General features: G+C 45.6%; 5 protein-coding genes across 7 annotated transcripts in view; 2 read left to right on the top strand and 3 right to left on the bottom strand.

The window, feature by feature from the left end:
- Nucleotides 1-36,899, bottom strand: part of slc31a1 (solute carrier family 31 member 1) — a 78,766-nt gene extending 41,867 nt beyond the window's left edge. The window contains exons 1-6 of one of the 3 annotated variants that reach the window (XM_055660377.1): nt 22,259-23,478; nt 9,268-9,420; nt 7,546-7,618; nt 5,531-5,699; nt 3,800-4,696; nt 2,495-3,711 (exon numbers count right to left, since the gene is read on the bottom strand). In XM_055660377.1, coding sequence (XP_055516352.1) covers nt 4,495-4,696; nt 5,531-5,699; nt 7,546-7,618; nt 9,268-9,420; nt 22,259-22,276 — 615 coding nt within the window. In that variant the 5' untranslated portion in view covers nt 22,277-23,478 and the 3' untranslated portion in view covers nt 2,495-3,711; nt 3,800-4,494. Of the gene's footprint in view, nt 1-2,306; nt 3,712-3,799; nt 4,697-5,530; nt 5,700-7,545; nt 7,619-9,267; nt 9,421-22,258; nt 23,479-36,789 lie in introns of those variants that run through there. The other 2 variants (XM_055660378.1, XM_055660376.1) reach the window with 2 other exon arrangements.
- A 2,132-nt stretch (nt 36,900-39,031) lies between these two features.
- On the top strand, nt 39,032-89,144 carry fkbp15a (FKBP prolyl isomerase family member 15a). Its single transcript, XM_055660384.1, has 29 exons — nt 39,032-39,112; nt 46,803-46,912; nt 49,785-49,863; nt 51,599-51,668; nt 52,122-52,196; nt 53,824-53,922; nt 54,286-54,435; nt 55,040-55,108; nt 55,560-55,703; nt 57,095-57,237; nt 57,910-57,958; nt 60,747-60,863; nt 61,224-61,317; nt 62,106-62,200; nt 63,218-63,320; nt 63,623-63,732; nt 65,246-65,350; nt 67,073-67,167; nt 68,812-68,914; nt 75,954-76,125; nt 77,337-77,473; nt 80,180-80,335; nt 80,588-80,740; nt 82,093-82,185; nt 83,123-83,245; nt 84,460-84,567; nt 84,661-85,613; nt 86,389-86,506; nt 87,710-89,144. The coding sequence occupies exons 1-29, from the start codon at nt 39,057-39,059 to the stop codon at nt 87,785-87,787; spliced, it is 3,957 nt and encodes a 1,318-aa protein (XP_055516359.1). The 5' UTR covers nt 39,032-39,056; the 3' UTR covers nt 87,788-89,144.
- Nucleotides 89,145-92,204: 3,060 nt separating this feature from the next.
- On the bottom strand, nt 92,205-127,102 carry lrsam1 (leucine rich repeat and sterile alpha motif containing 1). Its single transcript, XM_055660372.1, is given in 27 exon segments — nt 92,205-93,581; nt 94,468-94,614; nt 95,620-95,795; nt 96,626-96,695; nt 97,491-97,622; nt 98,336-98,434; nt 99,245-99,340; nt 99,900-99,980; nt 101,563-101,595; nt 101,598-101,642; nt 102,493-102,580; nt 103,546-103,645; nt 105,980-106,050; nt 107,207-107,251; nt 107,943-107,981; nt 108,577-108,716; nt 109,340-109,462; nt 109,948-109,977; nt 111,525-111,655; nt 112,873-112,963; nt 115,806-115,927; nt 117,535-117,619; nt 118,456-118,524; nt 121,291-121,368; nt 122,610-122,654; nt 123,578-123,634; nt 127,000-127,102. Coding segments are annotated over 26 exon segments (2,244 nt in total). The 5' UTR covers nt 127,072-127,102; the 3' UTR covers nt 92,205-93,581; nt 94,468-94,488.
- Nucleotides 127,103-129,274: 2,172 nt separating this feature from the next.
- rpl12 (ribosomal protein L12) lies at nt 129,275-133,025 on the top strand. Its single transcript, XM_055660371.1, has 7 exons — nt 129,275-129,443; nt 130,443-130,516; nt 130,615-130,713; nt 131,347-131,428; nt 132,579-132,665; nt 132,759-132,871; nt 132,956-133,025. Exons 1-7 carry the CDS (start codon nt 129,407-129,409, stop codon nt 132,959-132,961), a joined length of 498 nt encoding a protein of 165 aa, XP_055516346.1. The 5' UTR covers nt 129,275-129,406; the 3' UTR covers nt 132,962-133,025.
- A 1,466-nt stretch (nt 133,026-134,491) lies between these two features.
- On the bottom strand, nt 134,492-142,584 carry pole3 (polymerase (DNA directed), epsilon 3 (p17 subunit)). Its single transcript, XM_055660370.1, has 5 exons — nt 142,521-142,584; nt 140,539-140,613; nt 139,089-139,174; nt 136,821-136,939; nt 134,492-134,914 (listed from the first exon to the last, which is right to left on the bottom strand). The coding sequence occupies exons 2-5, from the start codon at nt 140,602-140,604 to the stop codon at nt 134,736-134,738; spliced, it is 450 nt and encodes a 149-aa protein (XP_055516345.1). The 5' UTR covers nt 140,605-140,613; nt 142,521-142,584; the 3' UTR covers nt 134,492-134,735.
- Nucleotides 142,585-144,179: the final 1,595 nt, after the last annotated feature.

Below are 144,179 nucleotides of genomic sequence, written 5' to 3'. Positions count from 1 at the left end.
TGTGTAGGAAGGAACTGCAGCTGCTGGTTTGCACCGAAGATAGACACAAAGTGCTGGAGTAACTCAGCGGGTCAGGCAGCATCTCTGGAGAGAAGGAATAGGCAACGTTTCGGGTTGAGACCGACCCAGTCAGGTTTGAAGAAGGGTCTTGACCCGAAACATCAGCTATTCCTTCTCTCCAGAGATGCTGCCTGACCCGCTGAGTTACTTTCTAACTATTTGACTGAGCCCAAGTTTCCATCAATGTCAGTTTTCTTTAAGTACCCAGATGTTAGATGCAGCAATATAATGTACATCAATGTCTAATTTTGTAAACAGTTGCACAAAAGCAAGACCAACTTGTAGAGTCATTTCAAAAGTTCCCAACGGGTTCTATACATTTGTGCTTTTGGAAATGATTACATTTTTAACAATTGTTTTAAGAAAGCAGGTTCTTCCTTCAAATCGCTTATGAAAATGCTGGATCAACATGAACTCTGTTCTGTTACTTTTAGTTTTAAAGATGCAGCGTGGAAACTGGCCCTTCGGGCCATCAGGTCCAAGCTGACCAGTGATCAACCGTACACTAGTTCTATCCTACACACTAGGGGCAATTTACAGAAGCCAATTCACCGACATACCTGCTCATCTTTGGGATGTGGGAGGAAACCAGAGCACCCGGAGAAAACCCACATGGCCACAGGGAAAACGTACAAACTGCGTACAGACAGCACCCGTAGTCAGGATTGAACCCGGGTCTCTGGCGTTGTGAGGCAGCAACTCTATCCTTTCATGGACCAGCCAGAAGATCATTAGTGAACAGTGATGCAAAGCTGCAGACTGCAACTTGGTAATCAGCTAGAGTACAGACTAATGTGAACCACTATATCTATTCACACCACTATGGACCAATCAGAGGTACTTTATGTCAAGATTTATAAAACACATTCATGATAAAGGCAGAAATACGTTGAGCGAATTGATATAGAAGATAATTATAGAATACAAATGGATTTCTCCAGTAAGTTGTTGCAGATATAGCACAGCTACACTAGTCAAAGCTTGTACAGAATGACATGTAAAATCAATATTTCCATTCTTAATCGACTGGGTATAATTTGGTCATCACTAAACTAGCTGGGATTTGTAGTGTTTCAACTATACATAATGAAAACCATCACGGTTTCTGCAGAATGAGAAACAGACTCCACTGCATTTCCACACTTTCAAGAAAAGCACCATCAATAACTTGGATAAAGTATGCAGGGAGGAACTGCAGATGCCAGTTGAAACCAAAGACAGGCACAAAAAGCCGGAGTAACTCAGCGGGGCAGGCAGCATCTTTGGAGAAAAGGAATAGGTGACTTTTTGAGTCCAGACCAGCCTGAAGAAGGGTCTCGACCCGAAACATCACCTATTCCGTTTCTCCACAGATGCTGCCTGACCCGCTGAGTTACTCCAGCATTTTGTGTCTGTCTTCTGATTAATAAAGTGTTTTCTTTCTCACACAATAACCTTATTCTTCCTTGGAAGTAAGCCTCGAGTTGGTTATAGAGAGCTGGATGTATTTTACAAATAACAGCATCGTGGGTGTGGGTTGCAGACTATTTTAATGCTAAGCTGTCCTCATTCCAGCAGCTGTGATCCTTATAACATGTTACTAGGAAATGCACAAGTACAGTATGTGTAACAAGAGAGACAAGGAACAGTCAAAGCCATTCAAAACTGAAGAGGACTCCTCTCAGTGAGACAATTATTTGCTCCTCTTCCAGCAAAGACTACACCACACCTCAACAAGTTGGTTGTACGCTGAGTATTTGCAACAGGTTTTGGAATGGAGAGCAGCTCTGTTGGGGAGCCAGCCAGCATGGACTCTTATTTCTGCTGATCAACTGGAACTTTACCACATCTTGAATGATGCCGACCCTGAAGTTCTATCTGGGTGGAAGTACGTGACTTTGCAACCAAAATAAACACTCAGTAAGCGACCACGTTGCCTGCTGTATCGTTGAAGCACAGAGACAAATGATTTCAGCGGGTGTGTTGACAGCATTGACTGTTGCAAGACTGAAGAGAGATCAGGGATGGGGTTGGGGAGAAGCCAAGTTACACTCTACCCTGGCGAAGGTACACAGACATAGGCATGGGATGGACAATGACATTCTTAAGGAGTTGGACAGGCTAGATGCAGGAAGATTGTTCCCGATGTTGGGGAAGTCCAGAACTAGGGGTCACAGTTTAAGGATAAGAGGGAAGTCTTTTAGGACCGAGATGAGAAAAAACATTTTTTTCCCACACAGAAAGTGGTGAATCTGTGGAACTTCTCTGCCACAGAAGGTAGTTGAGGCCAGTTCATTGACTATATTTAAGAGGGAGTCAGATGTGGCCCTTGTGGCTAAAGGGATCAGGGGGTATGGAGAGAAGGCAGGGATGGGATACTGAGTTGGATGATCAGCCATGATCATATTGAATGGCGGTGCAGGCTCGAAGGGCCGAATGGCCTCTACTCCTGCACCTATTTTCTATGTTTCTATTCTAACTTGGCTGTGATGTCTCCGTGTCGGACGCAACAGCGTGCAAACTCACGATACTACGGATTATCCAGCACCAACGTCACTCCAATTACTTGACATAATAGACTTATTTTAATTCAGTGAAACCATAGATTTGAGCAAAAGGCATAGCAGCTCCTTTATATGTTTCTAATCCTAATGAATTTGTGAAGAAGGGATTAAAAAAAATGCTTACCCAACCTTGCACAACTGAAACAGAACAAGTAACTTTAATTTTAACAAAAAAAATGTTGCTGGAAATTGAAACAGAAAAAAGAAAATCTGAGATACTCAGCAGACCAGGCATCATCTGAAGAGAGAGAACATTTAGGGTGAATTGTCTTCATTGAATCTGACAATTTCCTTAGCAAATGTTTCTGATATTACAATGGTGGACCTGAAATGGTAGTTCGACTTCTCTCCATAAAGGTTGCTGGAATATTTCAAACTTTTTCTTTTTTTCCTTCAGTTTAACGGACTTGACTGATCGTTCCCACAATGCAGGCCAATTATTTAACGTAATATAATCTTGTCAAGTTTATGGTTGTCACTAATTGATTAAAAACAGATACATTTTAAAAATTAATTGAGATGGACCGTTCATTTATTCCTATTGGTCCCAGGCATTCTTTATATGTACTGCACCTAAACCCAGCCACATCCACAAAAATTAAAACGGGTCTTCCAGTTCTCCAAATGACAGCAACTATAAATTCTCCCCATGATAATATGGAAGAAAAATCTGACCATAAATTCCAGGTGGTTCCATACATCGATCTGGAATCAATACAGAAGTTTAAAAAATAATACAATTTCATCAGGACAAGTACAAAACGTTTTGTGAATCAAGGATATCTTCAGAGCCGAAGATCACACAGGAACACAGACTGACATGGAGGCTGGAGCAAGGTGTGTTCCTTGGTTTAGATTTAAAATGGCAATCAGATACCCATGACTTTACCCAAACAAATAAAAGTTCTTTCAATACATATTTTAAGGTTGAAATGATCCAAGGTGCTACAAAAAATGCTGATTACTGAGTGACATTCAATAATTGTCAAGTCTTGGTCCTCTTAACATTTGGGGAGAGCACGTGTGTGTGAGAGCACGTGTGTGAGACCGCCAGCACGCGTGTGAGACCTCCAGCACGTGTGTGAGACCGCCAGCACGCGTGTGAGACCTCCAGCACGTGTGTGAGACTGCCAGCGTGTGAGACGCCAGCACGTGTGTGAGACCGCCAGCACAGACGCCAGCACGCGTGTGCAGACCGCCAGCACACGCGTGTCAGATCGCCAGCACACGCGTGTCAGACCTCCAGCACGTGTGTCAGACTGCCAGCACACGCGTGTCAGACCTCCAGCATGAGTGTGAGACCTCCAGCACGAGTGTGAGACCTCCAGCACAAGATTGTTGACCAAGACCTCTCTTTTTTGTTCTAATGCTGAACCTCATAGTAACGAAAGATGCACATGTGAGGTAACTACTTCTGATTTATAATCAATGGGATTAAGGCATTGACATTCAATACCAGAATCTAACAAATGATTTGCTGAGAATCTTACAAAATTCCATCTGAGAAAAGATAATATTGTAACTATTTTACATGTGACTCCAGATAAAGTTACGTCGCGTGGTTTTAATTTGCTCTCATGCTTAGCTCTTTGGGTCAAAAGTGCTGCCTCACCACCAATTCATCATACGTGAGGCTGCAGGAAGGGCAGGGCGTTCCTGACTAAGACATGAAGCAGATCAAAATTAAAGCAGCAATCTTTAAACTGTAGTCTGAACACACACAGAAAGAGAGAGAGCCATGGAAGAAATGATATATTATATTATATATAGTTACACAAACGCAGACACATACACGTGGGCGGGCGCGTGCGTGCCTGTGTGTGCGTGTATATCCATTACTTAGATGGTAGATGTGAGGACTGATTCATTCAAATTCCCCACTGAGCCGGCATTAATGGCAGTGTTCTGTAATGTCCACCACCACAGCCTTCTTCCAGCTAAAGAGAAAGTATCCAACACCAGCGCCCAATGCCACAGCGATGCAGAGGTAACCGTTGTAGGTCATGAAGACCAGCATGAGGAAGTAACTGATGACCACCTGGATGACGTGCAGTCCGGTCTGGATGAAGTGGGGAATGCTGAACATCTGCTGCCTGCAAGCACGAGAAGCAGAGTCAGTAAAACGTCACGGCTCTGTGCGGCCCATACTGGGTCAGCAGCAGTCTGCTGGGGCAACAGTCACTGCTTCTAAGTTATAGGCACAAAATGTTGGAGCAACTCAGCAGGTCAGTCACCTTCCCCATCAACCATCAAAGAACCATTGTACATGTATTTGATTATCGTCTGCTTTGATCTGTTCTTTTCACACCTTACATTTCCTTTGTACCCTTCTCATATCTAGTTTCCCTCTCCAGTTAAAGAGAAAGCCATGGAAAACCACTCTCAGTCTGAAGAAGGGTCGCGACCTGAAACGTCACCCATTCCTTCTCTCCAGAGATGCTGCCTGACTGGCTGAGTTACTCCAGCATTTTTAGTCTTTTTTTGGTATAAACCAGCATCTGCAGTTCCTTCCTACACAGTCGCTGTTTCTACATGTGCACTGAAAGTTGTTCATTTTCCTACTTCATCCCTGATCAGTTTTCCAGTTGCAGTAAAATGAGAATGGCAGGACAGACAGGAACGTCACACGGATTATACTGTCAGAGTCATCTCCTCAACATCCCATGCCCACTGACTGTCTCCAACTACATGTTATCTCTGTCCTGCCCTTTCCCGACTCTGTCTGAAGAAGGGTCTCGACCCGAAACGTCACCCATTCCTTCTCTCCAGAGATGCTGCCTGTCCCGCTGAGTTACTCCAGCATTTTGTGTCTAGCCCCGAATCTCTCTGCCGCTGCAAAAGGCATCAACCCCAATTCATCATCAATATAGTTTGCGATTTACAAATCTCAGTGCGTCTCATCGTGTTCAGCGGTTTCTCTCACTCACCCGACCGTTTTGTGAGTTTCCATCAATATTGTTCCATTTGGTCCCGGGACAGGCATGGAGTTATAACGGACATTAACCTGCGACTTGCGGAGCAAACATTCCCGACTGATTTTTAGCCCTTCATAAATGACTGCAAACAGGAAGACAACCACGCAGGCTCCAACCATCCCTGTGGAGGACACAAGAAAGCAAGATCGTACAAATTCTACTGTTTAAAATAATTTAGCAGCCAGCACAGGGAGATGGGTGGATAAGGATGGGAGAGAAATAGGAAAGAGAAGCAAGCACATATCAGTTTTTTATCCAAGGAATTGTCTTGAGATCCTGGAGATTTGAATCCTGGAGATCCATTATACATTTGGCAAAAAGAATATACTGATCACACTGTCTATAATCTAGCACTTACTTCACTTTGCCATGTGCCTCAGTTATCAGGAAGTATCCCAATTCCACCCCGGTTCAGCAGCACAGTGTACAACCCTGACTGATTCTACCTTCAACAGCTTAAGATGGACAATTCTTTCCAAGATAAAAAGACAAAATTGCTGGAGTAACTCAACAGGCCAGGCAGCATCTCTGGAGGACATGGCTAGGTGACATTTCGGATAGGGTCCCTTCTTTAGACCAATGGTGACAGAAGAAAAGCAGCAGGTCTGAAGAAGTTTCCCAACCTGAAATGTCACCTATCCATGTTCTCCAGAGAAGCTGCCTCACCCGCTGAATTACTCCAGCACACAGTATCTCTTTTGTAAGCCAGCAGTTCTTTCTATCTCCACTTCCTTGTAAGATATGAACACACACTGCTTACAGCTTCCAAGGTGCTTTAGCATCTCACTCACAAGCAGTAAGCACATGCAAACCATAAGCCTTTGAATCAGGGTCCATCGCTCATGATATAAACAACATCTGACCATTGTGTCCTTGTTCAGATGACAAAGCAGAATCATACGGCATGGAAACAGCCTTTCATCCCACCGAGCCAACAGCTGAGAGCGGCACGGTGGTGCAGCGGTAGAGTTGCTGCCTCACAGCGCCAGGGACCTGGGTTCGATCCTGACTCTGGGTGCTGTCTGTATGGAGTTTGTACGTTCTCCCTGTGACCTACGTGGGTTTTCTCCGGGTGCTATGGTTTCCTCCCACACTCCAAAGACGTACAGGTTTGTAGGTTAATTTGGCTTCAGTAAAAATTATAAATTGTCCCCAGTGTGTAGGATAGTGCTTGTGTACGGGGATCTCTGGTCAGCACGGACTTGGTGGGCCGAAGGGCCAGATTTCCGTGCTGTATCTACAAACTAAACTGTTAAGCACCATTTAAATGAACCCTTCAGCAATACTATTTTATTCACTCTACATACCAGACGACACCATTCACCTAGATCAGAGGGGTAAGTTACAACAAAAACCTTCAGTTACGAGGAACCATGTGGGTGGCCCATGCAGTCACGGGAGAACATCCAAGTTCCACATGGACAGCACCAGACGTCAGGATTGTAGCCAGATCGCTGGTGCTGTGACGCAGTCACTGAACCACTCTGTTACCGCTCCCACCCAAGGATCAGTTGCTCAAGGCAGCTCACTACTTAGTCAAAGACAGACACAAAATGCTGGAGTAACTCAGCGGGACAGGCAGCATCTCTGGAGAGAAGGAATGGGTGACGTTTCGGGTGGAGACCCTTCTTCAGACTGACTCCTCTCTCCGACGAGAGTTCCGCCTTCTCTCACTACTTAGTCATATGCGATAGGAGTAGAATTTGGCCATTCGGCCCATCAAGTATACTCCGCCATTCAATCATGGCTGATCTATCTCTCCCAACCCCATTCTCCTGCCATCTCCCCATAACCTCTGACACCCGTACTAGAATCTATCTATTTCTGCCGTAAATATATCCACTGACTTTGCCTCCACAGCCGCCTGGCAAATATACATCCTGGACATTGTTCTACCTTGCAGGCACTACATCAATGGATGTTGGTTGTTGTGTAAACTCCAGGTCATCTCTGAATCCAGCACTCACCTCCACCAGAATTGATCAGCAGCCCCGGGAAGAGCAGTGACACATCTTTGAACCCAAAGTAGAATGTCATTTGCTAGGGGTAAACAATTGCAGAGTGAGACGCAGATTACACCACAAACACAAATACTAGCCAAAACATCTCATTGCTTTAGCTCACAAACACAGTCCCCCAGGGTATAAGGTGAGAGAGAAAGTTTAATGGAGATGTGCGGGGCAAGTTTTTTTTATGTGCACAGTAGCGGGGGTTTGGAATGCGCTGCTAGGGGTGGTGGTGGAAGCAGATACAACAGTGGTGTTTAAGAGGCTTTTAGACAGACACATGGAAGTATGGGGAATAGAGGGATATGGATCATGTGCAGACAGATGAGATCAGTTTAAATTAGAATCATGTTTGGCACAAACATTGTGGGCCGAAGGACACATTCCTGTGCTGTACTCTTCTATGTCTATGTTCTAAGCTTGATGGATCACATTTTTAGCCTTAACGCCCATGTTGTATGTTCCACGTTTGGGTCAGAGTGGAAGAAAGCAGTAAATTGTTGTTTGTAGTTTAAATCAAGGAGTTACATGAGAATGTGCACGGCATGTTTAGTACGTTTGCAGATGACATTAAAATGAGTGGTATTAAAATAGCCAAGATGGTTATGAAAAGTTACACCAAGATCCTGAACAGTTGGGCAAGTGAGCTGAGGAATTGATAATGGAGTTTACTGCAGGGAAGTCAAAACAGAACCTTCACAGTGGATGTCAGGGCCCTGGAGGGTGTTGTATGGCAGAGGTATCTTGGAGTGCAGCTATATTGTTCATTGAAAGTGGTATTGCAGTAGATTGTGTGGTCAAAAAGGCTTTTGGTACATCATTCAGGTTACTGAGTGTGGAAGTTGGGATGTTATGATACACTTGTACTAGCTGTTGATGAGGCTACAGAAGTTGGGATGTTATGATACACTTGTACTAGCTGTTGATGAGGCTACATGTAGAGCATTGTGTTTGGGCACTCTGCTATATTTCTAGTACCCTATCACTAAGGCTATCCATTCATTCAGTCCCAGTTTTCAGATTCCTGATGTGATAACTATTCGTAGAATGGATACATGGTCCCTCGACTCCACATACAGACTCAGAGCCACACAACTAGATAGCAGATTATAAAATCTTTCTTTCACATAGATACCTCACAAGAAAGATTAAAAATGGTTATGAGGAGGTGGCTGGGAACTCAGTATCCATAGCAACCTCCTTCAATAAAAACTATTCCCTTCCCCAAAATGAGCTATTTCAGGTGGAAAAAACCCCAAGTATCCCTCACCGTAAGGATAATTCCATATATAATGGCAGATTAATGGCAGTTTTCAAGAGAGTTAGATTTAGCTCTTAGGGCTAAAGGAATCAAGGGATATGGGGGGAAAAGCAGGAACGGGGTACTGATTTTAGATGATCAGCCATGATCATATTGAATGGCGGTGTTGGCTCAAAGGGCCGAATGGCCTATTCTTGCACCAGCTTCTCTGTCAACGAAGAGGGTGTCGCAATGCTTCACACTAACTTCAATCCAAATGAAGCTTCCTCATGTGCCCAATCTTTTGTGGAATTACAGATACTGCTGGCTATCTTGTTGTATCAGCTACAGGTGGAGCTCAGTACAGGTGGCAATAACAAACTAACTGAACTGGGCAGATTGACTGCAGAGCCCGAAGTAACAAGATTGGCGGGAGTCCTCACCATCATGCCATGAGTGCCGTGGCTTGGTGCAGCTGTAGAGTGGTGTTCATGGCCACCAGGGTCCATGGACATGCTGCTGTGATCATGATCGTGACCCATCGAGCTGTTCATTTCCAGCGTGGACAAAAGCAGCCCCAAACTCCCCGTGAATACCTGAGAAAGGAAACACACAACATCACATATCTCCAGAAAGCAAAAAGCACACTACAAATACAAGAATTGAAAATACCGCAGGAAATTGTATGGGCAGCATGGTAGCACAGTGGTAGAGTAGCTGCCTCACAGCGCCAGAGACCCAGGTTCCATCCAGACTATGGGTGCTGCCTGTACGGAGTTTGTACGTTCTCCCCTTGGCATAGAAACATAGAAAATAGGTGCAGGAGTAGGCCACTCGGCCCTTCGAGCCTGCACCGCCATTCAATATGATCATGGCCTATCCCTGCCTTCTCTCCATACCCCCTGATCCCTTTAGCCACAAGGGCCACATCTAACTCCCTCTTAAATATAGCCAATGAACTGGCCTCAACTACCTTCTGTGGCAGTGAGTTCCACAGATTCACCACACTCTGTGTAAAAAATGATTTTCTCATCTCGGTCCTAAAAGACTTCCCCCTTATCCTTAAACTGTGACCCCTAGTTCTGGACTTCCCCAACATCGGGAATAATCTTCCTGCATCTAGCCTGTCCAACCCCTTAAGAATTTTGTAAGTTTCTATAAGATCCTCCCTCAATCTTTTAAATTCTAGCGTGTACAAGCCGACCTGCGTGGGTTTTCTCCGGGTGCACCGGTTTCCTCCCACACACCAAAGACTTCCAGGTTTGTAGGTTAATTGGCTTTGGTAAAATTGTAAATCGTCCCTAGTGTGTAGGATAGTGTTAGTGTGCGGGACTCAATGGGCCGAAGGGCTTGTTTCCCTGTTGTAGCTCTAAACTAAGCAAATGAGATGGGGTGGGAGGATAAAAAGTGACAGATCATTCTTGCTCTAATTGATGCTAGTTTATTCTCCACGATATTAAACGTAGTTAACTGATACAGCATGGAAACTGGCCCTTCAAACTCATTCCTAGGGCTATTCAAAACAGTGAATCTTTTACCCTGTCTGAAGGCAAGTCCATTTACTGATCCTATTAACCCACATATTAATTCCTTTCATTGGACGCAGGTACCTCCATCTCCCAAACAATGGTTAGTTCACAAACAATTCTAGTTGTTTTATTGATTTTAGGAAAAATTATGTATTCAAGAGAGTCAGATATAGCTCTTAGGGCTAACGGAACCAAGGGACATGAGGAGAAAACAGGAATGGGGTACTGATTCTGGATGCTCAGCTATGATCAAAGGGCCGCATGTTTCCCCATGCACTAATGCTAAGACTAGGATGACCAAGTTACTCTTGCCCCTCTCTTCCTCTACGCACACGTCTCCCTCCTCCCTCCAGCTTGGAAACTGGGGGACTTTAGAACTTGTAATATATTTTGCTCACCTGGGCAAATATATCAAACCAACTAAGGAGCAGACCCACATTTTAAGTTTTCACCCCAGAATGTGCAAAATATGCTTGAAAATTGTGCTCACAATACAGAAAGTTATTTATGTGTAGGAAGGAACTGCAGATTCTGGTTTACACCATAGACAAGACACAGAATGCTGGAGTAACTCAGCCGGACAGGCAGCATCTCTGGAGAGAAGGAATGGGTGACGTTTCTGGTCGAGACCATTCCTCAGACCTTTATTATTTTTTGCAAAAACACACGATGGCAAGCAATCTATTTTAACAATTTCTGACAAACGCCACTCCCTAATCCATTTTTGAGACAAGAATCTCGAGCATAAGATAATCTCTTAATCAGGTTCCAACTGGAGGTTCTGTCTTCCTAATGTTATAAACAGCCATTGATTCACCTGTTTGACCAAATCACATTGGCTTTTAAGCCTTGGAGCTCTACCTGACATTTGAAATTAAATCAGGTTTGAGGAGATAGCGGAGCACAAATTGGGTTTAGTGCAACATGATAGGAGCAACTGGTTTACAACAGCAACTGATTTGATTACGGCACTGGCCATTCAATGCACAGTCAGGTAATAAGCGCTTGTTTACTTAAATTAATTTGAAACAATTGGATTTGGAAATGCAACCATTCTGCCTCTGTTCCACTCCACACAATCCCATCTTTATCATATTGATGGGGCTAATAATAAAAATGCCGCAGTTCCGTCCTCACGTTATTGAAGCAGCTTCATTGTTGGATCTTTGGATCTCTGAAAGTTGGAAACATTTAGGGTATTATAATATAAATTGATGCTTGTCTGCAAGCGCAACAAAAGCACTGCGATTCCCTCTGAAAGCACTGCGACTCTCTCTGAAAGCACTGCGACTCTCTCTCTCTGAAAACACTGCGACTCTCTCTCTCTGAAAGCACAGCGACTGAAAGCACTGCGACTCTCTCTCTCTGAAAACACTGCGACTCTCTCTCTCTGAAAGCACTGCGACTCTCTCACCTCAGACCCTTTTGTCTGAGGTTGTACAAAATCATTCCACACTGGTCTTCTTCTTACGTATGGCGTGCCCAGCCTAAAGTTGTAGGACAACTTGTTCTATTTGATTGTGCACGCCAGGTTGATTGCATTCGTCGAAACAGGGCGGACCACGTGAAGGTTGCAATCTCCCACCCCCACACTGGTCTGAAAAGTCAGACGCTCAGGATTCAAAGCCCAATGCAGGGACTTGAGCACATGACAGTTTAATACTTCAATGCAGCACTTCATGCCGCAGTGTCGGTGGGCTCTCTTTAAGATATTAAATGAACGTACTCCATCAGACGGATATAAAAGAAGCTTATTTGAGGTGTTCTTCCTGTAGATAGACACAAAATGCTGGAGTAACTCAGCGGGACAGACAGCATCTCTGGGGGAAAAGGAATAGGTGATATTTCGGGTTGAGACCCTTCTTCAGACTGAGAATCGGGGAAAAGGGAAATGAGAGATATAGACAGTGATATAGAGAGAAATAAAACAAATGAATGAAAGATATGCAAAAAAGTAACGGTGATAAAAGAAACAGGCCATTGCGCTCGGTTAAAACGAGTTACAGACAATGAGACTCAACAAGTTGACTTTGAAGCTAGTACGACTTGGGTGGGGGAGGGATGGAGAGAGGGGGATGCAAGGGTTCATACTGTCCTGGCTGACATGAATCCACAGAGCTAACTATGCATTCACAACATAGAAGGCCTTTCAAAAGTAAAAAGTAAATTGGCTGAATGTTGCTTTACAATTGCAAGCGTGGTTCCAGCAAGCAGTGAGGACTAATGACTTAGCCTTGCACCTCATACTATTGGTGTCCCGAGCATTGTTAGACCTTCACTCAATCTAATCATTACATCTATTTATGATACAGCAGGATAACACACACACACGTACGCACCTTATTGAATCTCAATCCCTCAAAGTCAGACAGATAAGTACGGCACAAACTGGCAGCTTTCCATCAAACAGTTTGATGCCTCTGAGTGTCAGAAACAAAGCATTGTTGGACAATATTAAACAATATCATTTCATTGCTCATCTCAAGGGATATAGGGACAAGAACACAAGCAGAGGAGAACTCAAAGCACAAACGTCAAGGAGTTTTGGTCTGCGTGCTTTGTTCCATTCATATTTTACAGTTTATGTTCATAAGTCATAGGAGCTGAAGTAGGTCATTACTACTCCGCCATTCAATCATGGCTGATCTATCTCTCCCTCTCAACCCCATTCTCCTGCCCTCTCCCCATAACCCCAGACTAATCAAGAATCTGTTAATCTCCACCTTAAAAATATCCATTTCATTCATTCAAACTTATTCATTCAAAATCATTCAAACGTATTAATTAATTAGTTAGTTAATTCATTACTTCACCTCCACAGCCATCTGTGGCAATGAATTCCACATGTTCACCACCCTCTGACTAAAGGAATTCTGTATCATCTCCTTTCTAAAGGTACGTTCTTTTATTCTGAGGCTACGGCCTCTGGTCCTAGACTCTCCCACTAGTGGAAACATCCTCTCCACATTGACTCTATCCGAGCCTTTCACTGTTCGGTAAGTTTCAATGAGGTTTCCCCCTCATCCTTCTAAACTCCAGAGAGTAAAGGTTCAGTGCCGTCAAACGCTCATCATACATTAACCCACTCAATCCTGGGATCATTCTCGTAAACCTCCTCTGAACCCTCTTAAAGGCCAGCACATCCTTCCTCAATTATGGGGCTCGTAACTATCACAATACTCCAAATGTGGTCTGAACATTGCCTTATAAAGCCTCAGAATTGCATCCCTGTTTTTATACTCTAGTTCTCTCCATATAAATGCTAACACTGCATTTGTCTTCCCGACCACCAATTCATCTTGCAGATTAACCTTTTGTGAATCCTGCACTAGTACTCCTAGTGACTGGCAGCCAACCAGAAAGAGCCCCCTTTATTGCCACTCTTGCCTTCTGCCATTCAGCCAACCTTCTATCCAAGTAAGCATCTTCCCTCTAATATCACAGGCTCTCATCTTCTCTAGCAGCCTCGTGTGTGGCAGCTTATCAAAGGCCTTCTGAAAGTCCATTTGACTATCCTGCTACTTAGTTTAGTTTTTAGTTTAGAGATACAGCATGGAAACAGGCCCTTCGTTCCACTGCGTCCGCGTCGACCATCGATCTCCACTATCCTACACACTAGGGACAATGTACAATCATTATCAAAGGCAATTGACCTACAAACCTGCACGTCTTTGGAATGTGGGAGGAAACTGGAGCACCCGGAGAAAACCCACGTGGCAATGGGGAGAATGTACAAACCCCGTACAGACAGCACCCGTAGTCAGGATGAAACCTGGGTCTCAGGCACTGTAGGGCAGCAACTCTACTGCTGCGCCACACTACCGCCCCTTTCTTTGTTTCTTTGGAGAAACAGGAAAACATTTACTTCCTCAAATAATTCTAAGAGATTTGTCAGGCAATATCTTCCCTTCACAAAACCATGCTGACTTTGGCATATTTTATCACGTGCTTCTAAATACCCAGAATCTCATCCTTTATAACGGACTCTAACATTTTTCCAACCATTCATGTCACGCTAATCAGCCGATACTTTCCCCACTTTTGCTTTGCTTCCTTCTTGAACAGAGAAGTAACAGTTGCATTCCAGAAGCATGAAAATGCAAATCAATCTGCATTTTGTGAAAAGACTTCAAAAGTTTCGGGGCCGTTGGACAACGTTTAAAAAACATTTTCTCTACTTCAGCACCCGGTTTTTATTTCAAAATAGTGCTTCATGCAGCTTTTATCTCGCAATATTTGTCTCAACGTATGTTCTCTGAAACTCTCCAGTCCTTCAAAAACGAATGTCTATACACCTCAGGGCACTGTTCCAGAGAAAGCAGCAGGAAATTAGATTGCAGTGCCAGATTTTAGCAATCGGAGGTAAAGCAAATGTGCAGACATGGCTTGTTTGTCCTTCCACGTATACAGTTTGGTAGCCTGGAGCGACCAAAACAGAAACAGATCGCATTCAACTGGAAAGCTAACTGCAATCTTGCCAGGGATATATTTGCTCACAGAAGGCCTGCACGGATCACTTAAAAACAATAGGGAGATAAAGCGCTGATGCAGGCTCTTCAGCCCAGTGACAACGTGCCAACCATTTACACTAAACCTACATCAATCCCATTTTAGTTCAGTTTAGAGATACAGCGCGGAAACAGGCCCTTCAGCCCAACGAGTCCGCACTGACTAGCGAACCCCGCACATTAACTACACCCACTAGGGACAATTTTTTAACATTTACACCAAGCCAATAAACCTACAAACCTGTACGTCTTTGGAGTGTGGGGGGGAACCGAAGATCTCGAAGAAAACCCACGCAGGTCACGGGGAGAGCGTACAAACTCCGCACAGACAGCACCTGTAGTCAGGATCAAACCTGGGTCGCTGGTGCTGTAAGGCAGTAGCTCTACCACTATGCCGCCGTGCATATTTTATCTCAATTCCTCTCCATATTCTACCATTCACCAAAACACCAAAGGTCAATTGATCGATCTATCCTCTCATTGGGATGTGGGAGGAAACTGGAGCAACAGGATGAACCCCACGCAGTCACAGGGAGAATGTGTAAACTCCACATGGTCAGCATACAGGGTGAGGAATGAATCAAGATGTCTAGCGCTATAAGGCAGCATCTCTGCAAGCTGTACATCTGCAACCTAACTGTGAACTGGAGAACTTTTGTGCACTATGCAAGCACACTAAACCAAGCATCTTTTTTTATTCAACCCACCATTCACAATCTTTTGTAGAAAACCAATTATAGAAAGGCTGATTCCATGCAAATAATGAAATTCTGTCTGCTCTCTTGGTGAGAGCACAGTGCCCCACTTAATGCCAAATTATCATCCAAAACCCACAAACTCGCTGGAGTTTAGAAGGATGATAGGGAGGAGGGGAACCTGATTGAAACGTACCTAATAGTGAAAGGCTTGGATAGAGTAGATGTGCAGAGGATGTTTCCACTAATGGCAGAGTCTAGGACTAGAGGTCATAGCCTCAGAATTAAAGAATGTTCCTTTAAGAATTTAAGAATAATATGGAATTTCTTTAGTCAGAGGGTGGTGAATCTGTGGAATTCATTGCCACAGAAGGCTGTGGAGGCCAAGTCAGTGGATATTTTAAAGGCAGAGATAGATAGATAGATTCTTGATTAGTCTGGGTATCAGGGGTTAGCAGGAGAAGGCAGGAGAATGGGGTAGAGGGAGAGATAGATCAGCCATGATTGAATGGCGGAGTAGACTTGATGGGCCGAATGGAGAAATTCTGCTCCTATCACCTGTGACCGTAAACCAGCTGCCAATAATTGTCAAACAGTAATTAGCAACTCCCTCTCTCTTCTTCTACACAGCTATTGCTGACAGTCCATTAATTATCAGCAGACAATCCCACATATTTGCTCCCTGGGTTCTTTGTATTACGTGAAGTGCATCAACAGTTCCTTCTAGTGACAGAATATGTCAACCATTACTGGAAATAGGACAGAATGACAGGATAGGACAATGTGCACAAACCTGTTTGCAGCATTCATTTAATCCTAAACATTAACATCCAGACCCTACACTGTTAATGTCTGAGTGGCTACTGGATTGTAACTGCGGTGTATTGGGTGTTGCAATATTTGAATGGCCTTTTCAAAATCAAGCTCGTGACCAAGTCCGATCAGTAATGATTCATTCCCCTCACCACCCACACAGCTTCTCTCCTCAATATCTGCGACCATCAACCCAAGGCCTTAGCTCCCCTCTTCTTCCACTCATAACAATATTAAGAGAGGCTGAACGATGTGTTTTATACAATTATTCAATTTTGACTTCAACGCATCAAAATGCATCGACTGAATGTACATGTCAGAAGGTAATGTGGTGATACAGTTCAAATAACGTCGGAGATCAATACCAGTCGTTCAATTTTGGCCTGAAAATTATTTCAAAAATCTTCCAGTGACAAAATAGAATGATTTACACAAAAATGGTGACCATGAGATTACATGAAATGCACCAGCAGCTCTTCAGGAAATAGTCATAGAGAGTTACAGAAATGTACAGTGTGGAAACAGGCCCTTCACCCCAACTTGCCCACAGTGGCCAACATGTCCCGTCTACACAAGTCCCACCTGCCTGCGTTTGGCTCATATCCCTCTAAAGCTGTCCTATCCATGTACCGGTCTAAATGTTTCTTAAACATACCTCCCCTGGCAGCTTGTTCTATACACCAACCACCCTTTGTGTGGAAAAGTTACCCTCAGATTCTTATTAAATCTTTCCCCTCTCACCATAAACATATGACCTCTGGTTCACGATTCCCCTACACTGGGCAAGCGTCTAGCCAATCTATTCCTCAAATGTTTTTGCATTTCATCCTCCCCACAATTCTTCCATGTCAAATTATTTCAGCTTTGTAAGTGGGCGTGTGTACTGCTCCCCTCCTTTGCTGCTCCATTGAACTCACTCCAAGTACTTTCTTCCTGCTGCACCTTCTTCATGATATGTGTCCCACTTTTATCTACAATTTCCTCCTTTATTTTATCTATCCCTGACACAATAATAGCCTCACCTTGGACTTTGAACCCATGTCAGCTTGACATGATAGTTGTCATTTCACCTTGAAAATCTTTGCTTAGGACGTTTATTTCAATTTTTTTTTAAACTATAAGTTCACTTGTCAGTTTATTGCAATGGGGAGTGGATGCAGGATTGTCAGTGTTAATATTTTTGAGCAAAATTCAACAACATCCCATTGTTGCCGTAGAGGGAGTGCAGAGAAGGTTCACCAGACTGATTCCTGGGATGTCAGGACTGTCTTATGAAGAAAGACTGGATAGACTTGGTTTATACTCTCTAGAATTTAAGAGATTGAGAGGGGATCTCATAGAAACTTACAAAATTCTTAAGGGGTTGGACAGGCTAGATGCAGGAAGATTGTTCCCAATGTTAGGGAAGTCCAGGACAAGGGGTCACAGCTTAAGGATAAGGGGGAAATCTTTTAAAACCGAGATGAGAAAAACTTTTTTCACACAGAGAGTGGTGAATCTCTGGAACTCTGGCACAGAGGGTAGTTGAGGCCAGTTAATAACCATATAACCATATAACAATTACAGCACGGAAACAGGCCATCTCGACCCTTCTAGTCCGTGCCAAACACGTATTCTCCCCTAGTCCCATCTACCTGCGCTCAGACCATAACCCTCCATATCTTTCCCGTCCATATAACTATCCAATTTATTTTTAAATGATAAAAACGAACCTGCCTCCACCACCGTCACTGGAAGCTCATTCCACACAGCCACCACTCTCTGAGTAAAGAAGTTCCCCCTCATGTTACCCCTAAACTTCTGTCCCTTAATTCTCAAGTCATGTCCCCTTGTTTGAATCTTCCCTACTCTCAGTGGGAAAAGCTTATTGGCTATATTTAAGAGGGAGTTAGATGTGGCCCTTATGGCTAAGGGGATCAGGGGGTATGGAGAAGGCAGGTACGGGATACTGAGTTTGATGATCAGCCATGATCATATTGAATGGCGGTGCAGGCTCGAAGGGCCGAATGGCCTACTCCTGCACCTAATTTCTATGTTTCTATTGTCCCATTGTACACACATAGACCAGTACAGCACAGGAACCGGCCTGTCAGCCCACAATGTTTTAACCGAACATGATACTGATCTCATCTGCCTGTAAATGATCCGTAACTCTCCCTCTATCCCTGAACTTCCATGTGTCTATCCAAATGCCTCTTTAAACACCACTATTGTATTTGGCTTCAGCACTGCCCCTGGCCATGTGTCCCAGGCCCCCACCACCACCCTCTGTGTAACACAAGAGAAAATGGCACCAAGAAACCTCGCACAGTTCCAGCTGACAATTAACACACAACCCAAACAACAATGAGTAGAAAGGAACTGCAGATGCTGGTTTACATCGAAGAGACACACAAAGTGCTGGAGTAACTCCGCGGGTCAGGCAGCATCTCTGGAAAAAGGGATGGGTGACATTTATAATCTGGATCCTTGTTCTTTATCTTGTCTGCTAATTTGCAGGATGATCTCGCTACCTGCAAATTATCTGACTGTTTACTCTACATAATCAATGATTACAATTCAGCATTAAATTAAATTGGCCTTGCTGAGATGTCCCGAAAATGTGAAAAATGAAATTAATTTCTTTGTTTCTGTCAGAATGGGGAAGGAGGGGCTGATAAAAGAGAAAATATACCAAAACAGGGAGAGAGGGAATGGAGAAAGTGAAGATAAAAAGCTGACCAATAACGTGAAAGGCGCTAATGTTATATAACATTTATTTGTTAATGATCTGGAACTTATGATTGGAAATGGTAGAACTGTCAATGCTTCTATAACACCAGAAGCAGTTCCTACATTTAGGCGCAGTTAGGCACTGACATCCAGTGGGTGTTTCTGTTCAACTGTTTCTGTCTTCACTCTTGCAAACAGCATTGTGTGCATGTCTCACTTACTACCATCAACCCATTAGCTTGTCCCAATTTTTATTTTTGATTTCAGTAAACTGCTTAGTAATACTATAATAATAATTATCTTTGTATCTGCTGGTTTGCGGTGAGAATTCTTTGGTCCGAGTGACATTTGAGTTGCTGGATGCTGGGGAGACTTGGTGCTCCAATGCAACTTGCACACCAAATCAGAAAGCCCACTCCACACAGAGCTCGCTCCTTCCTGCTTAACCTTGGAGCAGCTTGGTCAGCATAAACACATTCCCTTTGCCACCAACACGGACATTTCAGAGCTAAGCCCCAGATTCATCCTTCTATACATTAAATGCCATGATCAGAATCCTCATTATTATTTTGCAGATGCAAAATGTCTTTAAATCTTACTGATAATTCAATGCTGTTTACTTTAAGTCTTGCTGCTTGGGTTGTCATATTTTATATTACACTTCCAAGTGTTTTACAGTGTAGATAAACACCTTTATGCCCATTGTACACACTGCCTACCATAGTTTTCCCATATCGTACTTCCCCACTTACCCCTCTCACGCACCACTTTTAACGCGTTCGAAAGGCATATTCAGACACAGAAACATAGACGGTGCACAAAAAAAGCTGAAGAAACTCAGCGGGTGCAGCAGTATCTATGGAGCGAAGGAAATGGGCAACGTTGCCTATTTCCTTCGCTCCATAGATGCTGCTGCACTCGCTGAGTTTCTCCAGCTTTTCTGTGTACCTTCGATTTTCCAGCATCTGCAGTTCCTTCTTAAACAGAAACATAGACAATAGGTGCAGGAGTAGGCCATTCGGCCCTTCGACCCAGCACCGTCATTCAATATGATCATGGCTGATCATCCAAAATCAGTACCTTGTTCCTGCTTTCTTCCCATATCCCTTGATTCCGTTAGCCCTAAGAGCTATATCTAAATCTCTCATGAATTGGCCTCCACTGCCTTCTGTGGCAGAGAATTGCACAGATTCACAACTCTCTGGGTGAAAACGTTTTTCCTCATCTCAGTCCTAAATGGCCTACCCCATATTCCTAAACTGTGACCGCTGGTTCTGGACTCCCCCAACATCGGGGAAAATAATTCCTGCATCTAGCCTGTTCCTTAAGAACTTTATATGCTTCAATAAGATCTCCTCTCATCCTTCTAAATTCCAGTGAATATAAACCCAGTTAAGATCTTCAAAATCAGATTCCCGTTAAAAATCTGCCTAAGCTTATTTGAAACAGTCCAACATTCCGGCAAACTCCTGGGATTGTCTGGATTAACTGCTCAGAAGAGACGGGGTATTCATGAAGTCAGTGCAAACCTCAGCCGGCACTGAGCCCTTGCAGAGGCGGAAAGGGAGACAACCACTCAACACACTATCCAAATTGCTCACCCCATCAGCCACCCCCTGCCCCACACATGGATGAGTCTGTAGTTCCCACATTGGGCTGCTCAGCCATCGCTGAACTCAGAATGGGAAGGAAAGCAAATCTTCCTTGATTCCCAGGGACTGCCCAGAAAAAACCGCTCAGCTAAACCTTGATAGTAATGTCAAGAATTTAATTTAATAATAGAACAAGATGGGGAAAGATGTAATGGGAATCAGGTAGTTAAGGCAAGGACTATTGCAACGTTTAAGAAACAATTAGACAGATACATGGATAGGACAGGTTTAATGAGATATGGGCCAAATGCAGAGTGAAATATGTTGGCAAGTTGGGTTTCCACACTGTATCACTCTATGGCTCACCAATTGGAAGGGGGTATGGGTGAACAACTAGATGCCAAGGAAGAGCATTAAAGCAGTGGTGAAGACTGTGAAGCATTCACACAACACTGAGCACAAAAGATTTAGAAGTCAATAGAGTAGCAATATAGAGACCAAGCTCTCCCCCCAGGGTTAATAACAAGCACTTGTAAAACAAGTTGGATTTTTAAAAATCCTACGAAAAACTATGAATAATAACAGATATTAAACTAAAAATAAAACTGCTGGAAATACTCGTCAAGCTGGATTTGTGGAGGACAAACCCGAGTTAACATTGCAGGTTAACGACCTGAAACCTAATTCTGATGAAAGGTTAGTGTGGTTGTTACAGCATTTTATCCTCCCTTGATGTTCTGTCTGAACAAATAAAGAAACATTCAGGAAGGACAACATGAATAGTCCAAAGATAGACACAAAATGCTGAAGTAACTCAGCAGAACAGGCAGCACCTCTGGAGGGAAGGAATGGGTGACGTTTCGGGTCGAGACCCTTCATACATGCATGCATGTATTATCCATGTTCCTTATAATGTGGAAATAGGTGAAGGTACAAACCAGGGGAGCAAGATGTTTGTTCAATGCTCTGGAGAGAAGAAATGGTTGATGTTTCAGGTCGAGACCCGTCTTCAGACTATGACTAGTCCATCCTGGAGCTTTTGACACCAACTCTTGTCCTCTCCCCACCCCAACCTCCCTCCTGAACATATGCAGTTTACATCAGGGTTGAAAAATCAGCAGACATGGGAAATAAGTGTGTAGACACAATCACATAATTGCACAAATTAGAGATTTCAGATGTTGAAGAATTATTTTTCTTATACATGTTCAATGCATATTTACCCCACAATGATACATGTCAAGAGTCAAGAGTGTTTTATTGTCATGTGTCCCGAAACAGAACAACGAAATGTTTACTTGCAGCAGCACAAGAGCTGCATAAACATGATGCTCTGCACACACCATTATAAACAGAGAAAAGTCAGGTATATAATATATAAAACAAACTGATCAATCATTCCCAGAGAGAAACTCGACAACTTGCCCTGCTCTCTCCCAGACTAATACATAAAATCTATCTAGAGTAATCGCATACAATCTCCACAGTTTGATTATACTGTTCTCTTTATTCTTATCACAGACTTCATCCTGCACCTCTGGGTCACTGTGGCCCCAGACTAGCGTTTCTTTGGAATTGCACTTACCTCGGTGGTGTTATTCATGCTTGCCTCTCGCTACTTGCCACAGAAATGTCAGCAATGTTGGAGAGTGCCCACATTCACTCTGCTAATAAAGGTGCTAGTTAATGTTTACTGAAAGCGCACAAGTCAGGATCCGTCCTCATCAATAACTCACTAATTTTATTAAAATGCAACTAACGATGCAACCGTGAGCCAATGAGGTTAGTGTACTCAAAATGCTTTTATATTTGCAGCATTTTGATTTTCGGTTAAGTATGAAGATTACTTTGAGCAGAACGTTGCTACAAGCCAGGAAAACCCTATAGATAATCCACAGCCTTTCCTTTGCAATGATTGGATTTCTATCTGAAAGTAGTATGAACAGTTTCTTCAGATGAGCTTTCCCTCCACCCACCCTGTCCCTCAGACTCTGATAGAGAGACAGTTCTCACGGCTGGTCAAGACCAAGTCAATGCCATGGAAACAACAGCAATTTGACAATTCTCTGCCCAAGCAAATTTTTCTTTCTGAATTCAGTATTTCTATTATATTTAATAAATAAAGGTTCAAAGATCCAAAGCACTTTGAAGAACGTTTATTTTTTCATGAAATGCAACATATGAGCATTAGTTTGGAAGGGTCAAAGTCAGGCGGGTTTCCCAATCAACTGAGGTCTGAAGATTAGGGTCTCGACCTGAAAAGTCACATATTCCTTCTCTCCAGAGATGCATCCTGACCCGCTGAGTTACTCTAGCTTTCTGTGTCTATCAATTGTTACCTAGAGCCTCCCTGCTGTAACGAGTGCATGTGCGGAGAGATGATAGGTGAGGTCTTGGAGGACACAAGGACTAATGTTGATCAATTTAACGACCTTTTCAAGTTTGGATAACGTTGTCTAATCATGATCACATTGCTACTTGAGATCCTTGTGTCCATAGATCGGCTGTTCTCTGTCCTATCATTTTGCCTACATTTCAAAAGCCTTACTTGTGTGTAAACTGCTTTGAGAAGTTCCATGGCTGTGAAAATCCTACATAAACCCAAATCACCGTATAACAAGTCAAGTTTATTCGTCACATACACATACGAGATGTGCAGTGAAATGAAAAGTGGCAATGCTCGTGGACTTTGTTCAAAAAGACAAACAACCAACCAAACAAACCACAAACAGAATGTAACAGAATCACATATTCTTTTCCATATTAAATATTGTGGGTGGAAGGAAAAAGGGGGGGAAAAAAAAACAGCAATTAAAAACAAAAGCAGTAGAGTAGTACAGTAAAGTTAGTCCCTGGTGAGATAGGAGTTTACAGTCCTAATGGCCTCTGGGAAGAAGCTTCTTCTCAACCTCTCCATTCTCACCGCATGGCAACGGAGGCGTTTGCCTGACCGTAGCAGCTGGAACAGTCCGTTGCAGGGATGGAAGGGGTCTCCCATGATTTTATTGGCTCTGGAGTTGCACCTCCTGAGGTATAGTTCCTGCAGGGGGGCGAGTGAAGTTCCCATGGTACGTTCGGCCGAACGCACTACTCTCTGCAGAGCCTTCTTGTCCTGGGCAGAGCAATTCCCAAACCAGATTGTAATATTTCCGGACAAGATGTTTTCCACACCGCTGAGTAGAAGCACTACATAATAACACAGGAACAACAAATCTTTGCCTCAGAAGCCCAAGGGTCTTCATCCATGCAATGCATGGGACGTAACTCAACATGGCACTGACACTTTCAACAACACGAGTCTTAAAACTACAGATTATTTATAAACAATGCCAACAAGTTCTCAGAAGATCAGGAATGTTCATGATTTAAGGTTTTTTATGTGACATTGGTTGCCAAATATATCTTTCATCTTTTTTTTTCTGGTTAAATTAGAATCTGGTTGTCACATCATGTTCTCATTTATGAACCTAGTTCTAAGCCAACGTGAAAGTATGAAGGTCTCCTTTCTGCTGACGATGGATTGACAGGTAGGTCAGGTCAGATCTACAACTGATAGCAAAGATTAAATAAAAAATCATTGCTGCATAATTGCTACTGGATTTTGGGCCAGGCTCATTCCCGACAGTACATCTTGGCTCCACACACCAAATATAATTATACAGAAAGACCAAACAGCCAATCATTAACAGAACATTGCAAAGGTCTCATACATAAAGTCATAAAAATAAATCATAATGACACCACACGTTATAGAAAATTGTGTTGCAAAGACGTGTCAATGGAGGAAAGGAGGGTAGGGGCTATAGAGTTTGAGACTCACATTAACAAGGTTTTTACAATAAGGTAATTTTTGTTACTGCAAGCTGAAGTACTAAAGGCTGCAGAATACAGTGTTTAATAGATTGCACAAGTGTCAATCAAAGTGATAGCTTGCCGCTTGCAATGGGCACAGCCGTTAAAGTAACAACCGTTCTTTAGGAGCAAATTATGTCCCATTACTGCACGGAGGTTTCATGGAACATCAGGACAGCCTTTCTTGAGATTGTCAATCTCTAAAGGAACTTGCAAGTGGTTCTTTGGTTCCTGATCAAATTTTCACTGTCACCAATTTGGCCCTGTTAATGAAATAGTGTTCAATAAACTCTCTTGACTTGACTCTTGTGTTCCTTGATTCACCACCCACGTTAACTCCCAATTCATGTTGTGGAAATGTGTAGGAAGGAACTGCAGATGCTGGTTTACACATGGAAGATAGACACAAATAGCTGGAGTAACTCAGCAGGACAGAAAGCATAGAAACAGAAAATAGGTGCAGGAGGAGGCCTTTCGGCCCTTCGAGCCAGCACCGCCATTCATTGTGATTGTCCCCCATCAATAACCCGTGCCTGTCTTCTCCCCATAACCCTCGACTCCACTAACCCCTAGAGCTCTTTGGAGAGAAGGAATGGGTGATCTTTCTTCACCCATTCTTTCTCTCCAAAGGCGCTGCCTGTCCCACTGAGTTACTCCAGCATTTTGTACCAGCATCTGCAGTTCCTTCACAGTCACTTGGCCACCACCCTGGAGCCGCCTAGTTAACCCCGTCGTGTATACATTCACAATGCAGTTCAAGGCAGCAGCTCACGATCATCTTCCTGACGGCAACTAGTGATTGGTGATGGCATGCTGGTTCAGCCTGCAGACCATATCCTTCAAATGAGTAGAAAAAACAAATAGGTTTGCTAAAATGTTCTGTAGTTCTTCTTTTTGACGTAGTCTCTGGGATTTGATGACTTGCTTTCACTGCAGTGTTGTGGGTTTCGAAGTTAATGGAGGAACCACAGACCCCGTCACAAGTGAGACAGGAGATAATCGAGGGAGCAACTGCGTAGATGGTGTAGGAAACGATGCATCCTCCTTTTACACTAGACATCTGTACAGGGCAGGCACCTGGGTTTGACGTTGTTGGTTCTAACACGATGCAGACTCAGTGGGCTGAAGGGCCTGTTTCCGCGCTGCATCTCTAAACTAAATAAATCTATGTGGCAGCCTGTCACCAACACCGCTCCCAATCCCAGTACTCCAATCACATGCCACTGCTTTATCCCTCCTGATATAATCACCAGCTGATTAGCAGCATAACCACATCACCGCCGGCAATTAAATCAGATCCCAATTTGAATCACTACTTTTAAAATGATAAAGAAAAAGTTGAAATTAAAGATATGAAATAAGACAGAGGCTCCCTAAACTCTTGCAAAATTAACACCCAAATAGAGTTACTAAATGTCATTTTTGAAAATAGAACAAATCACCCAGAGTGCCTGTATTTTAATTCTGTGACTTCCCCATGGCTACAGCCCTGCTGAATACATCACAAGCAAACTGAAGATGTTTACTCATGTGAAGCTTTTAATACCTCAGCCTAGAGAGTTCACCCATCATAAATGAGGTTGCAATGAAAAATTCTAGTTACTGTTCACATCACAAGTGTAGTACAAACCCGTCAGCCTCAGCAAAAAGGCTGTCTGTGGAAAACAATACCAAACGAACGTGTCCAAAGACAGGCCGCTCGATTTGTTACTAACACCTATGAGAGAGAAACGAGTGTCACCAAACTTCTGAATTCTCTGGGGTGGAACCCTCTCCAAGACAGACAGACGTGAAGCTCACCGTTTGACCTGTTTTTACAAAATGTTAAATGGTCAGCTCGACATAGACTACAAGACCTACACCAAACCCAAACCAATTAGGAGCAGACGAGGGCATTCGATCCAATTTGTGATCCCAGCTATAAAGACAGAAGTGTACAGCAATTCGTTCTTCCCCCGCACAATTAAAGCATGGAATAATCTCCACCCAACTATTGTTACCCAACCAGATGCAACTACATTTAAAGTAGCTCTTTCTTCCCAATAAACCTTTCTGGCTTATGCCCTCCCTTCACCACCTCCAGTTTAAATTCCATTTGGAATAATTTGTAGGACCAAGAAACCAAAACCAAGAACAGGGCAGTGTGATGTTAAAACAGAAAGCAGATCAGGGATTGAATGCCTTTATGGTTTGGAACACAAGCATAATAGGAATGATACCTGCCATTTTGCAGTAAACCCATGTTATAATGGACCATGGGAGGGGGGGTAGACTGTTATAATCGAGTCAGGTATTATCATTGTATAGTAGTGGAAACAAATAACTGCAAATCCTGGTTAATACTGAAAAGGAGATAAAGTTCTGGAGCAACTCAGTAGTTCAGGCAGTATCTCTGGAGCATACGGATAGGTGATGTTTCGGGTCAAGACCCTTCTTCAGACCCTCGGTCTGGAACAGGGCCTGGAATGCAGGTGAGTTGACAGCCCCGGCACGCTGGTGGCCAGGGGAGAGGCGAGGATCGGTGGAGTCAATGCTCGTGATCCCCTGGCGGTGGGTGTGCAAGAAAGGGTTGATGATGGCAGGCGCGGCTGGGAGGTGGTGCAAACTGGGGGGCGGCATGCGGGAAGCCAGGGACGGCAGCCTAGGGCAGGTCAAGTCAAGTCAAGTCAGATTTATTCATCACGTGCACATAAAGTGCAGTGAAATGAACATGCCAGCAGCGGTACAATAAAAAAAGAACACACAATAAAAATTGAACACAAACATCCATCACAATATTCATCACTGTGGTGGAAGGCACAAAGTTTGGTCAGTCCGCCTCCATTTTCCCCCGTAGTCGGGACCACAACCCTCCGCAGTCGCCGCTGTGGGCGGCCAGATGAGCAGACAAGGTAAGTCCTGAATCGGTGCTTCCCCACCGGAGACCGCGGCTTCAGGTTGGTGTAGGCCGCAGGCCGGCGGTCGAAGATCTAAAGTCCCCGCCGTGCCACAGCCAGAAGCACCGCAGACCGCAGGACAGGTGGTCAGAGCTCCTCTCCATGGATCCCCGGGGAGGAATCCCGCTCCGGTCTGTCCGCCATAACCAAAATCCATTATAAAGAGGTCCATTAAAACAAGGGTTTATTGAACAATCAAATCAGGGAGTAAAACATACATAGAAAATACAACATACATTATTTCCAAAATCGCGGCATGTACAGGTAATCAGGTGAACAGACAGATTATATTTAAGTGCAAAGTTGTACATTTCCAAATGGGATAATAGTGTGAAAGGTTTGTTGGAAAGAAAATGGGGTCAACAGAAAAGATTGTGCCAGTAAGCAGATCATTGAAGTTGAGAGAGAAAGTTCAATTAAGGAAGTGGGATTGTGCAATAGTGAACAGTGAAAGCATGCTTCATTTATACACAACTTTGATTTCCCCAGTGCTGGGGTAATGCGAGCAGGTCCAAGTTAATTATATTAGATACAGAAAGCGGCAAATAGAAATGGAATGACACAGGACAATGAAGTACAAAGGTTGTGATAAAAAAATAAGGGATTTCCAAGAGATGTTAATCTAAAAGTTTAACAATCCAATACTAGATGTTAAAGCTTGATAGATTATAAGAATGCCCTATCACAAATGCCCAATGGTGAATGAATAATTTGTTTGATAAGTTTTTGATAAGGAGGTGTACAAAATATTAATAGCAGAAAATATGACATTTAATATGTCACAGAGCTAGTGGGAAAAACCTTGATTCTTCCTGAACCTATAAGTACTCTTATTAATAGAAATTATATTGCATGGTGGGCGGTTCGACTCACGTTGCAGCGGCCTCTGCAGTCCGTCTGTCTTTTTGTTATTTTTTTGTCCCGTTTTAACATAATTTTTTTTTTTTTTGATGGGGTATGTGTGTATGTGTGTGGGGGGGTGAGGGGGAAACTTTTAAAATCTTTCCCCTGCACAGAGAACCCGACTTTTTCCCTGTCGGGTCTCCGTTGTCGTTGGGGCTGCAACGTGGAGCGGCCTCCAGCAGGAGCGACCTGGGGCTCCAGTCGCGGAGCTGCGGACCTACTCACCATCGTGGAGCTGGTCGAGTTCGGAGCGGGAGGAGCTGTGGTGGCGCGCTGCTGCGACCCAACCCCGAAGATTCGGAGGCTCCAACCGCAGGTCTGGAGGACAGTGACACCGGGAGCCCGCGGGTCCCTGCTGGGAGACCGCTTTTCGGGGCTTCCGCAACGGCGACTTCTCCCGCCCGAGTCGCGGGGTCGAGGAGTACCTGGAGCGGGGCCTGAAATCGCCCGGAGCGGCTTCAATGGCTGCGGGACTTTGCTAGCGCCCGCCGGGGGCTCCAACACCAAGACCAGGAGAGCGGCCTTGCATCACCCGGCGCGGCGTTAATGGCTGCGGGACAATTACCATCGCCCGCCAGGGGCTTTGACTCTGACATCGGGAGGGGAACGGGGAGGGCAGGGGAGAGATAAGTTTTTTTGCCTTCCATCACAGCGAGGAGGAGATGCGCTGTGATGGATGTCTGTAAAAATTGTGTTGTGTCTTGGGTCTTTTTTTCTTGTGTGTATGACTGTAGAAACAACATTTCATTTGAGCCTCTATGAGGTTCAAGTGAGAAATAAATTGTATTGTATATTGTGTATTGTGCATCACCAATATTATTATGCCTCGCCAACAGTCTGGCTATCCCTTCCTTCTCTGTTTGTTTTTTTTTAAGTATATGTTAAATATATGTTTTTAGTGTTCTTTAGCCTGTTTTATGTGGGGGGGGGGGTTTGGGGGAAACTTTTTTTAATCTCTTACCTCGACGGAGATGCGATTTTTTTTCCATATCGTATCTCCATCCACACTGCGGCCTAACATCGAGGAGTTGGCGGCCTCTGCTGGAGACCGGATTTGGGAACTCCAACCGCGGGACATATCATCAAGGAGCTCACGATCCCTTTGCCAGGATCGACCTCAGAGCTAAAAACGTGAGAGCCTGCGGACTTTAACATGGAGCTCACAGTCTCTGATTAGAGACAGACCGGGAGCTCCAGTCCGCAGGAGCTTCCACCTCCCCGACTGTGTATGGTTCGACTGCCCTGACTGCGGGAGAATAAAGAGGAAGAAGATTGCCTTCCATCACAGTGAGGAACGTGGGGAATCCGCTGTGGTGGATGTTTATGTTAACTTTTATGTAGTTGTGTGTCTTGTTGCTTTTTTGTTTAGTTTGGCTGAATGGTAATTCGAGTTTCACTGTACCTTAATTGGTACACGCAACAATGAACTGACCTCTGAACCTTTATATATTTCTATTGCTTGCTAAATTTAAACTAGTCAAACGTAACAGCATTGAAGTTACGTTATTTTAATGTACTTACTTAATAAAGCTGCCCAGTTTCCGCCACTTGCAACATACCCCCTAACCCAACAAAGACACGCTTTATTTTAATAATTATATTCCAGATTAATCAATTACAGAGAACCTCGGGATTTCACTTCAAACTATTGCTGCATTTAAAATAAAAGTCAGCAATAACTCATTAGCAAAATAATGAAAACTCTCAGATCAACTAAAATACAACATTGAGGCTTAATGTGGGAAAGGAATTAGCTTTTATTTCATGGTGTTATGTCATGTTTATGTACTTACTAAATGAGTATTTGGACATAAGCAGACATAGGATGGACAATGGGTGACGGTTCCATCAGGGGTCACAATCGAGGAAGGTAGACCCGTCCCAGAGTCTGATGTCTACATCCCCTCCAACAGGCCCCTGGTTCATTACAGACAATTATTGAATAATTATAATTGGTCAAGTGAGACTGGATGGAGGCGACTGGGCTAGAGGAGAATGAAAATGCTGGAATGGCTTCAGGCTTGCAGAAGAAATAGACAAGAAGGGTCCCAACACAAAACGTCACCTATCCATGTTCTCCAGAGATGCTGCCTGACCCGCTGAGTTACTCCAGCACTCTGTGAAACGTCACCTATCCATGTTCTCCACAGATGCTGCCTGACCCGCTGAGTTACTCCAGCACTCTGTGAAACGTCACCTATCCATGTTCTCCACAGATGCTGCCTGACCCGCTGAGTTACTCCAGCACTCCAGCACCCCGTTTTTTTTTAAAATAGCACTGATGGACAGAACCAATGCAAGCTAGGGAGTTCAGGGAGGGCAATCAAACAGAACCTGGTTCAGAATGGGACGAGGACCTCAGAATTTTACATCAAGCGGCAAGAAAGTTATGTGTTCAAGAGAGTTCAAGAGAATTTTATTGTCATGTGGCCCTGATAGGATAATGAAATTCTTGCTTTGCTTTAGCACACCAGAACATAGTAGGCACGAATACTGAACGGATCAGTGTGTCCATATACAATTGCATAAATATATACACACATGAATAATTAAACTGATAAAGTGCAAATAAACAGATTATTGGCTCTTAATGTTCAGAGTTTTGTCCGAGCCGAGTTTAATAGCCTGATGGCTGTGGGGAAGTAGCTGTTCCTGAACCTGGTTGTTGCAGTAATTGTCATGTAAGTTCATAAGTTGTAGGAGCCATTTGGCCCATCAAGTCTACACCGCCTTTCAATCATGGCTGGTCTATCTTTCCCTCTCAACCGCTCCCTCCTGCCTTCTCCCCATCACCCCTGACACCTGTACCAATCAAGAATCATCTATCTCCACATTAAAAATATCCATTGAAGGCCTCCACAGCCTTCTGTGGCAATGAATTCCACAGATTCACCACCTCTGACTAAATAAATTTCTCCTCATCTTTCTAAAGATACGTCCTATTCTGAGGCTATGGCCTCTGGTCCCAGACTCTCCCACTCATAGAAACATCCCTACATCCTGACAACGAATAATCAAATTCTTAATTGCAGCATCATACCAGACTTATAAACACAATACACGTAGATAATACATAATAAATAAAAGTTCAATAAATGTATTAGTTAGCCAGCTAGTCCGAGTGGATTCTGGAAGGCAACATTATTTGTGTCTGCCATGACCGCAAATCCCTATTCTAGCTACCCTTTTAAATGGCTCATTTAAAACGATCACTATTCTCAATAAAACAGTTGCCCTGTAGTTCCGCTGATTGCAAAGCACAATATTTTATTTGCCTTGCCTCAAACTTTTTTCTTGTTGAGTTTGACTCAGGTGGTGCAATGGCGTTAGTTGTAGATTTCTTACAAGATGGTTAGTATTTGTGCTACTACACACAGCATTCCTCTCCTCCACCCCCCTTTCTCTGCATCTGCTTAACTTTAACCGTAACTTTTTTTTTCAGATTTAATTGAAGGCCTATAACGTTTAGCGTTTTTCTAGACCTGCTCCTTGCAGCATTGACAGTTTCACATTGGATTTCCAGCACTTTTTGGCTGTGTTCTGCATTCCATCCATCCGCTTGGCTTCCCCCATCCTCACTAATGAGCACAGAAAAGATCACACACTGGAAACTTAAAGGAATCTGACCCTTCATACAATGAAGCACTTATGAAAATACACAAAACACCTTATCTGTTTTTTATCTGGTACGAAGATGAATTCATGCTATTACTAAGCAACTATTATTAAGAAACATTAAATTCCTGCTTTTAACTTTTCCATTTTTTCCATGCCCACATCCTCGATCAGCTGACAACATGCTAATCCACTCTCACAACAGTAATGGGTCACACATTGCAATTACAAATGGCCCAAAGGCTTGTTTATGCTGAAAAAAGTTTGCAGTTCCTTCGACCCTCCCGAGTATGGATATTTGGTCATGCCAAAGTGCACAACATCCCTGGAGTTCACACGACTGCAGGGGTGGAGAGAAGCAGTGTGATATAAGGAATCCATTTCACATAGCACTATCAGCTCTATCTATCCTGACTTTTAAGTCACCATAAACCGGAAATCACGAGCAGAAACATCTGGTATCATTCTCCGAGTTATACACAAGCTTCCATACTTGAGCACTTCCTACTATCTGAAATTATATTTCACCATTGCTTGCCAAATGACTCTGCTCCAAATAAATAAATTAAATTATTTATTTTTCACCAGCCCTGCAGCTATTGTGCTGGAAATACTCTGCAGTTGCAAGCAAAGAATTTCATTGTAACTTATCACATGTGACAATAAAGTGGCTATAGAATTGAAATAAAGTATTCAATTCAGTCCTGACTGTATCCATGGAACGACTTTGATCATCTTTCATTTTCATAGAGGCTGTCTGACTTGCTGAACATGTCTATTTCTACCCATTTCCAACATCAGCAGTTATTTCTTTTATTGCTTTGCTTATAATGGCATAGCACCCCACAAAGGACGGTGTAGTTTACCTTGGCAGAGAGGTAGATATTTTACCATCACAACCATAAGCAGTGTGCCATTCAGATCCTGTCATACCTTTTAATGAGATTGAATCTAACTCCACGTACCACTGCCTATATCCCTTAATACTTCTAGAAAATAACATTTAGCAATCGCAGAATGACAATTAATTGATCTTGTGTGAAGTGTCACCTCCACATTTCAAAATTTTACTTTTCAATTGACTGGCAATCACCGAGGTGCAGCCGCAGCCACAGGGAAGAAGCTGTTCCTGCAGCGGAGAGAACTGTAGTGCCTCCCGCATGGTCGGTGGGTAAACAGACTGTGGCTGGGGTGAGAGCAGTCCTTGACAATGCTGCGCGCCCTTCGCAGACATCGCTTGCTTTGGACAGACTCAATGGAGGGGAGTGAGGAACCGGTGATGCGTTGGGCAGATTTCACCACCCTCTGCAGTGCTTTCCGGTCGGAGACAGAGCAGTTGCCATAATATACTCTGATACGGTAAGGATGCTCTCAATGGTGCAGCGGTAGAAGTTCACCAGAATCCGAAGAGACAGATGGACCTTCTTTAATCTCCTCAGGAAGAAGAGATGATGGTGAGCCTTCTTGACCAGTGTTGAGGTATTGTGGGTCCAAGAGAGGTCATCGGAGATGTTGACCCCCAGAAACCTCCCCTCGGTTTGCAATAACCAACCTGATCTCCCAGTGGCTCAGCACTTCAGCTCCCCCTACCATTGAACTGAAACGATGCCTATTTCCTTCGCTCCATAGATGCTGCCTCACCCGCTGAGTTTCTCCAGCGTTTTTGTCTACCTTTGATTTTCCAGCATCTGCAGTTCCTTCTTAAACAATTCACTTGATCTAGTATTTTTATACTTCCAGCTGCATTCCTTAAGACACAAATAAAGTTTTTGTACCTGAAAACATGACAATCCCCATAATCTTGGTTATTAATAAATATGATGAATAGTTAATACCACCAGCTTCTTGTAAGACACCCAGCAATTAAAGAACCCACTGATTATCCCTACCGTCTCAGTGCACTAATCAGCTTCTCTGCAAGATCAATAATTTCAGGTCGTATAACACCTAGTTTGCATCATCTCTCTCAATAGATTAGCTTTCAAAAATTCAGATGACAGTCTAATAAATCTAAAACAGTACTTGTTCCAAGATACAGGCATATGACAACCAAGGGAATCATGGACTTCAGAAGTCATGAGATTTAAGTTCCCGACCCAACATTAGTAAGTAGTAGAGTTCAACGCCACTGTAAGTAACAATATTTTCCAGTCTATTTAAATACTAAAGGTATAAGTTACTTTACTAATGTCAATTCTTTCTCTGCAATTTTCACAACGGTCCTGACTCAATCATTCGTAAAAACACACAACACAGATGGATAGAGGTGCTAAAGAAATTGTTATATTTCTGGTATGTTGAGATGCTTTTGTTTAAAGATGACAGACTTAAGCTGGTCTTTAGATTTGACTCAGTAAGAAAGTATTCAGTAAACAAAGAATAAATAATGACAGCAGGAAAGTCAAGGTGTTTTATTTACACTGTATCTTGGGAGACCATAATATAACATTGAACAGGTTACCAGGATTCTATTTGTGTGAGCATGATCCATATTAATTACACTCATTGAATGCTACAATCACAAGATTAGCAAGTACACCATTTATCCTGCACCAGCCACAAAGGTTTATATCGTAAGCACAAAAATAAGTTTGGAATGTGCAGGTGAAAATCTAGACTTGCTCAATCCAATTGAATCAACAATCGACAAGACCATTCATTATCATACCTCTTGAATATTTTGGTGATATTTCTAAAACACAACTGGCCTACATGAGAAAACGTAACATGTATAGAAATGGAGTCAGTAATTAAATATAGCCTTAAAAATTTTTTTTTTTTTAAATCACAGGCCTGAACTTGGTCTGGAAATAAATATTTTCTCTGAATATTATTGAATTGGGAACAATAGAGCGGCATGGTGGCACAGCAGTAGAGTTGCTGCCTCACAGCGCCAGAGACCCGGGTTCCATCCTGACTACGGGTGCTGTCTGTACGGAGTTTATACATTCAATCATTGGAATGTATAAAGAGAGGAAGCAGAGGGAAGAGACTGCAGCCCTAAGATTTTTGCCTCCACCACAGTGAGGAGGTGTTTGGAGGACTCACTGTGGTGGATGTTAATTTGTGTTTATTGTTGTTTATTATTGTATTATTGTATGTATGACTACAGGCACGAAATTTCGTTCAGACCGTAAGGTCTGAATGACAACAAAGGAATTCAATTCAATTCAATTCATTAACCCTGTGGGTTTTCTCAGAGAGCTTCGGTTTCCTCTCACATGCCAAAGACATACAGGTTTGAAGGTTAATTAGCTTGCTATAAATGTAAAATTGTCTTTAGTGTGTGCAGAATAGTGTTTTTGTGCGGGGATTGCTGGGCGGCGCAGACTCGGTGGGCCAAAGGTCCTGTTTCCATGCTGTTTCTCTAAACTAAAAAAAATGTTCCAGAGGGTGATCCTGGGGATGATTGGGTTAATGTATGAGTATTTGATGGCCCTGGAGAATGGGGTTGAGATGGAAAATAGATCAACTACAATTGAATGACTGAGTAGACTCGATGGGCTGAATGGTCTAATTCTGCTCGTATATCTAACAATCAGGGGTTGAGCAGATCCATAACTAAGCGTGAAGCCAAGAGATAAGAACAGGATCCTAAATCGTCACTTCTCACTGATATTCACAAGGCATGTGGGAGATGGAGTGAGGGGAGAGGAATGCTGCTATTTGGAATGTCTATGTCGGAGAGGAAGCATTGGAAATGTTGACACGCACGTTGACACAAAGGTCCTACATGATCATCCAGAGGCAGAATTCTCATGTTCACTGCTCAATATCCCTTAACCAACAAAAATTATGAAAACAGTAAAACTAATACTTTGCTGATTATTGGACTTGCTGCGAGTTTACTGATGCATATTCTCCACACTATAAGTGACTACCATCATTTTATCATTAAAAAGCACATTTTTTCGTTTGTTATAAAGAAGGCTCATGTACAGACACTATTCCTATGCAAAAAGATAACACACAAAAAGTCTGATTTCTGTATTTTCTCTGATCTGATGAACAGGTGTTCAATTTGTGCTGTTAACTGTTTTGCCCTTACACTGCTGCCAGCCTTGTTTAGTTTATTCAGCCTTTTCTTCTTTTACATTTTAAAAAGTAATGTATCTGCAGTTTGTCCTCCGAAGACATTGCATAATCCAAATGTGTAAGGAGGAACAGCAGAAAACGGTTTAAACTGTAGATGTAGTTTTTTGTGTCTGGCTTTCGCATAACCCAAATCAGGAGAAAGTGTGCAGCTTCCACCAGCGACCTCAGGCCACCTCTAAAGAAACTTTACAACACATTTCCAGACTGAAAGCTGCTGGAGAGGGCAAACTGTCCGTAATGTGGAGACATCAAAGGACATGACACTAGGTGGGCGCTTCGGCCTCCACGTACTCAGCCAAGGTCATGAGTTCCAGGAATTGGACCATTCGGCCCATCGAGGCTGCCCCCCCCCCCCCCGCGCCATTTAATCATATACAGACACAAAAAGCTGGAATACCTCAGCGGGACAGGCAGCATCTGTGGAGAGAAGCAATGTCTGGCGTTTCGAGTCGAGACCCTTCTTCACACACATTTTGTGTCTATCTTCGGTGAAGGGACTCGGCCCAAAACGTCACCTATTGCTTATCTCCACTGTCCCGCTGAGTTACTCCAGCACTTTGTGTCTATCTTCGGTGTACACCGGCACCTACAGTTCCTTCCTACACATTCAATCGTGGCTCTGATCTGCCTTTCCCTCTCAACCCCATTCTCCTGCCCTCTGTAACCGTGGACAGACCGGGCCTGGGCCTCAGGGAGGGAGGGAGGGTGACCTTACCTTACCTCGCCCCGGCCGCTCTCCGCCCGCTCCCTCCCTCCCTCAGCCGGCGCTCGGACCCACACTGACCACGTCCTCCTCACTGCAGCGTCCGCGCGCCACATGCACGTCGGGGGGGGGGACGTGATTGCGTCACTACGCGGGCAGCACGCTGCCACACCGAAGGGCGGGAGCAACGCGTTGACGTCACTACGGGGGCAGCACCAATCTTTGGGCTGCACGCTGTCACCCAGGGGGCGGGAGCAACGCGTTGACGTCACTACGCGGGCAGCACGCTGCCACACCGAAGGGCGGGAGCAACGCGTTGACGTCACTACGGGGGCAGCACCAATCTTTGGGCTGCACGCTGTCACCCAGGGGGCGGGAGCAACGCGTTGACGTCACTACGCGGGCAGCACGCTGCCACACCGAAGGGCGGGAGCAACGCGTTGACGTCACTACGCGGGCACACCGAAGGGCGGGAGCTACGCGTTGACGTCACTACGCTGGCACGTGGGTCACTCGGGCACCACGTGGGCGGCTACTCCATGCCCGCCCGAAGGCCCGAACGTCATCGGAGGAAGATGGGAGGGTGGTGAGAGGAGGGAAGAGAGGGAGCGAGAGATGGGAGTGAAGGAGGGAGGGAGAGAGAGGGGGTGAGGAAGGAGGGAGAGGGGAGGGGGTGAGGGGAGGGAGGTGAGAAGGGAGGTTCTTGGTTTCTTGGTCCTCCAAAATATTCCAAATGGAATTTAAACTGGAGGAAGATGGGAGGACCCGACCTGAAATGCAATCTATCCCCCCCCACCCACCAACATAATTCTTCGGTAGACAAAAGTGCTGGAGAAACTCAGCGGGTGCGGCAGCATCTATGGAGCGAAGGAAATAGGCAACGTTTAACCGAAACCCTTCCTCTAAAGAAGATTTATCTAACTTCAAGTAGCTCTAGCATCCCATCCCTCTCCATCCCTCCCTAGTTCTCCGAGTTTCACAGTCCTGATTAATTTTACTGTTTATATGCCTCGTTGTCACCTTCCCCTCAGTGAACATTGAACTACATTTCCTTGATCGTCGTGTGCTTTGATATGTCGTTTTCACACCTTACCCTTCCATATTTAGTTTCCCTCTCAGACTCTCTGAAGATTGGTCTTGGCCAGAAATGTCACCCATTCCTTCTCTCCAGAGATGCTGCCTGTCCCGCTGAGTTACTCCAGCTTTTTAATGTCTATCAATTGTGTTATTATACTTGGTTCATTATCTTCTGAAGACACCTGTGGTTCAGCCAAGGACTCTCGTAGGAATCTTTTGGTTCAAGTTCCATCCCAGACTCATGAACAAAGCAGACATACTAATCATTGAGGGAGTGCTGTAATATTTCAGATGAGTTGGTAAACTGAATACATCTTACATATGATGATCAAGGAAATGTACAATGGCTCATTGTTGGCAGAAGGGAGAATGACAACGAGGCATATTAAGCGTAAAATTAATGAGGACAGTGAAACTAGTCGGAGAACTAGGTTGGGGAGGGATAGAGAGGGAAACCAAGGGTTACTTGAAGTTAGAGAAATCAAAATTCATACCGCTGGGTTGGAAGCTGCCCATGCAAAATAAGGGAGGGGATGACAGATACAAACTCCACATGGATCACCCGTTGACACTAGTTTAATATGCCGACCCCCACCCCACTCCCTGTACTCTAGGGGCAATTTACAGTTATCCAATTAACCTTAAACCCTGTAATGTCTTTGGAGTGTACGGGGGAAACCGGAGCACCAGGAGGAAACCCACGCAGGGTCACAGGGAGGACAATGCTAACTTACAGACACACACACGAAGACAGATACACAGACAGCCACACTCACAGACAGATACACAGACACACACACACTCACAGACAGACATACAGATACACAGACAGACACACACTCACAGACAGATACACAGACACACACACACACAGACAGACATACAGATACACAGACAGACCGACACAGACACACACTCACAGACACACTGATACAGACACACCACCACTGATACACACACACAGATGCACAGACACACCACAGACAGACAGACACAGACAGACACACGCAGACACGTGCACACACAGACACACACACAGACACAAAGAGGCTAGGATCTTTGCACACAGGCGGGCACGCGCCGTCACTGCAGCTTTGCGGCAGCACGTGACGGGTGGGCTGACGCTGACGCTGACGCTGACGCGGGCGCGGGCGCGGGCGCTGACGCTGACGCGCGGAGACGCGGACACGGCGCCGTCTGTCATGGCGATGTTCGGCGCCGAGGAGGACGAAGTCGATTTCTTCTCACCCAGTGGCGGGTCAGTGACTCCCCTTCCCCCTCCCCCCACCCCGGCCCGCTGTAACATGAAGCCCCCAACACCGGGGGCCGCTCGGCCCGTGGCTACATTCTTGCCCCTGTCGCCCTTCCCTCATAGTTCCCTCCATATCTCTGTCTGTGTCTCTTCTAACAACCTCCTGCCCTTCCTCTAATAACCTGAACTACATTGATTATTATTGCACTATTATCGTTTGTTTTTTTATGAGTGCGTATATATGTATATGTATATATGATCTATATATATTTGATCTATATATATATATGTGTGTATCTGTGAGTATGTGTATACACTCACACTGAACTTTTTTTTCTCATTTATTATATTATTCACAGTGTGTATATATTTATGTGTGTATATATTTATATCATGGTATATGGACACATCTGTTTTGTAGTAAATGCCTACTATTTTCTGTGTGCTTAAGCAAAGCAAGAATTTCATTGTCCTATACAGGGACACAAGACAATAAACTCACTTAAACTCACTTGAACTTGAACTTGTACTATGTTTACAAGTATTTTGTGTTTTGCTGCTGCAAATAAGAATTTCATTGTTGTATCTGGGACATATGACAATAAAATACTACTTGGGCACTTGACACTACTTGGGCAGTTTACAACCCAGTGCTGTGAATATCGAAGATAGACACAAAAAGCTGGAGTAACTCAGCGGGACAGGCAGCATCTGTGGAGAGAAGGAATAGGTAACGTTTTTGGTCGAGACCCTTCTTCAGACTGAGAGTCAGGTGTTAAAACAACAGATCAAATGAGATGCAGCTCAAAGAAAACTCAATATTTATGGAAGGTACACAAAAATGCTGGAGAAACTCAGCGGGTGCAGCAGCATCTATGGAGCGAAGGAGATAGGCAACGTTTCGGGCCGAAACCCTTCTTCAGACTCAATATTCATGGAGCTGGGGTGTGAGCTGCCCAAGTGAAATATGAGGTGCTGTTCCTCCAATTTGCATTGGGCCTCACTCTAATGGTGGAGGAGGCCCAGGACAGAAAGGTCAGTATGGCAGGGGGAGTTAAAGTGTTTAGCAACCGGGAGATCAGGTAGGTTTATGGGGACTGAGCGGAGGTGTTCAGCAAAACGATCGCAGAGCCTGCGTGTGGTATTACCGATACATAGGAGTCCAGATCTGGAACAGCGGATTGATTTATCTAACTTCAAGTAACCCTTGCTTTCCCTCTCTCTCTCTCCATGTCCCTCCCCGCCCGTGTGGCCTGATGCCCGGGTCTGAAGAAGGGTCTCGACCCAAAATGTAATCCATTCCTTCTCTCCAGAGATGTTGCCTGTCCCGCTGAGTTACTCCAGCATTTTGTGTCTATCTTCAAGAGTCAGTTCAGAGTGTTCTGTTGTCATGTGTCCCAGATAAAAGAATGAAATTCTTATTTGCAGCAGCACAACAGAATATGTAAACTCTTGTCCCTTGAATATGTGTCCCTGGCGTCATGCTTGACAGGCAGCATCTCTGGAGAAAAGGAATAGGTGATGATTTAGGTTGAAACTCTTCTCCAGACTGAAAGATAGAGAAGGCCAGAACAAAACAGGGTTGGCAACAGATGACCTCAGGAAGGATGGAATTCATAATCAGCAGAATAAAATACAGATATGAAACAAATACATACCTGTAATTTTGAGGGGTTGTGCTCTTGAAGATAGTTTTAGGGTTATCTATGCCTATTTACGTTAAGTGGGCTTTCAGTGTATCACAATGTTTCATACTTCACCTATCTGATTGCATTGCATGAGTATATATATTTTCTGCAGTTTAATTAAAGGTTAGGACATTTTCTCATACATGACAGCTATATTGAGATATTATATGTCGAGTCATACAGCATGGAAACAGGCCATTTGGCCCAACATATCCATGCTGGCTAAGATCCCCAGCTTCGCTTTTCCCATCTGCCTGTGTTTGGCCCATATTCCTCTAAACCTTTTCTATCCATGTACCTATCCAAATGTTTTTTAAATGTTGTTATAGTACCTGCCTCGATTATCTCCCCCGGTAGCTCGTTCCATACACCCACTACCCACTGTATGAAAAAGATTCCCCTCATGTTCCTATTAAATCTTTCCTCTCTCACCTTAAACCTTTGTCCCCTAGTTCTTGATTCTCCTCCTCTTGGTAAAAGACTCTGTGCATTCACCCTATCTATTCCCCTCATGATTTGTGCACCTCTCTAAGATCCCGGCCCTTATCCTCCTGCGTTCCAACGAATAGAGTACTAGACTGCCCAACCCATCCTTTTAGCTCAGGCTCTCATGTCCTGGCAACATCTTTGTAAATCTTCTCTGCACTTTTTTCAGCTGAATGACATCCTTCCTATAGCAGAGTGACCCAAAAGTGAACACAATATTCCAAATGCAGCCTCAACATAACATCCCAACTTCTATACCCAGTACCCTGACTGATGAAGGCTAATATACCGAAAGCCTTCTTGACCACCTGATCTACCTATGATGGCAGTTTCAGGAAACTATGTACCTGCTCTCCCAGATCCCTCCATTCTTCAACACTCCCCAGGGCCCTGCCATTTACTAAAGAGCCTGCCTTGGTTTAACTTCCAAACATGCAACATGTCGTACTTATCTGCATTAAACTCCATTAACCACTCCTCAGCCCACATGCTCCACTGATCATGAATATGCTGCAATGTTTGATAACCATCTTCACTGTCTATGATACTACCCACTTTAGTGTTATAGAGACATCATATGTACATTTTAGATATTTTCTGGGATAATATTGAAGTGCATGATATACCATAAATGACAACAGTATTGAGACATTGTTTGTAACAGACATTTCTTATCTATTTGAAAAGACAACATGTAAAACAGTTACAGAATGTAGAGCAGATGACATGACTTTGGGGAGCAATGCAGCTGAAAGAAGGCCCTTCAGCCCACCGAGTCCGTGCTGACCAGCGATTCCCGTACACTATCCTACACACACTAGGGGCAATTTACAATTTTTACCAAAGCCAATTAACCTGCGAACCTTGCGTCTTTGGAATGTTGGAGGAAACCGGAGCACCCGGAGTAAACCCCATGCGGTCGCAGAGCGAACGTACAAACTCCATACAGACATCACCGGTAGTCAAGATCGAATCCAATCTTGCGCTGGCACTGGTCTCTGGCGCTGTAAGGCAGCAACTCTACCCTTGCGCCACAGTGACTCTGAAATATTCCAGAGTTGGGCAAGGAAATGTCCAGTCCCGCCCTAATTGCATTTAACAATCTTTCTTACAGGCCAGTGAAGGTAGAATTAATATCCCTGTCAACAAACCCCTACACACCACAACATTACTACACCACTATTGTCTTGAAATGATCTGTGTCGCAGTGGTTCAGCTTCCCAAAGAAAGCTGGGCTGAAAACACGTGTTTTAACATAATTAAGAGCAATTAAAATTACGATTCTCCAAAACATATTACTCTGTAGTCATATTGAAGGGGAAATGAAACTGAAAATGGAGAAATGAAACTAAAAATAATTTAAATGTAAGAAGTGTTAAATAATTAAATTTTGTTCCATGTATTTTTTTTACTTCTTTCAATTTGCAGTTATTTTGTGTAAACTAGATTATGACAGTAAACAACCTTTGTGATGTAGAGACTTTAGTGGTTCAGACTCAGCATTAAGATGGTTGCTCCAAGAGTAGCGTTTTGGTTAGGGCTGTACGATGTGGTTCTAGAAATTGATGTTTGATGGGAAGAAGCTGTTCTTGAATATTTGCAGCCCACTGAGGAAGTAGAGGCATTGGTGAGCTTTCATTGTAGTTGCATCATTGTGCTGAAATCAGACAGATCATCGGTTTTGTGTTTGTCCAGGAACATGCAGCAGTTGACTCTCTCCACCGCCATCCTGCCAGTGAACACTGCACGGTCCTTAGGCTTTCTCATCCTGAGGTCAACAATCAGCTCTTTGTTCTTTCCAGTGATGAGAGCAAGATTGTTGTGCTGGCACCACTCAGCCAGCTGATCAACTTCCCTCCTGCACACTGACTTCCTTGCTAGTTATTCAGCCAATGATGGTGGTATAATTGGTGTTTGAACTGTGTGTGACTGCGCAGTCATGGGTGTAGAGCAGGGGATTGAGCACATAACCCCGATGGTCAGCAACTAGGAGTAGGAGGAGGTGTTGCCAATCCATACTGATTGAGGTCTGCCGATGAGGAAGTCAACAATCTAGTTGTACAGGGAGGAGCAGAGAATCAGTTCCCGAAATGCAATGACGTTTGGAAGAGTTGATGGTATTGAATGCTGAGCTGTAGTCGATGAACAGCCTGACATACCTTTCCTATTGTCAATTTCCTATTTGGGCGGCACAGTGGTGCAGTGATAGAGTTTCTGCCTTACAGCGCCAGAGACCAGGTTCAATCCTGACTATGGGTACTGTCTGTATGGAGTTTATGCGTTCTCCCCGTGACTGTGTGGGTTTTCTTTAGGTGCTGCAGTTTCCTCCCACAGTCCAAAGATGTACAGGTTTGTAGGTTAATTGGCTTCTGTAAATTGTCCCCAGTGTGTACTGTAAGCTAGTGCTAGTATACGGGATGACCACTTTAATAAACAGACAGGTACATGGATAGGACAGGTTTGGAGGGATATGGACCAAATGCGGGCAGGTGGGACTAGTGTGGCTGGGACATGTTGGCCGGTGAGGGCAAGTTGGGCCGCAGAGCCTGTTTCCACACTGTATAACTCTATGATTGACTTTTATTCAGAACTGTGTCATTTTGAACTGAACAAATTTAAAATTGCAAGCGAAAAGGATGATGGGTGGAGAGAACAGAAGGGATGGCCTGTGATAGGGTGGAGACCAGGAGATTGAAAGACACTGATGGTGCCAGCTGAAATGGTGCCAAAGATTTGTCTGGTGGGGTATATATGGGCATTAAATTAAACGTGAAATACCAGAAGAGAAAATTGGAGTGCGTGAGTGAGGATGAGGGAAACCATAAACAAACATTTGGAAAAATCTCATTAGACTGAAAGCACTAATTTTATATTTTCAACTATTTCCACCAAAATGTTTTGACGTAAGTCATTTGAATACCATTAGCGATTTATGAAGACTGATTGAAGTAAATTATCTTCATGTTATAAAGAACTCATGATATGATCCAGGATTATGGTTGTGACAGAATCAAAAATGGGATTAGTATAAATAGGAATTTGATGGTCAGCATGGGCATGGTGGGCTGAATGGCCTGTTGCTCTATAATTGTGCAACGTGGTGCATGACTGAAATTGTAATTATCTGATAGAGGAGTCAGGGGATACAGGGAGAAGGCAGGAATGGGCTACTGATTGGGGATGATCAGCCATGATTACATTGAATGGTGGTGCTGGCTTGAAGGGCTGAGTGACTTACTCCTGCACCTATTGCCTACAGTCTATAACCTGTGCAATTTAATACTGAACCCTGAACGCTGTAATTTACTGAGCTGTTAGATGAGATGGGCAAGCTTGTGTTCAGCTTTGTTGGAACAATGTAGGAAGCAGAAGATAGAATGGGGTGGAAAACTAAGAGTAGGGTAGTAGAGTGTAAGGTGTGTCAGTTTATGTAACTGTTTTGTGCTGGAGTTTGTCATGTCTGCAGTTGTGTTTGGCATCCCATCTTGCGAAAGAGTAAAAAGATCTTGAGTTGGAAAACTCTAAATGTTCATCAGGATTGCATTAAACTGGCTTTATCATAATTTGACACCCTGTTTTAGAAATGTCTATGTCCAGTAAATGTTTCATTGTTTTTTGTATTAGTTAACCAGGGTGATGCATCAAGCCATTTGTCTCAGATTTTACTGATTCCTTAGTTATGGGTTGATACTGAGTAAATAAATTCATCCTCATCTTCTTTCTAAAAGTATGTCCTATGATTCTGAGGCTATGGTCTCTGGTCCTAGACTCTCCCACTTGTGGAAACATCCTCTCCACATTCACTGTACCAGACCTTTCATTTTACGGTAAGTTTCAATGAGGTCCCCCCTTTATCCTTCTAAACTTTGAGGGCTCAGAGCCTTCATACGCTCACCATATGTTAACCCACTCATTCCTGGGATCATTCTCGTAAACCTCCTCTGGACCCTCACCAAAGCCAGCACCACCATCCTCAGGTAGGGGGCCCAAAACTGCTCACAATACTCCAAATTACTGTTCACAATACTCCAAATTGGCTTGGGTTTAAAGAAATGTAGGAAGCTGAAGCTTTGTAACTTAACTTTCCTCCAGTAGTGTGAGATTTTGAATGGAGTTGTGGCGGTTCTCAAATCAAAAGTATTTTGTAATACTGGAGTGAATGAAAACAGTTTAGTCCCACTGTGTTTAAACATGCCTGACCTTGTGTGGAGCATTCTCTAACTCTATTAAGCCACATCTTGTGCTTTCAATTAGTTTGCGTGCAGGCAGCCATGAGGGACTCCTTGCTCGATGGACTCTTGCATTTCTGTCTTGTTTGTTTTACAATGAGGCTGTTGCATTCTGAACGACCATGTGATATTTTGTATTGTCGAGCTGTGGCTCTGTGCTGATATTCTGTGCGATCGTCCGGCTGAGATGCTGGGGCGTTGGGGCAGTGAGTACATGTGGAACGAAACCTATGGGTCAGTATTGAACCGACCGCTGCATGTCCATGGAAAGTGCAATGTAGACTTTACTGCTACTGGTGGGATGAACGGTTGGCCAGTGGGAGAGCTCTTTCTGCTTGGTCTTCGGTCTTTGCGCGCGAGACTTCTTCCTGAACCATCTTTCCTAGCTACACCCGTCTTCAACAGTATTCTTCTACTGACTGTGAATATGTAAGCAATGGTTCAAAAGTGGGTAAATCGCTTGCAACAGATAAATACAGCTGGTCGAGTGAGGATTGCTAACTGGCGTGCTGTATATAACATTGGATTAGTTTATTTTGGCTCAATGCCCTGTAATTATTCTGTAAATTTTAAGTAATAGTACTTGCATTGGTGTTAGTGGTGCCTATTGTGTGTAGGAGAGGATTATCAGATTACTCAGCGAAAGTGATACAACCAATTTTAGACAACCTGTAAATGGATTCTTTTGCAAGTGAATATTTCAGCTTCAACTGTCCAGTACTGCTGTTACAAAGTGTGAAGGCCTCGACCCGATATGTGTCTGAAGAAGAGTCTCGACCCGAAACGTCGCCCATTCCTTCTCTCCAGAGATGCTGCCTCACCCACTGAGTTACTCCAGCATTTTGTGTCTACCTTCAATTTAAATTTCATGTCTATTTTGAGGTTTGTCTTGATTTATTTTTCAGTTAGTTAAGTTTTATAGTCACGTGTACCGAGGTACATTGAAAAGCCTGCTAAACAGTTAGCAGAAAGAATATACATGATCACAATCGAGCTATCCACAGGGTACAGATACATGATAAAGGGAATAACGTTTAGTGCCAGATAAAGTCCAGTATTGTCTAGTTAAAGGGTCTCCATTGAGGCAGATAGAAGCTCAGGACCGCTCACTAGTTGTTAGATGGTCCACTTGCCTAATAACAGGTGGGAACAGCTTGTCTAGATCTGTACTTCCAGAAGCATAGGCTGTTCATAGTAACACAGGTAAATGATCACCAGGAGCAGATGGTGGTTGTGGTTTGCTTTCAGATGGTTTGCAGATGGTTTGCTAATTCTTGCTCTCATTTTCTGCAGGGCCAAACTGGCCTCTCTCTTCGGCATGGACCAGACTGCCGTGGGTCAGGGAAACGAGTCGTTCCAGTACACGGCCCCCAAACAGCCAAAGAAAGGGGCACAAGCTCCAGGTAGTAAATTGGATTAGAGAAGTGTAAGATTTTAAAATGATTTGTAATGCAAACGAACATGGTAAGAAAAATCTTAAGAATTTTGTTTCAATCGTTATGCCGGTTGTATAAAGAGGTGCGATGAACAATTCAGATGTACAGTCTCCATTTGTCCAGCTACTACATTGCCAGCTGGCAGTTGTATCTATGCATCTTCTGTGACTTGTTTGTCTCAGTTCTTCCATCAAAATCCGCATTTGGGAAATGTCAGCTATTTAGCAAAAATATGGCCTTATAGAGAGAGATTACATTCCCAATAAGCCTCAGTTCAGTAGTCCGCAGTTATTTCTGTTTCAGCTATTTGCTTTGAATAGCTAACAACCTCACCCAGCCTCCAGGCTAAGATTTCTCTGAGAAGCTTAAAAACGTTGCGGCTTTTCAAGAAAGTTATTTTCCATTTTAACTGTTTCATGATTTTAATTTGCTTTCCATTATTTGAGAGCTATTTATAGTGAAATTTCCCCAGCACATTTTTGGGGGAAATTCTCTGAGGAATTTGTTTGTATTCTGTGTTCAGAAAGTGCTGGTGTACCATCATGCGTCGCTTAACATACGTGTGTGTGTGTGTGGGTGTATGTGTGTGTGTGTGGGTGACACTCTAGGCAGAGAATACTAGGTGTGCTTGGATGTGATTGTGAAGGTTTCCTCGTGACCATCTGCCTCCAACCACCTCACCCTCGAGCTTCCATTTTCACACACGTTTAATCGTTTTGCCACTCAGCAAGAAAACATTGTTGTTAACCTGGATCATTGATTCTTGTGCCAGTCAAGATGCCTTTTATCCCCTAAATCTCTACCTATTAAGCAAAATATTTTCAAAGAAAAACAAGGGGGCGAAGACTACATTTGTTTAATATACCCACAATGTTTATGTTTTGTTGCTGAGATCCAGAGATAAAACTGATTCCTTGTGGATCTAAGGGATGGTTGCTCACCCTTTCTCTGGAACTTATTTTCATTACTACAGATGGTTCCATACTCACTGCGCGTATAGCAGTTTCATTCCATGATTGTATTCCTGCAAGAAAGTAGTACCAGTTCTCTCTTTGTGATTCTGTTTCATAGTCCTTGTAAACATCAGCATTAGGAATCTATCTGATCCCATTTGTTATTTTAAACACTGTAATTAAATTAAAGCGATATTGTTGTGTAATGGAAGCCTGCTTTATTTCATTCTATCTCTGGACCTTAAAATGAGTTCAATCTTTCCTGATCCATTTCTAGGGCCACTATTACCCCTTGCCAAAATTGCATATGCTATTTCTGTTTCAGCGTTTGTACACACCATTAATTATCACTTTAAGTTTAATTACCTTGGCAATATGTTTTGATTTTGTTTTTCTACCTAGTTCACAGCAAAGGTGATTGTGTATCTTCACTGAGTCAGTCTTATAAAATCTGCTCAGACATTCTGCTTGGGGCAGGCATTCTCAGAATTGTTTCTACCCAAGTGCTCCACAGTTTTGTTTACAATAAAATATAGTAAAATCCATTTATCCTCTTTGTTTTTATCAATAGTTTACTTTGTGCTGGGGCTTTGGTTCATTGCATCATTCTACATTCTTGCCTACAGTGTCATCCATCAGACTGATTTGCCTTTGACTGTGTTGTGAATGAGTTCTGTGTGTCCCAGTGGGTTGCATTTGCTTTCAGGAAATGATGCAAGGACTAGGATGATAATGCAGTTGCTCCGTTTGGAACACTCCAACATCAGAGCTGAGTGCAACAGGACAAGCCTAATACCACCAACACGTAGTTACAAGATGGCGGTGCTGCCTTAGCAGCTACGGCTCGCCTGCAGTCCGTTTGTTTTTTCTTTTTTTTGTTTGTTCTTTTGTCCTGTTGCAGTTAATTTTTGGTTTTATTTTATTATGTTGTGTATGGGTGTGGGGGGAACGTGTTTTTGGTCTCTTCCTTCGGGGGGGATGCGACTTCTCTTGTCGTATCCCCCGTGTCCGTCTGCGCCGAGGCCTAATGGCGGAGCTGGGGCAGCGTTCCGGCGGCAACATCGGAGCTGCGACGTTGCAGCGGCAACGGCGGCCCGGCATCGGAGCTGTGGCGTTCCGGCAGCAACATCGGCAACGGCGACCCGGCATCGGAGCTGTGGCGTTCCGGCGGCAGCGGCGGCCTGACCACGTTGGACGACAACGTCAGGAGCTCACATGTCGGAGCAGAGGGAGAACAAGGAGGGAAGAGACAAGAATAAGATTTTTGCGTTCCATCACAGTGAGGAGGTGTTTGGTGAACTCACTGTGGTGGATGTTAAATTTGTGTTTATTGGGTGTTTTTGTCATTTATTATATGTATGACTGCAGGCATCGAAATTTTGTTCAGACCGAAAGGTTTGAATGACAATAAAGGCTACTTTACTTTGCTTTACTTTACTTTACGTAGGCAGCTCTTGAACGGCCTGGATTAAGTGGACGTGGAGAGGATGCTTCCACTAGTGGGAAAGTCTAGGATCAGAGGCCCTAACCTCAGAAGAAAAGAACGTACCTTTAGAAAGGAGATGAAGAATTTCTTTAGTCAGAGGGTGGTGAATCTGTGGAATTCATTGCCACAGACGGCTGTGGAGGCCAAGACAATGGGTGTTTTTAAGGCAGGGATAGAGATTCTTGATTAGTACGGGTGTCAGGGGTTACGGGGAGATGGCAGGAGAATGAGGTTGAGAGGGAGAGATAGATTTGAATTAGTGTTAAGCTTGAAGCTTGATCTTTTGCCCTAAGCTCTGATATTAGTTGCTATAATTATTCACTGTAAGATTATAGTTCTACTGAAAGTGTGTAGTTGCAAAAGGATTGTTTATTTTAAATGCAATGTTTTTCCTCTGCAGGCGCGGGTTCACAGAAACCGGCAACAACTGGAGGCTCTCCAGCGGTGTTGTTTGCAACTGCTGTGCACGCGTACCAATAGTAAGTGCTCGGAGGCCAGGGTGACAGAGACTAGGGAAGGGTAAGGGAGGACTCACTGGTTAAAGCTGGCAAAGGCATTGAAGCACAGTGTGAATACACTGCAGCACTGGAATTAGCAGCCATAGGAAGTAGTTGAGGCAGGGACATTGTCAACGAATAAGAAACAGTTAGTCAGGTACATGGACATGACAGGTTTAGAGAGATATGGGCCAAACGCAGGCAGGTGGGACTAGTGTGTTTGGGACATGTTGGTCGATGTGGGCAAGTTGGGCTGAACGGCCCAATTCCACGCTGTATGACTATGACTCTAACCCAGGGAATCTATTTTAAGGCTGTTATGGATCATGTTTAAGCAGTACTTGCTATAAAACAACATTTTATTTCTCGTCACTCTGCTGGTATCTACATCCTTATGCAAATTAATCGAATCACTGACTGATCTTGCTTCTGATGAGTTTCTATGTCCACCATTTGTTCTTATACATTTCTGAAAAGTTTTTCTGATCATTTTTCATTCTCCAAATCGTATCAAAGACGATAAAAAACCATGGTGAATATACTAAAGACATAATTGTGCGATGGTAATGAATAAAAGATAGCAATGTGATGTATATTGACGTTATCAATACAATAATACAATACAATACAATTTATTTGTCATTTGAACCCCATTGAGGTTCAAACGAAATGTTGTTTCTGCAGTCATACACACAAGAAAGAACCAAAACACAACACAATTTACACAGACATCCATCACAGCGCATCTCCTCCTCGCTGTGATGGAAGGCAAAGACTTATCTCTCCCCTGCACTTCCCATTCCCCTCCTAATGTCAGAGTCAAAGTCAAAGCCCCCGGCGGGCGATGGCAATTGTCCCGCGGCCATTAACGCCGCGCCGGGTGATGCAAGGCCACGCTCCGGGTCTTGTTGTTGGAGCCCCCGGCGTGGATCTCCTAATGGATGCTTAATTCAATTAATTTGCACAAAGATATATATCTAATGTTGCTTGCCTCTGGGAGAGTCTTGACAATCCCACGATGTGCTGCCTGGTCCTGGTTCTCTGCTGCTCACCATGTTGAATGCAGGTCACACCAAGACCAGTTTTCATACCTCTAGTTGCCCTCTCCCCTGACTCTCAGTCTGAAGAAGGGTCTAGACCCGAAACGTCACCTATTCCTTCTCTCCAGAGATGCTGCCTGATCCACTGAGTTACTCCAGTTTTTTGTGTCTTTCCCGGATATTTGAATCTGCCTTGATTATGTACGTCCACATGAACCCTGACTTGCTCCAGGGTCATCGCCAGTCTTGCATCGCACTATGAATGATGGCTTGCAGGGTTCAAACACAGATTCCACCCAGGCAACATTTTCTTCTTGTCATTCCTTCAAACACGTTCAGACTCACTGTTCCATGAGCCTTGGTGTGAATACAGGCACCATTGGATCAATTTACTGCCCAGATGTGCCTAACATTTAAATAAAATGATGTCCATGCCGTGGATTGGATGGGTCTTTCTCACGTTTGGGATGTGGGAGTCATACATTCACACATTAAGCTGTTTCTCTGAGGTACATTAGATGAGATAGGTTTTGCCTTTTGAAATGTTGCAATACTTGGATTTCTTGTTACTCGGTTCAGAGAGGGCTAGTTCAGACATGGCATGGGCGAGCAGATGGAAGGACGGTGTGCTGGTCACTCTTCCAGGTCTGTTGCTAATTGCGTTTATTGTATTGCAGCCTGAATGGTCAGTATGTGAAACAAGGCAAGCTTGGAGCGGCTATTCTTGGAAACCATGCTTCAGGAGAGGTAGGTTTTGCATATGTTCATAAGTTATAGGAGCAGAATTAGACCATTCAGCCCATCAAGTCGACTTCGCCATTCAATCATGGCTGATCTATCTTTCGCTCGCAACTGCATTCTCCTGCCTTCTCCCCATAACCTCTGATACCTGTACTCATGAAGAATCTGTCAATCTGCATTTTAAAAATACCCATTGACTTGGCATCTACAGCCGTCTGTGGCAATGAATTCCACAGATTCACTACCCTCTGACCAGAGAAATTACTCCTCATCTCCTTTCTAAAGATACGTTATTTTATTCTGAGGCTATGGTCCCACGAGTGGAAACATCCTCTCCACATCCACTCTAAACATAAGACAGGATGATAAGGGCATTTCTTCAACTGGTAAAGAAGATGAATGTAGGCTTGTGCATTTTGCATGGAGGTTGATTCATTTTCCTGTTCTCTGACCCTGAAGTTCAAGGTTCTGCTGTACGCTAGTCAACAGAAGCGGATCGCAGCTGCTCGCATCACCTCAAGCTTCACTTTTACTGTGAGTAACTTAATCATTGAAGGTTATGGTGTTATGATGTGAATCTGTTCGTGAATGATATGCCGACTCTGATTGTTCACTATCTTGCTCTACTGGCCATTAATCAAATTTGAACTGAGGCATGTGTCAGACAATTATTGGAGTCCACAAGCATCAGCTATTCCCAAGGATAGACACAGAAAGCTGGAGTAACTTAGTGGGTCAGACAGCATCTCTGGAGAAAAGGAGTAAGTAACGTTTCGGGTCACCTGTTCCTTTTCTCCACAGATGCTACCTGACCCGCTGAGTTACTCCAGCTCTTTGTACCTAATTTCAGCTTAAACCAGCATCTGCAGTTTCTTCCTACACATTCCCAATAGTTAGCATGAATTAGAGGAGCAGTTGTGTAGGGAGCTTGTCTAGATAGCTGTATAGTTATTGACTGCGTCCTTTATAGTATAAATATAGTGTGGGATTTGTTAAATGTGTCTGAGAAAACTTTCTTAATCAATACACAAAAGGAGCCTACAGGAGAGAGCACAACACTGGACTTTAAGTTAGTCTAAAGTCCAGTTTGAAGAAGGATTTTGACCCCAGACTTCACCTGTTCCTTTCCTCCAGAGACGTTGCTGACCCGCTGAGTTACTCCAGCATTTTATCTATCTTTGGAAAAATAAAGTATTTGCAGTTCCTTCCTATACACTTTAAGTTAGAAAGGGTGCAGATGGGATTCTCCAGGGTGTCACCTGGGCTAGCGGGTTTGAGTTACAGGGAAAGGCTAGATAAGCTGGAATATTGTTTCAATGAAGTGCAGGAGGCTGAGGGGTGAGGGGTGAGGGGTGAGGGGTCTGCTAATCCTGAGGGGAATGGATACTTGCAATCGTTTCCCCAGGGCTGAAGATTCTAAAACTAGAAGTTAGGCTTAAGATGAGAGGGAAGTGGATTAAGAGGAACCCCGGGAGCAGTTTTTTAATTCTAAGGATAGTCCACATCTGCTAAATGCGGTGTCAGATTTGTGTACCTGCCTGACCTCTGTGGGACCTCCAGAGGCGTTTGATCCCCCCTCCCCCCCCCCCCCCCGGCTGCTGTACGACCTCCAGCGACCCACTCCGTTGACACGTCGACTTGCGAACGCACCGTCCTCTCGCCTCCTGCAGACACGGCTCAATTTCTGTGCCCTGCGACCCTTCCATCGCTGACCTCGGAACCCCTAGAGGCGACCCCACAGCCTCCACATGGGCACCGATCTCCTCCGTCTACTACAGCTGCCATCTTCCCCAACCCTCATGGTTGGCCCAGTGCTGCTGACTGGAATGGGTTCAGTAGTATCTAGACTCCTTTTCCCATTGTAACTGTTATTGCTGCAAGGACATTTATCTAGTTTAATGTCCATCTCCGAGTGGCAAGCGTCAATCTGTGGAATATCTACTTGGAAGCAGCTGGCCACCAATTTAATTGCTTTTCCCATTCAACCATGAATTTTGTGAAGATTAGACCAATTCCAGAAGCTGAGTTTGTGCATTAATTGAAGTTAATAACAAAAGGGCAACGTTGAGTTAGCCGTGCCCATTCTACATGAGGTAGTTGATCAAATATGCCATTGGAGGCCGTTCTGTTTATCTCAACTCATAACATTATTTCCTTTCAGGTTCAAGCCAATAACTATTGTATGTTTTACGATGATCAGAAGCAGAGTTGGTCAATCATGTTTGATTCTGACAAGGCTGTGATAGACTTCAGCAAACAGGTAAAGTTCACGTGCTCATTGAGGGGTTGAAGGTTTTAATTTATGTTTTAAATTTCAATGCATGGATAATTGTAAAATGTAAAAACTAAGCTCACTAGAATAGTTTATTGCCATGTGTACCGCGGGATGGGGAAAAGTTTATGTTTGCGTGCGATCCAGTCAAAGTAAACACTATACATGATTCCAATCAAGCCGTTCACAGTGTACAGATAAAGGGTCTAATATTTAGTGGAAGTTAAAGTCTGATTAAAGATAGTTCAAAGATCTCCAAATTAATTACCGGTAGATAGATGGGAGGTCAGGACTGCCCTCTCGCATACCTCTGAGAGTTCCCTCTTTTTGTGTACGTTTGTTCCTGTGCAGGTGTGTTTGGCAAAATGCAACTGTACCTCATCGTTGGAGTCTGTGCTGGTCCAGGATCTCAGCCCAGGTGACGGACCGGCCGTTGAAACGGGTGACTCTCTAGAAGTGTCGTACACAGGGTGGCTTTACCAGAATAACACCTTTGGACAGGTAAGGTTAAATGAGTTAGTGAAACTAGATTGCTATGGGCTGACTAACATAACGTCTCAACACCCCTGCCTGCATTTTCAATGTGCTGCAATGGCTAATTATTACATTTTGCTGGCTCCCTATTTTTGGTGAAATTAAGTGATAAGTCAATCAATTATTTAAAATAAAGCCTGCATGACATAATGGCAGCCAGCCTTTGTGGACTGTAAGCGTGCCCATGCAAGGCAACCTCGATTCACTTGTTATTGAGTTTGACAATTCATTGCCAAAGATTGTAGGATGGCTGATGATGAAAATAACTAAATAAAGCTTGTCCTTTAGTGGCTAAGAAATGGAATGAAACTGAAATCTCTTCATGTGTAGGAAGGAGCTGCTGGGTTTAAACCGAAGATAGACACAAAAATGCTGGAGTGACTCAGCGGGACATGCAGCATCTCTGGAGAGAAGGAATGGGTGATGTTTCGGGTCGAGACCCTTCCGTCTGAAGAAGGATCCCCCATCCGAAATGTCACCCATTCCTTCTCTCCAGAGAAGCTGCCTGTCCCGCTGAGTCACTCCAGCATTTTGTGTCTTATCTTTGAAATCTCTTCATTTTGTTTTGCAGGTGTTTGACACGAATATCAACAAAGACAAATTGCTGCGACTGAAACTCGGATCGGGGAAAGTAATTAAGGTAGCTCACAGGGTTTGCGGCTTATTCGGATTCTGTGTCATTTGTGATGTGATGAAACTCTCTTTGAGATATTATTTCAGGCGCTCATTAATGTCTAGGTTTGTTTTGCAGCATTACTACCCCACCTACCATGGAGACTGATTGGAAAATTAGTGATTGGCCAACCATCTTGCAATTACTGTCTTTTTCACAAAAACCCCAGCCACTTTTTTTTTTTTCCTCCTGCCTTTTCTTGTGACTTGCTTCAGCAAGTCCTCAGCTACTACTGTTGTTTCACACTGGCACTAATCACACACTCATTGTGGCCAGACTGGAAAAGGCATTAATAAATTGACTCTTTATGGCCCCCATATAGCGTCGTGACCTTTGTTACTGTTAGGTTTTTTGTTTTATTTGCACATTGGTTTATTGTGGTGATTTTGTTTAATATTACAACTATCCTATTTTGCAGGGCTGGGAAGTTGGGATGCTGGGAATGAAGAAAAATTCCAAGAGACTACTGATTATACCCCCGAGTCAGGCATATGGATCGCAAGGAATGCCAAACAGAATCCCGCCTGATGCCACACTTCTCTTCGAAGTGGAGGTTAAAAGGGTGAGCATCACCTAAAAGTGAGGCAATTGGATGGACTGACATATAAATGGCTCTTCAATCTCTGAGATAAAAATGTCATGACTAGAATATGGTGGCACAGCGGTAGTGTTGCTGCCGTACAGCACCGGGGACCCTGGTTCAATCCTGACAACGGCAGCTGTCTGTACAGAGTTTGTACGTTCTCCCTGTGACCTGCCTGGGGTTTCTCCGAGATCTTCGGTTTCTTCCCATACTCCAAAGACGTATAGTTTTGTTTCTGAATTGGCTTGGTATAAGTGTAAATTATCCCCAGTGTGTGTAGGATGGTGTTAATGTGCGGGGATCTCTGGTTGGTGCGGACTTGGTAGGCTGAAGGGCCTGTTTCTGCACTGTATCTCTAAATCTAAACTAGTAGAAACTTCCTCTGTTCCTCCCTTTAACCTTGTTGGATCATCATTAGCAAGGCTGTTGGTACCTTTGAAGTAACCAGATGAGAATGCTTCTGTTTTAATTAATGCAAAATACTGGGATTTGGGAAATAAACATTTATGTAAATGTAGGGATGATGGATTTAGAAGCTTGTATTTCTTTTTGAAGATTAGTATTTTAGATGTAGTGCGACTTGTTGATATAGAACATAGAATATCGGACAGTCCAGGAAACGAACGGGTCCAAGACTACGTGTGTAGGAAAGAACTGCAGATGCTGGTTTCAAATCGAAGATAGACAAAAAATGCTGGAGTTATTCAGTGGGACAGGCAGCATCTCTGAAGAGAAGGAATGGGTGGCACTTCTGGACCCGAAGCATCACCCATTCCTTCTCTTCAGAGATGCTGCCTGTCATGCTGAATTACTCCAACATTTTGTGTCTATCTAGGACCAAGACCACGACAAACAAGGTACGGTTCATCCAATCTCCCCTGCCTGCATGTGATCTGTATCTCTCCATTCCCTGCATATCAATGTGTCTATCTAAAAGCCCCTTCAATGTCATTGTTGCATCTGCCTCCACCACCCTGGCAGTGCAATCCAGGCACTCACCATCTATTGTATAAATACAAAACTTGCCCCACTTATCTCCTTTAAACTGCCCCACTCACATTACGGCCCTGCTCTCTGGCCTTGGACATTTCTACCCTGGGGGAAACATGATTCTGACTGCCTACACCAAGTATCTCTCTCATAATTTGAAAGTCTGCTAACAGGTCTCCTCTCAGCCTTTGATGCTGCAAAAAAAAGTAAAAACTTGTCAAATTTCTCCTTCTGTTTAAGAATGTTATATATGTTAACATTTGGGGGTTAAGTAGAATGCCAAATTTTTTATTGCATAGATATATAAATGGATAGAGTTGATGGAATTATGTTTAATGTTCGCATTGCAGGAGTTTGACTTCATTATTTTTATCTTCCAGGTAAAGTTTATCAAGGAGCCTGGATTCGACAGGCAGAGTACGGGGTCTCGTGATTCAGTTGCATCGTCACCAGCTCCAAGTGTTGAAAGCTTGGCAATGGAAACTTCAATCCCAGCACCTGTATCCATACCTCCAAAACCTGGGTAGGAAAGAGCGGAATGTGACCTGTGCTACTCCTAAATATCCTATTTATAATATGAGTGAGACTGTGTTTCTAGTTGAGATTCATACTTTCTATATTGAGTCTGGGGCTTGGTTGGTGCGGTCCATTGTCCATCCTCCTCGCAGCTCACACGGCCACCCAGCTTTGTGTCATCCACAAACTTCAATGCCTTTTGGAGTATCGGAAAATTAGTTGTGCTGTCGGATGCCAAGCTTTAGACCTACGCTTAAAACCACAATATTTATGTCCTTTGACCGGCTGAATTTCTGGTAAATGGTGATCACCAGGTTATTGATGGTGGGGATCCTGATGGGAATGCATTGATAGTCACAGCTAGGCGACTAGATACTCTCCTGTTGGAGATGGTCATACCGTGGAACGTGATGGGAGTGTTAATGTCCGCTGGATGGTCAATGTTGCATGTTGTTTGGACTCTCGCTACGTCCAATGGCTACTTCATCTTACGAGGAGCTCTGAATGGAATTGAACATTTAGTACAAACATGAATGAACACGCTGCTTCTAAGCTTGTGATAGAAGGGAGGTATTATCATTAACGTGGCAGGCAGTGGAAGCAGGGGCTCATCATTTAAATGGCTGTGTATGTTGCCACCAGTAAGCATAATTATATTTCAATTATTCATTCTTTTCAGGGAGAATAATGTACGGGCAAAGTCTAATTCATTAAACGACATGCTTTCTGTAAGTATGGGGATTGGTTCAGTTATTGAAGTATAATTTATTTTGGCTATTAATATATTAAGCCTTCTGTCCTAATAATATTCTATTATTTCTGACGTCCTTTAAGTGATAAATTGATTAGACATCAACTTCCTGTTAATGTTCATCCATAACAATGTGTTCAGTAGTTTGGCTCATGTCTAATATATTCTGCAAAGTTCATGTAACAATGGCTGAATGTGGCACTTTGGCCTGTTTTATTTCTCTACTCGCTTACAGGAGTTGCTGGCAAGTCGAGGATTTATTTCTGTAGGAAGGAACTGTAGAAGCTGGTTTAAACCGAAGATAGACACAAAATGCTGTAGTAACTCAGCGGGACTGGCAGCATCTCTGGAGAGAAGGAATGGGTTTGCTGTTTCGGGTCTAGTCTAAAGAAGGATCTCGACCCGAAATGTCACCCATTCCTTCTCTCCGGAGATGCTGCCCGTCCCGCTGAGTTACTCCGCATTTTGTGTCTATCTTGAGGATTTATTTCTAATCCATGAATGCTCGTGAGAAGGATGTGTAAAGCTACCTTGTGTGCGTAGCTTCTTTGTTCAAGGGCTACATTGTGGGATAAGTATTTCAGATTTTAGAGGCAGCAGTGGTTAAGGCATGGCGATGTATGTGCAAGTTAGATTGATGTAGAGAAACCTGCATGGTTCCATGTGCCTTCTACCCATGTCCTCTTAGATGGTAGTTGTCATGGGTTTAGGTGGTACTGTTGGGAAGACAGTGACGTTTGTTGGTGGTATATGTTGTTGCCATGGCAAGTTGGTACAATGCATGAATATAAAGATGGTGAATACAGTGACAATCAAGTGGGTTATTTTGTCCATGTTGGGTTGAAGCTTCTGAGGTTTTTTGTTCGAACTGCTTTCAGAACTGCTTTTCAGCTGGATGAAAATCAAGCTGCAGAGTATTTTTCACCTCTTGTTCTCTAAACACAGGAGTAAAACCTACTGACAGTATGGTGCACTTTGTTCTAGTTTTTTGAGATTTGTGCAAAAAGCTGGAAAACTCAGCGGGTGGCTCTATGGTTTATTCTTCCTTCAGAAACAAGAAAGGGAAAAGGAGGTTAGCCGGAAGGCACAGGAGTCTTGTCACCTACCTCAAGCTAACAGAATGGGAGAAGTCGATATGGGGGTGCAGAAACGGAATGTGCTGTTCCTCCATTTGGGGGGTCATGGAGGTGAGGCGGAGTATTTGCTGCTGAGCCAGGGATAAGCTAGTCTCTGACCGAGCGGAGGTGCTCGGCGAAACGATGCCCAACCTGGTCTGAGCGATATAGATCTGCTGACATCAAGTAGATGAGGTTGGAGGATGCAGGTAAACCTCTGTCGCACCTGGAACATTTCTGGTGACCTGAGTTACCTGCATCTCTTCCAACCTCATCTATTGTAATGCTGTCTAATGTAATGGAGACCAGGGAGGTTGTCGTTTCGCCGACTCTGCTGTCCGGGAGATGGCTCAGCCTTCAACTCCCCCTCCCACTCCGCCTCCGACACTCTGTCCTGGGTCTCCTCCATGGCCACAGCGGCCTCTAGTTCCGTTTGGGGAGTCCACCCCGGGGGCATCAACATCGACTTCTCCCAATTCTGTTAGTCCTTGCTGTCTCCTCCCCTTCCTCAGCTCCCCTGCTGTCTCCTCCCACCCTCCAGCCTTCCGGCTACTCCTCCTTTTCCCTTTCTTGGATCAGTCGAAGAAGGGTTTCGGGAACGTTGCCTAATGTCCATAGATGAAGGAAAGCTTTTCTGTGTAACCTTCGATCTCCAGCCAAGTTCCCTCTTATCTGAACTGCTCATATGGCTGAGCCTGTAGCAGGTCCTGCCAGGCATTTCTGGTGACCTGTGTCTGGCTGTGGCCCACTTTGTAATGCTGTCAAATGTAATGGACAGGTTGTTGGACTCTGCTGTGGGAGATACCCACTGTCTGACACTCATGACAAGGCCTCTAGTTGCCCCTGCATCAATACGGTCAAGATGGGTGTCAGAGGTTACGGGGCGAAGGCAGGAGAATGTCATCGAGAAGGAAAGCTAGATCAGCCAAGATTGAATGGCGGTGTAGACTTGATGGGCCGAATGGCCTTATTCTGCTCTTACAACGCATTAACATATAAGATCTTGGTACAAGCAGGGATAGGTTGTTAAAAGAAGAACATTGCTGGAAACATTCTGCAGATTGGGAAGCTTGTGGGAGAAGGAGCAGGCAGCAACATGTTGGGTTGAGGATTGTTTTGTTGGAACTGTGAAAGAAGGAAGACAAGTTTGTTTTAAGTTGCAGAGAGACTGGCAGGAGGATGGATTGGTCAAAGGAATATCTCTGGTTGGGTGAAGCTAGGGACTCTCTGGTGACAAAGTATTGATGGTTTAATGAGGGCAGTTGAGAAGAGACAAAGAGAAAGAACACAAAGGAAGGAAGATGCCAACATTTTGCAATGCAGAGCTGCAGGTCATGTCTGGCAGGTTAGACAGTGCAGGAAAGGAGAGAAAGATGGAGCCATTACAGAGGATGGGTGGCCTTCAAAATAATTTCACTGCACCTTGATTCACCTAATAACAAAGGAACCAGTGAAGTGGCTTAATCTTTTACATGTCCATGATTTTATTTCTGAAATTGAAATGTTAAACCTTGAACATTCCCCCTTTCATTAACAAATTAATCCATCCTGCTGCTTTTGATTGGTGGATTCTCTTCTTAAATCATGGGGCAGTTACCATATCCGTGTATTTGGTTCCACTTATTTTTCCTGTTTTTTTTTTTGTCTTAGAATCCTGGTCCCACTAAAGCCAAGCTGATTTCCCGAATGGCAAAAATGGGACAACCAATGCCATTTCTCGCTGGGGCTCTTTCTGCACAGCCTGACTCCAGCGACTCTGAACTTGAGGTGAGATGTTGGCAAGCCTACCCTGTTCCGTCAGCCAGGTTTAGAAATAATTGAATGAATCCATTCAGTGAATTGTATTCTGTTTGGTTTTGAGAGCAAAATGTTCACACATGTAGCACAAACTCCATTCCACGGACGGCTGTGGAGGCCAAGACAGTGGATATTTCTACGGCAGAGATAGATAGATTCTTGATTAGTACGGGTGTCAGAGGTTGTGGGGAGAAGACAGGAGAATGGGGTTAGGAAGGAAAGATAGATCAACCATGATTGAGTGGTAGAGTAGACTAGATGGACTGAATGGCCTCATTCTGGTGCTATCACTTCTGACCTTGTGTGACCTCTGTTCTAATATTCCTGCAGGATCATTCGAGAGGAGTGCCTCTTGCTGCCCCACCACCAGCCCAGCACACTGCTGCTCCGGTTCACAGTCTACCTCCACAACATCCTCCATCAGGTCAAGTGTCATTCACTTTGCCCCTCATCGCTAAATCGCTCATCACATTTGTATCATCATTTGATATGTACAGGCTGCATTTCAATTTGATAATGTGCAAATTCACCCTGATTTATTTGGCATCGCAGCTTATTGTGAGACCACCTTGTACCTGTTACCTGCTCTTCAGCGGCTGGGTTGAAGCATTTTTAAGCATTTACTTTAATTTAAAACTTATTTTTTAAGTTAATTGTTAGTTAACAAAGTTATAAAAAGTTATAAAGTTAATAGAGAAATTGCAGCGAATTGTAGACGCAGCCCAGACCATCACACAAACCAACCTCCCTTCCACTGACTCCATCTACACCTCATGCTGCCTCGGCAAGGCCAGCAGCATCATCAAGGATGAGTCGCAACCCGGCCACTCCCTCTTCTCCCCTCTCCCATCGGGCAAAAGGTATAGAAGTGTGAAAATGCACACCTCCAGATTCAGGAACAGTTTCTTGCCAGCTATTATCAGGCAACTGAACCATCCTACCACAACCAGAGAGCAGTGCTGAACTACTATCTGCCTCATTGGTGACCCTCGGACTATCCTTGATCGGACTTTACTGGCTTTACCTTGCACTAAACGTTATTCCCTATTCGTGTATCTATACACTGTGAATGCCTCGATTGTAATCATGTAACCCTTCCGTTGACTGGATAGCACGCAACAAAAGCTTTTCATTGCCCCTCAGTACGCGTGACAATAATCTAAACTGAAATAAAGAGTTTTGTTTCTGACGTAATTTTTTTAATATCAACAGTGCCAGTTTGTATGCTTCCGACGTCATCTGCAGCGTTAATGCCTGTTGCATTGCCCGCTCAGCAAGGACTGTCTGCTAGTGCCCAATCATTCCAGGTGCTTTGCTGTATCTTTCATTCATTTCAAACAGAATATAAGGGGCAAAACTTGTCAACGTATACTTTCACATATTTTAGTATTTGAAACTTGATTGGGCAATAATTCGTAGTTGTTTTCATTGTCAAAAAAAATGTACTGAAGCAAGATTTGACTTAAAAGCTACACAGGTGTTGGGGCAGGTCAACAATGCTTGGTCAAAGGAATGGGTATGAAGATGCATCTCAAAGATCTTTGATCAGACTTATTGTCTTTATCTTGCACTAAACATTATTCATGTTATTCCCTTTATCATGAGACGAGTAATTTATTTAGTCAGACGGTCAAAGAATCTGTGGAATTCTGTGGAGGCAAAGTCAGTGGATATATTTAAGGCAGAGATAGATAGATTCTTGATTAGTGCGGGTGTCAGAGGTTATGGGGACAAGGCAGGAGAATGGGGTTAGGAGGGAAATATAGATCAGCCATGATTGAATGGCAGAGTAGACTTGATGGGCCGAATGGCCTAATTCTGGTCCTATCACATATGATCATGTATCTGATTAACTGTGGATGGCTCGATTGTAATCATGTATTGGTTAGCACCCTACAAAAGCTTTTCACTGTACCTCAGTACACGTGACAATAAATAAACTACACTAAGGGAGAGGAGTGAGGTGGAGGAATTTTGAGAGTGAATTCCAGATCTTGGGAGCAAGGACTCTGTTGTTCAGTCAGAGTTCACACCCACAAATAAAGTAAATAAATAAAATAAAGCGACAATAAAGTACCATACCAAATGCCATGGATTAAAATGTCCACATCACAAACCTGTTTTTTATCCACTTTAATGGAGTCACCTTTTCTCATGAGTGTTTAGCCTGTGTGCGCTGTCACGGGTTGGTTGGTGTGTCGACTTGTTTGTCGTGTAGCCGGCAAGGAGGGGTTATTGAATTCCCGAGTGGCTGAATGGTGGTGGGAAGTACATGATAATGTTTTTATGAAGCGTTTTCACAATTGCTAATGATTCTATTTCAGCCGTACACAGGAATGCACTATGGTTACGCACAAGGCCATGGAGCTCAGACACAGATTCAGTCAATCGGACCGATGTACCCAGCTCAAGCACCCCAGTACCAAGGTATGTGTGCAGGTTATTTCATCGAGGTACAGTGTGGATCCAGCACACAAACCAACTCCACCCGAAACATCACCTATTCCTTCGCTCCATAGATGCTGCCTCACCCGCTGAGTTTCTCCAGCAGTTTAGTCTACCGATATGTTCCAGCATATGCAGTTCTTTCTTAAACATTGGAATGTGGACGTGTTTTTTTAGTTACGCAATCTTTCATTTGTCTGCCGAGTATTACATTAAACATTTGGTCTCTTTCCCAGGTGATGAAGCATTTGAAGGTGATTTTATTTGTTCCCCTTGTTTTGCAGCTGGTGGAGACGTCACATCTTTCATGATGACTGAGGCACGCCAGCACAACACTGAAATTCGATTGGCCATTAGCAAGGCATCAGATAAAATTGACCTTCTTGCTCTGAAGGTGAGCTGAATTTGAGGTTCTGCAGGTTTCCGTTTTAAAGGGGGTTTGTCCAAACATTCAATGAACTGAGGACATTTCCTCAAGTGCTGTGGTGATGATCTGCTTGGAGCTACCTGGATACAAACTAGGGACTAATCTTAACTGGATTAATTTTAGGCATGATACAGACATCACGTTACCTGCCCCCACCAGAGGGGAGAGAACAGTAAGTCAAAAGGTTGTAAGAGAGAGGGGGAGGGGGAGTGGAAAGTCAGAGTCTTAATGAATTAAACATTGCTAGATGTATTCACATGGGGATATGTATCTAGTCGATAAACTCTTTATCAAAGGCAATTATTTAACATGAATAAAAAAACTAGGAGTAGGCCAAAGATAGAGAGAAAATGCTGTAGTAACAGCAGGTCAGGCAGCATCTCAGGAGAGAAGGAATGGGTGATGAGGCAGGGTCGAGCCTTTTTCAGACGTGAGGTGCAGGGTTGTGGGGGTGGATGTAAACTTCAGCGAGAGTGAAAGAGGTAAATTCCCTCGGAGAATAAAAGGGTTTGCAATTTATTTAAAAAAATTCCAGATTGGGAGAGCAGGAGTTAGACAGTACGGTGATGTTGCTGCACCAATCCTGTTTAGTATATATTCCACTGCCTCGTGCTGTCTCCGCTGCCTCCTCTTCACGGTCCGCTCTGTGTAGTTGAAAGCCAACCAGTTGCAGCTCATTGTCCGGGGCCAGGTCTCAGTGAAGCACAAGGCTGCGGCTCGAGAGTAGTCCTTGTTTGTTTGGCACAGGAGTTGCAGTTCGTCCTCTTTGTTGTTGAGAGAACGTAGATTTGCAAGGAATATGCTCAGGAGCGGTGTTTGCCGGAGTCGGGCGAGTGTTCCAGAGCGCTTCCCACGGGTCCTCCTCCGTCTCAAGACCTCGAAACGCAGCCACAGCCCCGCCGACAAGTATGTCCAAATAATCCAGCGGGCGAGAGAAATCTGGAACAATGTTTGGAAACACCGAATATCTGAAGTTAATGAGTACGTCTCTCATGAAAATGATCTCTGTGGGATTTTCACAGACGACACAAACGAACAAACAACGACAAAACCACCTTGTATGCCTCGTTGTCACCTTCCCCAAGCTAACAATATTCTATTCTAAGAAGGAACTCAGATATATACCTTCGATTTTCCAGCATCTGCAGTTCCTTCTTAAACATTTTTCTTGAGCTTTGTTCCCTTTGATCTCTCGTTTTCATTCCTTACCCTTGCATATCTCTCGTTTCCCTCTCCACTGACTCTCCTGAAGAAGGGTCTCAACCCAAAATGTCACCCATTTATTCTATCCAGAGGTACTGCCTGTCCCGCTGTGTTACTCCAGCACTTTGTGCCTCTCAATGGGATTTGGATGCAGATTTAGAAGATGTAAATGATGTGAAGCGGGAAAATGATTGTGCTGGTAAAAGATGATAATAGGACTGTAACTACGAGTGGATTGATGCATCTTATTGAAGCTGAGATCTGTCCTTTGTCACAGATGGAAGACCTGCAGAAACACACCACGGGGCCGTCAATCCCAGGCATTTCATCGTTCACCATGGAAACAAGCATGATAATGCATAATATCCAAAGAATTATACAGGTTGGTGCAATCACTGTGTCAGCTACTTTTATTCAGTTAAAAGATATGACAGTCGCTGACAAGGCTGGCATTTAGTGCTCTCCCAGGTTGCTGTAGACAAGGTAATATCTCCATCCATAGTATTGTTGAGGAGGGAGGTGGGTGATTTAGAACCAATATATTGTTGAAACAGGAGTGAGAAACATCCACTTTACCGTTGATGAAAGGTCCCGACTCAAAACGTCATCTACATTGTCCTCCATAATGTTTGGGACAAAGATCCATCATTTATTTATTTGCCTCTGTACTCCACAATTTGAGATTTGTAATAGAAAAAAATACATGTGGTTCAAGTGCAGATTGCCAGATTTTATTAAAGGCTATTTTTATACATTTTAGTTTCACCATGTAGAAATGTAACTGAATACAAGTATGGAGGAGAGAAGGAACTGTCCAAGATCCAAAGCATACCACCTCACCTGTGAAACACGGTGGTGGGGGTGTTATGGCCTGGGCATGTATGGGTGCTGAAGGTACTGGCTCACTGATCTTCATTGATGATACAACTGCTGATGGTAGTAGCATAATGAATTCTGAAGTGTATAGACACATCCTATCTGCTCAAGTTCAAACAAATGCCACAAAACTCATTGGCTGGCAGTTCGTTCTACAGCAAGATAATGATCCCAAACGTACTGCTAAAGCAACAAAGGAGTTTTTCAAAGCTAAAAAATTGTAAATTCTTGAGTGGTCAAATCAATCACCCGATCAGAACCCAATTGAGCCTCCCTTTTATATGCTGAAGAGAAAACTGAAGGGGACTAGCCCCCGAAACAAGCATAAGCTAAAGGTGGCTGCAATACAGGCCTGGCAGAGCATCACCAGAGAAGACACCCATCAACTGGTGATGTCTATGGATCGCAAATCTCAAGCAGTCATTGCATGCAAAGGATATGCAACAAAATACTAAACGTTCCTTCTCTCCATAGATGCTGCCTCACCCGCCTAGTTTCTCCAGCATTTTTTGTCTACCTTCAATATTTCCAGCATCTGTAGTTCTTTATCAAACAAAAAAATACTAAACATGACTACTTTCATTTACATGACATTGCTGTGTCCCAAACATTATGGTGCCCTGAAATGGGGGGACTATGTATAAACACTGCTGGAATTTCTACATGGTGAAATCAAAATGTATAAAAATGGCCTTTATTAAAACCTGACAATGTGCGCTTTAACCACATGTGATTCTTTTCTATTACAAATCTCAAAGTGTAGAGTACAGAGGCAAATAAATAAATGATGGGTCTTTGTCCTAAACATTATGGCGTATGGCATGCTTGTTCTGTTTGATCTTCTGTTTGTGCACGCCAGGTTGATTGCATTCGTTGAAACATGCACTGTATTCCTTTACTCCAGTGATGCTGTCTGGCCTGCTGAGTTACTCCAGCACTTTGTTTCTCTCTTGTAAGTTCATAAGTTATAGGACATTATAAGTTCTAGGAGCAGAATTAGGCCTATCAAGTCTACTCCGCCATTCAATAATGGCTGATCTATCTTTTCCTCTCCTGCCTTCTCCCCATTACACCTGACACCCGTACTAATCAACTGATGGACTAACGGTCTACAGTGTAGCAGTCATGCTTAGGACCCTGCCCAGAGAAACTTGCAGTAAAGTCCTCGATCTAAAGTGGTTGTCTGCAGTTTTTTGTTTCTTTTAATATCCGCTACTTTCCTCTCTAGGAAAATGAGAGACTGAAGCAAGAAGTGTTTGATAAAAGCAGTCGTATTGAGGAGCAGAATGGAAAGATCAGTGAGCTGATCCAGAGAAACCAAAGGTACAGGGGAAAGAATCAAACTACCGTAACTCTGAGACTAAAGGATGCTTTTGCTTTTGTTCAGCTGATTTATTTTTGTAAAAATCATTACAAATTAAAACAATACAGATGCTGGAGATGAAAATACCAAACGCTGTAAACACTTATATTAGGCAACATTCAGGGCCAAATATTTCTTTAGTCAGAGGGGGGGTGAATCTGTGGAATTCATTGCCACAGACAGCTGTGGAGGTCAAGTCAGTGGATATTTTCAAGGCAAAGATAGATAAATTCTTGATTAGTGCGGGTGTCAGGGGTAATGGGGTGAAGGCAGGAGAATGGGGTTTAGGGAGAAAGATAGATCAGCCATGATTGAATGGCGGAGTAGACTTAACGGGCCAAATAGCCTAATTTTGATCCTATCGCTATTGAAAAATGAATTTGCGTTTCAAAGCCATTACTCTTCCTCAGAACTTGGAGAAAGATAAGTGTGTAGGAAGAAGTTACAGATGTTTCAGGCGAAGGGACTCGACCAGAAACGTCACCCATTCCCTCTATCCAGAAAAGCTGTCTGTCCCCCTTGAGTTACTCCAGCATTTTGTGTTAACTGGGAAAAGAGAAGATTGTTGCGATTTACAGAGAGCATGAGGAAGGGATTGCTGGGATAAAGACAGCATCTCTGGGTGAGGTCAAGTTTGCCAACATCGTTAGGTAATCAATTCCTTCTTCTGAAGAAGGGTCTCGACCCAAAACATGATAGTCACCAATCCTTTTTCACCAGAGATGCCTCCCGACTCGCTGAGTTACTCCATCACTTTGTGTCTAACTTATGGGATACTAATTTGCTTTGTGATGGGGCAAGAGAGTGGGAATGGAACTGGGAAGTGAACTTGTTGGTCTGCATGTGGCAATTCTACGTCTGGTTATTCCTCTCCATAATGTGATCCGTTCTTGCTTGGTCCTGAACATTTCTACTGCTACATTCCTATGACTGAATATCCTGGGACAGATTGTTTTAACTTCCCCACCTTTGCGTTTTATCCACCTGAAGATATGATTTTGCTTTCTTATAGATTTGTAGAGTCTTACAGTGTAGAAACAGGCCCTTCGGCCCAACTTGCCCACACCGGCCAACATGCCCCATCTACACTAGTCCCACCTGCCTGCATTTGGCCCATATCCCTCTAAGTCTGTCCTATCCATGTACCTGTCTAAATGTTACAATAGTACCTGCCTCAATCACCTCCTCCGGCAGCTCGTTTCATATACCTGCCACCCTTTTTGTGAAAAAGTTACTCCTCCGATTCCTATTAAATCTATTTCCCCCCTCTCCTTAAACCTATGACCTCTGGTTCTTGATTCCCCTACTCTGGGCAAGAGACTCTGTGCGTCTACCCGATCCTATTCCTCTCATGATTTTGAGATCACCCCTATAAGATCTGTAGGATCCCCCCTCATCTGCCTGTGCTCCAAGGAATAGAGTCCCAGCCTGGCCAACCTCTCCTGAAAGTGCTTCTGTATTTGGTATCCTGTTGTCTCAATGCATGACGTCTGTTCAATGTGCCATTCAGTTGTTACATGGAAAGACAGCCCTTATTCTCATTTCCCATGATTCCCACGGCCCATATTTCATCCTCATAATTGCTTGTCTCCTCCTGCTGGCAGATACGTGGAGCAAAGTAATTTGTTGATGGAGCAGAGGAACGACTCTCTGATGTCCTCAACAGAGAATAACCAAGCCCGCGTCCTGCTTGTAGAGCAGGAGAAGGTAAGCCTGGGTTTCTTGTTCATTTGCTGTTCTGACTGTTACTGTCTGAAACTCCTCTGTGCATCCCTGCTTCCGTCTACATTTAGCTTTGATTTTGGACTTGACCAACATGGCGCTCAGTCTTACAACATGTTATTATTAAGATGATACATTTTATATTTGTGTTAATGATCTGTTATAGCGGGAGCAATTGCACAACAGTAAGACCAATCAAACACTTTTAGATGCAAGCTTTGATATTTCAAACAGTACACTCTTGTGTTAAGTTAATGGTTGTTTTAATTGTGCTACAAACAATTCTTTCCAACCTGTTATATGTCATGGAACATTGGAATGATAGAATGGATAGGACAGGTTTAGAGGGATATATGGGCCAAACGCAGGCAGGTGGGACATATAGATGGGACATGTTGGTTGGTGTGGGCAAGTTGGGCCGCAGGGCCTGTTTCCACGCTGTGTGACTCTATCACATGGTCTTCACATCCTGCTGGTGGAGCAGCAGCAGGTAGGCTTGGGTTTCTTGCACCCGTGTACATGAGTCCATGTTATGGTGAAGCTGAGGTGGATCCTTGTGAGGAATGAGGATTGGGACAGAAGCTGTGGGATAATTAATGCAAACGGTTCAGGAATATTCGATTAACAATGGGATGTGGCATACAGGAAAAAAAGCAAAAAGATATGGGCAGAGCCCCAAGTCCAGGCATGGCCTTGCTGAGAACTTAGCTGGGTTCTCATCGGGCATTTACTTCACCTCAGGGGAAGCATCTCTGCTGCAGTGCATTTGAATCTCTGTTTCATAGTCTGGAAGAAATTAGTGATAATTCAGGCTTTCACTGTTGATATTCCTCACTGCAAGTGTCAGTGGACTTGACAAAGAATGTGTCTTCAAAAACACAATTGCACATGTAAGCAAGTATTCTTGTGACCCAATATTTGTCATTTTCTGTATCAAGGCGATCTTGGTCCACACCAGTTTAAATGTCAGTGTGTTGAATCCCATTTGAACAGCTGATTATTGTGGTTGTTAGCCCTTCTCATGCTACAAAGTAGTTTGTGTGTGAAACAGCAGAGAATGAAGATGATGATCACAGAATGCAGAAATATAGAGTAGCAGGTGCTGGTTAATACACAAAAGGACACAAAATGCTGGAGTATCTCGGCAGATCAGGCACCATCTCTGGAGAACATGGAAAGGTGTCTTTTCGGATCTGAAGAAGGGTCTCGACCGGAAAGGTCACGTATCCATATTCTCCACAGATGCTGCCTGACCCGCTGAGTTACTCCAGCACTCTGTGAAACGTCACCTATCCATGTTCTCCACAGATGCTGCCTGACCCGCTGAGTTACTCCAGCATTCTGTGTCCTTTTATATCATAAAATGTAGCTTGGTTTACAATGGAGCTGAGTGACTGTAACTGCATTTAACTTCCAAATGTACAGAGTGAATTTTCTGTTTGAGCCATAATTTACAGAAAAAATCTGTCAGAAAATAGGGCATATTTTCTACTATTGTTCTGGTAAAAAATATCAATTAGAAGTTAGTGAAAAGTTAGCTAAATTCATACTACGCAAACTTCTGTCAATTTTAATTATTTGCCGCATTCAAGATTCAATGTAATTTAACTTGAGCAAATTGTTCAAGTTCATGACTACAATAAACCAACCCGGGGGGCAGATATATTGCTGTCAGTGCTACAGATGTATTAAATAATTTACACGCAGTACAAAAGTAATATTAAACAGGTGGCCGTCACAGTCTGGTCCTCCAGCAGGTGATTGTGGGGCAATATCCCTTCCTCTGACCATCTTCTGTTGACTGCTGATTCACTGCTGTTTGTGTACAGCCTCTCTCGCTCTCCCTACTTCCTCTTACTCACAGTTCTGAGTCCATCCCTTTTATGCCTTTCCTCTTCGATCTGTTACAGTAACTAATAATCTCCCGAGTTGCCGAACACCTTTTTAATCCTCGACCTTGTGTTTACTTTTCCTTTCTGGAACTAAATCATTCCACATTCTGCGTAGGAAGGACCTGCAGATGCTGGTTTAAACCGAAGATCGACACAAAAAGCTAGTGAGTCTGTGGCGATCCTACACACTTACACTATCCTACACACACTAGGGACAAATTACAATTACACCAAGCTGATTAACCTAATTCGGTAAAAATTGTAAATTGTCGTGTGTGTGTAGGATAGTGTTAGTGTGCGGGGATCGCTGGTTGGCGTGGACTCAATGGGCCGAAGGGACTGTTTCCGTGCTGAAACTCTGTGCTCATTGATGGTGGGAGGGCTTTGGATGTTCACGGCGATGTTGAGGTCTTCCAGATAACATTAGTGAATAAGTGACATTGTTTCGTCAGTTGCCTGCAGTGGGTGGCTCAGTGACAGGATGAGCAGATACTTCAGCTGGGACCAGCTGCCTTGTATTTGATTGCTTATTCAGATGTTTAAACACCGTAGTTGCTACAAACATTTAGGGAACGCATAATGTTCATGTTGATAGGGGCAGAATTAGGCCATTCGGCCCATAAAGTCTACTCCATCATTCAACCATGGTTGATCTATCTTTCCCTCTTAACCCCATTCTGCTGCCTTCTCCCCGTACCCCGTGACACCTGTACTAATCTATTTCATCGCAGGTCTAACTTGTTGGGATTGAGGAAGGGAGTGTGTGTGTAGGTGCCGGGGGTGTATCAGTGCAGGGAGCATGAGTTTCTGCAGTGTATGGTCAACTCATGAAACTGTGTCAATTATATTTGATGTTTCAAAGTCGCAATGACTCTGTGTTCTTGCTCTGTACGTATCTTCACTTAGTACGTGCCGCACTTGACTGTCAGTTTACTTTCTCTTCCTAGCTTGCATTGCCAGTGGAGCTGGCAAGAGCACAGGTGAGGGTGTGCATCTTGCTGCTTTAGTCTGTGCTTGGTATCATCTCCTGCCCTTTCTCCTGGGGTTTTCGTTAGCTTTAGCTTTAGAAATGTTTGAATGCTGCACTGACTGGCTGACATTTTAAATTTCGTTGTACATGGCCCATGTTACAATGACAATAAAGAAACTATTCTATTCTCATTGTAATTAAAGCATTAACCCGCTACTTCTTCTCTTCATCTCTCTGCAAATCCTCCCCTAACCCTCCCCCTGGAGCATGCATGTCAAAGCCACGGGATATGTGGGAATGTCCCCAAGCTGTGGCGTTGACTCAGATTGCTTATTCACTGCTACCCACCCACAGTAAAGGTGCGAGATTATAGTAGGGCAGCACAGTGGCGCAGCGGTAGAGTTGCTGCCTCACAGCGCCAGAGACCCAGGTTCACTCCTGACTACGGGTGCTGTCTGTGTGGAGTTTGTACGTTCTCCCTGTGACCTGCGTGGGTTTTCTCCGGGATCTCCAGTTTCCTCCCACACTCCAAAGACGTACAGGTATGTAGGTTCATTGTCTTGATGTGATTGTAAATTTTCCAGTGTGTAGCATAGTATTATTGTACGGGGATCGCTGGTTGGCGCGGACTCAGTCGGCCGAAGGGCCTGTTTCCGTGCTGTATCTCTAAACTAAATTAAACTAAAACCTCGGGCAGGAGAGGAGAGCTCCCATCTTGCTCCTTTCCTGAGATTGTGGTCTGCATCACTTAGGATGTTCAATAGCATCGTTTAATGTATCGTATAGAGCCAGGTCTGGTTTATGCTAGAGAGCTTTGTGTGTTTGGTATAGAGCTAGTCAATGGTGTGCTGAGTCATTGAGTTGTGAAGTAAAAGGGTTGTGTAGATGGTGCACTATGATGTTATTTAATGCTTAATATGTGGTTAGTAGTGGGGATAGGTTCAGAACTATTGCACTGTTGGCTTCTTCTCTGGCGGGTGCTACACCGAGTGGTGTTTGTGGGATTGTGCAGGGTACAAGTATCGTGCGGGATTGGTACAAGTCAAAGGATAATGGGGAAAACTGGGGGAAAGATAACCATGCAGCTGTGGTGACAAGGTGGGGAAGAGTGGTTAGAATGGTGTATAGGGCTATACCATTCCATGGGGTATTGGTATCAGCATAAGGAGCTGGTGTCAGGGGTTATGGGGAGAAGGCAGGAGAATGGGGTGAGGGAGAGATAGATAGATCAACCATGATGAATGGCAGAGTAGACTTGATGGGCCGAATGGCCTAATTCTACTCCTATCACATGATCTTATGTCCCGTTCTTGAACTAAACGTGAAAATAATCTGTAGATAACCTCGATGTAAAGCGAGTCTCCTACTTTAGTGTGAACGGGTGATCAGTGGTCGGCCTGGACTCCGTCAGCTGAAGGGCCTCTTTTCACGCTATATCTCTAAAATGAATCAAATCTAAAAAAAACGACAGAACTGATGATCTAGTGCAGCGGTTTGAAGTAACTTACTATGCATGCGTATTGGCCGAGACTGAGATCTAATTACAAGTTGGGCACAATGGGGAGGTTGGAAGGTGGGATTACCCATAGCAGCAAAGGAAATGGCAGTGGGGTTTACAACCATCCGTAAGGGTGAATAGACAGTGGAGACTGCGTAGAACTGGGAAACAACAAACTTCTCTCCAAACTTCCTCTTCTTGGTAATAAGGTACTGGAATTTAGAGAAACGTTTTGCAAAAACCAAGTGAAAATGATTCATTTTCTCACAGACCAGAAGAAAGCAAAGCCGTTTGAGACACAAGTGCAGTAATTATTGTGGTGGAGATTCCCAGGCACAATACAAGGTTTAGTTATGAGTATTACAGCTAAAGTTAGATTTGTGGGGGAAAGAGTAAGTCACAAACTATGATTTTAAGTTTAGGTAAGCCAAAAATTTTGAGTAATGTGACACAAATTAAACTCGATAGAACGGCCAGAACTATTGACAGTCAAAACTGCAAATGAATGTTGGGAGATGGTAGACAAAAAAGCTGGAGAAACTCAGCGGGTGCAGCAGCATATATGGAGCGAAGGAAATAGGCAACGTTTCGGGCCGAAACCCTTCTTCAGACGGATGTTGGGAGATGTTTGAATCAGTGGATATTACCGAGATCTAGAAATGGCCCAGAATGATAAGGGTGTAAGTGAGCAATTGGACATGCTCCAGCCTGGTTTAGATATAGCGCCGAAAAAGGCCCTTTGGCCCACTGAGTCCGTGCCGACCAGCGATCCCCACACACTCACACTATCCTACACACTAGGGACAATTTACAATTTTACCAAGCCAAGTAACCTACAAACCTGTACGACTTTGGAGTGTGGGAGGAAACCGAAGCACCCTGGGTAAACCCACGCAGGTCACGGGGAGAATGTACGAACTCCATACAGACAGCACCCGTAGTCAGGATGGAACCTGGTGCTGTGAGGCAGCAACTCTACCGCTGCACCACCAAAATGGCACTGATTTGTTTACCATTTTAGTTGGCACATTGGTAATGGAACATTGCAATAGGATGTCGTCTGATCAACTGAATGGCACTTTGTTTGTCCAATGTTGATTGTGTGAAGAAATGTGTGGGAAGGAACTGCAGATGCTGGTTTATATCATAGATAGATACAAAGTACTGGAGTAACTCAGCGGGACAGACATCATCTCTGGAGAAAAAGAAGGGGTGACGTTTCAGGTCGGGAACCTTCTTCAGATTGTGTGAACTCATTCCCTTTGAATGCAAGTAATAGTGTGGAGTATGTCCAAAATGACAAGAAGCTATGAATGGTGGAACAGCACAGGTCAGTGAGAGGAACAAAAGGGGCTAGTTGAATATTGGTCTTAATCTTGAGGAAGCTGGAATACAAAGAGGCCCAGGTTTACACCAGACACTGTTTAGAATGCTGCATTCAATTCTGCTGATCGTAATTTAAATGACCTTGGTGGATCTGCAGCAAAATGATAATGGGGATGAAGGATGTGATGAGTACAAGGTAGTCTGGCTCCTGAATGTGGAAGATAAAAGGCTGATCTAAGGGGGATAGTAGTAGAATGTAGCAGAGTGTGGTAGATTTATCACATTATACAGGGTAGCTGCAGACTGCTCCCTCTGGTACTCACACAGTCCAGATCCTCTGCTCAAAACTGCAAGACACATCATAGTTGTGAACGCAGCCCAGTCTATCACACAAACCAGCCTCTCCTTCCCCCGACCCAGCAACCAAATCCACCTAGACTTCACAGCCAACATTATCGAGGGCCACACTCACTCTCAAGCATGACCCTCCGGTCAGGCAGAATATACAGGCTTGAAAATGTGTACCACCAGATTCAAGAACAGCTTCTTCTCTGCTGTTATAGACTCTTGAGTGGACATCTCGTGTACTAACGATGCTTTCCTGATCTCAGGTTCACCTGGCAATAATATACCAATAATAATAGAACCTGCTATAGTACCTTAAAATTAGAGTTGTGTCTAAAGGGATTTAATTATCAACCACTTTGTCTCTTTAAGAGGTAATGTTATCGTATCTGTACACTGTGGATGGCGTGATTGTATTGTCTTTCCACTGGCTGGTTAGCAAGCAACAAAAGCATTTCACTGTACCTCGGTACACTTGACAATGAACTAAACAAACTCTGAAGTCCTATTTACCGGGAGGCACTTGGTGAAGGGCCAGGTTTGTATTGTGGAGCTGCATTGCACCCATGTACTGTCAACAGGACAAGAAACTCAAAATCAAACGTTTTGTTTTAAAAAGCTGCTGAGATTCATGCTCATAAGTGACAGGAGAAGAATTAGGCCATTCGGCCCATCAAGTCTATTCTGCCATTCAATCATGGCTGATCTATCTCTCTCTCCTAACCCCATTCTCCCCATAACCCCAAGAAACACATTGCATACTAACCAAGAATCTATCTATCTCTGCCTTAAAAATATCCATTGGCTTGGCCTCCACAACTGTTTGAGGCAATGATTTACACAGTTGACAATGTTGAATGCCTCCTTTATATCCATTCAAGATAAATTGTTAAGCTGCTGTGTGGAGGGAGAGAAGCTGGGGCAACATGTTTGAAGGCCTCCTAACCCCATGAAGTAAAAGGCTGTGTGTTTCTTTGTCCCCCTGTGACGCAGGTGAAGGTGACGGAGGAGCTTGCGTTGGCCACGGGCCAGATCGCCAGGCTGCAGTTAGAGCTGACAGCCCACCAGAAGAAGGAGATGGAGCTGCGTACTCAGCTGGCATCAGCACAGCAGAAAGCAGAGGACCAAGGACTGTGCCTCAGCAGCGTGGAGATGCAGTTATCAGGTGCACAGCAGTCTCACAACTTCTCCAACTTCACTAACCCTTGCACCCACTCTCTCTCCACCCCTCCCCCACTCAGCTTCAAAGTTGTCTTGTTGAGTCTCATTGTCTGTAACTTGTCTTCACCTTCACACAGCTAACAATGGCCGGTTTTATTGATCATCGCGATTTTTTTGCATGTCTTTCTTTCATTTGTTCTATGTCTCTCTACATCACCATCTATATCTCTTGTTTCCCTCGCCCCTGACTCAGTCAGAAGAAGGGTCTCGACCCAAAATTCACCCATCCTTTGTCTCCAGAGATGCTGCCTGACTCGCTGAGTTACTCCAGCACTTTGTGTATATCATCTATACCATGGCTATTTAAGTGTCTAACCAAATGCCTCATAAGTGTTTAAGAAGGAACTGCAGATGCTGGAAAATCGAAGGTACATAAAAAAGCTGGAGAAACTCAGCGGGTGCAGCAGCATCTATGGAGGAAAGAAGGGTTTCGGCCCGAAACGTTGCCTATTTCCTTCGCTCCATAGATGCTGGCACCCGCTGAGTTTCTCCAGCTTTTTTGTGTACCTGCCTCATAAGCGTAGTGATTTTATCTGATCCATCATCTCTCTGGAAATGTATTTCAGGTATCAAACTAACATCAGTGACCAGAGGATAAAGATTTCAGTGGCAGAGAAACCATCACCAAAGTCACGATTAAAGGATTCTGACAAATAAAAGGTAGACACAAAATGTTGGTGTAACTCAGCGGGAGAGGCAGCATCTCTGGAGAGAATGAATGGGTGATGTTTCTGGTCGAGATCCTTCTTCAGACTCTTTTTGATTCTTCAAAATTCTCGAATCTGAAGACGGGTTCCAATCTGAAACGTCACCTATTCCTTCTCTCCAGAGATGCTGCTTGACCCGCTGAGTTACACCAACATTTTGTGTCTATCTTCGGTGTAAACAGTATCTGCTGTTCCTTCCTACATATACTGACAGACAGTGTGTGTACAGTCAACCCTGTGATTGTGTTTCATGTTAACTTGGGTGGGTGCAGTGTGGTCATTCAAAGGTCTGTTTATTGTCACGTGTACCAATTAGGTACAGTGAAACTTGAATCTCAAACAGACATTGCTGTGAGTCCACGAGGGGCCCGTGTCTGGCTGTCTCAGCCGTGTCTGGCTTTGGTTGACGCAAGGCCGCTGACTTGTTCCGTCTGTCTGTCCACCTCAGAGCTGCAGGAGGCATCGGAGCGAGTTCAGACCAAGTGCAAGGCAGAGAAGCAGAGCCGCAAGCAGCTGGAGGTGAAGGTGGCCGGCATGGAAGAGGAACTAGTGGACCTGCGAGCCGAGAAGGACAACCTTGTAAAGGTGAGATTGGCCACAGTTGTTACTCATCCCCAGTGTGTGAAACTGTGTGTGACATTGCAGCTTGTTGATGTGCCGTAAGCTTCTACACATTCCTGGTGATGTCCACTCTACTCAACTTGCAGATAAGGTTAGATAGTAACTCAGCGGGTCAGGCAGCATCTGTGGAGAACATGGATAGGTGACGTTTCACAGAGTGCTGGAGTAACTCAGCGGGTCAGGCAGCATCTGTGGAGAACATGGATAGGTGACGTTTCACAGAGTGCTGGAGTAACTCAGCGGGCCAGGCAGCATCTGTGGAGAACATGGATAGGTGACGTTTCACAGAGTGCTGGAGTAACTCAGCGGGTCAGGCAGCATCTGTGGAGAACATGGATAGGTGACGTTTTGAATCAAGGCCCTTTTTCAGACTAGACCCAAAATGTCACCTATCCATGCTCTCCAGAGATGCTGCCTGACTGCCTTAGTTACTCCAGCACTTTTGTGTAAACCAGCATCTGCAGTTCCTTGTTTCTACTGTTTGAAGATTGTCCTTTTCTCCCAATATGGGGCCAGGGATGAACAGCTTCTGTTGTCAAGCCATGATGCCCAAATGGATGATATTTAGAAAGGTTTTGTTTATTTTGTTTTGAGCCTCTTGCAACATCTGGAAATGCTACGGCACTTTATTATCAGGAGGTGTACACGACTCAAGCTCAGTGATTGTCCACATTTGCTGCACGAGCTTGAGATCAAGATTCCCTTGCTGTGTTTGTGGAACGGGAACATGTAAAGAGTCAAAAAACATGGAACAATTTGTGTGATCAAAATGTTTGCTTCATCCTTCCAAAGCAGCTCTGATGAGCGAGCGCGATCTAAGAAATCAAACCAAGAAGTGCTAGAAATAGTCATCAGGTCAAATAACATTTGTGGAGAGAGCGAAAGAGAAAGTAAACATTTCATTAGAACTTTTATCAGAATTGATGATCTTTCTGGTAAAAGGCCGAGCATTCCCCCAATCTATTGCCTCATCACCCCTTGGTCTCCTGCGCTCCAAGGAATAAACTCTTAGCCTGTCCAGCCTCTCCCTATAGCTCAAGCCCTCTAGACCTGGCAACATCCTCGTAAATCTTCTGTGCATTCTTTCCAGCTTAATGACATTCTTCCCATTAGCAAGGTGACCAAAACTGAGCATAGTATTTATTCCAAGTGCAGCCTCTCTAACGACTATAACATAACATCCCAACCTCTGTACTCAGTACGTGGACTGATGAAGACCAATGTACCAAAAGCCTTCTTGACCACCCTACCTACCAGTAACGCTACTTTTAAGGAAAAATGTAGCTGTACTCCTTGATCCTTCTGTTCTACAACACTCTCCAAGGACCTACTATTCACCAAATGTCCTGTTCTTCCCTGAATAATAATGTCCTGTACTTCTCCGTATTAAATTCCATTGGCCTTCACCAGCCAGATTATTGAGCATAGAAGTTGGGAGGTCATGTTGCAGTTGTATAAGACGTTGGTGGGGCCACATTTAGAGTTTTGTGTTCAGTTCTGGGCACCGTGTTATAGGAGAGACGTTGTCAAACTGGAAAAGGTACAGAGAATGTGTCGGAAAGAACTGCAGATGCGGGTACAAAGAAGATTTACGAAGATGTTGCCAGGACTAGAGGGTAGGAGCTATAGGCAGAGGTTGAGTAGGCTGGGACTCTATTCCTTGGAGCGCAGGACGATGAGAGGTGATCTTATAGAGGTGTATAAGATCATGAGTGGAATAGATCGGGTAGATGCAAAGTCTCTTGCCCAGAGTAGGGGAATCAACAACTAGAGAACGTAGGTTCAAGGTGAAGGAGAAAACATTTAATAGGAATCCAAGGGGTAACTTGTTCACACGGAGGGTGGTGGATGTATGGACAAAGCTGCCAGAGGAGGTAGTTGAGGCAGGGACTATCCCAACGTTTAAGGAGCAGTTAGACAGGTACATGGATAGGACGGGTCTGGAGGGATATGGACCCAATGTTAGCATATGGGACCAGTGTAGTTGGGACATGTTGGGTGGTGTGGGCAAGTTGGGCTGAAGGGCCTGTTTCCACACTGTATCACTATGACTCTATCATCGTTCCTCAGCTCACTTGCCCAACTGATCAAGATCCTGCTGCACGTTTTGATAACTATCTTCACTATCTACGATATCGCCTACATTGGTGTCATCTGCAGACTTGCTAATTGTGCCTTGTACATCTCACCCAAATCATTGATTTAAATCACAAACAACAATTGATAAGTTCTAGGAGCAGAAACAGGCCATTTGGCCCATCAAGTCTACTCCGCCATTCAAACGTGGCTGATCTATCTTCCCCTCTTAACCCCATTCTACTAACCTTCTCCCCATAAGCCCTGACACCGTTACTAATCAAGAATCTGTCAATCTCCGCCTTAATAAACATAAGAAAGAAATGGACCCAGCACCAATCCGTGAGGCACAGCACTGGTCAGACGTCTGAAATATACCCTTCCATCACCACCATCTGCTTCCTTCCATGAAGCCAACCTTGCATCCAGTTTGCTCACTCTCCCTAGATCATTATTTTAAACTCTCGCAAACTTCAATACCAGGAGACAATTAACTGCAGGAGGAGAAAGTCTGGAAGGGTGTGGTTTGATGTAAACAAATGTTTTGTTGGTCCGTTGGAAGATGTTATGGTGACGGAATGTTTTTGTGGTCAGAGTTCAGCAGAGAGGAAGAGGAAAGCAGTAGCGGAGCAGCAGCGAGCTGAGCTGGAGATGGAGGAACTCCGCAAATCATACGAGGAGGAGCTGGGGAATGTCCGCTCAATGTTGCGGAAAGCTCGGACATCTACTGACCAGGCCGTAGCTGAGCAGGTAAAGGACTAAACAGCACAACTTGGAAACTTATCTAGTCCTGCGCTGATCTTTGCCAAGCTGAATGAATGAATGAAAGAATGGAGCAGGCGGACATTTAGTTTACAAAACGCTGGAGTAATCAGCGGGTCAGACAACATCTCTGGAGAAAAGGAATAGGTGTTTCGGGTCGAGATCCTTCTTCAGACAGAGGAAGGGCCTCAACCCGAAATGTCTGAGTTTGCTGAGAGATATTCCTTGCTTTTGCTACAGATTTCAGTGATGCAGGCTGAGCTGGAGTCACAGTGGCAAGCCAGGTGTGACCGCATGCTGACGTCAGCCAAGGAGCAACACGGCCTGCAGTATGGAGAGGTCTGTGAACAACGAGAATCACAGCAGCTGAAGATCTCACAGCTGGAGGCAAAGGTGAGCTGGCCAATCTAGCCGCCTTAGATTTGAATCTCTCCTTACCTTCTTCCTACCTCTTTTAGTACCTATTTAGCCCTGCTACTCTCCCCTTCCCATACTCTGAGTATTATTCATTATCATTTGTACTAGGATAGGAATATTCTGTTTCACGGGGATTGTTTGAGCTATCGCTGTTTTAAAGTGAACATCAGTGGTATCCGCAAAGCCCTTATCCAGAGTCAACATAGCAGGAAGTGTCAGTTGATGTTTAGTTAAATAATGACTTTACTGGATTTGCAAAGCAAGCCCGGCCCTTGAAGCTAATTATTATTTCTATTTGTAAGCAATTATCTGAGTTGTAGAATTGTAGGAAGTTGAGGAGAAATGTCTTTAGTCAGAGGGCAGTGAATCTGTGGAATTCCTTCCTACAGAAGGCTGTGGAGGCCAAGTCAGTGGATATTTTTAAAGCAGAGATAGATAGATTTTTGATTAGTAAGAGTCTCCGAGGTTATGTGGAGACGGCAGGCCAATGAGTTAGGAGGGAGAGATAGATCAGCCATGATTGAATGGCGGAGTAGACGTGATGGGCCGAATGGCCTAATTCTACTGCTATTACTTATTTACATTAGCCTTTAGAGATACAGCGTGATAACAGGCCCTTCGGCCCAATGAGTCTGCACCAATCAGCAGTTTTGCACTGGTTGTTGTATTTAGTATTATTGATCATTACCATGTGTATGTTTGCTTTGTGAACGAGGAATTGCTCGCTGCTATAAATGACAATGTTCTGGATTATCATACCATTCACACAGAGGGTGGTGGGTGTGGAACAAGCTGATAGAGGAGGTAGTTGAGGCAGCGACTATCCCAACATTTAAGAAGCAGTTAGACAGGTACATGGATACGACAGGTTTGGAGGGATATGGACCAAATACGGGCAGGTGGGACTAGTGTAGTGGGACATGTTGGCCGGAGTGGGCAAGATGGGCCAAAGGGCCTGTTTCCTCCCTGTATCACTCTGTGACTCTGTAACATACTAATCATTAGTTAGGGGTTGAAGGAGCAGGAGGTAGGGTACATGTACTGTAGGCTGGTTCATCTGAGGAATTCATTGCCACAGATGGGTGGAGGCAAAGTCAATGGGTATTTTTATTTTATTTTTTTATTTTTAAGGCGGAGATAGACAGATTCTTGATCAGAAAGGATGTCAGGGGTATTGGGGAGAAGGCAGGAGAATGGGGTTGAGTGGTTGAGATAGATCAGCCATGATTGAATGGCAGAGTAGACTTGATGGTCTGAAAGGCCTAATTGTGCTCCTATCACTTACCAACTTGTGGATGTGATGTTGTGACTGTGCTGTTGATATCTAGCTGGCTGCATGGAAGGTGTGTCGTGCCACAGAGGAGGAGAAGCTGGTGTCTCTGCAGGAACAGGCCGATGAGCTGCAGGCCCTGAGGGAGCAGGTAAGGATGCTTACACCACCCTGTTCATGCTCTTCAATCTGGGCTTGGTGCAGCCCTGTCGAGGGAAGGTGGCTGCAGGGCAACAAGAAGCAAAAAGATAAAATAATCTGTTAACGACCCTCTGGCGTGTGAGAGCTGTGTAAAATTCTTGATTAGTACCGGTGTCTGGGCCCATGGGGAGAAGGCAGGAGAATGGGGTTGAGAGGGGAAGATAGATCAGCCATGATTGAATGAATGGTGGAGTAGACTTGATGGGCCGAATGGTTTAATTGTGCTCCTAGAATTTATGAATATGGGAACGCCACATGTAATGAGCATGGGGCGGAAATCCCCGACACGTCCCCCCCTGTTTTGATGATTCAGCGCAATGATCGGAGGAGGGAGGTGTCAGTCAGAGGCGGAAGTAGGGGGCGGGTGGGACTGAGGATAGAGTGTGGTGATTGGAGGAGGTGGGAACGACGGCCCTGGTTTACAGCCAGCGCGGAGAAGCAGCGCTAACTCCACGGCTCCGGTCTGGTGTCCTGTCAGTCCAGGCAGGGCTGTAGGTTAACCCAGCGAGACAGGCAGAGTTGAGCTGCATATAGCGCTGCTTCTCTGCGCTGGCCGTAAGCCTGGGCCGTCGTTCCTGTAATTACTGTCCACGTGGCCCACGGCTGAAGCCCCGCGCGTGTGTGTGTGTGGGAGTGTGCGCATGCGCCCGCTGTTGCCAAGAAATTATGTGTGTCCCGGTCCCCCTCATGTTTTGATAGCGATTTCCATGCCTGGTTCTGAGCACGATCCCACACACAGGTATGCACCGGACCAAGTCAATTGGAGATACGTTGATTTACTCCATATACAGTTGGTGTCAGAGTGACAATGTAATGCTGGGTTTGCTCATCAGCTGAGGGGCAGATTTATCAGCGATGTCCCTGATCGCTGTGTCCATACGTTACAGTATTCGTCATTGGAGAGCAGAGCTGTGGCAATGAAGGAGCACTACGAGAGGCGGCTGCAGGAGCTGAGGCAGCAAGCCCCTGTGATGAGTGAGGCACCGAGCGTTGGCAATACTGTCGACGAGGTACGCAGAGTGGAATGTCATTGCATTTATTAGCTCAGTGTGAAAACAGCCCCAACTTGCCCACACCAAGCAACATGTCCAACCTACCCATGTTGGCCCATATCCCTCTGAACCTGTCCTATCCATGTACACGTCCAAATGTTTCTTCAACGTTGGGATAGTCCCTGCCTCCATGACTTCTCCGGCAGCTTGTTCCATGCACACACCACCCTTTGTCTGAAAACATTACCCCTCAGGTTCATATTAAATCTTTCCCCCTTCACCTGAAACCTGTGTCCTCTGGTCCTCTATTCCCCTTTTCTGGGCAACATCTGTGTGAACTTGTACAGTTGCTGCCTTTTGCTTTTTTAAAAAAATGTAATAGTATTTCTACAATGAAGAAATGTTAATTTTGGTTGTTGCCTTCCTATGGACAAATCCCAGCAAAATTCCCAGGACATTATGTTGTCGTCAGCCACTAGGAGCTGCATGAAGAGAGATGCATACAGTGTTGTCGTTTTTATCCCCCAAGAGCAAAATACGTGACGTACAACACGGAACGGTGCAGTAATGGGAACAGGCCCTTCGGTCCACAATGCTCATGCAGAGCATGATGCCAAACTAAACTCATCTCCAATTCCTGCACAGAATCCATATCCCTCCATTCCCTGCATATCAATGTGTCTCTGTAAGTCACCATTGTATCTGCCTCCACCACCACCCCATTGACAATTGGACCACCTGGTGACAAAAGGCTGTCTGTGGTGGCTGTTGCTCATAGCTCCACCAGGCCAAGGGATTCTCCAAGGGACCAGAGGACTATCGAAGGCGGTTCCACGCTGTAATTGTGTGCCTTCCTTCTCCCAGTGACCGCGTGGATCTTCTCCGGGTGCTCTGGTTTCCTCCCACTTACAGGTTTGTAGGTGAATTGGCTTTAGTAAAAAAATTGTAAATAGTTCTTTGTGATGGTGTACAGGGTGATCACTGGTCGGCACGGACTCGATGGGTCGAAGGGCCTGTTTCCACGCTGTATCACTACATTACTTGTGCTGCCCCCTGTGGAGAGGTGATCCTCTGAGCTTGAGTTCCAGATTTCTCTTTGAGATGTTCCAGTGGGAATTTCACCTGAGAATGCTCAATGGTGATTGTGATACCATCTTCCTGTTGAGATCTTGCTAAAGGTCTTGCAAAATCAGACTGGAGACCCATGTAATGGATGACAAATCTTCCCGCAGGTGAAGAAAATCATGAATGGCGTGTTTCAGTCGTTGCGAGGGGAGTTTGAACTTGATGACACTTACAGCGGGAGGTCGGTCCTTGGAACTATCCTGAGCACCATCAAGGTAACAGTCGGGCAGCAAATCCTCACGCTCGGCTTGTATCCCCATCACGGTGCTAGTTTTACAGTTGCCGTTCTTACTCTTCTCCCCAAACAGGCCGTTACACTGCAGCTCTTGGTCCAAAGTGAAGACCAGGCACTTGCAAGAAGTGGCAATGAGGGTGAGGAATCTGAGGATGAGACTGAAGAGAAGGCAGCTCCTCCAGTCGAGAGTGAGAACACCGAGGTAGTTACCAACCTTGCTGAAGGAGCAGGTAGAGCAACGTGTGAAGAGGATGCCATGGTGTCGGCAGCTGGCCGGCTAAGTCAGGTGACTCTATCACCCAGCCACCCTCCCGTCAAGGTTGAACCCAATGAAGATCGCGCTGAACCCCAGGACCCCAAGCTGCCCACGTTGGAACAATCCCTTGCTCCCAATATTCCCACTCAGTCCTGGCATCCCACGGCAGGAGAGGCTGTACAAGACACGGCAGGAGAGGGTGTACAAGACACGGCAGGAGAGGCTGTACAAGACACGGCAGGAGAGGCTGTACAAGACACGGCAGGAGAGGCTGTACAAGACACGGCAGGAGAGAGTGTACAAGACACGGCAGGAGAGGGTGTACAAGACACGGCAGGGTTCAGCAAACAATGTGTGGATGAAGAAGGCGAGAAGGATGAGGCAGCACCTCTCCCTGAGAGTGGAAGATGTGATGGAGGGGTGCAAGAGTGTGAGCGGGCACCAGAGGAGCAACACAATGCGGTGTTGAGCAGGGAGTTGGACAGTGATTCAGTCACAGAGAGGATGGCAGTCGCTGAACAAAGAGGCCAGCAGTCTCCGCCACAGGGCAGCAGTGTCTCTGGAGGTCAGGACGTGTCTGCTCCTCCAGACAGCTTGATAGCATCAGCTCTTCATGGAAAGGACGGGAGCCCTGACATCACAAACCATTGTCCACTTCATCAAAGCCAGGCTCCACTGGAGCACAACACACTGCATGTGGCTGAACATGAATCCAATGCTGCACTAACAGCTCCAGAACCCAGACCCGGCTCGTCACCAAACGCCTCCAGGTAAATAACGCCTCGGGCTACTAGTTTTGGTTTAGTTTATTATCACGTGTACCAAGGCTTTTGTTGCGTGCTAACCAGTCAGCGGAAAGACATGTTTACAGCTGAGCCGTCCACGCTGTGCAGATACATGATAAAGGGAATAGAGTGAACACGGCCCATGACTACCGTTAGGTTGTGTATGAGGGAACTGCAGATGCTGGTTTACACCGAAAATACTCAAAATGCCAGACTAACTCAGCGAGACAGGCAGCATCTCTGGAGAGAAAGGGGTGACGTTTTGGGTCAGATTGATGCTACTGGTAGTTTGTTGGTCCAAGTAACTAACAGGTTGAAAAGACAAAATGAGAAGAGGAAGTGAAGAAAGGAATGGAGGGCAAAGAGTTGATAAGTGATGAGATCCTGGCAACAAGTGATCCTGGTCTTCCAGACAAACTGGTCACCTTTGTGATGGTGAAGAACAAATTATCGTTGTAAAACAATAAAATGAGCTTGATGGGTAACGGGGCATCTGTGTATCTACCATGGGGGTGGGATTGAGATGTTTTGTGGCCTGTCTATTGGGGGGGGGGCATGATTTATGATTATTATAAGAAGAATGAAATAAATGCCTGTGCCTGCTCCAGTGAACAATGCATCAAAGGGAGATTCTGTACATGAGGAGCAGATGAATCTTTGTTCTTTGCTGCCAGCGATCATTATATTTGATGCTTGACTGCCTTGCACGATCTTTGTGGTGTTTCAAGGATTTCTTTAACAGTGACTTTAACCGCTTTAGTTTTTTCAGTGATGATGACGATGACAGCTTGTTCAAATCAGCGATGCCAAAGGTGGGGAAGGCAGTGAGGAACTTGGCCAATGAGGAGGAGGAGGATGAGGATGAGGATGAGGAAGTGGTAAGTGTTGCACAGAGTACTGGGCAGTATTGCCATGGTGGGGTGAAGGGCCTTTTCATCCATTGGTACATCAACGTGTAAATAACTCCAGAGGTCAGGAGCTCAGCATACATTCATTGAGTGAGGGACAGTATTGGGAAGAGAAAACCATTCACATTTGAGGTTGTGTGGGCCAGTGTTTGAGACCCTTTCTCCCGTCTGCCCTCGATAAGTTCTGCTAGTTGGGTGGACACAAAGTACTGGATTAACTCAGCGGGTCAGGTGGCGGGAGGGAGGCGGGGGAACTAGAGATATGAAACGGTTCAGAGATGGCACTGATGACCAAGGAAAGGTGGAGCCCACAATGGTCCATTGTTGGCTGTGGAAGAGCTGATAACGAAGGGATACATAGATGGAACAGGTGGAAGTGTAGTTATGACTGGGGGTTGGGGAAGGGGGCAGAGAAATCAACATTCATACTGGTGTTATCTACAGTATAAACCAGCATCTGCAGTTCCTCTACTAGATGGCTGTTGGCTTGTCCTGACCCTTACACTGGGGCCAGAGGACAAGCAGCAGGTTGAGTGTCTTGTCTAACGAGGGAGTCTTCTGTTGTGGTCACTTGGTGACCCACACTGCAAGTCACAGACCAGCAGAATGGAGGCTGCAAGTCATCTCCCCCTTGGCTGCATCGGTTCTGTAGATAATAGTAGTGGCCACCATGAAGAAACAAGTGCCTTCATATTAAAGAGTGGGGGACACTCAGTATAAAGGGGGTGAGGGTAATATTTAGCATGAGCAGCCAATGTCTGATGCTAGGTGAATCTAATGTCAGGCATCCATTAGCAGTGGCTTGGCTTGAGCTTGAGTTTGAGTTTAGTTAAGTGTGGTTTAGGTAAGTGGATAGACACAAAGTGCTGGAGTAACTCAGCGGGACAGGCAGCATCTCTGGATAGAAGGAATGGGTGATGTTTCGGGTCGAGACCCTTCAGAGGAAGAGTTGATTGTTGGCTGAAGGGAAGGTGACGAGGCCAATGCATGATTTGAGGAGTAGGTTGTATTTTGGATATCCATTAGCTGTAGTTTGAGTTTAGTTAAGTGTGCTTTAGGTAAGTGTGTAAGTGGAACCGTTTGCTATTCTCCTGCCCCAGACGCTTGTTTGACGTGCTGGGAATCTGACCATTGTGAGACTTGTCATTGGACTTTTTTTCTTTCCGAACTCAGAGCATGAAGGGTCGACCTCCACCAGCCCCGCTGTTTGGAGATGATGATGATGAGGATGACTTTGACTGGCTGGGCTGAGGCTGCTGCTTGTGGTGATGTCGTCCATGCAGTCACTGAGCAGGGAGTTGACGAGGGACGCACCTATGTGGGACAGGCAGCTTCTGCACAGCTTGACCCCATGGAACTGACATTCCAAGAGTCTGTTTCTATCCTGCTGGTCACAGCCTGGTGTGAAACTCTTCCCCAGGCAACACTGAATGAATCGAGATGAATCTGCACTAACTCTGATCTCCACTGATATTGTTCCTGAACTATTATCTACCTGCGTACTTTAATTTCCTTTTTACTCCCTGCCAGACCTCAGTGGAACGCCACTGCTGTGACAGTCTTGTTACTGGCAGCCTGAATCCACAACAGGCCCTTCATGAGTGCTTAGTAATGCTATTACTGTGCCTGCCACAGTTTGGTTGTGAATATTCCTCCTCCTGTTTCCATCATGTTGAATTGTCAGAGTAGTATTTGTAAGGGGCAGACAGACCCTTGCCCTTGTGCTGTGTGGGGGGTAGAATACAGCCCTGGTTTAGAATAAAGTCCTCGCTGTGCCTTAACCTTGGTGAGCCGGCCCACCGCTCCTCTCTGGTGCCACTTGCATGTACGAGGGAGGTCCACCTTTGGAAACCTTCATTCACAGTAAGTTCATAAGTGATAGGAGCAGAATTAGGCCATTCGGCCCACCAAGTCTATTCTGTCATTCAGTCATGGCTGATCTATCTCTCCCTCCTAACCCCATTCTCCTGCCTTCTCCCCATAACTTCTGACACCCGCACTAATCAAGAATCTATTTATCTCTGCCTTTAAAATATCCATTGACTTGGCCTCCACAGCCGTCTGTGGCAATGAATTCCACAGATTCTCCACCCTCTGACTAAAGAAATCCCTCCTCATCTCCTTTCTAAAGGTAAGTCCTTTTATTCTGAGGTTATGGCCACTAGATTCTCCCACTGGTGGAAACATCCTCTCCACATCCACATTTTGTGGGACTGTGGAAAATGAAGTTTGTTAGTGAAGCTTGAATTCCAAACTTGTACTAAGGCACCTAACACGACAAATAAAATGAATAGTTTAGTGGCAGGTTTTCATGAGCTGTGACACGCACTAAAGGCTTGGCCACCAATCTAATATTTTCTCATTAGACACAAAATGTTGGAGTAACTCACTGGGACAGGCAGCATCTCTGGAGAGAAGGAATGGGTGATGTTTCAGTCGAGACCCGACCCAGAGATGCTGCCAGCCAGAGTTACTCCAGCATTTTGTGTCTATCTTCGGTGTGAACCAGCATCTGCAGTTCCTTCCCACACAATACCCGCATGAGGCAAGTTTCAGTTATCTTTACATTTGTAATTACTTAAAAGTACATAAACAAGAGCACAAATAAGTTAGTGGAATGTTTGATTTTTCTTTTAGGTTCCCGTGGATAATTTGTAATTGCATTTGTACATTTTTGTGTGTTCTAAGCAGCACTTTTATTAGTCACTTTCTGAAAATCTATGTTAGAACAGCCACCGCCTCACTGAAGCATTCCTAGAATCACAACAACAAAATGTGTCCCTTCAGCCCATCTAGTGTGCTGATTGTGTGCTTCTCTCCCTTCATTCCACTTGCCTGCATTGGGTCAGTCACACTCTGTCTTTCCCATCTATCCAACTTATCAATTCAATCAAGTCGGCTAAACGCTATTTCCTGGGTTGAGCTTCATTTATTAAGATGATCATTGAGTTTCCTGAAGCTCTGACACTGGGTGGCTAGTCCTGCAGTTGCTGGAACCTGTGTCTCCACTACTTTGAACTGACTGATTCCTCTAGGCTCCAGTCCCATTGTTATCCCATGCACACCCTGAAACATCCTCATCTTTCGTGACAAGATGTGTGGTCTATGTCTTCTCAAAACCTTCTAGGTTTCTGACCGACCGTGTCATTTCTCTGACTGTTTTAGTGAAGTCATAACAGACTTTAAATTTGACGCAAACTTGCTCATGTTTTGCCCACCATTTCTCTCGATCTAACCCCGGGTGCTTGGTATTCTGCTAGGTCCCCTGATAAACCAGGACTTTGCTTAAAGATGCAAAGTGCTGCAATAACTCGGGCGGCATCTGTGGAGAAAAAGGATGGGTGACGTTTCAGATCAGGACCCTTCTTCAGACTGAAAGTAGAGGGGGGGGGGGATGAAGAGGTGGGTTGAAAAGACCAGGATCTTCCAGCCCATCATTCCCCCCACTACTTGACGAAGGGTCACGACCCAAAACATCACCTATCCATGTTGTCCACAGATGCTGCCTGACCCGCTGAGTTACTCCAGCACTCCGACCTTTTGAATATTATGTTTGCTTACCCTTGTCTGTTACTACTTTACAACTGATGTGATCAATATAGGAATGATCTCAGAGTTGAACAAATTAATTGAATCATGATGAATTGAATGGTACTGAGTGTTATGGAGAATCATTGTCTGTGAACAATGTTGTTGATGTGTACTACCTGCTACTGCCCAGGAGGTTGTGTGTGTAATCCCGTAATATTATCAATGCCACCTGCCATATAAACTGCAGAAGAGACTGATGCACAAGTTAAGAGCTCAAGATATTGGAGGAAGTGTTAGCGTGGATTGAAAGCTGGTGCCAAATGGAAAGAGTTGGATTATACGGGTCATTTTTGGGCTGGAGAGATGTGACCCTGGGTGTATTAACCCAGAGAGGGTCTTGACCCTCAAGTGCTTACTATTTATATTACCACATGAAGGAGGCAACAAGAGGCAACTTTCCAACCGACACTAAAACAGGGATTCTTCAACACGATTTGGGTAGAATGAGTGACTTCTGTTGAGGTTTGAATAGTAAAGACAAGGGAGTGGAGGCCTGGAAAATGGAAGTCATTGAAGAGACGAAGGGCGGGTGAGGTGAGGTGTCTGAAAAAGGGTCTCGACACAAAACGTCACCCATTCCTTCTCTCCAGAGATGCTGCTTGTCCTGCTGAGTTTTGTATCTACCTTAGATTGAGTGACTGACCAGGCAAAATCCTGCAAATGAAATTTATTGTGTGGAAGTGTAAGGTCATACAGAGAAAGCAAGTCAGATTATTGTTGTAATGCAGAGAGATTCTAAATGAGTGCAGTTCTGAAGAGTCGATATCTTCTAGTGCATGAATTGGGAGGCTAGACTGGGTGTGTATTCCGTGGTTTGAATAAGGTTAGCCTTCATTTTACTAAACATACCAAGATCTTTCGTGAGCTCGAGGCTTGATCTGTTTTCACTGGTTTGGATAATCATAAATAAGGAGACAGCTATGAAATAAGAGGCTGGATATTTAAAATGGAGGTGCCATGAAACATGTTGAGAGAGTAATGAGGTCAGATCATTAGATAGTCACGGCAAAGATAGATAAGTCTTGTATTTGAAAGATTTGAGGGTGAGGAGAAACTGATGCAGAAGAGGTGAGGGCAACAGTAATCAGCCCTGATCATATTGATCGAGGCAGGCGTGAGGGGCCTGATGGCCTAATGTTGTGTGATTAGGTGATGCAGGCTCATTTTGATCACAGTTCTGTTTAGACACAAATCTCAACCCTTTAAGTGTCACTGGATTCCTTCAGTTCCACTGCTTCACTTACCTTGTTGCCTTCCTGGACCTCTAGTCCACATGGACCTTGGATCATTGAATATTCATACCTTGGTTTCTTTTCCACTTGTCAGTAATTTCCTCAGCGACCTTCATACTATCTCCCCCCTTCATCAGTATCAAGAAAACAGGCGACAGGCTTTGTATAAATTAGCTGTCATCATTTCTTAATTCCATTTGTGTTGAACCTGGACAGCAGTTGCTGCAATCTGTCTGAGAAGTTTACACGAGTCATATGTCCCAGATAGAACAATGACATTCTTACATGCAGCAGCAGAACAGAATAAAGACAAGGCTTATCGTGCATTGCTGGAGAGATTCATACCATCACTACTGGCCCCTTTCCTTCTGCCAGTAAACTGCATTCTTCTTAAATCATAGTAGAAGTAGACCATTCGGCCCATCATGTCTACTCTGCCATTCAATCTTTCCATCGCGACCACATTCTTCTCCCCATAACCCGACACCCACAATCTGTCAATCTCCATCTTAAAAATACCCGATGACTTCCACAGGTTCACCACCATCTGGCTAAAGATACGTCCTTTAATTCTGAGGCTGTGGCCTCTGGTCCTAGACTCTCCCACTAGTGGAAACACCCTCTTCACATCCACTCTATCCAGGCCTTTCATCATGCAGTAAGTTTCAATGACATCTCATTCATCTATCAGTCGACTGCTCACACCCAGCTGCTGGTCCTCTAACAGATCAGTTTGTTTGAAAATAATACTTGAGGTTGGATTCATTCACTCTGACTGTACAGAATCACATCCAGCGCACCATTCCCCATCCGAGGAGCAGGGAAAAATCAACAGAACAAACCCATAAGGGAAAAGTGACCTTTAATGGGACAATTTCCACAAAGATCACTCAACGTGTATAATTGCAGGATCGGAACCTCTAGTGCACAGCCACACAAGTGCAAATGTTCTGCATAAGACATAATAAATTAAACCTCTAATTTAAAAACATGCTTTACATTCATCTTGTATCTGGTTTTATGTAACATGCAAGTATAAAAGTAAGTCGGACAGTAGCAGCAATGGGTTGTAGAACCCGTCGAAAGCTCGAGACAGAGGGTGGGAGCAGGAAGGACATTGTGGATGGGAGGTGAGTCTGGGAGCAGAGTTGGACTTGGTGGGGAAATGACTGGAGCATGGAACAAGCAATGCTGACCGTTACATAATGGAGACAATTATTCCAGTGAAGTTACAACACCAAGCATGGAGGATGTTCATGAATAAGTAACCAAAGCTACACTCTGCTATTAAACCAGGCTGGCCAACTACCTTTTCATAGAGCTGCAGCAATGGGAACTGGGTTCTGGGGGGGGGGGGGGGGGGGGGGGGGGCACCGCAGGTGGGATGTGACTTGCTGCTTCCACTGTCCTATCAGCTTCAGCTGCCCCTCCATCTATCCCTACTCCTGGGGCAGGGCAGTCCAGGGTGGAGACACACTGTCCCCTGCATGATTCAGGGGTACACAATGAGGAAACCTTTGAGCAGCATGAGATGAAACTTGCTTGTTGGCACGTTGAACAATGATGCACTAGAAACAACAGATCAAGGCTAGCATTACACTTATTGCACAACAACATTTCACTAAATTAATAGATTACAAAAAATAATTGACGTAATTTACTGTCTTAAACCTACACGTTGGAATCATTTAGCCCCAGTCTGACTCCCCCCCCCCCCCCCCCCCCCCCCCCCCCCCCCCACACGCAGAGCTCCTGTTAAACACACTGGGTGATGGTGCCCACAAGCGCTGTAGAGTATGGGTCAGGTTAGGCGAACAATTTAGCCTAACCTTGCCAGGTATCAGTGTGGATGTAACGCTCCAGACCTGCTGTGATGTTGACGGCCACAGGAGACGAGGGAGGATTTGCTGCACATCCATTGTCCAGCAGCCAGCTTTGTTTCCAAGGAGATTCATCAACGTTCAGCACCAGCCAAAGAGGATTCCTTCTCCCTTCCACGTCTCCGCTTGTGTGAAGAAGCAGATTACTGTGGGAGGCCAACTAACGTCACGGCCGACACAGCTCAGCCTGGAGCTGCTGTCGGCATCTGTCCAGGAAGATCTCCAGGCAGCAGAGTGGAGAACAAGCCACTGTTTCACCGAGAGTAAACGTATATTTGTGGTGGGGGTAGAGAGGAGGTGCAAGGCACTCACAGGTTGGGATGCAGGAACTTGCAGGCGGATCTGTGTGACAAGAATACACAGTTAATGATTCCTTGAAACTTTATTGTCACGTGTACCGAGGTACAGCAAAATGCTTTGTTGTGCAGTAAAATTGTAAAATTGTACAGCTGACTTCACCGAGGCCATGCACAAAGAACTGCCATGTTACTGGCGCTGACAGTCACAAAATGTTCATTCAACCTTGTTATCTTATGCTCTACAGCGGTGAACCAGGCTCATCACCACACGTGGCCACGGGTCAATCTCTCCCCCCCCCCCCCCCCCCCCCCCCCCTCCCCCCCCCCCCCCCCTGGGGACCCCCCCTACACTCTCACCTCCCCCCCCCTGGGACCCCCCCCTACATTCTCGCCCCCATGCCCCCCTGCTGGAACGACCCCCCCACACACGGAGTAACTCACCTCCCCACATTTCATCTGGGACCCCCCCAGGCTACATTCTCGAGTCATCTTATTCACAGGAACCTAGGCGCCAACGCCTGAACCACCCCTAGTCCTGGTCAAAGTGGCACCACAGGATTTATTCACATCATTGACCTGTGATGGCATTTCACTGTGGTGCAGGGAGTAAAGGAAGGTGCAGAGACAAGCAGCACGGGACAGGCTGGAGCCCAACTTAGTTGTTGCCATTCTGGGTTGTCCAATTTGCCTGTGTTTAACCCACAGGTGGGTGTATGGAACGAGCTGCCAGAGGAGGTAGTTGAGGCCGGGACTATCCCAACATTTAAGAAGCAGTTAGACAGGTACATGGATAGGTCAAGTTTGGAGGGCTATGGACCAAACGCTGCCAGGTGGGACATGTTTGTCAGTGTGGGCAAGTTGGGCCGAAGGGCCTGCCTGTTTCCACCACAGTGCATCACTCTATGACTCCACCCCGAACAATTGCTTACATTGAAGAGGAGCAGAACTCGTCAGGATGTGCGATATATGCGTATCTTCTGCTGGATATCCCTGCGGCAGAGAGGGCAGGTGTGCAGCTCCATCCCACAGGTGTAACAACAGCAAACGTGGCCACAGGTCAGGAAGATCATCTGGCTCTGGAATGGACAGAGAAGTTTAGTTTAGAGATACAGCATGGAAACAGGCCCTTCGGCCCACCGAGTCTGTGCCGACCAGTGATCCCCGCACACTAACACTATCCTACACACAATTTACATTTACACCAAGCCAATTAATCTACAGACATGTGCCTGCTACACGGGGCAAATTGGATCGGCCGTGGATGTCCCGATGAGGTGAGTGATCGGCCACTGCACCCGCCCCAGTGAAGGTGATGCCAGACGGTGGATGCTGGACAATGTCAGGTGTGGTCTACCTGCTCATGGTTGGATAGTCAGCGACTAAACCGTCTCCCCCACCTGGTTTGCCAGGGGAGGAGGGGGCTGTGGACCCCCAGCAGGACCAAACGCAACACCTGTCAAAGGGCGGATGAGCCCCTAGCGAGCCAACGGCCATCCACACTTCAGTAGAAGTTGCGATCACTGTTGTACACGGCATTGTAAGGTAAAGGTTTTAGCTCCATGTTGTACAAGAGGTGGTGACTTAGTGCTGACGATGTTACCACGTGTGTAGTAGCGAAAGCTGAGTGTGTTAGACCACCTGATATTGTCTTTAAACCCAGAGGTCTGGCACCTGTCTGAGATCTGGCTCCAATTATTCAAACAAGAAAAAGACAAACAGCTGGAGTAACTCAGCGGGTCAGTCAGCATCGGTGGAGAAAAGGAAGAGACGGCAATTCGGGTCGAGACCCTTCTTCACTTAGACAAACGGGACCACTGCCTTCACTGAATCTGATGAAAACATTCACACCATTCAGGAACAGAGAGCTGCAAACCTCCGACACTCCTCAATTCCTTCACCAAGCACCTTTGGACGGTGTTAAACAAAGCTCATGTTCACCAAGGCCGAATCCAGCTGAAGAAGCCTTTGAGTCTGAAGAAGGGTCTCGACCCGAAACATCACCCATTGCTTCTCTTCAGAGATGCTGCCGGTCCCGCTGAGTTACTCCAGCTTTTTGTGTCTATCACGGGCTGTTTGCTTACCTCTCGCTCCATACAGACCACACACTCTGCCTGAGCCACCACCTCTTCAGTGACGGGAGCACTGGGCTGTGGTGGAGCAGAGGGCCCGGCCTCATTCTCATCCTCCACAGGTGCACTGGGCTCACGCTTGTCCCAATCTGCAACCTCCTTCGCTGGTACAGCCGGCAATCTCCAGTCTACGGGAAAGTCAAAATCACACGAGTGATCAGGCCAGGGTTGCCATTTACCAGCCGCAGTGGGTGGTCGCCCTGTCTGTAGTGGGGTCAATTGTGCCAATACAACCCCTGCCCACACCCCTACAAGTCCGTCAGTCTGCCACACCCCCACAAGCCCACACCCCCACAAGTCCGTCAGTCTGCCACACCCCCACAAGCACAGATACAACCCCTACCCACACCCCCACAAGTCCGTCAGTCTGCCACACCGCCACAAGCACAGATACAACCCCTACCCCCATCCCCACAAGCAGATACAACCCCTTGCCCACACCCCCACAAGCACAGATACAACCCCTGCCCCCACCCCCACAAACAGATACAATCCCTGCCCCCACCCCCACAAGTCTGCCAGCATGTCACCTGTCCAGCTGGGGAAGCAGCTACTGGGAGACCGGTGCTTCACGCACCTCACACCGAACGCAGAGCAGAGAGACGGAGAACAGAATGAACCGCCCGCGCCCACAGGCCTCCCTCACTGAGGCAGCTTTGTCCCAGTGTGAGTGTGATGGATCGGTGGGCTTGTGCTTTTCCCAAAGACAGATCCCAAAGACAGCTGGAGTAACTCAGTGGGACAGGCAGCATCTCCGGAGAGAAGGAATGGGTAACGCTTTGGGTCAAGACATGAAACGGGTCTGAGGAAGGGTCTTGACCCAAAACGTCACCCATTCTTTTTCTCCAGAGATGCTGCCTGTCCCGCTGAGTTACTGCAGCTTTTACTGAGCAGGTCCACGGCATTAGGGAAAGGTTGTGTTTGAGGGAGATTGACAAGATGGTCTGGGTGCAGTTACCTCCTTCAGGCAGAAGCTCCTCTACACGGCCCACGATAGCACGCTGCAGCCTGCTCTCCTTCACCCCAATCTGTGGACAGAGGTGAACATGGTGGTGACGGCACTTTACCTGCACCAGCTGGAGAAGCATCGCCAACTGCATCACAATGAAGAGACTTCCTTTCCCAGAGAGTGGGACTGCCTGCACATGGTGCTTCTGAAACACGAGCTTAGTTTAGAGATACAGCGTGGAAACAGGCCCTTCGGCCCACTGAGTCCATGCCGACCAGGGATCGCCACACACTAACACTATCCAACACACACTAGGGACAATTTAGAATTTTACTGAAGCCAAATAACTTACAAACCTGCACGTCTTTGCAGTGTGGGAGGAAACCGGAGCACCCGGAGAAAACACACGCAGGTCACGGGGAGAACGTACAAACTCCGTACAGACAGCACCCGTGGTCAGGATTAAACCTGGGTCTCTGGCGCAGTGAGGCAGCAACTCTACCGCTGTGTCGCCCCTGTTGGAGGTATTCTGGTAAATTGTGACCTAGTTTCCCTGTGGAGGGGCTCAGCGGGACAGGCAGCATCTCTGGAGAAGAGGAATGGGTGACATCTCGGGTCCAGACCCTTCCTCAGACTGAGAGACAGGGGAGAGGGAAACCAGAGGAGGTATGAAAACAAATCAGGGCCAGCTCCGATGACCAAGGGAAGGTGGAGCCCACAAAGGTCTATTGTTGTCTGTGGAAGAGGTGATAACGAGGGGATACGAACAGTGGAACTCATTCCCTCCACCTTTCTCCACAGGGAGGGGGTCAGGCAGTGTGGCTCCCACAATATAAAGGGCGGAGGGCTCCCACAATACGAGCGGCCCACCTACCTTCTCCAGATCCTCCATCGTCATGTACCGCAGCATCTTCAGAGTGATTCGCTGTTGGGCAAAGAGCGGCAGGTACTGGTCAGCTGACAGTGCGGTCAGCAGGTCCACCAGCCCTTTCTCCACACCCTCCTCCTGCACACAATCACACGGCAAAGGGTTAACCGTCTGCCTATAGAACAATCCGGAACAAGCAGGATGCTGAGGGTGGGGACCAGGGACCTTGCGTTATCTTACATTGCACTAAACATTATTCCCTTGATCGTGTATCTACACTGTGAATGGCTCGTTAGTGTGGGTGTGGAGAGGATGTTCCCACTAGTGGGAGAGTCTACAACCAGGGGTCACAGCCTCAGAATAAAAGGACGTTCCTTTAGGAAAGAGATGAGGAGGAATGGCTTTAGCCAGAGGGTGGTGAATCTGTGGAATTCATTGCCACAGACAGCAGTGGAGGCCAAGTCAGTGGATATTTTTAAGGAGCAGGTCGACCCATTTTTGATTAGTATGGGTGTCAGGGGTTATGGGTTGAAGACAGGAGAATGGGGTTGAGAGGGAAAGATAGATCAGTCATGAATGAATGGCAGGTTAGACTTGATGGGCCAAATGACCTAATTCTGCTCCTGTCTTATGGTCGTTAAAATTTAGTCACAGGTAGTGAAGACTGGGTTAACAGGTCAAGCAACTGTTCGGGGTCAACCTGAAATGTCACCTATCCATGTTCCTCAGAGATGCTGCCTGACCTGCTGAGTCACTTCAGCACTTTGTGTCCTTGTGTGTATTAACCAGCATCTGCAGTTCCTAGTTTGTGCATGTTTGAGCGGTCAGTGCCTTGACCAGCGGATCTATACCTGTGCCCGGAGAGACAGGGGCTTCTTGTCCATCAGCCGCTGGTACTGAATCAGCCAGTAATTCTCCTGACTGGTCTCGTGTTTCTTCTGCATTTCCACCTGAAAGGAAAACAAAACTCAGCGAACCGCAGACCCCCACTCACTCACTGCCCATCCCAAACCATCTCACTACACCTCATAATCCAGCCCCTAACAAATCTGGCAGTTCCAACTCAAACCTCCTATGTTGTACCAGACATTGGTGAGATCACATTTGGAGTATAGTGTTCAGTTTTGGTCACCCTGTTGCAGGGCAGCACGGTGGTGCAGCGGTAGAGTTGTTGCCTCACAACCCCAAGGTCACGGGTTCGATCCCGACTACGGGTGCTGTCTGTACAGAGTTCAAACGCTCTCCCTGTGACTGTGTGGGTTTTCTCCAGGAGCTCCGGTTTCCTCCCACACTCCAAAGATGTAATGGTTTGTAGGTTAATTGGTTTTGGTAAAATTGTAAATTGTCCCTATTGTTTGCAGGATAGTGTTAGTGTGCGGGGATCGCTGGTCGGCGAGGGACTCGGTGGGACTGTTTCCACGCTGTTTCTCTAAAGACTGTCTAAAGTTATAAGACAAGAGTATGGCAGCACGCGCTGTATCTCTAAAGTTCAGAAGAAGATTCACAAGGATGTTGTTCTCCCTGAGCAGGCTATGACTCTATTACGTGGAGCACAGGACTGCCATACACACACACACACACACACGTACCACATACACACACTTATCCCCACAAACACACACGCACCCCCGCACACACACACGTACTCACACACTCACTCACACACTCACTCACACACACGTACCCCCACACACACGTACTCACACACACTCACTCACACACACACACACGTACCCCCACACACACACACACACACGTACCAGCAGGTCCTGGAGCTCTTTCTCCCGCAGATTCTTCTCCTTCAGCAGTTGCTGCAGCAGGTCACCGAGTGCCAGCCGCTCACTCGCCAGCGACTCCTGCAGGGACAGAGGGGTACAACAAGCACAGCCTGGGTGACACGCAGCATCTCTGGAGAACATGGCTAAGTGACGTTTCAGGTCGAGACCCTTCTTCAGACCAACCCAAAACATCACATATCCATGTTGCCTGACCCGCTGAGTTACTCCAGCACTCTGTGTCTTTGTGTGTACCAACCAGCATCTGCAGTTGTTTGTTTCTACATTTCACCAGGTTGACACAGCAGCAGTCAGAGGCAAGAAGTCATGACCTGTGCCAACCAAGCCTGGGTGGAGATGGAGATGAAGATGTGAGGAGAGGAGCCCCCCCCCCCCCAAGTGGGTCGGTGAGCTGTGGTGGGGCGGAGAGCAAGGGTGGAGGTGGCAGCATGAATGGTAAGGGAGTAATAGACGCAGGGCGCTCCTTTAGATGAACAAACACAGGCTGCAGGCTGCAGGCACGGAGCAGGCTGGGAGGGAACGGCAGCCCAGAGGGTGGAGAAGGAGCCACTATCCCAGCCCTGACGCTACTTCACCCATCACCCATAAACTGTGCTGCTCGGGAGATTGCCCACCCTACCTGAAGGTTCTCCAAGACATTCTCTCTTCTGTCTAACTCGATCTGTGTCAGCTGCATTAACTCATTCTCAATCAATTTGATCTGAATGGTGCAAAACAAAACAAAACAAAAAGGTTGATTAGACATGTGGATGGTATGAGGTTGTTTCACTACCCACCAGCAACTACCGGCTGGCTGGCTAGACAATGGTAAAAATAATAACAGCGTATGCAAGATGGGATGAAGGATGCTGCAGAGAGTGGACTCTGGCTTGCTGGTGGATCCATTCATTTAGTTTAGTAGTTGTCAACACTGCCCAGTCCATCACCGGCTCTGACCTCCCCACCATCAAAGTGATTTACCGGAGTCGCTGCCTCAAAAAGGCAGCCAGCATCAACAGAGACCCACACCACCCTGGCCACACAATCATCTCACCCCTACCATCGGGAAGAAGTTACAGGAGCCTTCTTCAGACCCCTCGTTTCAACCTGAAAAGTCACCCATTCCTTCTCTCCATAGATGCTGCCAGTCCCGCTGAGTTACTCCAACATTTAGTGTCTATCATCGATTTAAACCAGCATCTGCAGTTCCTTCCGACAGTGAAAAGCTTTTGTTGTGTCCAGTCAGCGGAAAGACAATACATGATTGCATCGAGCCATTTACAGTGTATAGATACATGATAAGGGGGACAGGCAGCATCTCTGGAGAGAAGGAATGGGTGACGTTTCGGGTCAAGACCCTTCTTCTGAAGAAACACGAAACGTCACCCATTCCTTCTCTCCAGATGCTGTCTGACCCGCTGAGTTACTCCAGTACTGTCCTTGCCCAACCTCTCCCCTTTCCCCAGACTATAGTCGTCCTCTGTCTTTGATATATTTTTTCCTTGCCTTTCTTTCATGTGCCTAGAACATTTGCTTCAACCGGCAACTTACGTTAACACAAATTGTCGTTGATTAAAGGAAAAAGAAAGATAAATAAGAGGAAAGTTTAGAGAGCTACAGCATGGAGACAGGTCCTCCGGCCACCGAGTCCACGTTGACCATCGATCACCCGTTCACCAGTTCAATATCATTCGTGTTTACATCCAATCCCTACAGACCAGGCACAATTTAGAGGCCGATTAACCCACAAACCTGCACGTCTTTGGAGAAAACCCACGCAGTCAGGGGGAGAACGAACATACTCCGTACAGACGGCTCCCGTAGTCAGCATCCAACCCAGGTCTCTGCGGTTGTGAGGCAGCAACTCTACCGCTGCGCCACCGTGCCGTCCCAGTGGAGAACAAAGTGGTTTATGAAAGAAGTAAAAAGGAACAAAGAGAAAGGAAGACAAGGCAATAGAGAAAGAACTGACAACAGGTGTGTGGGTGTAGTGCAGCCAGTGAGGTACAGTGGGTGTGTGTGTGACTGTCTGTGCCCCTCTCTCCCATACACCTGGTGCTGGAACCTGCCCAATCCTCACTGGGTGCAGCACGTGTGACAGGGAGTCACCAGGGAGTGGTGCCTGGTTGAAGCCGGCGTTCCATCCCCCAGCACAGCTCGAGCTCATGTGCCAGGTACAACGAGCTCACCTGTGCCAGGTACAACGAGCTCACCTGTGCCAGGTACAACGAGCTCACCTGTGCCAGGTGCACGAACGAGCTCAGGTACAACGAGCTCACCTGTGCCAGGTGTATCGTGCTCACCTGGTCTCTAATGCGCGTGTGCCTTCTGTCCTGTCCTTCTTCACCTGCAGTGCTTCAAATGCAATCTTCTGCATCTCACCCTAAATATAAAAACACAGAATATCTTTAAAGGTATAGCATGAAAATATCCCATTTTCTCATCCATCCCCTACACACTTGCATCCCCCAGCCCACTCTCTACACAGTCTGAAGAAGGATCTTACCCAAAACGTCACCTATCCATGTTCTCCACAGATGCTGCCTGACCCACCGAGTTACTCCAGCACTCTGTGTCCTCTCCTGAACATCTGCCAGACTGATTAAATGAGGTCCATTCGGCCCTCATTACAAGAGAGCCCGTTTTAAACAACAGGGAAACTGATTTTTGATCACAAACACATTTGCCCATTTATCCCATTGCTGTTGAGAGAGAAACATAACTGCATCTACTACTGTCTTGCATTTTATATTCAAACAATTATTATATTGAATCCTGTCAAGATGTTTTAGCTGTAATAAGGCATTATGCAAATACAATTCTTGGGTTAGTTTAGTTTAGAGATACAGTACAGAAACAGGCCCTTCAGCCCACTGAGTCCATGCCAACCAGCAATCACCTTGCACACTAACACTATCCTACAGTCTAGGGACAATTTACAGTCTTGACCAAAGCCAATGAACCTACAAACCTTGGTCTTTGGAGTGTGGGAGGAAACAGAGCACCTGGTGAAAACCCACGCGGTCCCGGGGAGAGAGAACGTGCAAACTCCACACAGACAGCACCCGTAGTCAGAATCGAACCCGGGTCTCTGGCTCTGTGAGGCAGCAACTCTACCCGCTGCGCCACCGTGCAGCACTGCGCATTGTAAAATGACTTCTCTTCAAAGCTTCACCTGCATCTTCAGTCCTATTCAACCCGATCGCAACGAGGATTATAAACAAGATACACACCTCACTCAGGATTTGCCCAATGGTCTTGTTATGATCCATTTGTTGCAAGATCTGAATTTGCTGAAGTTTCCCATCCATTTCCACCATGCTGTAAAACAGAAGGGCCAGCAGGGGGTTAGCATCGTTGGAGCTGTCCACTCACTCACACTTCACGTACGGGCTCTATGGCCGTGGCATCTGTGGAGGGGATGGACAAGCAACGTTTCGTGTTGGCACCCTTCATCGGAGCCTGAAGACTCGAAACACTGGCTATTCCCTGCACGGATTCTGCCTGACCTGCTGAGTCCTTTCAGCATTTGGTGTATAAAAAGAAAAAGATAATCACAGGGTGATAGGGTGCTCAAGAAAGGTTTCAACACACTGGCCTTCATCACTCAGAGTATTATGTATAGACGTTGGGAGGTTATGTTGCAGCTATATATAACGTTGGCGAGCCCACATTTAGAGTAATGTGTTCAGCTCTGCGTACCATGATATAGGAAAGACGTTGTCAAGCTGAAACGGGCTCAGAGAAGATTTACGAGGATGTTGGCAGGACTTGAGGTTCTGAGCTATAGGGAGAGGTTGAGCAGGCTGGGACTCTATTCCTTGGAGCGCAGGAGGGTGAAGGGTCTTACAGAGGTATATAAAATAATAGAGATTACAGGGACAAGGCAGGAGATTGGGGTTAGGAGGGATAGATAGAATTGAATTGATTTGAATAGATTTTATTAGCCAAGTATGTATACATGCAAGGAATTTGCTTTGGTGCTTTGCTCGCAAGGATAACACGATATACATAGACAATGGCTCTGGCACAATGGTGTTGAATGCAGAGCTAAAATCCTTGCATAGGTCCCCCTGGTGGTGTAGGTGCTGGAGGATGAAGTGCTGGCCTAGGTTGACTGCATCATCCACTGATCTATCGACACGATTAATTCATGATCAGCCATGACGGACGGAGTATACTCGATGGCCCCAATGGCCTAATTCTACTCCTACCACCTATGATACGAGCTAATGAAGGGAAGTGAGAGCAGCCATGGCAGTGGGAACTCTGTGCTTACTCTGTACCTGGTGCTGGCTTCATCCACCAACTGCTGACGCCTTGTCTCGTAGATCATGTGCAGGAGTTTGTTCGTGGAACTTTCAGACAGCATCTCCTGCATAGCAGCTGCAAGAGCAAACAGAACATTGGGTACTGAACACTCAGGTATTCCATAGAAAATAGGTGCAGGAGGAGGCCATTCAGCCCTTCGATATGATCATGGATGATCATCCAAAATCAGTACAACGTTCCTGCTTTCTCCCCATATCCCTTGATTCCTTTAGCCCTAAGAGTTAAATCTAACTCCCTCTTGAATACATCCAGTGAATTGGCCTCCACTGCCTTCTGTGGTAGAGAATTCCACAGATTCACAACTCGCTGGGTGAAAAGTTTTTTCCTCATCTCAGTCCTAAATGTCCTACCCTTTATTCATAAACTGTGACCCCTGGTTCTGGACTCCCCCAAAATCGGGAAAATGTTTCCTGCTTTAAGAATGTTATATGTTTCTATGAGATTCCCTCTCATCCTTCTAAATTGCAGATTTAAATCTAAAAAGCTTAACCGCTCCATTCTATTAACATATGACTGTCCCACCATCCCAGGAATTAACCTGGTGAACCTACAGTACACTCCATCAGTAGCAACAATGTCCTTCCTCAAATTAGGAGACCAAAATTGCACAAAATACTCCAGGTGAGGTCTCACCAGGGCCATGTACAATTGCAGTGGGACCTCCTTGCTCCTAAACTCAAATCGTCTCACAATGAAGGCCAACATGCCATTAGCTTTCTTCACTTCCTGCTGTACCTGCATGCTTACTTTCAGTGACTGATGTACAAGGACACCCAGGTCGCGTTGCACCTCACCTTTTCCTAATCTGACACTATTCAGATAATAATTTGCCTTCCTGTTCTTGCCACAAAAGTGGGTAATGTCACATTTATCCACATTAAACTGCATCTGCCCACTCATCCAACTTATCCAAATCACCCTGCATTCCCATAGCACCCTCTTCACAGCTCACACTGCCACTCAGCTTTGTGTCATCCAAAAACTTGGAGATGTCATATTTAATTCCCTCCTTTAAATTGTTAATATATATTGTAACTAACTGGGGTCCCAGCACCGAGCCTTGTGGCACCCCACTAGTCAGGTGTTGGTTTAAACCGAAGATATACACAAAAAGCTAGAGTAACTCAGTGGGCCAGACAGCATCTTTGGAGACAAGGAATAGGTGACATTTCTGGTTGAGACCCTTCTTCAGACTGAGGAAGGGTCTCGACCTGAAACGTCACCCATTCATTCTCTCCAGAGATGTTGTCTGATCCGCTGAGTGACTCCAGCTTTTTGTGTCTATCTTCAGTGCACTGCGCTGGGACCTCCGGACTGATACGTTTTGCGTTACATTCTCTCTTCTCCCATCAGACAAAAGACATAAACGTTTGAAAGTACGTATCGGCAGATTCAAGAACAGCCCCCCCCCCACTGTTATCAAACTACTGAATGGTCCTCTCATTAGCTGGGGGGGGGGGGGGTGTGCCCACCTCCAAACCTCCCTTGTTGCCACCCTTTCTCTTTCTCTGTAGCTGTGTCAGTGAATTATGTTTTACCATCTGGTCAGTTTGGGGACTGTCATGGAGGGATAAGTTTATGTTTTAGGAAAAGAATGAAAGCATTCGGCACAAATAGTCTTCTCTGCCATTTCATTCTTGGCTGATCTACCTTTCTCTCTCAACCCCATTCTCCTGCCTTCTCCCCATAACCCTTGATGCCCGCGCTAATCAAGTACCTGTCAATCTCCACTTTAAAAATACCAAATGACTTGGCCTCCACAGCCGTCTGTGGCAAAATCCCACAGATTCACCACCCTCTGGTTGAAGAGATTCCTCCTCATCTCCTTTCTAAGGGAATGTCCTTTTATTCTGATAGTCTGGAATGCCATCCTAGTTTCCATGCTCAGAGGGCTGGAATGGGAACTACAAGCTTGACTTATGATGAACAACGCAGGGTGGTTCAGCAGTAGAGTTGCTGCTCCAGAGAACCGGGTTCGATCCTGGCTACAGGTGCTGCCCATATGGAGTTTTATGTTCTCCCCATGACTGCGTTGGTTTTCTCCGTGTACTCCGGTTTTCTCCCACACTCCGAAGACTTACAGGTTTACAGGATAATTGGCTTTGGTAAAAGATTGTAAATTGTCCCTGTAGGATAGTGGTAGTGTGCGGGGATCGCTGGTCGGCATGGACTCGGTGGGCCGAAGGGCCAGTTCCCGCTCTGTATCTTTAAACTAAACTAAAACTAAGTCCTGCTGAGAATTTACAGCTCAACTCCCCCTTTCAGACGGTGCTCCATACAGCAACTCAGCAGTACATCCATCTTAGCAAACGGATTGAAAAATATATCGACACACAATGCTCCAATCTCAAATAACAGAGAATACATCTCAGTTTCCCACATGCTTACCTGCCACCTCCTTCTTTCTCAGTCTCTCGTTCTCCTCCTGTGTTACTGTCATCAACTGTTCCATTCTTACCCTGTAGATGGCAGAGAGGAGTCAATGTTTACAACACAAGTTCACAAGTTCTAGGAATAGATATAGGCCATTCGGCCCATTGAGTCTACTCCCCCATTCATTCATGGCTGATCTCTGCCTCCCAATCCCATTTTGCTGCCTTCTCCTCTGAGTGTAGATCCTCAATGAGCCACTGAACATTGTGTCGTTCCCTCAGTAATATTTCCCATTTCATTGTTTGGTTAACAAAGAACGGGAGAACAGGAGGAACATGCATGGTGGAGCAGTGATAGAGTTGCTGCCTCACAGCAGCAGAGACCCGGGTTTGATCCCGACTACGGGCACTGTCTGTACAGAGTTTGTACATTCTCCTTGTGATCACGTGGGTTTTCACCGATTTCCTCCCACACTCCAAAGGTGTGCAGGTTTGTAGGTTAATTGGCTTCAGAAAAATTATAAATTGTCCCCAGTGTGTGTAGGATAGTGCTAGTGCTGGTCGGCGTGGACTCGGTGGGTCGAAGGGCCTGTTTCCATGCTGTATCTCTAAACTAAACTATTTCTTGGAAGTGTACATGATAGAACAGGCTGGGAAGAAGACAGCATTTCATGCTGGGCTAGACACTTCTTATTGGCCAACACAAAGCCCAAGACCTAGTCACTGGTGCCACGGACACCAGTGACTCAGATAAACCATCTCAGAAGCACAGGGTGCCAGCTATGAGTACATGGACCAGGTAAACCAAGGAGCTGGATCACTAAATGTGGTGAACACTGCCCAGTCCATCACGGGTACTGACCTCCCCACTGTCGAAGGGATCTATAAGAGACAGCCAGCATCATCAGAGACCCACACCACCCTGGCCACACACTCATTTCACTCCTGCTGTAGGGATGATATAGGAGCCTGAAAAATCTAACGTCCAGGTTCAGGTTCAGCTTCTTCCCTACAGCCACCAGGCTATTGAACACTACAAACAACAACTAAACTTCCATCTTCAAAATGTTTCGGTTGCGTGAGTGATTTTATTATATTTTGCACTAATATAGGGTTTAAAATAAACTTCTCTTTTTGATAGTTTTACAATGTGTTGCAGACCTGGTCATGTTGCTGCAAGTACAAATGTCATTGTTCTGTTTCAGTTCAAATGACAATTAAATCCTCTTGACTAAATTCTCACCTCTCCTTTTCCAGTGATTCTATCAGCATTGAGTTCTGCTTTCTTCTGAAAGAGAAACAGTTAATATTTAAACAATCTTAATTATAAACTTTAGTTTAATATTTAATCTTATTTTGTTAGTAAGAAGCGTAGAGAGCAGAAGTCCAGGTACGTCCGCACCTTTGAGTTACCCAAGTACAGTGAAAAGCTTTTGCTGCGTACTAAATACTCAACAGAAGGACAATACATGATTATTAACCCAGCTGTCCACAGTACACAGATACACGATGAAGGGAATTACGTAAAAGGAACAACCTCTTTCCTCTCTCTCCTTCATTGCCTATCAAACTTTTTTTTAATCAAGAATACAATTGAGAATGTTAGTACTCCCAATAGACTCAACAGTTGTGATAAATTTAGGCTGGGTCTCTGTTCAGAGGTCTGGTTCAGGTCACTCAACAACATCGAGGCCCGACTACTACCCAAGCACCACTATCCAAGACTACTGTCCAATTTTGATTAGTATGGGGTGAAGGCAGGAGAATGGGGTTGAGAGAGAAAGATAGATCAGCTATGATTGAATGGCAGATTAGACTTGATGGGCCGAATGGCCTAATTCTGCTCCTAGATCATGTGACACAACACAGCTATTTTGAGCCAACAGTCCAGCAAGTGACGATCCAAACACTTGGAGAAGAGACTCAACGTGAAACCAACCCTTGACCATGTCAGCGTGGTTCACTGGTAGTATCCCCACCTGTACTTAACTAGTTCAAATCCGTCTCCAGGAACAACTCTGGAGAAAGACAAAGATGAAAGGTTACAGAGACATTGATCAATGATGACTTATTTTACAAATGTAGAATTTACAAGTAGCCATTGTGATGTGAGAATATAAAATGCTGTTGGTACTGTGAATCTTTGAAACACTTTGGGTTTTCTCAGAGTGTTTGTCAGTGCACACTGCTCAGGCCTACAATAAACCATCTTGTTCCAGATACTCTCCACTGTTCTACAAGACGTATTATGTTGTGTCTGTTCCTATCCCAAGTAAAGCCAGATTCAGGGTACAGGTAGAACACAATGTTTCCATCGACAGTCACCAATCCAATTACCCATCACAGTCCTGGCAGCAAGCACTGGTCAGAGAGTACACTTGGACAGGTACATGGATGGGAAGGGTTCAGATGGATATGGACCAAATGGCAACAAATAGGACCAGCTTAGATGGGGCATCTGTGACCGCATGGACTAGTCGCGACAGAGAGCCTGTTCCACACTGTGTGATTCTACCACTCTACAGCATTGGAAGTGAGAGAGTCGGCATCGTACCAGAAACACATTAGTCACCGTCCCTGCCCCTCCTGTCCACGCTACCCCGACCACCTCACCTCTCACTGTCCACCAGCAGGTTATGGATAAGGCTCATGGCTCCATCCTCTCCTCGTTTCAGCTCCACCAGCAGTCTCTGATGCTCGTCATCCATGTAGCGCTGTTGGTCTCGGAGACCCTGGTCCAGTTTCCCTTGTTCCTGTGGGAGAGAGAGTGCAGACGTGGGTGGATATGGAGCACAGGACGGCAGTGACTTCACCACAGGGCAACAAGATCCAGCAAGCAGGCAGTAAACTCTGGCCAGGAATGCCAGCAAAGAACAGCTTCATTTATTTATTGGATAGGAAAGAACAGCAGTTGCTGGTTTAAATCGAAGGGAGACACAAAATGCTGGAGTAACTCAGTGGGACAGGTAGCATCTCTGGAGAGAAGGAATGGGTTCCCTCCAGAAATGCTGTTTGTCCCGCTGAGTTACTCCAGCACTTTGTGTCTACCTTCATTTATTTATTCCTGTCTTTCCACAACTTGATCCACCAACATTCATCCACAGGCAGGTTGCACCAGACCACTCCCTCTTCTCCCCTCTCCCATCAGGCAAAATGTATAGAAGTGTGAAAACACACACCTCCAGATTCAGGAACAGTTTCTTCCCAGCTGTTATCAGGCAACTGAACCATCCTACCACAACCAGAACTACTATCTATTTCTCCCATGACCCTCGGACTGGTCAGCACGCAACAAAGGGCTTTACACTGTTACTCGTGACAACAAACTAAATTGAAACTGAAGCACCATGGTGACCCTGCTTCTTGTTTTGCTTACCTGTTTGACAGCCTGCAGGACCTGCTCCTTGTGGCTGCTGTCCTGCAATATTAGCTGTGTCCTTTCCCGCTGCTCCTCGCCAAGCCTCCTCTCAAACTCCAGCTTCTCCTGCTGCTTCTGTTCCTGTGGACGAGAGGCAAGATAGACTCAGGTGCCGTCCCCTCTCCCCGACATCTCTCCTTGCTCTGGCCGCGGCCTGGCACCGTTCAGCACCACTGCCGTGTGGCACTCACCGGGAGCTCCCTCCTCCCTACACTTTCCCCTCATACTCCAACATCTCACCATTGCCCAGATTAAACTTCACCAGCCATTTCTCTGCCATATTTCAACTCATCTATATCTTGCTGAATCCATTGAAGATTTCAGTACATGCTGAGAGTGAGAATGGATTTTGACCGTGCGGATGCTGTACAAACGGTAATAATGGATTAGCGTGTAGTCTGTGGGGAACTCTATCCAACAGTATTAGACACGGAATTGGATAGTCGATGTTCTGTGCAGTGAGGGCAAGTGTGTGTGTCTACAAAACAGGGCTCTATACACAAATCAATTATTAAATATAATCCAATTTATTTATCGTTAAATAATTGTCAAACATGTTTTCTTACCTTCCTCTTTTCATAGTCCATGAACTTGTTCTGCAATGAAACAAAGCTTTTCATAATTCAGGCCACAATAACATATCAGTCTGCATTGATGACATCAGTCGCTGAGTACATTCAAGATGGAATTGGATGATTTTTTAGATAGTCATATGGAAAAGGAGTAGAATTAGGCCATTCGGCCCATCAAGTCTACTCCCCCATTCAATCATGGCTGATCTATCTCTCCCTCTTAACCTCATTCTACTGCCTTTTCCCCATAACACCTGACATCCAAACTAATCAAGTATTCAAGCAAGTTAGAAATAGCTCTTAGGGCTAATGGAATCAAGGGATATGGGAAAAACATAGAAAATAGGTGCAGGAGGCCATTCGGTTCTTCGAGCCAGCACCGCGATCATTGCGATCATGGCTGAAAAGTAGGGTACTGATTCTGGATGATCGATCATGATCATATTGAATGGCGGTGCTGGCTCAAAGGGCCGAATTGCCTACTCCTGCACCTACTTTCTAATCATAAATCTATCTATCTCTGCCTTAAAAATATCCACTGACTTGGCCTCTGCAGCCTTGTGTGGCAAATATTTCCACAGATTCACCACCCTCTGAATGAAGAAAGGGATGTCGAACAGTTAATATGCATTCTCCAGGAAATCCTTCCAAAACCAGCCACACTTTGTTGAGGAAGTGATATCACAAGTGGGACTGTGGTGAATTTCACAATGTGTTGTAACTGCATATTCAGGGTCCACTGATTGCATGATTTTAAATCTGAACACATTTAGTCTTAGAGGTACTGAGTGGAAACATCGAGTCCTCGCCGACTAACGATCCCCGTACACCAGTTCCATCCTTCGCACGAGGGACAATTTACAGAAGCCGATGTGGGAGGAAACCGGAGCACCCGGAGAAAACCCACACGGGATGAAGTATGAGTAACTAAACTTCATAAAAAGTACTTTAATAAGAATACAAACAGAGACCATAACATTGGCTTCTGTAAGGCTCAGCATCGTAGATTAAACTGAGTCTTAGATACTGCGTACCACCAGATGACATAGTGAAGACCCGGTATGGATCATGGATCATAGATCGGGTCAGCAACAAGACAAGACATGGATCACAATCAGCAACAGTGATTGATCTACACACCCGGTCAAAGCGAGGATGTACAAACTCCATACAGACAGCACCCGTAGTCAGGATGGAACCCGGGTGTTTGGTTTATCAGACCAGAGGCAGCAATTCTACCACTATGCCACATACACTGGACTAACCCAATCAGCTGATGGAGGATATGAGGTTGTACACCACTCCGTTGCAGTGTAGAGTTGTCTTCATTCATCGTTGAGCTTAGATTGTGGGTCGAGACCACACATCTCGCATGCAAGATAGACACAAAAAGCTGGAGAGAGGAATGGGTGATGTTTTGCGTCAAGACTGAAGGGCCTCAACCCGAAACATCACCCATTGCTTCTCTCCAGAAATGCTGCCTGTCCCGTTAAGTTACTGCAGCACTTTGTGTCTATCGACAGTGTAAACCTGCACCTGCAGTTCCTTCCCACACACGATGCGCCCCATACCTGCCACTTCTCTGCCTCCAGCACCCGTTGTTGGAAGTTGCCCTCGACGTTGTCACTGCTCGCCGCCTGTCCGTCACTCTCCAGCACAGGGAGCAGGCACTGCGACGGAGGAACGTACTCCATCCCCAGCTCTAGGGCACAAGCACAATCAAGAGGCTTACATCCAAGTACCACCCACTGCCAGGCACCCAGCCAGGCTGCTTCACACCCATGATACACACAAAGTGCTGCAGTAACTAAGTGGGCCAGGCACATCTCCGGATAAAAGGAATAGGTGACGTTTCGGGTAGAGACCCTTAATCATAGCCCGACAGACGGACGAGGGGCGGACCACGTGGAAGTGAGGACGCCGCTGCTGTGGGAAGAAACAAAGGAGGACCTGGCGTGGGGGGTCTGCCATGAGGGGAGGGGAGAACTGGCGGGGGGGGGGGGGGGGGATTTGTAACTTGGCAGCGCCCTTAATGTGGCAACTGTTTGCATACCGGGGCATGGTATGTAGTATTCAAATCAACTCAATTCCCCTGTTAACCATTTTAACGCCTCTTCCTATTCTGATCTGCTGTATATAATGTTATCAGTGTAAATGACACCTTGGAAGTAAGACTTGTAACAAAGGCTCAGGATAAAAAGCAGAGAAACTGCGATAAAAATCAAAACACTGTTCAACATGATGCTACTGACCAACCAAATATTATTCTTCACTGCCTGCTTCCGCTTATGAAATAATCAAAACAGGATGACCAATGCTTTCTCGGTTAGTCAAACAGTCAAAGTTTAGACTCATTCATTTCCTTAGTGCGTTTGAAACAATTGCTTATTCTCATTAGAGTCACCATTATTTTTGGATTGTTTTAGAAAGGAGATGAGGAGGAATGTCTTTAGTCAGAGGATGGTAAATCGGTGGAATTCATTGCCACAGACGACTGCGGAGGCCAAGTCAACGGATATTTGTTAATAAGTACATGTTATAGAAACAGAATTAGGCCATTCGGCCCATCATATCTACTCCGATATTCAACCATGTCTCTGTCCTAACCCCAATCTCCTGCCTTCTCCCCATAACCTCTGGCATCAGTACTATCAAGAATTTTTAAGGCGGAGATTGACAGGTTCTTGATTAGTAAGGATGTCAGGGGTTATGGGGAAAAGGCACGAGAATGGGGAAAGATAGATCAGCCATTGACTTGGCCTCCACAGCCTCTGTGGCAATGAATTCCAAAGATTCACCACCCTCCGACTAAATAAATTCCTCCTTGTCTCCTTGCATTAGTTCCTTGCAATATGCAATGCCTTCAGTGAGCCAGGCAGCTTTCAGCCAATGAAGTTAAGTCATGCCTGCCAGCCTTACCTTTGCACAGGAACTGTTTGATGGCTTCTGTTCCATTGCTGCACACATTGGGTGGAGGGTAGGTCATGTCCTCTGCATCTAGACTGAGGGACTATCAGAGGTCCCAGAAAGCAAATGGTGAAGGGGAAGAAGGGCAGGGAAGACCAGTTAACATGGGGTGGAGAAACAGCAAAGCAGAATTCTCAGAATATGTACAGCATAAAGGCAGCATGGTTGTGCAGTGGTTAGCGTCGCTGCCGTACAGTGCCAGAGACCTGGGTTCGATCCTGACTACGTGTGCTGTCTGTAAGTTCTCCCCGTGACCGGCGTGGGTTTTCTCCGAGATCTTCGGGTTCCACCCATTCCAAAGACGTGCAAGTTTGTCGGTTAATTGGCTTGGTTTAAGTGTAAATTGAACCTTGTGTGTGTAGGGTCGTGTTAGTGTGCGGGGATCGCTGGTCAGTGTGCACTCGGTGGGCTGAAGGGCCTGTTTCCGCACTGTATCTCTCAACTAAACTAAACGTGACAGGAACTAGATTGTGCCATTGCACAGCATATTTCCGCAGAAACTCAAACCAAGGGCTCAGGTAGTTCAACCCATAACTAATGATATCCGGCACGGTTTACAGACCGAGATCTAATACAAGAGCTCAGATCATTTCTATACAGAACAATGAATAAGCAGGAATTAATTAGAAACTGAAATCTAATCGAGGAGGAATGGGTTGTGTGTAAAAGCATAAAGGAGCAGGGAGTCAGTTACAGATTAGATTGAAAGCTTCTGCTGGTGCAGCTGCAACATGTTCATTAGTATCAACCCTGAAGCCAGCTGGTCTGGCACAGATTGGCTTACTCCCACTCTGATGTTTCTCCGCTGCAATCCTATATCTATAAACTGCTGACAATGTCGGGTTGACGAGTGCCGATTACATGTGGACAATCAGGAGCGGGGGGGGATTTCCACAGCCTCAGTAGCCAAAACACTGCGCCAGAGACCCAGGTTGTATCCTGACTACTGGTGCTGTTTGTACGGAGTTTGCACGTTGTCCCCATGACCTGGGTGGGTATTCTCCAAGGGGCTCTGGTTTTTCTCCCACACTCCAAAGACATACAGGTTTGTAGTCTAATTAGCTTGTGCAAATTGTCCCTAGTGTGTGTAGGACAGAACTAGTGTATGGGTGATCACTGGTCAGCACGAACTGTATGGGCCGAAGAGCCTGCTTCCACACTGTATATCTAAAAAACTAAATCTATTGTAAAAACAAAAACACAGCTCAAAGTGCCAAGAGCAACCAAGGCTGTGGACAGTTTCCACACTGTATCTATAAACTAAACATTGGCACCTAAATGACATTGACTAAATGGGTTTTATTCAAATATAAGTGGGTATATAATTGTTTATTTTAAAAGAGGTAATAGATTGCTTATCAAACCCTGCCCTTGGATCATTGAACCTCCAGAGCCCCACCTTATTCCCTTCGAAAATACAGAGCAATTACTTAGCAACTGTTACCATCTAGTCCAGGAACACACGACGACTCTAACTATAGTCACAGCACCTCATATTTCACTTGAACAGCTTACACCCCATCGGTCTGAACATAGACTTCTCTAGCTTCAAATAACCCTTGCTTTCCCTCTCTCTCCATCCCCTCCCCTTCCCAGTTCCCCTACCAGTCTTACTGTCTCCGACTACATTCTATCTCTGTCCCACCCCCTCCCCTGACATCAGTGTGAAGAATGGTCTTGACCCGAAATGTCACCCATTCCTTCGCTCCAGAGATGCTCCAGCATTTTGTGTCTTGCTACAGCATCCACGTCCCTACACTAAAGTTTTGTTACAGCTGAGCTATTATGATTAAATGATGGCACATCAGTCGTGATACACACGGTAATCTTGTCACAGTGAACCCTGGCAGAATAAACCAGCATTTTAAACTGCTAAGTGTCCGAATGAGATTCAACTTGTTATAGGAAACAACTCAATAAATGGAGACAGCTTAAATATAACACTTAGCACCGAGGTGACCATTTAGTTTAGTTTAGTTTAGAGATACAGCATGGAAACAGGCTCTTCGGCCCAGCGAGTCGGTGCTGACCCACGATTCCCCGCACCTACACGCTAGGGACGATTTATAGAAGGAAATTAACCTACAAACCTGCACATATTTGGAATGTGAGAGGAAACCGGGGCACCTGGAGAAAACCCACGTGGTCACAGGGAGAACGTACAGACTCCGTACAGACAGCACCTGTAGTCGGGATGGAACCCGGGTCTCTGGTGCTGCAAGCGCTGTGAGGCAGCAACTCATCGGCCGAACGCACTATGGCAACTTCACTCACCCCCCTGCAGGAACTATCCAACAGGAGGTGCAACTCCAGAGCCAACAATATCATGAGAGACCCCTTCCACCCCTGCAACGGACTGTTCCAGCTGCTACGGTCAGGCAAACCTCCGTTGCCATGCGGTGAGAACGGAGAGGTTGAGAAGGAGTTTCTTCCCAGAGGCCATTCGGACTGTAAACGCCTATCTCACCAGGGAATAACTCTACAGAATGTTTTTTCTTCCATTATTTATTATGTAAAAGAATATGTGTGTTAACCCGGGTTGTTTTGTTGTTTGTCGTCCGCGAACATGCCACTTTCAGTGCTGTGATGTGCAGTGACAAATAAACTGACTTGACTTGACTGACTTCCTTACTGCCACTGTGTCACATAAGGAAGATGCTGCAGATGGAGGTCAGGCACAGGGACATGCCCTTTGATGCATAATGTCCCGGCTGAACATGATGCCAAGTTAAACTAATCTCCTCTACCTGCAAGCAATCTATACCCCTCCAGTACCTGTACATCCACCTGTGCCCATCTAGAAGCCTCGTAGATGCCACTATTGATACCCGTCTCCAGCATTGCCCCAGACAGATGCCTAGATCAAGGACAGGCCACTATTTTACCTCCAGTGTCCTGATGTTGGCCAGGTCTTGAGGCAGATGTCGGATTTGATTCCGACTAATGTCGAGTGTGCGCAGGCTCTTCAATCCGCTCAGAGACTCGGGCAGCTTCCGGATCCGGTTCCCTGGAGCAAACGGGAGAAGGGGGGAAGGTGAATGGGACGACGCTGCAGTGAATCACAACATCCCATCAAACCGAGGGCAGCCACAAATCACCCACATGCTGAAATGCCAACCCTCTCTGACACCACGTCTGGGATTCTACCGATCAATACACCTCAACCCGAGATGCGGGGACTCCACCCAGAGATCGGGGCAATGCCCCCCCCCCACCCTAACCCCAGCTTCCCACGCACCCAGACATAACATCAAGGGAACTTCCTCATACCTCCTCGGTATAGTTGAATTGTGTGTGTTACTGAGAAGGCATAGGATATTGGAGATTATTGGCGGGCAGCTGCAGAAATACCTGCAGTGGGTATCTGTAGTTGCGTTTAAAGTTGCCATTAATTAAAGAGAGCTCAAGGTGTCAAAGCACTAACCTGGCAAATCTTGTTAGGTTCTGGATGTGTTTACAGCATTTCCCCAAGGTTTAGAGGCCCTGCTGAAGGTTATCACTGATCAGCTTCCGCCAATTGTATCCCTGCTGTAGAGACCCTTCTAAAGTTTAGTTTATTGTCACGTGTACCGAGGTACAGTGGAAAGCTTTTTTGTTACGTGCTAACCAGTCGGCGGAAAGACTATACACGATTACAATCGAGGCATTTATAGTGTACACATGCATGATAATGGAATAACACTTAGTGCAAGGTAAAGCCAGCAAAGTCCGATCAAAGTCCAATCCAGTCTGACTCTGAAACCACACGACTATTCCCAAGGGTCTCGGCTGCCTGTTCTATAAAATCTTTACTCAACACAGAATTGTTTCCTGTTGCAGTGTCAGCGTGTGTGTGTGTGTGTGTGTGTGTGTGTGTGTGTGTGTGTGTGTGTGTGTGTGTGTGTGTGTGTGTGTGTGTGTGTGTGTGTGTGTGTGTGTGTGTGTGTGTGTGTGTGTGTGTGTGTGTGTGTGTGTGTGTGTGTCTGTGAGTGTGTCTGTGAGTGTGTGTGTGTGTGTGCCTGTGTGTGTGTGTGTGTGTGAGTGTGTGTCTGTGTGAGTGTGTCTGTGAGTGTGTGTGTGTGAGTGTGTGTGAGTGTGTGTGTGTGTGTGTGTGTCTGTGTGTGTGTCTGTGTGTGTGTGTCTGTGTGTGTGTCTGTGTGTGTGTGTGTGTGTCTGTGAGTGTGTCTGTGCGTGTGCGCGCTGTTTGCCTCCACTATCACAGGGTCACATACACTGCTGTAATATGGATGGCTGGACCCTGGGATTCCCCACTGCAGGGAACTCCATTCACTAACTCGATCTTGCTATCCCAACCCAAAACCTAAATACACTTAACTCCAAAAGATAGACACAAAGTGCTGGAGTAACTCAGCAGGGCAGGCCATCGATTGTCTCCAGAGTTGCTGCTTGATGCAGTGAGTTACTCCAGCATGTCGGTATAAACCAACATCTGCAGTTCCTTCCCACTGCTTTACTCCCTTTCCCAATAGAATTACCAAAAGGCTTGCAGATATTGAAGAACAATGCTGTACAGTGAGTGGGCTTCCAGTTCACCCAGTCGGGAGTGTGGCTAGATGAGAGCTTTGGCCTGAGCCGTCTCCACAGAACACACAATATAAAGCCAGACTCTGTTACCTTTTAGATTTAACGTCTGGAGCTGGGCCAACGTCGTTAGCGAGCTAGGGACAGATTTCAAGTCATTCTGCTCCACGTTGAGCACCTGGAATATTATAAACGTTAGTGGATAAAGAACAAGGCAGGCGGGCCCAGCAACCAATCAACAACTCTAGTCAGGGGAAACAAAACCTGGGGAGGTTTGCATGGAGTTATGAGAAAATGTCGTCAAGCTTGAACGGGTACAGAGAAGATTTACAACCATGTTGCCAGGTCTAGAGGGTCTGAGCTATAGGGAGAGGTTGAGCAGGCTGAGACTCTACTCCATGGAGCTCAAGAAAATGAGGGGTGATCTTATGGAGGTGTCTAAGATCACGAGAGGAATAGATTGGGTAGATGCACAATGCAACGAGTCTCTTGTCCAGAGTCGGGGAATCAAGGACCAGGGTACGTAGGTTTAAGGTTAAGATTCAGATTCAGATTCAATTTTAATTGTCATTGTCAGTGTACAGTACAGAGACAACAAAATGCATTTAGCATCTCCCGGGAAGAGCGACATAGCAAACGATTTGAATAAATAATAATAAGCCATTGGCAGTCACCGAGGTACGTTGTTGAGTAGAGTGACAGCCGCCGGAAAGTTAAGGGGGAAAGTTTTAATAAGTGGTGAGTGTGTGGAATGAGCTGCCAGAGGAGATAGTTGAGGCAGGGACTATCCCAACATTTAAGAAGGAATTAGGACAGGTACATGGATAGGACAGGTTTAGGGGGATATATATGGGCCAAACGCAGGCAGGTGGGACTAGTGTAGATGGGGCATGTTGGCCAGTGTGGGCAGGTTGTGCCGAAAGACCCGTTTCCACATTCTATGACTCTAATGTCTCAGTGTTGTGTGCTGTTGGGTCTTAAACCTGCAAGAAGTTTGAAGAAATTGATTGTTACCTGAAGGGATGAGAGCTGCCCCATGTCCTCAGGCAGTGAGGAGAGCTGGTTGTCATGGAGATCCAGAATCTGAGAGCAAGGAGAACAGAGCGTAGAAGATGCCACCAAGCCCCGCCATACCAAACGCAATCGATACGATAAAACCGCATTAGACAAAAGTGCCGGAGAAACTCGGCGGGTGCAGCAGCATCTATGGAGCGAAGGAAATAGGCAACCGAAACCCTGAAGGAAATTTTTGGGCCGAAACCCTGAAGGAAATAGGCAACGTTTCGGGCCGAAACCCTTTCGGGTTTCGTCCCGAAACGTTGCCTATTTCCTTCGCTCCATAGATGCTGCTGCACCCGCTGAGTTTCTCCAGCACTTTGGTGTACCTTCGATTTTCCAGCATCTGCAGTTCCTTCTTAAACGATAAAACTGTAGTCATACCCGGAGGGAAATTGTTCTGCCGGCAGTCACAAGACACTAGGTCCACGAAAACTTACAGTTAAAAGTGAAAACAAAAAGAAAAAGGCAAGCGACTGTTGTCTGGCTGTCGTGTGCACAGCGCCTTCACCGGAACGAACAAATGAACAAACAAACGCAGACTTATCCCCTGGACAGAGTGTGTCCCCCACACTGGGCCCCCCCCCCATGCCGGGCCCGCCAATGTTCTTCACGGTTGTCCCCAACACAAGAGCCATGTACAGCACAGAGCCCTGCGGTCACATCAACAGCGACTCCCCGCTCCCCACCTCAGGCAACCCCACTCACACCAACAACAACAACAACAACAATCTTTGATGGGCTCCAAAACAATTACACGCAGAATTTCTGAACTGAAACTAACTTAACCAATGTTTGGTTCCTTGGAGGTTTAGGACTCTCTAGCAAGGAGTTTACTGCCCAGACCGAGCTCCTGAGATGGATGGCTTCTTTAACCTGTTCACTGCCAATTCTTTTTTCACTATTGGCCATGACCAGAGTTTACTCAGGGGTGACATTGAACAGGTTAAACTCTGTGCGGTGTCAGCAAGTCAACACAATGTTGTTCCAGGGATGTCATCTAATGATAAAGAAGGAATGGTGATACATGCCATTCCCTACAGCCGACAGCCATTAGGCTAATAACCACAACCTCAAATAACAAACCTGATCTACATAGACTACTATTATTTGCTTGTTTTTTATGTGTACTTATGCGTGTGTGTGTGTGTGTGTGCATGTGCGCTTTCGTGCATGTGCGCTTGCGTGCGAGTCCATACGTGTGCGTGTGTGTACGCGTGTGTGTGTGCGTGTGTATGTGTGCGTGCGCACATGTGCGTGTGTGTATGCGTGTGTGTGTGTGTGTATGCGTGCGTACGTATGCAGGTGTGCGTACACACACTGAACTTTTTCACTCATCTGCTATACTGTTTAGAGCACTGTGTTTAGATATTGTGTTGTGCTGCTACAAGTAAGAATGTCATTGTTCTATCTGTCGACAATAAAGCCCTTGACTCTTGACGTGCCAATGTCACAAGTACATGCATCTTGGGAATGGAAGGAAGAAGTCCCGCTGTTCCCGTGACTCTCGATGGGAAATGCTGCAGTGTAGCAAGGAGCAAAATTCACCAAAATATATAAATCAGAGACAGTGACCAATGGTACAAGGCCCTCTCTGTGAATCACTCACTTATTGTTTATGCAGTCGATGGAATCAAGAGTCAATAAAGCATTTTATTGTCATATGTCCCAGATAGAACAATGAAATTCGTACTTGCAGCAGCACAACAGAATTAGATGGGAAGTACAAAATTAGGACCACACCTGCACTGATCAATAATCATCTTCAAATAAAATAATACCATTACAGTCACTGAATTTCCAATATTTACATATAAGACCAGAAGACATAGGAGCAGAATTAGGCCATTCAGCCCATCCAGCCATTCAATCATAGCTGATCTATTTTTCCCTCTCAACACCATTCTCCTGGCCTAACTTTCTCCCCATAACCTTTGACGATCTTCCTAATCAATTGCCTATCATTTCGGGAGGGAGAGGGAGTTAAACGCATACCGTATGTGCAGAGTCAGAGAGAAACATGCAAGTAGTTCTGTGCAGGAAGGATCTGCAGATGCTGGTGTAAACCAAAGATAGAGACAAAAGATGGAGTAACTCAGTGGATCAGGCAGCATCTCTGGAGAAAGGGAATAGATCATGATGGGCCAAATGGCCTACTTCTGCTCCTATCACATATGACCTTATGAGACCCTTCTACAGACTGGGAGAGGTTGGGCAGCCCCCATTCACTCCCTCCTACCCCTCTCGCAGAAACATTATTTTTCTTTAGACTTTTGTGGTTCTCCTCTCCTGATCATCCTAAACAATTAGGCCAGTGTAATATAAATAGTCTTCTCTAATTCATCAATCATGTTATATCCATTCAAGGCAGGGAGACTTGATATAGCAGAACTATGTGCATACATAAAAAGCTGGAGTAACTTAGCGGGACAGGCAGCATCTGTGGAGGGAAGGAATGGGTGACGTTTCTGGTCAAGACCCTTCTTCAGACTGAGAATGAAAAGGGGAACAACAGATATAGAAGGTACATACAATCAATGAATGAAAGATATGCAACAAGTAACGAGGTGGAGCCCACAATGGTCTAGTGTTGGCTGTGGGAGAGGTGATAACGAGTTATCTGGACAGTGAAACAAAGCAGGACGACAGTGAAACTAGTACGACGACTCGGGTGGGGGAGGGATGGAGAGAGGAGATGCCAGGGTTACGTGTAGTCAGTTTTCTGGTCACCAGTTATTAGCATGAACATAATCCAGGAGCAGCCTAATACCAGACTGTGGCCTCGCAATTTACCTTCAGCATCGACAGGTCCTGGATGTTACACGACCTGGGCTGTAGTGTTGTCAAGTGATTGGAGTGAACGATTAAAACCTGGAAAGTAAACAGAGCTCCTATATGACATGCTTTAGTTTAGTTTAATGTCACGTGTACCGAGGTACAGAGAAAAGCTTCTTTTGTTGCCTGCTATCCAGTCAGTGGGAAAACTATATATGATTACAATTGAGCCGTCCACAGTGTACAGATACATGAATACTGTTAGTGCAAGGTAAAGTCTGATTAAAGATAGTCCGAGGGTCTCCAATGAGGTGGGTGGCAGCTCAGGACCGTTTTCTAGCTGTTGAGAGGACGGTTCAGTTGCTTGATAACAGCTGGGGACTTATATCAACACAGGCTTGATAATTATTCTACAAATGATGCATGAAGGAGACAAACAAGGAGGTGAAATGGAATTAAAACATTAACAGCTCATGCAGTTTTCCATCGCTGCTGAAAGATTGTAAACAGTATGACCATGATTCAAATCGCAGTTTCTCACAAAATAGAAATCCAGCTATTGGTTGGAGAATTGGAAGTCTCTACTTAAGTTCATAAGTGATAGGAGCAGAATTAGGCCATTCGGCCCATCAAGTCTACTCTGCCATTCAATCATGGCTGACCTATCTCTCCCCCCTAACCCCATTCTCCTGCCTTCTCCCCATAACCCCTGACACCCGTACTAATCAAGAATCTATCTATCTATCTATCTCTCTCTGCTTAAGAATATCCATTGACTTGGACTCCACAGCCCTCTGTGGCAATGAATTCTACAGATTCACCATCCTCTGACTAAAGATATTCCTCCTCATCTCCTTCCTAAAGGAAAGTACTTTAATTCTGAGGCTGTGACCTCTGGTCCTAGACTTTTCTACTGCTTGCTGGAAGCTCAAGTACATCATGTCTGCACGTATAGCCAATCACGGCTGGTCTGCTGATCTATGGTCAACAGCTTCTAGCCCAGTTGTCAACAGTGCGTGTGCGTGTGTGCGTGTGTGTCTATGGTGCTATCTGTAGGGAGTTTGTACGTTCTCCCCGTGACCTGCGTGGGTTTTCTCCGGTTGCTCCGGTTTCCTCCCACACTCCAAAGATGTACAGGTTTGCAGTTTAATTGGCTGGGGTAAAATTGTAAATTGTCCCTGCTGTGTAGGATGGTGCTAGCGTAAGGGGTGATTGCTGGTCGGAGTGGACCCGGTGGGCCAAAGAGACTGTTACCGAGCAGAGTGTGGGAGAGGGTCAGAGCAACATCATCAGAGGCAGGGGGTGGGGAACAGCAAGTCCCCACAGTAAACTCTTACCTTCTTCTGCAAGACTCTGCACATGGAAAATACACCGACTGGTATCTGGGGAAAGATTGAAAAATAAAGAGGATCACTGCAGAATCCCAGTGAGAACATTCATTCAGATGTAGATCAGGCACATCCACTTGTACACAACCTACTGGAAGGCCGGGCCAGGACCAGGGCTGGAGATCTCCTGTGACTGTAGAATCAGATATAGCTGATGCTCCACAAGCAACAGTGTAGATAAGCCACATTCATATTCACCTACAGTGCCCTCCATAATGTTTGGGACAAAGTCCCATCATGTATTTATTTGCCTCTGTACTCCACAATTTGAGATTTGTAATAGAAAACAATTGTGGTGGTGCGTTGTCAGAAGAATTTTTATACATTTTGGTTTCTTATTGGAAACAGCTATACACAGAATAATGAACCATAATGTTTGGGACAGAGTGCTTCACAGGTGGAGTAATTGACAGGTGTGTTTAATTGCCTCCTAATGAGGGTCACAGCCAGCAAAATCACCTTGGACTTTATTTGCTGTTTCATCACGAAGACCAAAGGAAATGAATGTCAAAGAACTAGTAAATTCCACTGGGCCTTATTCAGAGGGTGGTGAATCTGGGGGGATTCATTGAAACACAGAATAGTGCTTCGACAGAGTGGATGTGGAGAGGACAAGGACTAGAGGTCACGCCTCAAAATGAATGGACGTTCTTTTACGTAGGAAATGAGGAGAAATTTCCTTAGTCAGAGGGTGGTGAATCTGTGGAATTATTTGCCACAGAAGGCTGTGGAGGCCAAGTCAGTAGATAGTTTTAAGGCATAAATAGATAGATTCTTGATTAGTACGGGTGTCAGAGACAGGAGAATTAGGTTAGGAGGGAGAGCCATGGTTGAAAGGTGGAGTTGACGATGGGCCGAATGGCCTAATTATATTCCTATTGCTTATGATGTTCTAAGGGCCTATTATCACAGCTTACCTCAGGCAGTTCACACTTTGAGATGTCCAGGATGTCATCTGCACCAGCTTCACGGGCCTGTCCAAAACAAGAGGAGAGGGTCACATGTTGAGCCTGTTCAACATTTGACTATCAAACACAAGAGCACTCAGCAAAAAAATAGATCCTCAAACTTTGGTTACTTAGCAGCGAGGGAGGGGACTGTGAGAAGGAAGGAATGGAAGGGGGGGGGGAGAGAGAAAGGGAATGAGGGGGCTTAAAAAGGAGGGGTGGAAGAGTGAGACAGAGGGACCAATTTTGTTCCAGTTACCAAGTATACAAAGGGAAATTGAGGGGGCAGGGGAAAAAAGAGCGGAGATGCACCAAGGCAGAGGTAGTGGACAGAGACAAAACAAATGCAGACATATCCAGGGCCCAGGATAAGAGACAGAGGCTGACAAAGAGAACGGGAGACACTGCAGCAACATGGACAGAGAAAGGAAGAGGATGTGAGCAAAAGAGATAGAAGAGAAGAAAAGAGACTAAGGTGGAGATTGGAAGATGAGGGGCAGGGGGAGTCAGCTGGGTGAAGATAGTAGAGATGCTACGGGTTGAACAGAAGGTGTGAAGACAGGGTGGAGCGTTTAGAAAGCTCCCTCCTTGAGGGGGGGGGCAAGAGAGCTGGAACACAGCTGGAAGGAAGGAGGAAGGAGTTGGAGCATGGATCAGTGGGGTGGGAAGGGGAACAAGAACAAACAAGTGAAAAATAAATCATGGTTCTCAAAAGGGAAGGAAGTGAAAGAACAGGAAAATGAGTGTTGCAGTGGTAGAGTTGCTGCCCCACCGCACCACACAGCTCACACGTTCAATCAGAATCTTTGCTCTGAATCCTCATTTCAATCAGTCCTTTCCAGTCCACCACCATTCCCGAACCACACATCAGCAGTTCAACTGGCCGAGCTCCAATCTGTACATGTTATTCCCACATACCTTTGTTTTTTTTCCTCACACTGCCTTCTACTTACTGAACTTCATCTAAAATTAACCCAGTCCACTATCACGCCCTCTTTTGCTTTGCATGTTTTCTACTGATTGAAATACATAACGATAAGAAATTGAAGTATGCCACTTGACCATTTGACCTTGCTCTGCCTTGAAGCGAGACCATGTTTGAACTTCTACCTTAGCACCGTGTTCCTGCCCCATCCCCTTAGTCCTTGATTCCTCTAAAAAACAGGAAATCACAGCCCGTTAGGATAGAGAATCCCACAGATTCCACTCTTTGACCGATATAAATTCTCAGCTTGGTCTCCATTTTCACACAGAGAGTTGCGAATCTGTGGAATTCTCTGCCTCAGTGGGCGGTGGAGGCCGGTTCTCTGGATACTTTCAAGAGAGCTAGATAGGGCTCTTAAAGATAGCGGAGTCAGGGGATATGGGGATATGGGGAGAAGGCAGGAACGGGGTACTGATTGTGGATGATCAGCCATGATCACATTGAATGGCGGAGCTGGCTCGAAGGGCCGAATGGCCTAGTCCTGCACCTATTGTCTGTTGTCTATTGGCATGTCCATTATTTATAGACCATGACTCCTCGTATTGGTTTCCTGTGTCTACTCTGCCCAGCCTTCTATGGGTGAGGTCATCTCTTATTTTTCTAAACTATAAAGAATGAGGGCCAGCCTATTTAATCCGGCTGTTCACCCCTATTGGGGGAGAGTGGATTAGTTAGGGCATTTTTTTAATGAAAGAGAAGACTAGTATGTTATCCATTGATGTTGGACATTTATGAATGGGTTACAATTTATGATGGGACGGGTTTGGAAGGAAAGTTCAAAGTTAGTTGGATTCCTTGGTCAATTCTCGTACTGTACATTAATGAGTACAGCAGTAGGAATAAATTAACATATGGTTTAAAAGATGTTGCAATTATCTTAGATAATGGGCACATTGGGAAAAGGTGGGGCCTGGTTTAGACAGACAGCTTGCATCCCAAGGGGAACGGGACAAATATTATTGTGGAGATGTTTACGGGTGGTGTTGTAGAGAGTATAAACCAGGTGGGGAGGTGGAAGGGCACTGCACAGGAGAGATCAACAAATGCGGTTTAGTTTAGAGATACAGCGAGGAAACATGTCCTTCGGCCCACCGAGTCCGTGCCGACCAACGTTCCCCGTACACTAACTCTGTCCTACACATCAGGGATAATTTACTATTTAGCCAATTAGCCTACAAACCTGTATGTCTTTGGAATGTGGAGGAAACCGGAGATCCCGGAGAAAGCCCACACAGGTCACAGGGAGAACATGCAAATCCATACAGACAGCACCCATCGTCGGGATCGAACCCGGATCTCTGGCGCTGTAAGGCAGCAACACTACCTCTGTGCCAAATGGTTTGGATGGAGGAACAAGAAAGGGCAATCTGGATTTCATGTGACAGGACCAGAATTAGGCCATTCGGCCCATCAAGTCTACTCCACATTTGTGGGAGTGTGAGAGAGATAGAAGAATGCGAGCCAATGTCTGAGCAAAGTTACCTAGCAATTATAACCGCTGGGAGGCTAACAGGACAAAGGATACAGAGAATCCTACAATTAGACCAGGTTAGGTGAGAGCAAATCCTGGAGTATTATGTCCACTTCGTGAGAAAAGGATATACCCAAGGACTGCTTCATCGATCATGGGGTGGGGATCGGTATTGTGAGGTTAACAACAAACCGTTCACCGACTGTTGTCAGGAACGTTCAAGAGATTTGATCATTAAACGTTGGATAGACACAAAAAGCTGGAGTAACTCAGTCGAACAGGCAGCAGCTCTGGAGAGAAGGAATGGGTGGGGTTTCGGGTCGAGACCCTTCTTCAGACTGAAGAAGTCTGTCCCGCTGAGTTACTCCAGCATTTTGTGTCTGCCTTCGATTTAAACCAGCATCTGTAGATCTTTCCTAAACATGATAAGGGAATAACGTTTAACGTCTGTCTTCGGTTTAAAGCCACATCTGCAGTTCATTTCTACAACATTGATCATTAAACGTTGTTTAAGAAGGAACTGCAGATGCTGGAGAATCGAAGGTTACACAAAAAAGCTGGAGAAACTCAGCGGGTGCAGCAGCATCTATGGAGCGAAGGAAATAGGCAACGTTTCAGGCCGAAAGGGTCGGGGTGGGACAGGGGGTGAGGGTGAGGGGGGTCGGGGTGAGGGTGAAGCGTCTTGGGGGGGAGGGGAATGGAGAGTAAACTTGAACAGCAAACTGAAACTGGTCCAATGGAAGGGAATCATTGGAAAGGTAAACTGATGTGGAGAGAGCTGGAGCAGCGGACACCGCCCACCCTCTCCCTCTATCCGACCCCTCCTCACCCTCTCCCTCTGCCCGAACCCCCTCACCCTCTGTCCCCCCCCGACCCTCCTCACCGCCCCTGCCTATCCCGGGTGGGCCGGGGCCGGGCCGGGTCCGTGTCGCTCACCAGGCACATCTGATATTCCAGGCGTTTCCGCGCCTCATCCTTCTGCTTCTTCTTCCGGGAGAAGAGCATCATGTCGGGGCCCGGGTGGGCCGTGGTCGGGGCCCGGGTGGCCGTGTGTCGGGGCCCGGTGGGCCGTGTGTCGGGGCCCGGGTGGGCCGTGTGTCGGGGCCCGGGTGGGCCGGGTCCTGGCGAGGGTGGGCCGGGGTCTGGCGAGGGTGGGCCGTGTGTCGGGGCCCGGGTGGGCCGGGTGTCGGGGCCCGGGTCCGGGTGTCGGGGCCCGGGTGTCGGGGCCCGGGTGGGCCGTGTGTGTCGGGGCCCGGGGTGGGCCGGGTGTCGGGGCCCGGGTGGGCCGGGTGTCGGGGCCCGGGTGGGCCGGGGTCTGGCGAGGGTGGGCCGTGTGTCGGGGCCCGGTGGGGCCGGGTGTCGGGGCCCGGGTGGGCCGGGTGTCGGGGCCCGGGTGGGCCGTGTGTCGGGGCCCGGGTGGGGTGGCCGGGGTGTCGGGGCCCGGGTGGGCCGTGTGTCGGGGCCCGGGTGGGCCGTGTGTCGGGGCCCGGGTGGGCCGGGGTCTGGCGAGGGTGGGTGGGCTGCGGGCGGACGGACGGCGCGGCCTCTCCCCTCTTCTCCCTCCCTCCTCCCGCCTCGCTCCTCCAGCGCCAACGAGCCGTCACGCGACGACAAGATCGGCTTTGGCTCCGACCTCCCAGATGCTGCAGACGCTGCAAAACCCGAGACAAAACCCCGAGATACACAGAGCCCTGGAGCCACCCAGTGGGTGATAGAGTGTTACATTGTGGAAACAGCAGGCAGCATCTGTGGAGATGCGGGATCCAGAGATGCTGTCTGGCCCGCTGAGCTACTCCAGCATTTTTGTATCGAGAGGTTTCTTGTGGTGCTCATGGACACACAGTGCTGGAGTAACTCAGAGAGTCAGACAGCATCTCTAGAGAGGAATATATGAGTATTTGTGTATATACACACACACTTCACTTTTTTCTCGTTTCTTATATTGTTTATAAAGCACTATGTTCATATATTCTGTTGTGCTGCTGCAAGTAAGAATTTCATTGTTCTATCTGGGACGCTAAAACATTTGTCGTTTCGGGTCGAGACCCTTCTTCACTGATGAATGCCTCGACCTTCTCTGCCTCACACAACATGGCTGCCGCGACCTTCTCTGCCTCACTTAACATGGCTGCCTCGACCTTCTCTGCCTCACTCGACATGGCTGCCTCGACCTTCTCTGCCTCACTCGACATGGCTGCCACGACCTTCTCTGCCTCACTCAACATGGCTGCCACGACCTTCTCTGCCTCACTTAACATGGCTGCCTCGACCTTCTCTGCCTCACTTAACATGGCTGCCGCGACCTTCTCTGCCTCACACAACATGGCTGCCGCGACCTTCTCTGCCTCACACAACATGGCTGCCGCGACCTTCTCTGCCTCACACAACATGGCTGCCGCGACCTTCTCTGGCTCACTCAACATGGCTGGTGTAAGTAGGAAGGCGCTGCTGATGCTGCTTTAAACCGAGGATCGACGCATAGTGCTGAAGTAACTCAGCGGGTCAGGCAGCCTCTCTGGAGAAAAGGAATACGTGATGTTTCGGGTCGAGACCCTTCTTCAAGTGTTTAAGAAGGAACTGCAGATGCTGAAAAATCTGAAGAAGGGTTTCGCCCCGAAACGTTGCCTATTTCCTACGCTCCATAGATGCTGCCTCACCCGCTGAGTTTCTCAGGCATTTTTGTCTACCTTCGTCAGAGTTGTGCCTTCTCTGCCTCACTCAACATTGCTGTCGCGACCTTCTCTGCCTCACTCAACATGGCTGTCGCGACCTTCTCTGCCTCACTCAACATGGCTGTCGCGACCTTCTCTGCCTCACTCAACATGGCTGCCATGACATTCTCTGCGTCACTCAACATGGCTGCCGCGACATTCTCTGGCTCACTCAACATGGCTGCCTCGACCTTCTCTGCCTCACTCAACATGGCTGCCATGACATTCTCTGCCTCACTCAACATGGCTGCCACGACCTTCTCTGCCTCACTTAACATGGCTGCCTCGACCTTCTCTGCCTCACTCAACATGGCTGTCGGGACCTTCTCTGCCTCACTCAACATGGCTGCCGCGACCTTCTCTGCCTCACTCAACATGGCTGCCTCTGCCTCACTCAACATGGCTGCCGCGACCTTCTCTGCCTCACTCAACATGGCTGCCGCGACCTTCTCCGCCTCACCCAACATGGCCGCCCGGGAACGTGATGACGCTAGCCCGGGTATATAAGGCGTGAGCGTGGAGCCGCGTCCCTCTTGGCTGTCGGCGGCGACGGTGCAACTCTTCCTCGGTCGTCCCGGAGCCGGGCTCATCCGACACCGTACCCGCCCAAGCGCGAACTCTAGCTCGTCGCCATGCCTCCCAAATTCGACCCCAACGAGATCAAAGTCGGTGAGTGGAGGATGCGGGGCCGGGCTCGGGGTTAGGCCTCAGGCCTGGGGCTCGGGCCGCGTGTTCCCCGGGCAGCTGCTGAGTGATGCCCGGGGAGCGAGTTGTCATCCCGGGCCCGCAGGACAATGTTTACAAACCTATTGTTGTAGGAATATTGCACCAACCACGTGGGAAGCAACGAGACTACATCTACATTATTATTGTGTTGAGTTTAAGGGCCGAGCTCCTGTGATGGAGGACGTGTCATGTTGATGATATATATTCACCAGGTTGATGGTCTAATGGTGGGTCGGGACTGAGCTGGGGAAGTGGGGCTCCTCAGTTGGGATGTTGGCATCTTGAGCAAAACACTCGGTGCTGGAGAAACTCAGCGGGTCAGGCAGCATGTGTGGAAGTGACCGGAGACTTTCCAGGTTGAAAATGCTGCCTGTCCATTCCCTCCACAGATCTGCCTGCCCTGCTGAGTTCCTCCAGCACTTTGTGTTTTGCTCTGTTAGAATGGAGCTGGCAGGCCAGTGTTGGGGCCAGGCAGCATGAATGGATGGTGCTGGGCAAACAGAATCTGGGTGGTCTGTCAATGCATCAAGTCGGTGCTGGCGGGGGCACGACTGCTCTACCCACCTTGGCCCTGCAGTGCACCTTGTTGGCTGCTTCAGCCCTGAATGTTAGTTGCTCTATTGCTGTGGAGATAATTTCATTTAAATGACTAAATTGAAGCCTTATCACCGCATGTGTAGGAAGGAACTGCTGATGCTGGTTTATACCGCAGATAGACACAAAAGGCCCAATAACTCAGCGGGTCAGGCAACTTCTCTGGAGAAAAGGAATAGCTGACATTTCGGGTCGTAACTCTTCTTCAGACTCTGCTTGCTGCATGTAGGGTTGCTTGTTAGAATGAATATTTTGGAAAGATGTACCATTGCCACCCAGTCTAGGTGCAGCAGAGGAATACCAGGCTGTGATGTGTGGTGTAAAATGTGTCTGTCTTTGTCTCCACAGTGTACCTCAGATGTACTGGAGGTGAAGTGGGTGCCACATCAGCTCTGGCCCCAAAGATCGGCCCACTGGGTCTGGTGAGTCTCTACACCCCTGCCCTTCATGTGCAGCTCTCATGTAATTCTGTGGCTTCTTTCATCAAACTCTTTGTCTTTCTCCTTCCGCTCCTGTGTAGTCTCCCAAGAAAGTGGGTGATGACATTGCCAAGGCTACCGGTGACTGGAAGGGTCTTCGTATCACCATCCAGCTGACTATTCAGAACCGACAGGCCCAGGTAAAGATAGGTACAGCTTTATAAAAAGATTGGAGTTTTTGGTTAACTGCAAGAAAAAATAAATACAATTTATTAGTGGGCATCACGGTGGTACAGTGGTAGTTGCTGCCACACAGCGCCAGAGACCTGGGATCGATCCTGATTACGGGTGTTGTCTGTACAGTTTGTGTGTTCTCCCCACGACCCACGTGGGTTTCCTCCCACACTCCAAAGACGTACAGGTTTGTAGGTTAATTGGCTTGGTATAAATGTAAATTGTCCCTAGTGTGTGTAGGAAGGTGTTTGTGTGCCGGGATCGCTGCTTGGTGAGGACCCGGTGGGTCGAAGGCCCCGTTTCGACGCTGTATCTAAACTAGATCAATGCCCTGGGTTCACAGGTGTTATGGATGTTCAGAACAATGGGTTAGCTCGTTCATCATTGATGCATTCCCAACTGGGGGGGGGGGACACGGGTCTCGTTTGCTGCTAAACCAGGCTAGTGTCAATCATTGATACATCGGGCACAGCTAATCAGTGGTTTTAAAAGCAGTTGGACAATATGTGCTGTGTTCTATTGTAGCAGGTGATTTCTCAGGGCAGGTTTTGTTGTCTTCTGTTGTGTGTCTGGTACTGACAGCTGTCTCTCATTCACAGATTCAGGTTGTCCCATCAGCTTCTGCTCTCGTCATCAAAGCCCTGAAGGAACCACCCAGGGACAGAAAGAAGCAAAAAAATAGTGAGTGTTGGTATGAAGTGAGGGAACTTCAGCCACTCTAAACTTTCCAGCTGGAGTGGTGGGTGTTCATTTGATTTTAGGCACAAAGCGCTGGTGTAAGTCAGCAGGTCAGGCAGCATCTCTGGAGCAAAAGCATGGGTGATGTTTTCAGGTTTAGACCCTTCTTCAGACTTCATTTGATTTTATTTCCATTTAGAGAAAAATGGGTTGTGTGGAATTCCTCCTATCCTCAGAGTGATTTACTGTGGATTGGAATGCAAGAGGATTGGACCTACAGCTCGTGTGCATGTTATGAATGGAAATGTCATGATTTGCCTGCAATACAACCAAGCCCAAATAGTCTTCATGACCCGAATCATCGAGGATATCTTCCAATCCAGTTATGTGGGTTGTTAGAATGTGGACCTTCCACTGTTGGTGCATAACTTCTGTCTGATCCCAATGCATGGCCTCAGGGTTTCGTCAGCGTGAGATTCCCAGGGGTTGGTGGGGCGGTGGATTTCATCAGAAGATGACGAATGAAGATGGGTTCTGAGCATGTCTTTGAATCTTTTCTTCCATAAGTCTTCATTTGTTCCCACGTGGGAGCTTGGAATAGAGCCTATTTCAGTGTCTAATGCTGTATGTTAATGATGTTGCTGTCCACTGGAAGTGATTGTGAATAAACGGTCTCCATGTTGGTGCATCTGCAATGTCTTGAGACGCATACTGCAGGTAACCCAGATCTCAGCAGCAAATGGGAGAGCAGGCTCACATTTTGCCCAGTGGGCGAGTGCAGTGTCTATTCTGAGGCCTGGTTCTTCACATCATTGGCTGTTGCAGCATATTGGGGGTGATGCTGAATTTCCCATCAATGGTCGCCTCTGCTGAAAGTGTGGGAAGTGGTGTGTGTAAGGGGGGCAGTGCAATGCAGCTTGCTTGGAAAAACACTTGCTGGTTAGAGATAGTAGCTCTATAGTGTAGACAGCTCTATAGTAGAGCTGTAGCCATTCATTTTGATTTGGGCATGTGGATGTGGAATGGATGGCCATGCAGTTGATCTTTCAATTCAATCAGTTATGCTGCTGGATATATATGTTTGTGATGCATGTGTCTTAGGTTATGAAGGACAGTCTGTTCAATTTACTGAAGCTGCTCCATTTTTCTCCAGTTAAACACACTGGCAGCATCACCTTCGATGAGGTGCTCAGTATTGCCCGGCAGATGAGGCATCGTTCCCTCGCCAGAGAGCTTTCAGGTGAGTAATCCTTGCAATGCAGCAGTTTGGTGTCTGCTATTTGTACCAAGTCTCTAAACTTGTATTGAGGACTTTATTCTTGAATTATTGCAGGAACTGTAAAGGAAATCCTTGGAACTGCTCAGTCCATCGGCTGCAACATTGATGGCAAACATCCTCACAGTGTCATTGAAGAGATCAATGATGGCCGTGTCGAGTGTCCTGCTGTGAGTGTTGCCATTACTGTGTATTGCACTGACCTTCCATGCATTGTCTACAAAGTCATTCATATTTCACTTTATTTTCAACAGGAATGAAGAGGAAATGCCGGGAACCAAACTTCCAACAACTTGTAATAAAATAACAACATGTTGATATAAAGTCTGATTTCTGTCGTTTTTCTTCCTTGGGTCTACGCTGTTAAACTCTTCCCATATCTGATGTTGGGCTAATAGCTGGAGTGTTTCTCCTCAAATAATTTAGAGGGAACAGGGTCTCTCAGAAAGCAAAACAGTGTCTGATTGCAGAGCCACAGAAGTTGGGCAGATCCTCAATGAGTATTTCTCCTCTCTTTACTATGGGGAAAGGCGTGAAGACTGGGGAACTTAATGAACATCCCTCAAGGATGTTGGTATTATGGTGAAGGAGCCGCTGGACATTGTAAGGCGTTTGAAGGTAGACAAATCTCCAGGGCTTGATGTATCCAAGAACATTAGGAAGCTAGAGAAGAAATGACAGGATCCATGGCTGAGATATGAACACTCATTAGATGCGGGTGAGGTGTTGGAACACACGAGGGTGATGTTTTGCCTATATTTAAGAATGGCTGCAGGGAAAGGCCTGGGAACTAGACCAGTAAGCCTAACATCTGTGGTAGGCAAGAGCAGTTTTGGATGGATTTGGGCCAAATGCAGGCAAGACTATGAGGTGCTGCATGAGATTGCCATCATTTATAACATACTCTTAAGCCTAAGTAACGTCACAAGTTTCACCATTCCCTTAGATTGGGAACAGATCCATCCAAGACCTGCAATAAGTTGCAGTGATATAGCCTCCCTAATCACGCAAACAGAACAGCTCTGCAGTCACTGCCTCGGCATTAGCCAGTGTAATCGATGATGCAGTCCTGGCCCCTGCATCTCCTCCCTCTCCCAACAGGAGACCAGGAAAAATTAAGGGCATTGGCTTTTTTTTCGCCTTGTGGCGTCATTGATCTGATCAACATTTCAAAATCGGCGGCGACAAAAAAAATGTTGCGACACTCGAGACTCCGCGCGTCAATATGACATCACGCCGCGACTTTTTCGGTGACCTGATACATCAGTCAATGATGCCGGCAGTCGCCGAAAACATCGCCAAGTGGGACAGGCTCTCTACCACCAGGTTTGGACAGTTTCTTCCCAGCTATAATCACGCAACAGAACAGTCCTCTCATTAGCCAGATTGCAGTCCTGACCTCCCATCTACTTCATTGGAGACCTTGGCATTAGCTTTAATTCGCCTCATGCCCTTTATCTGTCATTATCGGCGGGCACTCGAAACAAATATGACTGTCCTCTCCATAGGGTCATCTACTTGTGGGTCTGTAGAGGCCGATCCAACTTGGGCAGTGGAGACTGGCGGTGGGTGGTAGTTGAGCCCCCTTCTCTCTCCTCTGACACGGCGTGGTTCCATCTGTACACTGGACAGCTCGATTATCTTTGACCAGATCGCACGCAAACAAACCTATACCCTGGGGGTCCCTCGGTACACATGACAATAGTAAACTAACCACAACCCGGTAGTGACAACAGGCACCCCCAGTACTGATATTGACAATTTCCTAGAACTATTTTGATAACAATGTAAGTGCAAAAAACAATTGCCCTTTTTAATGCGTTATTAAAACATTGTTTTACAAATGAACACAAATGGTAACAAAATAAAAAAGGTTTCAATTTCATCGAACTGTACAAAAACAGAGAAGGCTGATCCACAAATGCTTCTTCAATGGTCTAACACCCGTAACCAGAGCATGGAGGTGGACAGCAATAATCCTGGTGATCAAGGCCAGTTTCCAGACACCATTCCTATTGTAGTTGCATGAAAGCTTCAGTTCTCCACGTCCTCTTCCTCGTTTTCAACCTCCTTCTGCTCCTCATCTTCCACCATCTTCACTTCTTCTGCATCTTCCTCGTGTTCCTTGCTCTTGTGTTCCTCGTTCTCCGGTTTCTTATCCTTCTTCTTTAGTTCCGAAGCTTCTTTCTTTCCTCTTTGCTCTCGCTTGTAAGCTGAGGGGAAAGGGGAAAGATCATCTTTGATTAGACTGGGCGATCGTTTCACAGAACACCTTCGCTCAGCCCACTTCAACCGACCGGATCTCCCGGTTGCTGGATACTTCTTCCCATTCCCACACTCATCTTTCCATCCGAGGCCTCCTCCATTGTCAGAGTGAGGCTAAACGCAAATTGGAGGAACAGCATCTCATATTTTGCCTGGGCAGCTCACAGCCCAGTGGTATGAATATTGATATGATTCACGTCAGGTAGCCCCAGCATTCCCTCTCTATCCGTCCCCCACCCAAGTTGCACCAGCTTCTCGTTTTCACCCGACAAACAGTGAACATTGTTACTTTTTTTTTACATATCTTTCATTCATTGTTCTTTATCTCTCCACATCACCGTCTATATCTCTCGTTTCCCTTATCCTTAACCAGTCTGAAGAAGGGTCTCGACCCGAAACGTCACCCATTCTTTCTCTACGGAGATGCTGCCTGTCCCGCTGAATTACTCCAGCTATTTGTCTATCTTTGATTTCAAGTATTGGATTGGCAATTGCCAGGACTAGGACCACTGCAAGCCTTCAGTAGGTGAAGATGAAAGTGAACAACTAAATTAAATGCCGTATCAGCAACAGCAATAATCCTTGTGATCACTGGCAATTTCCAAATACATCCTTCCTATTTGAGTCTCATGAAGGTATTTGTGAGGGCCTAGATAGAGTGGATGTTTCCAGTAGTGAGAGAGTCTCAGACCAGAGGTCACAGCTTCAGAATAAAAGGATGTACCTTGAGAATGGAGATGAGGAATTTCTTTAGCCAGAGGATGGTGAACCTGTGGAATTCATTGCCACAGACGTCTGTGGAGTCCATGTTGTTGGGTATTTTTAAAGCAGAGATTGATAAGTTCTTGATTAGTAAAGGTGTCAAAGATCACAGGGTTGGGGGGGAAAGATAGATCAGCCGTGATGAAATGGCACAGCAGACTTGATGGGCCAAATGGCCTAATTCTGCTCCTATGTCTTGTAATCTTATTGCATAGTTTAAGTAAAAACAAAGTCACTAGAGAGCACAGAAATGATTCAGAATGTTTTCAGCGATTGGAGTAGTTACTCAAGAACATTTAATAACAGACTGGTTGCAGCTTTACATTAACACACCAGCTAAACAGATAATAAACCAATCCACAGATTATCAGTGATTGGCTGTAGCCAGACTATAGAGCAAGATGAAGTAGGTAGTGTAGTGTATAAAATGTCCATGGTAGCTTCCTGCTGATGTGGGTTTGTGGTTAAGGCTGTGCAGTGAGGTTCAAAAGCCTGATAACGGTTACAGAGGCACCAGAACGGCAGATACTGGAATCTTGCGTAGAACGCAGAGCGCTGGAGGGAGTCAGCTGGTTGGGCAGTATCTCAGGAGGACATGGATGTTTCAGGTGGAGGCCCTTCTTCTGGCTGGTGATAGTTGGTGTATGAAGCTGGGGGTAATGGTGGGGTGGAAGATTGCAACCTTCAAGTGGTCCACCCTGTGTCGACTAATGCAATCAACTCGACGTGCACAAACGGAAGATCAAACACAACAAGTTGTCCTACAACTTTAGGCTGTGCACGCCACACGAAAGAAGAAGAGGTAATGGTTTACAAGCTGCTGTACCTTATTCCCGTTGCTAGCAGTGAGAGGGGAGCTTCCACAGGGGATTGCCATTAGTATCTGTACCACCCCTGTCATTTGGACTTTGCTATGTAGTTCTCAACTAACCTTTAGTTAGGGAGCCACTAACATGGTATTCATTATGCAATCTTTGCTGTAACTGTATAGAATTACTAACTGTTCATTTGCTAAAACTCAGACTTTGTGTTAATTAATTCATGCAGTTTCTAAAGTTGAAGAGTGTGAAGACCATGTAATAACTTCCTCACCTTCCAAAGCATCCTTCAGTGGAGTGATGAATCGATCAAACTCCATCTCCTCCATCGCAGCCAACACATCCGCTGCACTCAGTGTTTTCCTCTTGCTCTTCATTGCAAAGTTATTTGCGCTGTCAGAGAGCCATTGAGAGTCACACAGTGTGGAAACAGGCCCTTCGGCTCAACAAGTCCCATCTACACTAGTCCCACCTGCCTGCGTTTGGTCCATATCCGTCCTAACCTGTCCTAATCCATCCTAATCTCATCCTTTCTTACATCTGCATGTTGGGGGCCTTGGTATTTCTTTACATTAGCTCTGACCGAGACAGCTTAATTCCCTGCTGCAACAGACCATGTCCGATACAAGGTACTGATGAGAACCAAGGATGAGAATGGTGTTCCTTGCCCTGGTCGTCCAGCTAGATTTACAAGGCGTGGTCAAATTGATCATCGTTCAATCCAAATTTGATGGTTGCTGCCTCAACCTAATCTGCAGCAAATACTCACAAATTAATGAAGATATTGATAAGGGATGTGAGAAAAGACTGAATGAGAATATGCAAAACACTGAGCTCTTTGGAACTTTTCTCCCTCTCTCCGTGCTGTTTTGGCTAAACCTTTCCCTTCCACTTGTACGTTATGTCGAATAGTGAAAGGCCTGGATAGAGTAGATGTGGGGAGGATGTTTCCACTAGTGGGTGAGTCTAAGACTAGAGGTCTCAGCCTCATAATTAAAGGAAGTTCCTTTAGGAAGGCGATGAGGAGGAATTTCTTTAGTCAGAGGGTGGCGAATTCGTGAAATTCATTGCTACAGATGTCTGTGGAGCAAGTCATTGGATATTTTTAAGGTGGAGATTGATAGATTCTTGATTAGTACGGGTGTCAGGGATTATGGGGAGAAGGCAGGAGAATGGGGTTGTAAGGGAGAGATAGATCAGTCATGATTGAATGGCAGAGTAGACTTGATGGGCCGAATGGCCAGACTCTGCTCCTAGAACATGAGCTTTCTTCCTATTTCTACTTCCCACAAATTTTATTTTTTTTGCAACTCTGATGAGCAGAACAAAACATTGCATATACAGGTGATTTGTGTTAATCGTAGGACATTCAAAATGGTCTGAAGGTCGGGCAGCACCAGTTCAAAACCACAAGCCCGTCAATGCTTCGAGTTTTAAGAGATCAAGAGTGTTTAATTGTCACATGTATCAAAAACAGAAGAATGAAATTCTCACTCCCAGCAGCATAACAGGTCTGTAAACACAGTCCTCATAGTTGACCCAATAAACAAAAGAAAGTTCAATAAATCCAAATAATATTAGTGCAAAAAAAAAAGCCCAAAATCCCTAATGCAAGCAAGATATGTTGTGGTGTAGATATGCAAAATAGGTTGTAGTTCGGTGTAGATAAGCAAGATAGGTTGTAGACACAAAATGCTGGAGTAACTCAGCGGGACAGGCAGCATCTCTGGAGAGAAGGAATGGGTGATGTTTCGGGTCGACACAGATAGGTTGTAGTTGAGTATAGATAAGCAAGTAACTACCAGCACAGCTATTCACATAGAAAACAAAGAACTAGGTAAATGCAGATGATTAGCATCTGAAAAGTGATAAGCATATAAGAGAAACTAATACAAATCAATGAAATATAATAATTCATATCAAAGAATTAACAACGAGGGATGAATAAGTTTGCAGCATTAAAACCTGTTGGAGTTTATGTGAAATAAGTTCAAGTAATCTCCATACAATTCCCATAAAGTCTAAGTCCACCATGACCAACCTGATGCAGCACAGAATGCCACAGGAGATCCTTCTTCCCTGTGGCGATCAAACTGTACAACCCCTCCCCCTTCTGTCTTGGGGTAGACTGAGACTGACTCACCCCTCCCCCGCCCCCCACCCCAATCTTTGCACATCCCCAATCCTTTCCACTCAACACTTTAATTCCATGTTTCATGTGTTTCCATGATTGTTGGCAGATTAATTTCCCTCCTGGGATAAATAAGGTTCTATCGTATCGAATCATAAACTGGACAAATATCAATTATAATGAGGCAAAACGCAGGCAGGTTTGTTCGTCTGTAACCATGCACTTCCTCAACATTGTGGTTTGATCCAATGGGTTCCCCGAGATCATTACATCAAGTTCTCTTTCAATTCCATGAGCACAAATTTCAATAAGACTTTGCCACTTTGGTAACTCTTCAATCACAGCCTCTAAAGGTGATCTGGTGGACAACTTCAAGGCAACAGGCTTTACTGCTTAACTGTAGATTCTTACCAGGAAGTTGCATAAAGAACAAAAACACTGGCCGCTCGGGATATTGCGCTGCGGGCTTCCTTTGATACATTCACTCCATCCGGCAGCTGGAGAGAAGAGGTAAATTCATGCAACGACACGCTCTCGGATGCAGAGAGAAATGATAGAACCAACACTATAGTAGAGAATGGCATATCTCCATCTTTGTGTGCCTTTCACCAGTATTGACACAAAATGCTGCAGTAACTCAGCGGGACAGGCAGCATCTCTGGAGAGAAGGAATGGGTGACGTTTCGGGTCGAGTGGAAGTAATGTCACCTTGGCCATTCCTTTTGTCTCTTCTACTGCCAGAAGATACAGGCTCCTCAGTTAGTTTATTGTCACGTGTGCCATGGTACAGTGAAAAGCTTTTATTGTGTGCGAACTAATCAGCAGATAGATAAAACGTGCTTACAGTTGAGCCATTAGTGTAATACATGAGCCTGAAGGCTCTGATGTCCAGGCATAAGAACGGTTTCTGACTCATGAACCGATTAAAATGAACTCATCATCTTTTCTACACCCCATTCCTGGGTGTGCCCATATTTGTAACTGTACCTATTTTCTATGTTTCATTCTTTTATTGCCTTTTATACTTTCATATTCTTTTGTTCAACGTATTCCGCACTACGATCATACACTGGTCATTTTATTTATCATTACAATGTGTATTGCTTACTCGGTGAGATTCATGTGAGCAAGGAATTTCACTGCACCATGGTGTATATGACAATAAACTAATCTGATCTGAATTGCATTGGCAGCAAATTACACACCAGTTTTTTGTGGCACCATGCAGCAATGCGCGGACTCTGCAGTTTGTAAAAACACCCAACAATCACAATTTCACGGTTTCACGACTCAGCCAATCAACGTCAGAAGTCCTTTGTTGTGTTACGACCCAGTCTTATTATCAACTCAATTTTATGGGTAGGAAGGAACTGCAGATGCTGATTTACACTGAAGATGGACGCAAAATGCTGGAGTAACTCAGCGGGACAGGCAGCATCTCCGGAAGCAATGGTGACGTTTCGGGTCGAGTCTGAAGAAGGGTCTCGACCTGAAACGTCACCCATTCTTTTTCTCCAGAGATGCTGCCTGTCCCGCTGAGTTACTCCCGCATTTTGTGTCTGTCTTCAGTGTAAACCAGCATCTGCAGTTCCTTCCTACACATTTATACACTATTTGATGGCCTGTTATCACGCTGTCAAACTGTACTAACCCACTTTCACATTTAAAAAATAATTAATGACAAAAACACATTTAAAAATATTTTTTCCCAAACAGTGCACACTAAAAATTCTCACCCACTTAATAGGAAAACAATTTATGAAACTTCTATTAGGTGTTTGTTGCACATGTTCCCTGGTTCTACCAAAGCTAAATCATCACAAGTCCTTCTCTGAACAGTGACAAAGAATATTCTGCTCACCGCCTCTTTTATAATCCTGGTGATAACAGCATTCGGCAGATTCAAGTCCTCTGGTCTCTCAGCCATTGTTTATCCCTAAACCACAAGTACAGAAATAAGTACAGTTCAACGTAAACTTGACATCTCATAAGTGATAGGAGCAGAATTAGGCCATTTGCCCCATCAAGTCTTCTCCGCCATTCAATCATGGCTGATCTATCTCTCCCTCCTAACCCCATTCTCCTGTCCTCTCCCCATAACCCCTGACACCCTTATTAATCAAAAATCTATCCATCTCTGCCATAAAAATATCCATTGACTTGACCTCCACAGCCTTCTGTGTCAATGAATTTCACCGATTCACCACCCTCTGACTAAAGAAATTCCCCCTCATCTCCTTCTTAAAGGAACGTCCTTTAATTCTTAGGCTGTGACCTCTGGTCCTAGACTCTCCCAACAGTGGAAACATCCTCTCCACATCCACTCAATCCAGGCCTTTCACTATTCGGTAAGTTTCAACGAGGTCTCCCCTCATCATTCTAAACTCCAGTGAGTACAGGCCCAGTGCCGACAAATGCTCATCATATGTTAATCCATCTCTTCATTCAATAAAACAAAGATAGACACAAAAAGCTGGTGTAACTCAGCAGGGCTGGCAGCATCTCTGGAGAGATGGAATGGGTGACGTTTCGGGTCGAGACCTTCTTTGAAGGCATCTTACGGCTTTCTGCACTCGATGTTGGTTCAACAATTTCAACTCACATCAACTGAGCCCTTGTTTTGTTAATACTGGAAAGTGAATACTCTCAGTAGCCAGAATTACGAAGATAATTAAGTTGATGTTGCTATATTTATTTGCTCCCAGTGTAGACCCTTTTAAAACTTTCTTTACATGGTGGTGCAGCAGTAGAGCTACTGCCTTACAGCGCCAGACATCCAGTACAGTTCAAGGTAAACTTGACATCTTACACTCCCTCTCTCCGTCATTCACTCTCACACTCTCCCTCTCTCCCTCATTCACCCTCACACACTCCAGGATGTCTGTACAGTTTGTATATTCTCCCTGCGTGGGATTTCTCCAGGATCTCCGGTTTTCTCACACACTTCCCATTGATGTAAATTGTCCCTAGTGTGTGTGTGCAGGATAGAACAGTCTCTGCAGAGGGCAGACAGGATTGGGAAGAAGCGGTTAATGGTGGGATCACGTTGATGGTGATGGAACTATCCAGAGCATGATGTGTTGGACGCAGAGGCTGGTGGGGAGAAAGATGAGGACCAGGGAATCTGCATCCTTGTCACAGTCATCCTGGAACTAGTGTGAACAGGTGATGGATGGGCAGTGTCAGTGTGGACCCAATCACCCTTTCTAGCTGAAGTCCTCCCTCCACCACCTCCAGTTTAAATTACATTTGGAATATTATGGAGGACCAAGAAACCAAGAACCATCCCTCCCACACCCACCACCTCTGCTCCTCTCCCTCCCTCCACCTCTCCCTCCATCACTCTAAACACGTCCCCCTCATTCATAACTACCCTCATCTCCCCCCCCCCTCTCTCTCTCCTCCCCCTCATCACCCTCACACTCTCTCCTCTCTCCTCCCTCTCTCCCTCATCTCCCCATCACACCCTCCCACACCCACCACCTCTGCTCCTCCTCACACTCTCTCCTCCCCCATCCCCCTCCCATCACCCACCACCTCCCCCTCCTCCCCTCCCCCTCTCCCCTCTCCCCCCATCCCCCTCCCCTCTCCCCCTCTCCCCTCCATTCACCCTCACACACTCTCCTCTCTCCCTCTCCTCTCCCTCCATCCCTCCATCCTTCTCTCCCTCCATCACCCTCACACTCTCCCTCTCTCCTCACCACCTCTCCCTCCCACTTCTATCTTCGCTCCTCACTCTCCCTCTCTCCCCATCCTCCTCACTATCTCTCCCTCCCTCACTCCCCCCCCCCCCCCACACAGAGGCCACTCTCCCCCTCTCTTTCCCCTCTCCCTCACACTCACCGCGCGTTCCCGCCGTTTGACCTGTGACCCCTCTCCCCGCCATTGCTGGCCCCGCCCCCGCTGTCTCTGTGTTTCACTGACGGCGCGGCCCGGACAGCGGCGCGGGCGGGCGGGCACTGCCTGCACTGTGGATACACTGCATGTGTTCTTACAGATACTACAACATATGTGTTCCTTCTAGCTACTACATCTGTTCCTCCCTACAGATACAGATACTACATGTGTTCTCACAAATACTACATGTGTGTAGCTATCTAGATACTCTATGTGTTCTTACAGATACTACATATGTTACTTCTTAGATACCACATGTTACTCCCTACATACATGTGTTACTCCCTACATATACTACATGTGTTCCTTCCTACAGATATTGCACGTGTTCCGTCATAGCTACTACATATGTTCCTACAGATATTACATATATGCTCCTTCTTAGATACTGTATGTACTCCTACAGATACCACATGTGTTATTCCCTACATATACTACATGTGTTCCTTCCTAGCTACCACATATGTTCCTACAGATACTACATATGTGTTCCTCCCGACAGACTCTACATATGCGTTTAATTTCCTTATTCCCCCAGTATCATTGTCCCTGTTGCAGCTTCTATTTATTTAGTGAATTTAACCCAACACAAACACTTTAGTGGAATGTAATCAAATACAGAAAATATGGTGGCCAAACCTGTAGGGCTGATAAATAAAGATACAGAATGCTGGAGTAACTCAGCAGGTCAGGCAGCATCTCTGGGGAGAACATTTTGGATCAGGACCCTTCATCTCTCAACCCAAATCGTCACCCATTACTTTTTTCCTGAGATGCTGCCGGCCCTGCAGAGTTACTCCAGCATTTTGTGTCTACATTGTGAACCAGCATCTGCAGTTCCTTCCGATACATTTTGTTGTCTCTCAGATATAGATTGTTGAAAGTTAACGTAGCTTCAGCATGCAAATGGGTGTGAAATTTGCTATTAATGCAAGATAATTTGAATATTCAACTTGCTGTAATTGTGAAGATCTTGTGGAAATCTGCTCCCCCCCCCCCCCCCCCCCCAACACATCCCCAAGATATGATATACGTAGAAAAAGGGAGTGCAGCAAAGTTTCACCAGATTCGTGGTGAAGTGGTGGGTAATTGAGAATATAAACAATAGAAGCTGGAATAGGCAGCCAGCCTCTGGACTCTGCTCCAATGTGTTCATTTGGATCATGGCCAAGGGTGAAGTGAAATGATTCAGACTGGGCTTGTACTCTCTTCACTTCTGAAGAATGAGAGTTGAATTTAGAGAAATGTACAAAATTCTTATGCGGCCCGACAGAGTAGATGCGGGGTGATTTTTCTCCTGGCTGGAGGACTAGAGCCACGGTCATTGTCTCGAGATATGGAAGACAGACACAAAAAGCTGGAATAACTCAGCGGGTCAGACAGCATCTCTGGAGAGAAGGAATGGGTGTCATTTCGAGTCGAGACCCTTCTTCAGACTGAGAGTCAGGGGAAAGAGAAACATGAGATATAGATGGTGATGTCGAGAGATATAGAACAAATGAATGAAAGATATGCAAACAAAGTAACAATGATAAAAGAAACAGGCCATTGTTAGCTGTGTGTTAGGTGAGAACCTAGTTACAGTGAGATTAGATTGAGGTGCAG

The sequence above is a fragment of the Leucoraja erinacea genome, chromosome 31 (assembly GCF_028641065.1).
Source record: "Leucoraja erinacea ecotype New England chromosome 31, Leri_hhj_1, whole genome shotgun sequence".
Classification (NCBI taxonomy): domain Eukaryota; kingdom Metazoa; phylum Chordata; class Chondrichthyes; order Rajiformes; family Rajidae; genus Leucoraja; species Leucoraja erinaceus.
This window is presented reverse-complemented; position numbering and strand designations above follow the sequence as displayed.

What these genes read in the sequence shown, in the direction of transcription:
- rpl12 (XM_055660371.1), top strand. Translation starts at nt 129,407, where the DNA reads ATGCCTCCCAAATTCGACCCCAACGAGATCAAAGTCG. An exon ending in AGATCGGCCCACTGGGTCTG is followed by an intron (nt 130,517 to 130,614) that starts GTGAGTCTCTAC and finishes GCTCCTGTGTAG; the next exon opens with TCTCCCAAGAAAGTGGGTGA. An exon ending in TTCAGAACCGACAGGCCCAG is followed by an intron (nt 130,714 to 131,346) that starts GTAAAGATAGGT and finishes TCTCATTCACAG; the next exon opens with ATTCAGGTTGTCCCATCAGC.
- fkbp15a (XM_055660384.1), top strand. Translation starts at nt 39,057, where the DNA reads ATGGCGATGTTCGGCGCCGAGGAGGACGAAGTCGATTTCTTCTCACCC. An exon ending in AGAATAACACCTTTGGACAG is followed by an intron (nt 54,436 to 55,039) that starts GTAAGGTTAAAT and finishes TTTGTTTTGCAG; the next exon opens with GTGTTTGACACGAATATCAA. An exon ending in TCCATACCTCCAAAACCTGG is followed by an intron (nt 57,238 to 57,909) that starts GTAGGAAAGAGC and finishes CATTCTTTTCAG; the next exon opens with GGAGAATAATGTACGGGCAA.
- pole3 (XM_055660370.1), bottom strand. Translation starts at nt 140,604, where the DNA reads ATGGCTGAGAGACCAGAGGACTTGAATCTGCCGAATGCTGTTATCACC. An exon ending in GTTCTTTATGCAACTTCCTG is followed by an intron (nt 136,940 to 139,088) that starts GTAAGAATCTAC and finishes GCTCTCTGACAG; the next exon opens with CGCAAATAACTTTGCAATGA. An exon ending in ACTGAAGGATGCTTTGGAAG is followed by an intron (nt 134,915 to 136,820) that starts GTGAGGAAGTTA and finishes CTTTCCCCTCAG; the next exon opens with CTTACAAGCGAGAGCAAAGA.